Consider the following 144,179-nt stretch of genomic DNA (forward strand, 5'->3'; position numbering starts at 1 on the left):
GGCAGTGTGAGAGGGACCTGTGGGGACATGGAGGCAGTGTGAGAGGGACTTGTGGGGACATGGAGGCAGTGTGAGAGGGACCTGTGGGGACATGGAGGCAGTGTGAGAGGGACCTGTGGGGACATGGAGGCAGTGTGAGAGGGACCTGTGGGGACATGGAGGCAGTGTGAGAGGGACTTGTGGGGACATGGAGGCAGTGTGAGAGGGACTTGTGGGGACATGGAGGCAGTGTGAGAGGGACTTGTGGGGACATGGAGGCAGTGTGAGAGGGACCTGTGGGGACATGGAGGCAGTGTGAGAGGGACCTGTGGGGACATGGAGGCAGTGTGAGAGGGACCTGTGGGGACATGGAGGCAGTGTGAGAGGGACCTGTGGGGACATGGAGGCAGTGTGAGAGGGACCTGTGGGGACATGGAGGCAGTGTGAGAGGGACCTGTGGGGACATGGAGGCAGTGTAAGAGGGACCTGTGGGGACATGGAGGCAGTGTGAGAGGGACATGGAGGCAGTGTGAGAGGGACCTGTGGGGACATGGAGGCAGTGTGAGAGGGACCTGTGGGGACATGGAGGCAGTGTGAGAGGAACGTGTGGGGACATGGAGGCGGTGTGAGAGGGACTTGTGGGGACATGGAGGCGGTGTGAGAGGGACCTGTGGGGACATGGAGGCGGTGTGAGAGGGACGTGTGGGGACATGGAGGCGGTGTGAGAGGGACGTGTGGGGACATGGAGGCGGTGTGAGAGGGACCTGTGGGGACATGGAGGCGGTGTGAGAGGGACCTGTGGGGACATGGAGGCGGTGTGAGAGGGACCTGTGGGGACATGGAGGCGGTGTGAGAGGGACCTGTGGGGACATGGAGGCGGTGTGAGAGGGACCTGTGGGGACATGGAGGCGGTGTGAGAGGGACCTGTGGGGACATGGAGGCGGTGTGAGAGGGACCTGTGGGGACATGGAGGCGGTGTGAGAGGGACCTGTGGGGACATGGAGGCGGTGTGAGAGGGACCTGTGGGGACATGGAGGCGGTGTGAGAGGGACCTGTGGGGACATGGAGGCGGTGTGAGAGGGACCTGTGGGGACATGGAGGCGGTGTGAGAGGGACCTGTGGGGACATGGAGGCGGTGTGAGAGGGACCTGTGGGGACATGGAGGCGGTGTGAGAGGGACCTGTGGGGACATGGAGGCGGTGTGAGAGGGACCTGTGGGGACATGGAGGCGGTGTGAGAGGGACCTGTGGGGACATGGAGGCGGTGTGAGAGGGACCTGTGGGGACATGGAGGCGGTGTGAGAGGGACCTGTGGGGACATGGAGGCGGTGTGAGAGGGACCTGTGGGGACATGGAGGCGGTGTGAGAGGGACCTGTGGGGACATGGAGGCGGTGTGAGAGGGACCTGTGGGGACATGGAGGCGGTGTGAGAGGGACCTGTGGGGACATGGAGGCGGTGTGAGAGGGACCTGTGGGGAAAGTGTGAGGGCAACACACACACCTAACCCTTCACTTGATGGTAAAACATGATTCATCAAACTAGACTTCCTTCTTGTACTGTTAAATGTGTCCTGACACCTTTCTATCATAACCAGCAATGGCCTCTTTGACTACATCATCCATATAAAGTGAGCTGCCATGTCCAGTGACACCTTTCTATCATAACCATCGGGTCAGCATGCGTACTCTGACCGCTCTGTGACTACATCATCCATACACAGCCAGCTGCCATGTAGTGTGTCCTGGGCGCTTTGACCACTCTGTGACTACATCCCATACATGGCAATCTGTCATGTCCCAAGACCTTTCTATCATAACCAACAGAGACCAACCATACACAAATGAGCTGTTGTGTCCTAACACCTTTCTATCATAGTTGGGGGTCAGCATTAGCACTCCTGTGAGTCAAGACACAGCACCAGCAATTATGGTGTCAGTATTTTGTGGATTCCCACATATGAATTGGACGCTGTAGTCCTTCCTTGGGACACATAACTCTGCATCATGCCCTTTTGGAGATGCATCAAAAAAACTTGTTTCTTAATTTAGTCCTGTGTGTAGGCTAAAGTTTAGGTTTTTGTTTCAGTTTTTCAAAACTATTCCTGATAAGGATTAAGAGGAGAAAATCTAAACTTGGAATCTTCTCACTTCCACAAACAAATTATTATCACTTTATGTAAGATAATGGATTTACAGTCTCAACAGCAATCAGTATTTTTTACACCTACTGGATCTAAAAGTCACATCCATATGCCCTTATTCCTGGCCTAGGCCAAGGAAGGTGAAAAGGATGTGGGATGATTTGTGGAATCAGTCCAATACACAGTGAACTAATTGTAAAGGGGACATATCCACTTTTACAGCAGCGTCTAAAAGGCTAAACGGCCAAGATAATTGTTAATGCTGACTCTGGCCCTTTACAGCAGAAGCCCAGCTTTCTGTCAGTGCTGGCATGTACAGTGATCAGGATGGCATCACAGTATATACTAGATAAGAGCTCACCATTATGAGACCATCACAGTATATAATAGATATAAGCTCACATGGTCCTTATAAATCGGGCCCCCCCCCCTGCCAAATGAATTACTAAAGGTGGGGGGGGGGGGGTTACCTAATTAATTACTAATAATCCCTGCCTAATGGATTATTGAGATAAGGGACCCTGCCTAATGGATTAGGGGTACACATTGTGGTGTAAGGGGTATATATAATTTATGTGGAGGATACAATGTGCTTAGTTGTGGTGTGAGGGGTATATATGCTATCTGTGAGGGACACTGTGATCGGTTGTGCAGTGAGGATAATATATTATATACGTGTGGGGTATAAATGGTATATTTGCGGGCACAGTGTGGTCATTTGTGTGAGGGTTTATGTGGGGGCACATTGTGGTCAGTTGTGGAGTGAGGGGTATATACAGTATATGTGGGAGCAAAGTGGTCAGTTGTGGTGTGAAGGGTATATATGATATGTGTGTGGGCACAGTGTGGTCAGATTTCGTGTGAAGGGTATATGTGATATATGTGTGGGCACTGTGTGTACAGTTGTGGAGTGAGGGGTATATACAGTATATGTGGGAGCACAGTGTGGTCAGTTGTGGTGTGAAGGGTATATATGATATGTGTGTGGGCACAGTGTGGTCAGATTTCGTGTGAAGGGTATATGTGATATATGTGTGGGCACAGTGTGTCAGTTGTGGTGTGAGGGGTATATATGATTTATAGGGGGTACAGTGCTCAGTTGTGTGAGGTGTATACATGGTATATGTGGGGGCAGAGCCACTACTGGGGGACACTGTGACGTCCAGAGGGCAGTGTGTCTACTAGGATCTCTGTGGGTACCGGGGGCTGGTGACTACTACTGACTACTGGTGGTAGCGTGAGTACTGAGGGACAACATGGCAACTGGGGGCTCTGGGACTGCTTTGGGGGTAGTGTGGCTACTGGGAGCAATATGACTGCTGGGGACACTGTGGCTGCTGGAAGGGTTCAGCTTTGTGGTTGCCCTCAAATGGCTGATTGTAATTCTGTAAAAATGTAACTACTAAACAACTCAAGTCGATATATTTTTATATTTTTACAGTAAAAAAATGGCAGTTGCCCCCCCCCCCCCGAGAAAATGAGTTTGGTCTAAATAGTGGAAGATGTAGAAGAATAAGAGTTTTAAACAATCCGGATATTGAAGTCTTTGTTCAAATGTCTTCCATATGTCTTCTGTCCAGTGATGGATCTGGGTGGTAGATGCACTGGTGTAGTTAAAGGCTTATAGGCCCTGGTGAAAGCTTGCCCCTTTACCCCATCCCTGAAAGAATACACTTCCACCAGTAGGTTTTATGAAAGTGGTTGAATGAGGGATTTGAATGGAGCTTAGTATTTCCTAAATTAGCACTGCATGGACACCGAACATTTATTGGGGGTAACATAGGTAAGCACCACCCAGTGATCAGTTTATCATTAAAGGGGTTGTCCACTGAATGAAAATTTATACAAAAAAAAAAAAAACTTATACTCTCCTTCTCCATTGCTCCCAATGGTTTTCAGAGGCAGGTACTGCCGTCCGACTACTTCCGCTCTCCTGTTACAGTATTGAATCTAATACTGTCTCAGGTGAATAATATAGGACAGATGGGAGCACCTTCATCTGTAAACAAATAACAGCATAGAAGGGTCGCGATGCGGGGCATCTCGAGTGATCCGGTAGAAAGGTAAGCATAAGGGTTGTTTTTTTTTTAGTTGGACATCTGACACATATTGATATAGATGAATAGATGTTTTGGTGTGTGTAGAGAGTACATTAGGAGAAATACTGCACATTCCTAATTGTATAGGCTTTTGTGACCTGAGGGCATATCACTTATTACAAAGAATCAGACATGCATCTGCTTGCAGACCTGTTCAGAACATGTCCAAGTATGTCTTACTTTCCACTTATCCTAATCTCCACTGTAGTTGTCTCTGTGGCCAGTGGAGTTCTATTTGCAATCTGTTTGATATAATTAATTATAACCCTGTTCCCCCGAAAATAAGACAGTGTCTTATATAGGTTTTTGCCCCTAAAGATATGCTAGTTATTATTTTCAGGGGATGTCTTAACAAACATTTACTTTTAATCTTAAAAACTTTTATTAATATACTGTAGTCATGTCACCACAGAAATCAACATAACAAGCCAAACTCAGAATTCCATCAATTTTTTGTGACTCTATTTCCATGTACAACAGTCTATGGTACATTTGCCAATCCTGGTATTTTAAAGAGGACCAGTCACCAGATTTTGACTACCCTCACTAACAATGCCTGCTGATAAAGGGTTACAAGTCCTCCCCATATCACCTAAAATTAACTTCCAGTTAGGCACTGTACCTTAATTGCAAACAATTTTTCTGATATGCAAATTAGCTTTTGTGACTCATGTCTGGTGTCTGTGACTCTTCTCTCTCTCTCTCAGGCTGGCAGTGAACCACAACCCATTATTCTGACTGATAGTTCTGTGTCTCTTCAAATCCCTGCTCTGCCTCCTTGTATTTATAAACCATCTTCTAATATTCAACTACAGACATATAAATCTCTATGTTCAGATGGGAAATATTGTGTCAGTTTTTTTACACAGTGTCTTGTGTTATATTCATGACATGTGACCAGAGTGACATCATTGCAGGTCTTTTAGCCTTCCAATAATAGTAAACTGTACACTATGGGGTTTATTTACTAAAGGTCGCGGATCACACTTTCATCGGACTGTTTGCCTTTTTCATCAGGTATTTAACAGGGGTTTGCGCTTGGGATAGTGTTGCACGTGATCAGATTGTGGCGCAGCTGCGCTGGCTTTCAAGCAATAGAAATCGGGGGTGGGGGGGCGTGTTGTCAGACGATCCGAATGATCCGGATTTAACTTTCAAATTGTGTCACAAGACAATGCACTTACATGCACCAGGAAGAAGAAGGTGAACTCAGGCTGACCTGAATGGGGAAGTGACACATGCAGGATATCGGGCGCACGATACGTCCCCCATAGACGACAATGGGCGCACGGCGCTGTACAAGAACGGTACGGTGCAGAACACGTGCAGGACCGTACCATCCCGTACCCAGGAGAAAGATAAGACATGTCCTATCTTTTCCCCAAATACGGCGCTGTGTGCCATATATCGCTATAGAGAGATGCTCACCCCCTCCTCCTCTCCCCAGCACCGACATGTGCCCACCGTTCTACGGTATGACGGGCACACGTGTGTGAATTTAGCCTTAGTGAATCGCGGCATAGTGCATTATCGTCAGACAATGCACTTTCAGTAAACTCTGCGGACCAGGTAAGTAAATGTGCCTCTATGTATGTGATTAATTGAAATCACAGCAACCTCCATGGAGGATGGAGAGGAGTTGAAGTCCTTGGAGGCAGCTGTGACTTGATGTTGTCAGATACATGCATGGGGTACAGTTTGCTATTGTTAAGAGGCTAAAGGACCTGAGATGATGTCACTGGTCACATGGCATGAACTGTGACCAGTAATGAGGCATGAGGAGGATTAGATGGGAGGGGCCGGATGAGCAGGACACGCCTCCTCTGATGCCAGGGAATATAAGATAAAAGGTGATTTATGTGGATGTAAGCAAAACAATTTTTAGCTAAAAGAATGTCAGTCAGTTATTAGAGCGCTATAGGAAACTCTCACTGGCTGTATATGTGCAAATGTGGTGACAGGTTTCCTTAAAGTCATATAATCATCTTCTGGAACCGCATCATAACTCTCCAAACTCTGAATTTCATGCTGAATTTTTGTGACTCCATTTCTATTGGAATCATTGGCCCCAATTTCTCAGGTTTAGCACTTTAAATAAATAATCCCTTCTTGTCCAGGTAGCTGCACACATTAGCACCGCAACAGTCATTGATTTTATCTTATGAATTCATCACAAATGTTACAGCCTCTTGCAGTATGTAAATGTTCTACTAATACCAATTTTTGTCGTTGGGGAGCTATAGAAATGATGGCTGATAGGTCTTATTTTCAGGGGAGGCCTTATATTTCTAAGCTTTTAAAAAAATAGTGCTAGGTCTTATTTTGAGGGGATGTCTTTTCAGGGAAACAGCAGAACAATAAGATAATATAAAACCAGGTTCACTTGGTGGGAAAGCTTTTCCTGCACAAGAACGTACTGAGGTGAATAGAGATTGTAAACATAAATTTTAATTTTTGTTTTTTTATTTTTCACTCCCCACAATCAAAACTATAACCTTTTTTTTTTACACATAAAGAGCTGTGTGATGGCTTGTTTTTTGCGTCACAAATTGCACTTCATAGTGATTGTATTGAATATTCCATGCTGTGTACTGGGAAGCAGGAAAAAAAAGGGCCCTTGAGCCCTCTCCATGCCCCTGCAGCCGATCCATGACGTGCTATTACGTCACGGGTCGTGAAAGGCTTAAATAGTATACAACTGCGATAACAACAATATCCATAAGATATGTGCCTTAAGGTGATTGCTGGGTAAAGCAATTGGGTGAAGCAAAAGTCACTTGAAGGTCATTGTAACGGGTCAATGGAACTAAAAGTCTCTATGGGAAGAGTCCAGAGGGAGGAGTCTGTGGACCCTCTGGACCAGCGCGGGAGATGGTAGGCTGGATCTTCAGCATTCTAATGGAACTTCCAAGGTTTCCACACCTCGCTTCCCACAGCGGTTCCTGTTGAAGTGATTGCCCATCAGCGTTTCCAGACGCCTCAGTGTTCCTCCAGCGTTTCCAGACGCCTGCGTGTCTCCTGTCTCCAGCGTTCACATACGCTCCTGGTGTTCCTGTCTTCAGTCCAGCGGTGTCTCCAGTCCGTGCCAGTGTCACCAGTGTTCCTCTATGTTGCTGCTGTCATCCCAGGCTTGGACTGTTTCCTGCATATCCCTGTACCTTGGCTGCCACCGCGGACCGCATACCTATTTTTTTGCGGTCACGGCTCCGAAGCCGGGGCTGCACAGGCGCGGGCCTGCTGTTCTGCGCATGCGCAGACTGCAGGATCGTCGGACGAGGGCGCCGAAGATGGTGAGTAGGAGGAGAAAAGAGGCTACCGGGGCGTGGAGTAGCCACGCCATGTAACCTCAGATTCGGCTACTCCACGCCACAGTAGCCGCATAATAAAATTTGCATAAAAGTCTGATAAAATTTACTAAAAAGTGCAGGGACGTGAGGATTAGCCCATAAAGGTAGATTTGTGGTGGTAGGTTCCCTTTAAGGTAGCACTGAAGGTCCCTTTCCCACCCTGGAAAACTTATTTGAAAATACCTTATGATGCTTTCTACAAGAACAGCAGTGTCAGAAGGATTAAGTAGTATTGCAACTCTACTCAATTCACTTAAAGAAAATATACCACTTCTATAAAGCCTCTACCTCTCTACATAGCACCACCAGGGTCACAACTTGATTTTGAACAAGCTGTCAGACAACAGGGGGGATGTGAGCACTAGGGCCTTACTTCCAACAAATAAACCACCCAGATAAAGGTAAACCCTAAGTGAATCTGCAAGGGAAAAATGAGTACTTGCTTTTAACAATGCTGAGCAACTTTCAGATATTACAACAAATTTATTTTGCCTTTTTCTCTGCCCCTTCTCCAGCCCACACAGTATAATTTCCCCCTTAGTGTCCTTCATCTCCTTCTCTTATTTTGTGCCCCCAGCCCCCCTCATATTAAAGCTCGTATTGTGCCCCACAGCAGCCTATCCTTTTCTTTCAGCCCCTAACAGCTCACCCTCTTATTTTGCATCCCCCAACACCTCCCCCTCTGACTGTGTCCCCAACAGCTCGCCCTCTTATTGTGTTAGCCCAATAGCTCCTCCTCTTGTTGTTTCCCCAACAACAACCTCCCTTCTTAACATCATAGAAGAAACAGGAAAGCGGCACTCACCGGATTCGTGCAGGAAGGTTTATTTGGACACACAGAGTATAGACGTGGACATAAATGCAGACCGCGGCAAGCGACGGGCCGTTTCGCGCCTGTGTGGCGCTTTCTCAAGCGGTAGGCTTGAGAAAGCGCCACACAGGCGCGAAACGGCCCGTCGCTTGCCGCGGTCTGCATTTATGTCCACGTCTATACTCTGTGTGTCCAAATAAACCTTCCTGCACGAATCCGGTGAGTGCCGCTTTCCTGTTTCTTCTATGATGTTATTTTGCTCTCTCAGCTTTTAGTTAGCTGAGCACCGCCGCAGTGCAGCCTTGATCCCTATTGGAGCCAGGCGAAAAGGGATGAGTGTTCTCAAGGGGTAGTGCAGGGTATCTATCTTATCGTAACAACCTCCCTTCTTAGTTTGCACCCCCAACAGCTTCCCCTCTTATTTGGCATCCTGTAACAGTTCCTCCATTTTTTGAACTCCCCAACAGCTCCCCCTCTTATTGTTTATTACAGTAAAATAATAAAAAGATACTCACCTTTCCCCTGCAGCAGGGAAGCCGGCAGGCAGGGTTGTCATCACCTCCTGACTCTAGTACACACAGCAGAAGCAGTGATAGTGCAGGCAGATGCCCCCTCTCTGCACTGTCACTGTAATTAACTCTTCCAGCATCCAGAGGATATCGTCATAGTTGATATCCTGGCACAGACCTCCCGTCGGGTGGGATAGCAGGATAGAGCCTGAAAATTGGAATTGCCTTGCTCGATCCTGGATGTTAGGAGGTTCAATTTAACTGGTTTCCTGCTATAACATGGAGCTAGAGATAACAGTGTAAAGATACAATGGGAAGGTTTATCAGAAGTGTCTGAGAGTAAAACTCTTTTAGTTGCTTATGGCAACCAATCGGAGAGCTGATTGGTTGGCATATGCAACTAGAAGAGTTTTGCTCTCAGACACTTCTGATAAATCTCCCCAAAGAGTCAGTTAAAGTTACAAGCAGGGCAAGGACAAGGGGTAGGCAGAGGCAGGCGATCACCTAGGACACCACCTGCTCTGGCCTGGCCTATATAATACACAAATCTACAGACAGCATGAAAAACAAATGACAACAGACATTAAGTATTAAAAAACATGTAAAAACATGCAGTCATGTACCTTATTGAACAGACTTGTGGCAGATCTCACAACAGCAATGTACCCTTCAGACTTTCATGTTACCATGATACATCTTAGTTTGCGACTTTAATCTAAAAATGTATCATGTGTTTGAAATGTAACATCTCTGTTCTGTTTTGTGAAATTCTAACTAGTAAAGTTGATGCTCTGCTGAGAATTTAAATCTATGCAATTGTGCACTTCTTAGATGTGCAACATCCCCCACCGGGGCCTAGCCCTTGAGGTGAGGCCTGGAGTCAGCCGGGGCCCGCTGTACCGGAGTGGCTGGCGGTTGCGGCCTAAGCACGCTATTGTCACGGTGCTTGGTACGGGGGAACCGGAGGGCTGTCCTACAGCCTGGCAGGTCTCCAGCAGGGTGGTGTTGGCAAGAAATGATGAAGGAGCGGCTGCTATAGCGGATCTCCCTGGGGCAACCCCTTAATGTCCCGAGTGTGAGTCTCTGGGTGATGGACAGGGTGCCGGTGATGAAGGCAGCCGTATTAGCAGGGACCAGACGGAGACAGAAGTTGAAGAAAACAACTTACAGTTCTTTATTTGAACCGCAGGAACCGCAGCAAACGTGCCTTTAACAAGATGGTGGAGTACTGGAGAGGTATTTGGAGGGAGCCACAGGATGTGGATCACCAGCCTGGATGTAGAGGGCAGGCTGGGAGGCAGCTGTGTCCTTAGAGGATGCTTCAGCTCGGTCCTGGATCTCTTCAGGTATCACCCTTGAAGGTAGGATGATACCCCTTTCCTCACTAAACTAACTCTAGTCTTATTCTCCTCTTCAGGCAGGGGCTAGGCTCTTCCTGCACTGCTCCGGTGTGCTAGAGACTCTGAGCTGCTGCTCAGCTAACTACTCTCTGCATGCGTCCTGCAGACCCAGAGGGCCTGACTAGGACCGGTCTCTTCTCCCTTCTGGGAGAGACTGCGCTCCTCTCTCTCCTGAGAGAGACTTCTCTAGAACATTCCTGGCCAGGGGGTTTTATTACCTCCCTTTGGTCAGGTGGTGGCTGCTCCTCCAATTACCTCTCAGTTCACAAAGACAGGATGTAACACAGATCATTGGATACTGGACTTTTACATCATATACAGATTTAACTTCTGCCTTGCCAGGCAGGATTAACCACTGCAATGTCCCCTGTGTGATGTGGTGACATGTTATGGGGCTTATTCGCAAACCCTACCTCGCCATTGCATCGGCGAGGGTGTTGCATACCCCGGGGGCAATTGAAAGAGCCGCCCTCGGCTCGACTACAGATGGTTTTGGGGCACAGAGGGGGCTAAAGGCACTTCTAGGAAGTGCAGGCTATGTGAGGTGTAGGGACAAACCGCCCATGGTCCTGGAGACAGGCACCTGGGTTGGTGTCGGACTAAGACAAAAATATGTAGCTGTATGACAGTTGGTCGCTGACGCCATTAAACCGAACTGTACAGTAGGAAAGGTGTGGTGTCATGTCCTGTAATCCACTCCTTGCACCAAGGCCTGTATATTTGTTTTATCAACGCTTCTTCCCTGGCGGCAATTATATAAGGTGTCTATCTGCATTGCGTTAGCATATGCGACACAAGTACCTCCTGACTGGCATCCTTACCCATGTATGGGTGGCATCCAGGTGCTAACTTTGTAACACCCCCGGTCCCCTTAAGACCCGCAGTTTACGGACTACCCCCATGTGCAAACCTCAGTTTGAGGGATCAGGTAGCGGTCAGTGTTTTACATAAAAGACGGTCCGACACAGCCACACTACAACCTGAAAAGCCTATGAAAGGGTTAATACAGACTACTGGCAGATATGACAGTGTGCAAACATTTGGCAAAATCACATTGGCTTAGCAGCCCAATGGGTACACATCTTATAACATTGCAACCGTTACAGAGGTGGATAGGCTACTCAGGGTAGCACGATAGTAAATGTCTCTTTCCTGCAAAGAAAAGGCATAAAAAGTGCAAACAGAATGTCCATACCTAAAAAGGAAGGCATTAAGTGCAAAATAATAAGTCAATAGACATAGCAACTTTTCCCTGGTAGTATCTGGCAAAAGTCTCTCAGAAGGTCTCTACTGACAAAGTCCATCTTCTGGGTACAGCCCTTGATGTGGGGGAAAAGTGCAATGAAGAAGCAAAGGGTCTCCTCTTTTTGGAGAGGGACAGGGTCCTTTGAAGAAATCTCTGCTGTGGCAGAGGAAGGGGTGCTATCATAGCACATGACAGTGTATAATCTCTTGACTGAGATAAATAAGGGTAAGAGTCTCAGGAAAGTCTCTGGCTCTTTGGGGAAAATGGAGATAAATATACACAATATGTACATAGTGCAGTACCTGAAGTGGGCTACAGCCCTTCAGGGGTTAGTCAGATGCACCTTCGCTGGGTTCAGCAGGGACAGGATCCAAAGTCCGCAGGGAATCCTGTGCATCCTCAGCGGGAGTAGGTGCCGGCTGGGGACACCCGGTGGCAGTAGTGGGTACTGCAGGTGCAGCAACATCCTCCGGACCTTCAGGGGGAGGAGCGCTGTCGCCCGGGGTGTCGGCTGTTCCAGCCGGGGGCTCAACTGAGCCAGGGACCACGGAGGGGTCCAGGAAGAAATAAACAGGGCCCGGCGGCCGCGCCGCAGCTCCTTCCAACTCCGGTTCTTCCGGGGCCGGGTCATCACCCCATCGGTAACCGGCAAGGGGAGATGTGGGCCTAGATGGAACCTCCGGACAAGGTTCGCTAGCCGGGATGTCTTCTCCCACAGAAGAGCCGCGGGACCTGGCAATGCTCCCGGCAGGGGAGACGGTGGGGGTGGCGCCCTGGATCATGCCCGGCCCATGGATGGCAATGGGACCCGTACTCACGATTACCGTGGATGGGGCATTCACGTGGGTCACCGCCCGGGGACTCGCAGCCGAGGAAGAAGAGGTGTTCGGAGATTCCGGCCACTCGTCGTCCTCATACCAGTCGTCGTGCGGGAAGTAGCGGTCCTCATCGGAGTCGGGGATCCGGATCACACCAGCCGCCCAAGGTCCTCGGGGCCCCTCTTGCAGGGAGAATTCAATGCACTCGCCTGGCTTCAGGTTGTGCTGGCTCTCCGGCAGATCAGGCCTCTTGACTGACCGGCGGGGTATAAATACTTCCCGTCCGGTGTAGTCTTGGGTGGCGAAGCCATAGCCACGCTGCTTGTCGAAGAACCGGACCATGCCGGTGGTGCGGTTCTTCTCCACCCAGGCTCCAGCTGTAGAACGGCCGGCCATGTATCGTTGGGCCTCCTTCTCGCGGCGTCGCTGCTCCGAGACAGCGTCCCGGAGTCGCTGGCGGGCGGCCTCACCTCGGCCTCGAGGCTGCGGAGGTGCCGGTGCTGGGGCTCGTGGCTCCGGTGCAGGCTCGGATCTCCGTGATGGTCGGGCAGGTGCCGGAACAGGAGCAGGAGCAGCCGGAGGATCAGGAACCGTCACAGCAGGGCTAGCAGGCCGAACAGCAGGAATGGTAGGCCTCGGAGCAGGTGGCACAGCCGCAGTAGGCCCAGGCGTTGGCTCGACAGGAGTCGGGGCTTCCCCACGTGGCGCCTCCACGTGGGCCTGCGGTACCGGGATGGTAACCGGGATAGGTATGAGGAACCGCCCGGGTGGGACTTGGTACTGCGTCACCGTTTGAAAACACGTCCTGGTGACAAAGGCCCGAGTCAATCCTCGGTGCAGCCGATGTCCAGCAGGGGGTCTCCGGACCGGCTGCGCAGAGACCACCACCATAGTCTCTAGTACCTCATAGAATTCAGGACGCTCCACAGGAGGGAAGGGCGGAGGACCCCACATGGTCTTGTCCTCACTGTCCAAAATCCACTCAAGTTCTGGCGCTTCTCTGAGGCGGGGCAGGAAGTCCGCCTCGAGCCAGTGGGAGGAGTCCAAGTCCTTCCCGCCAAGAGCTGTGGCGGGCTCTAATTTTTCCTGCGCCACAGGAGGCGGGGTTCGCGCCATTCGCGCGTGGGTGGAGCTTGATGCGTCATCTGGGTTTCCCGCCAGTGAAGGTTTTGGCGGGCTTGAATTATTTGCTGCGCCACAGTTTCTGAGGTAAAAATCTTCAGGCGCGGCAGCGCCGGATGTAGCAGAGCTGGTACAGTTCTTGCCAGGATTAACCTCTGGAGTGCTGGAGCGGCGCTCGACAGCACGTGGCAGCAGTATAACACAGTTCATTCCAGAAACACACAAGCACTTGGGCCTAAACCCGGATGGCAGCAGGGTTAGGCAGCACAGTCTTTTTCTTAATAAAGTACAGTCTTTAGTGCCAGGATAAGGCACAGAAGTATATATCCTGTTCGTGACGCCACTTGCAACATCCCCCACCGGGGCCTAGCCCTTGAGGTGAGGCCTGGAGACAGCCGGGGCCCGCGGTACCGGAGTGGCTGGCGGTTGCGGCCTAAGCACGCTATTGTCACGGTGCTTGGTACGGGGGAACCGGAGGGCTGTCCTACAGCCTGGCAGGTCTCCAGCAGGGTGGTGTTGGCAAGAAATGATGAAGGAGCGGCTGCTATAGCGGATCTCCCTGGGGCAACCCCTTAATGTCCCGAGTGTGAGTCTCTGGGTGATGGACAGGGTGCCGGTGATGAAGGCAGCCGTATTAGCAGGGACCAGACGGAGACAGAAGTTGAAGAAAACAACTTACAGTTCTTTATTTGAACTGCAGGAACCACAGCAAACGTGCCTTTAACAAGATGGTGGAGTACTGGAGAGGTATTTGGAGGGAGCCACAGGATGTGGGTCACCAGCCTGGATGTAGAGGGCAGGCTGGGAGGCAGCTGTGTCCTTAGAGGATGCTTCAGCTCGGTCCTGGATCTCTTCAGGTATCACCCTTGAAGGTAGGATGATACCCCTTTCCTCACTAAACTAACTCTAGTCTTATTCTCCTCTTCAGGCAGGGGCCTGGCTCTTCCTGCACTGCTCCGGTGTGCTAGAGACTCGGAGCTGCTGCTCAGCTAACTACTTTCTGCATGCGTCCTGCAGACCCAGAGGGCCTGACTAGGACCGGTCTCTTCTCCCTTCTGGGAGAGACTGCGCTCCTCTCTCTCCTGAGAGAGACTTCTCTAGAACATTCCTGGCCAGGGGGTTTTATTACCTCCCTTTGGTCAGGTGGTGGCTGCCCCTCCAATTACCTCTCAGTTCACAAAGACAGGATGTAACACAGATCATTGGATACTGGACTTTTACATCATATACAGATTTAACTTCTGCCTTGCCAGGCAGGATTAACCACTGCAATGTCCCCTGTGTGATGTGGTGACATGTTATGGGGCTTATTCGCAAACCCTACCTCGCCATTGCATCGGCGAGGGTGTTGCAGATGTATGATATAATAGATTCCAATGGTGACTAGTTATTGATTAGTTCATGAATTCTCCTGATTAAGTACCGAGTTGAGCATTCTGAGCTTCCACAAGGAGAGAGGATATTCAGTAATATATGACCATGATTAATGGGAACAATATCAATTGCAAAAGTAATGCCTGGGTCATGGGAAAACTCTGTATGATGTACAACATTCCATACTCCAAATCTCTTATTATCACTTAATTGCAGAATATGTATTTGATCGTGTAATCGTGTGACTGATGAAACCCCCCAGTGATCAGTAGGACTGGGAGATAAATCCACTCAAGTCATAACTTTTTATTATTGCTTTATCATCTTTTTTAAATTGTAACTTAGGGGCAAGGCCAATGCTGACCTTTTTGTATCCACATCTGCAAAATAAAAAAAAAAATTATAGTTTTCTATTGTGTTTTCTGCAACCGCTGGCTGGTTACCTATCAACATTTGAGAAGAACAGATTGTACACGGATGTCATCCGTGTGATGCTTTTTTATTGAGAATCCATTGACTTCTATGGAGATCTGCAGTATGCATGTGATACATCCATGAAAAAAAAACATATGTGTGAGCAGACCCATTGGAATCAATTGGTCAATATGCCATCCGCAAAAAAAGGATAGCGCACTGACCTCAAAAACACCCTTCTTACCTAGATTTTATTTTTATAGGTAAATGGGTGAGAGTTCACCCAAAGAGGGAATTTTAGGTGATAGGTTCCCTTTAAGATGCAAGCCACCAGAATCAAATTCTATTGCTTGCATGTGCCATAAAAAGCACAATCTGCTATACACAGCCAGCAAGCACAACACTTCATCATCTGGCAGTCATATATATTCTGCTGCATAATTTTTTTGTGGGTAATCCAATTATAGGGAAGGAGAAAGAAACAGTGAGTGAAAACCACAGAACATTGTAAAGACTCTGTTATCTTGGTAAAAGACTCTAGTGTTCTTTGTAAATAAGATTTGATCAGCTGGCTGTAAACCAGCACTTTGCTGAAGTATGGAAAAGATTAGTATGATCTGGCTGGTGCCACATTATTGGCTTCATGAAGTATTAATGACTCTGCATCACATACAACTCTAATTACATACATGGTGACAGTTTTTCCCTACTATTTAACAACTTTCCATCAGCCCATAGCAAAAGTCTTGTTTGGGCACCCACCAACCCACCCAATTTATATACAATTAGAGAACAATATATGATCACTTGATTTATTTCAGGAATAATGTAATTTCCATTGATCAACATTTGAAGGATTTTTGGTAAGGGTTATACTATGCCACAAGAACATTGTTTTACAGAGATAACCAAAGTATGTCAATATAAAACCTTTATTTTGCAAAAAAAAGGGATGATCATAATTAGATAACAGCAGGATTATAACTAAAATTGCTGAAGGTAACAACAGTCACCAACCAGTAGGCAGTGTACAGGACTTTGCTTTGAAGATTTGCAGCTACAGGACATAACTGTTTTTTCATAATGCTCTGCCGTTCTGGTCTAGTCGTCTTCCAGTCTCTTCCACAGTTCTGTGTTGTGGGTTTTTTGGCTATAGCTTTGTCACCAAGAATTCTTTGGAAGTTTTCTATTGAGTTTAGATCAGGACTGTGAATGGCCATTTCATTATTTCAATGTTTTCTGTTTCAAGGAACGACTTTTGCTGTGTCATATGAAAATTGCTCGCTGTTTGATTTATAAACGCAAGGACGGAACCATGTGTTGAAGTTAATTCTGATACAATTGTGGTTCAACTCTTGCTCCGGAAAACATTCCCCAAGCCATGCCGCTTGCTCCAGCATTTTTCATTGACTTCTTTACACACTTTGGATTCAGTATTTCCCCAGTTTGTCAACAAACATGTTTCCCATCAGATGCAAATAGATTAAACTTGCTTTCATCAACAAAATGCGGACCACTTCTCAGGGCCGGCTCCAGGTTTCAGTGGGCCCCTGGGCGATAGAGCCTCAGTGGGCCCCTTAACAGTGAACTTATGTAGCGACATTAAAAAACAAAAACTTAAAATACCAAAACACATGCGCACAGATAGACAGAATATATACACACACACATCCAGTATATACAGCATACACACAGATATACAGCATATATACACACACATCCAGTATATACAGCATACACACAGATATACGGCATATATACACACACATCCAGTATATACAATACATACGCACAGATATACAGCATATATACACACATCCAGTATATACAGCATACACACAGATATACAGCATATATACACACACATCCAGTATATACAACACATACACACAGATATACAGCATATATACACACACATCCAGTATATACAGCATACACACAGATATACGGCATATATACACACACATCCAGTATATACAATACATACGCACAGATATGCAGCATATATACACACATCCAGTATATACAACATACACACAGATATACAACATTTATACACATAAACACATATACATGCATTTACATATGTAGCAATTATACTTACCCCAGCTGGATGTCATTCGGTCAGGATGTGGAAGGGCACCACGTAGAAGAGGGCGGACAGGCAGTGGCGTAACTAGTAGAGGCAAAAGTGCAAAAGTTCGTCATGGGGCCCCCCTTCCCCTTAGGGCGCATTCAGACGAACGTGTGCCCACCGTACTGTAGCACGGCGGGCACGCGGCGGCGCACGGGACATACAGTATATACAACATGAACACACACAGCACATACACAGCTCATGCACTCACACAGCACATACACTCACACAGCACATACACAGCTCATGCACTCACACAGCACATACACTCACACAGCACATACACAGCTCATGCACTCACACAGCACATACACAGCTCATGCACTCACACAGCACATACACTCACACAGCACATACACAGCTCATGCACTCACACAGCACATACACTCACACAGCACATACACTCACACAGCACATACACAGCTCATGCACTCACACAGCACATACACTCACACAGCACATACACTCACACAGCACATACACTCACACAGCACATACACTCACACAGCACATACACAGCTCATGCACTCACACAGCACATACACAGCTCATGCACTCACACAGCACATACACAGCTCATGCACTCACACAGCACATACACAGCTCATGCACTCACACAGCACATACATAGAGGGACTTACATCGGAGGATCGGAAGACCGAAGGAGCAGAGAGGACCCGAGGAGCAGAGAGGACCGGAGGAGCGGGGAGAACCCGAGGAGCGAAGAGAACCGGAGGAGCGAAGAGAACCGGAGGAGCGAAGAGAACCCGAAAAGCGGAGAGGACCAGAGGAGCGGAGGAGTGGAGAGGACCGGAGGAGCGGGGAGGACCGGAGGACCGCGGAGGAGCGGAGAGGATCAGAGGGGCGGGCTGGCGGGGGCTCCGGAGTCTGTGCTCCGGCGGACGGGGCATCCAGGAGGCCGTCGGCGCTGGCGAGGCACGCGGGGAAGGCAGGCGGGGTGCGCGGGGAAGGCAGGCAGGGCAGGGCGGAGCTGCCACATGTAAGGTGGATAGGGCAGGGCAGGACTGCCAAGGTCCTTCTCCGCCCACCTCCTATGCGGCCTGCAATCAGCGGGGGCTGCCTTTTAAATTGGCAAACCCGAACATGGTCGTGGTGGGCCCCTTGGAAGCTCTGGGGCCCCGGCACTTGCCCGGGTCAGCCGGGTGCTGACGCCGGCCCTGCCACTTCTCCACCTTCCACGCAACCTCCTTTAGAGATGATCTGCAAAGAGGAGTGGACCAAAATTCCTCCTAACGTGCGCAAACCACATCAGCAACTACAAAAACGTTTGACTGCTGTGCTGCCAACAAGGGTTTTGCCAACAATTATGTTTGCCAGAGGGATCCAATACTTATTTCTCTCAGCGAAATGCAAATAAATTTCTATAATATATATAATGGGGCACTTTTACTAAGAAGTCTGCGCCAGAATTCTGCCATAGACTGCACATAAATACAAATGCAAACTGGTTGCACGTGCATTTATGAAGTTTTTGCGCTAGTATTTTGTCGCGGCTGCACTTTGCTACGTGATAGGCTGCCCCTCGTATAAATAAGCATGGCTTTTAACATTTGGCACTCCCCCAGAAGAAGCCGAGTTGGCGAAACACGTGTCGGGGTCTCTGCTCCTACCTATTGTATACTCAGGCCCTATATATTATTACTGATTTTTATTGGGACTTACTGGTATTGGTTGTACCTTTGCATGTATATTGGGATTATAGTAGCATCCTTGATTAAGGCAGTGAGCTTCGTTTTTTGTCTGTTCGTTGTTTTAGAATTGTCTACCATATGTTCCTATTCTTGATTATAGGGGACATAATTTTTACAAGATGATTGCAGTATACTCAGTATTCATTGTATTTATTCATTTTTTTGGTGTATGCTTTTTGCATGTGGGGGTGAAGTGGCTGTGCCCGGTTTCTATTCACCCCTCTACTGTCTTTTAGTGTAATATCACCATACTATGTTAAAAGTTATATGAGAAAAAGGATGGAAGTGGGCAGCAAGCGAGTCAACAGATATGTCACAATTGCATACAGCCGTGTGGCAACACAAAGCACAGAAAAGTACATGAGAAATATACAAAACACCCAACGTCTACACGAGAGAAGATACAATAAAACTTTGATCTCACGAACGAAGGATTTCTTAAAACATAAATCCAGGTCACAGTTACTTTATACCGATCGCTCTACAAATATGAGAACATACAGTAAAGCTAAAAACACCGATCAGGTCACCTTCTCCACTGATTATACTTGTCAATACAATCAAGTCATACACTTAAAGGATGAAATAAATTGAAGTTTTAAACTTATGTTTTGAAATTTTTTTCTGCCTGGTTGCTGGATTCACCTGCTCTTCCTCTGAACCTGTACTGAATCGGCTCAGTTTGTCCGAGCACTGGCTTCTCACACGTGGCTACAAGGAATGGGTGAGCTGAAAAAAACTTTTTTCCTTTTCTCTAAATACTAAAAGTACTACAAAACAGCTTTTGCAGCATATATACCATATATACTCGAGTATAAGCCTAGTTTTTCAGCACAAAATTGGTGCTCAAAAACCCTAACTCGGCTTATACTCGAGTCAACTAAAAAAATAAAGTCAAAACTCACCTTTCTTACGTTACCCATAAGTCCTCTTCTGTCCGAGTCAGTCTGAGACAGAAGAGGACCTATGGGGGACGTTGGAAAGGTGAGTACAGTGGGGTTTTTTTTCCTACTACAGGGGCTGGGCAGACTGTATGCTACAGGGGCTGGGCAGGATATATGCTACAGGGTCTGGCAGACTATATACTGGAAGGCTGTGACCTATGCATTTCCCACCCTCGGCTTATACCCGAGTCGACAGGTTTTCCCAGTTTTTTGTGTTGAAATTAGGGGTCTTGGCTTATACTCGAGTATATACGGGTAAATAAGGGTTTGAAATTTAAATCTTTTTTTTTTTTTTTAGCACATATACCAGTCAGATAATGTATTACTAAATAATTCTATTAATGAGACGTACTGTTGTACTAAGTGAATCAACTACAATAATTTTGTATTAAAAAATCTGATTTAGCATTGCTTGAAATGGCTAGGTAAAAAGCACATTACCCTCCCTCTTTCCGAGATGCCAGTTGACAAGCAGCATGTTTTTATTAATCTTTCTGATAGATACAACCTACTGCTGAGAGCTTGTTCAGGATAAAAGAGGCCAAGGGGTACAAGCAGGATGTGACCAAGAACATCTAGCCTGAATAATGCAATGTAAACACTGAAGCATCACCGAACCATTGTATTATGCATAATGCACATATAATAGGAGAACGTTTTCACAATGAATTCAATTTCATTTCAAAGGGATGAATCATGGCTTGGTAAATGTCACTAAAAATATAGGATATCTCATTTATGGCACGCACTGCATGCAATTATTAACAATAATCTTTTTATAATTCCCTCCTCTTTATGTTTTCTACGAAGAAAATGCACACATTGAGGCAGATTACACTATGCAAAAAAATTAAAATAAAGAACTCCATCTACCCCCTACCCACACAGACACACATACACATACACCTTTCTTAGCAGGAAATCTTCAGTTTTTAAGAAAAATGGATTTTAAAGGGAATTTGTCATCAGGTTTTCCCCATTACAACTACAGAGGTTCCCACAGATTTAGTGTTACAGCATAGCATATAGTGCAATAATGTTAGGAATGTAATAAGAATTGCCCCTGGTTTCCAGGACTTTCTGCTGGTGGTTGGGATTAGGGATGTAAGTGTCAGTAACAACATTACGAATAAGAAAATACTGACAACATTTATACTAACTGATGACAATTACCCCACAGCCGCACCCTGGTGTTTTCATACCACATACAGAAGGCAGATTTGTCTAATTGGCACTTTGAATATAACTCACTCACTTCTGTGTGTAAACCCTCTGTAAATCTTTGTTTACATGTTTGTGCACTGATGAATAGGAGGGGCTGAAGCAGGAGAGTTATGACTCTCTCCCCTCTCCTTGTGTCTGTCAGTGAGAGAAAGAGGCACGGCTGGTGACATCATTAGGACAGACTGAAGGAGTGAGGAATAGGAAGCTATATTCAAAGGGAAGTATGGTATGAACAGGGAAAGGCTGAAACTGTCCACAGCCCCTTTAAAGACACAGATAGTATAGATTGTTACAGCCACAGTGGTAGTACTCGAGCAGCCACTTCTAGCTATATCATGTATTATTATAATCACTGGCAGGGGGCTCTGCCAAAGCGCTCCTCCTGCCAAAGTGCTGTGGATCCATAGAGCCTGGAATAGTTATTTAAAGATTGAAAGATTTAAAGATACTTGGGAGTTATACAGCAATGATCTAATAGATTTAGGAATAGGGGTCTGGTTTTTAACGTAGTGCTGTAGGATGATTTGTGTATTAATGATCTAACAGACAAGGGTCTAATTCATGCCATGCCTCCATGCCTATGAAATTTCCAAACTTGTTTACATGCAAAACACATGATGCTTGTTCCTGATCTCGGGATTTCATTGCAAATGCATCTTCACTTGCGTTTTTAAAGTCATTTTCTTTATCAAAATATGCTCTGACACAAGTATTTACAAACCCTAAAAACCTTCAAGTAGCTACACTATATATTAACAACCAATTGAACGTTTACTAAGAAGTTGCAGGGAAAAACTTAAGATGTGCCACGTATTGAAAACTCATATTTTTGGCTTATTAGACCTAAGCATGTGATGATTACTTTGTAGATTTTGGCACAAATCTTCCCCTAAAGAATGTGAGGTTTCCACTCTCATAGCTTGTTATGGGACTAGTGAAGGACTCAAGCTGTTTTAGTACTATTCAGCCTTTGACATATTTAACTGCATTTGGGATTTAATCTCCTTTGAAAATGCTGAAACCCAGTCATTAGTGAAACACAGAAGAATTCAAAAATAAAATAAAATGAATGAATAATATATGTTGGATATAAATATATAGTTCAAGGGACGATAGTGACATGATGGTCTTGAATGCTACAATGTGAGGTGGTTGTCTGTCTGACTTATTTATTTATAACTTTAAGACTTCATATAGAAAAAAAATTAAACACAGAAGATAAAAAAATAACAACAATTCACTTTTATAATATTAGCACTCATTCAAAGGGGTGTTTTTGACATTAGTATTCTATGCTATGTATCAACTGAACAGGGCAGAAAATAGATAAGAAACCCACTTGTTGGTTTTTTATTTTTTTGCAGGCGAGAAAAAAAAACGGATGACGGAGGAATGTAAAAAAATAACTGCAGATACATTTAGGTTTGTTTTTTTGGTGTAAAATATGCTCTTTGTGTAAATAATAATGTGTTTAACAGTAAATAAAAATCATCAGGGCAACAAAGACATTTTCCAAGAATGTTTGGTAATAAGCCACATGCAACAATTGATTGAAATATCCTGAATATGTGTTTGAATTCAATTAACTTATTATCAGATCTCAAATAATTACATATTCTTAAATCATAAAGTGTCATAATCAAATTGTACTGGAATTGTCAGGCTTGCGGGTTGTGGATCCACTGGACCACTGCAGACGATGACACAAGCCACTACCTGGGACCGGAGTCTAAGTGGAACCCGGTTTTTACCAGAGCCCGCCACAAAGCGGGTTAGACAAGCTGTGGCGTGGTACCACCAGGTCGTTCCTCAGGCGTGACTTGTCTGCAGTGGCGGCCAAGGTTGAGGTACAAGAACGGCAATCAATCTCGTGGTCAAGGTCCACGCACAGGGTCAGGGCAGGCTGCAGAGATGAAACGTCAGAGTTCAATCCGGGGTCAGCAACAGGAGGTCCAAGCAGAGGGGTACGGGAACACAGCACACAGGACAGCAGCACGGAGGAACACTGGTACACGGGAACACGGAGGAGCTCAGGGAACACGGAGGGACACAGGAACGCAGCAGACACAGGAACGCAGGCTAATCGCAGTAAAGCTTTCTCTCAGGCTGTGAGGCACAAAGATCCGGCAAGAGATACAGGAAGAGGCAGACTTAAGTTGTTTTAGTGAAAATGGCCAGCGCCAATTAGTGGTGCGCTGGCCCTTTAAATTTGCCGAAGGTGGCGCGCGCGCGCCCTAGTAGGCGGGGACGCGCGCGCCGTGCTGCCGGAGGCGGCGAGGGAACGGGGTAAGTAAGAAGCCGGGGGACCTGCGACCCGGGAGGGAGGTCACAGAGACACCCGTGATAGGAATAAGTTGGACCAAATGGATTTAGGAGTAGAGATTTGTGTTCGGGGTTCAACCACACAACCTGGACATTTGACAGGTTAGACTGCCAAACTGCAAAAATCAGCAAATTAATTTCCCCTAGCTACTAGCCATGGTTATGATTGGCCAAGTGGATACCTTGGCCCACCAGGCTACAATAAAATACCCTTTTATCTATGACATTATCTTTGTAATGGTGGTACCATAATGGTGGTACTATATCTGAACATCACCTTCGGCTCTGTTATATATTATATATATATATATATATCTCAACTTAAATCATTAGAAGTTCATACCCATGCAAACTTCAATCCTCTTGCTTCTTTGCCCTAATAAACAACCTCCCCCAAAGACATATTCAAATCAGCTGAACTGTACTACAGAACCAAAAATATGAACATTTTGAGTAATGCTCCTCTTCCAGCATCCAAAAGAGACTCTTTTGATGAGATTTAACATAAAAGAGGGAAGGCTAGAAGGGATTATTTATACCCATATAAGGTGTGACTAAGTAATGTAAAAGCTGATGAAACTGACCTTCATTGGAGAGCAGATAAAAAATATAATCTCCATTATTTCTACTCAACTACAGGCGGTCCCCTACTTAAGGACACCCGACTTACAGACAACCCATAGTTACAGACAGACCCCTCTGACCTCTGGTGAAGCTTTCTGAATGCTGTACTATAGTCCTGGGCTGCAATAATCAGCTGTAAAGTGTCTGTAGTGAAGCTTTATGGATAATCCTTGGTCCCATTACAGCAAAAAACGTTTAAACTTGAATTGTCACTGGGGCCAAATTTTTTTTTTGTCTGGATCTGCAATTATAAAATATACAGTTTCGACTTACATACAAATTCAACTTAAAGGCAAACCTCCGGACCCTATCTTGTACGTAACCCGGGGACTGCCTGTATATACTTCTTGGCAAACAGATGATTTCTTGATGTTATGTTTCTGTCTTTACATCCATTTCCATGGGTTACTCATGTATTTTCTGTTGATTTGCAGCTTGCCAAAAAATGTGAGAGCTATTTACTTAAAAGATGATGTCTTATGAGGCTGTTTAGTGTTACTTGTTTCTGCAGTGAGTTCATATATGTCCTGTCATTGCCATATACAACAGAAATATTTTTTTCCTTTTGTTATTTTTTTTTTTAAATGCTGTGATTAGATCTTTGCAGAAAAGCAAAAGGGGAAACAAAATGTTTGTTTTTTTTACAAAACTGACAGCCACAGTCGCTTCATTGTGTCACTAGGATCTATTTGTATTGCATACTGTATCTATGGAAAACTGTTCTGCATATATGAAGCAGTGTTGAAGAAAAAAGTCAAATGATAAAAAAATAAATGAATGTATTGTAAGTAAATGTAAATGAATCACAAGCCTAAGGAGTCACTTTAGAACTGCATAACATTTTCAAAATTTTTTATTCAATGGGGGTGAAATGCTTTCTTGCCACATGTACCTTAAAAACATTTGTAGAATCCAACCATTTCCACCTATGGAAACCTCTAAAACCCTAATTGTCGCTCTGATTCACTCTTGTCTAGACTACTGTAGCTCCCTACTAATCGGCCTCCCACTATCCAAATTCTCTCCTCTCCAATCTATTCTTAACACAGCAGCCAGGCTTGTTTTTCAGTCCAAACACTACATGATGCCTCCAGTGTATGTCAGTGTCTGCACTGGTTGCCCGTCTCTTTCTGAATACAAGTTTAAATTAACACCTTCCCGAGATTGATGTTATAGTACAGCATTGCGGGAGGTGCATTCCTGCATTTTGCAGTACTATTACGTCAAGCTTCTGGCACCGGTTTCAAGCCAACCTGTAAAAAAAATTTTAAAAAGTTTAAAACGCTTAATAAAGTTTTTCCAATAAAAAGAACTTATTAAATAAAGTTTAATTGGTATCGCTGCGTCCTTAACAACCTGTACATTAACTTGAAAACATTATTGGACCCCCTCAGTGAACGCCATAAAAACAAAACCCGAAAAACTCGCCAAAAATGTAAATTTTTCATTAAACCCCATCACAAAAATGCTCCAAAACGTGATCAAAAAAAGTTATGTGCGCCAAAATGGTACCGCTGAAAAGGACAACTCAACACATAAAAAATAAGACCTAAACCAGCTCTGTCAACCAAAAAATAAAGTCTCCCAAAAGATGGCGATACAAAAACAAATGAGATTTTCTTTATATTATTATTAAAATTGTAAATATATATAAAAAAAACTATATAAATGAGGTATTACCGTAATCGTAATGATCTATAGAATAAAGATTATATAGTATCATTATATACCGTATATAGCGGCGTATAAGACGACTTTTTAGCCCCTTAAAATAAGGGCTACAGTGGGGGGTCGTCTTATACGCCGGATACGTCTTATACGCCGCACTGTGTTAGGTAGCGCTGCTTCCTCGGACCGCCGCGCATGCGCGGCAGTCCGCCTCGCACTGTCACTATAAGACGGGGCGGCGCGCTGTATGCTAATGCAGCCGCCCCGTCACAGCGGTCACAGAGCTGGGGGTCATCTTCATTAATATCACAGCATGGATGCGAGGGGAAAGCTGGCGGTGCAGTAACGCCAGATTCCCCTCGCATCCATGCAGGGACATTAATGAAGAGCTTACATGCACAACACAATAAGTGCCGACCCCGCCCCCTTCTCCCGGTCAGAAAAAAAAAATATGTAAAGAATATAAAAAAATCACTATACTAAGCTATATGGAGGGTTAACAACAGACTACTATCGTTTAGTAAGCTGTTTTTACCCCTCCATATAGCAATTTGGCCATGTCAGTATCCCTTTAAGTAATTACAGTTTAAGAAAGTTGGGCAAGCAGGGAGAGCTGACCAACCCAAGCAGGATTTATACAACAAGCAGCCAATCACTGGTATAGCACTGTACATACCATAGCTTGCAGCGATTGGCTGGTTGTTGTATAAATCCTGCTTGGGTTGGTCAGCTCTCCCTGCTTGCCCAGCCATCTTTCTTAAACTGTAATTACTGTAATAACACTGGGTACCACATACAGTAATATTACAGTGGCAGTATTATCTGTACCTGTTTACACAGTAGCAACAGTACGGTACACACAGTACAGTATAAAAATGTCCAACAGTCAAAACCCCATCATGGCTCCAGCAAGAAGAAAGAAATATGAAGCCAGTTTCAAACTTAAAGTTATAAATTTTGCCAGGGAGCATAATAACTGTGCTGCTGCAAGACAGTATGGAGTTACAGAAAAGATGGTTCGGGACTGGAAAGCAAATGAAAAAGCTTTAAAGAGTATGCCAAGAGGTAAGTGTGCATTAAGAAGAGGCACCGCACACTGGCCAGAACTTGAAAAAATTGTAGCCGATATGGTGGATAAGCATCGCCAAAGCGGTTATGTAGTGACACGCAATCAAATACGCCTGTTTGCACTTCAGTGGGCCAAATCTAACCCAGATCACAGCAACAGATTTAAGGCCACTGCATCCTGGTGTACTAGATTCATGGCAAGACATAATATGGTACTGAGGCAAAAGACAAAAATTGCCCAAAAGTTGCCTGCTGATCTTGATGCCAAAGTGAATAGTTTTCATCGCTACATAATAAAACAGCGCACTAAACACGGCTATCCGTTAAGTAGCATTGGAAACATGGATGAAACTCCAATGAATTTTGACATGGTTGGAAATAAAACCGTTAATCAGAAAGGTGAAAAAACTGTTTTAATTAAAACAACAGGGCATGAGAAGTCCAGTTTCACACTCGTATTAGCATGCACAGCTGATGGCGCCAAACTGAGACCAATGATCATTTTCAAAAGAAAAACAATGCCAATGCTCAAGTTCCCTCCTGGTTGTTTTGTGCATGTGAATGAAAAAGGCTGGATGGATGAAGAAGGGGTAAGGCTATGGCTTATGAATGTGTGGAGCAGGCGACCAGGTGGACATCTTAAAAAATCTAGTCTACTGGTGTGGGATATGTTCAGGGCTCATTTAACTCCAAGCACCAAGCAGAGGCTTGCAAGATTAAACACCCATGCCGCAGTTATTCCTGGAGGATTAACATCGCTGGTACAGCCGCTGGATGTGTGCCTAAACAAGCCATTTAAAGATCGCATTCGAGAACAATGGAATGAGTGGATGGTTAGCGGCGAAAAGTCATTCACAAAAGGAGGAAACATGCGTGCTCCACAGCTGGATGTTTTGTGCCAGTTTGTCATAAAAGCCTGGAATGATATTGATGAAGAAACCGTCATCAAGTCTTTCAAGAAGTGTGGCATATCAAATTCATTAGATGGCATGGAGGACGACTACTTGTGGCAAGATGAAGAGGAAGTAGAAGAAGCCGGAGCTGAGAGCGTACCATCTGATACGGAATTTGATCCATATGATGATTGCCTTACAAATGTATCACAAGATGTCATTGATGTACTTATGATATCAGATGACGAACAGGAGGATTTTGAAGGCTTTTAAAGGGAAACTGTCATGCCAGCAAGACCTGTTACAATATCGCAGCTTACAGTTATGATCACCAGGCACTTGCTCTCTTGTTTGTTTTGCAAAGTTTTAGCCTTACCGTGCATGTTTGAAACAACCTTATGTTTATAAGTGTTTATAGTGCTGCTATATACAGTAACTGCATGTCATATGCATTTGAATTAAAATTAACATGTTGAAATCAAAGCAGACTTTTTTTCATTTGGGAGAGGGGTAGTCTTATACGGTGAGTATATACCAAATTCTATATTTTTAGGGCAGAAGTTGGGGGTCGTCTTATACGCCCAGTCGTCTTATACGCCGGCATATACGGTAGCTACATTCCCACTAAAATGAAGTATTTGTAAAGTGCATCCAATCTTGCAGGAAATAAGCCCTTATTTGTCCAAATTGCCAAAAAATAAATATTGTATTGCTAATAAAAAGAGACATTGCATAATCTGTTCTGAATGGCGCAGCTTCCCTTCGATGCCCTGGCGTGTGCCCATACAGCAGGTTACCACCACATATGGGGGATTGTTGTACTCAGTAGAGATTGGGTATCAAACTTTGTGGAGCATTTTTATATTTTTCCACTATCAATTTGTACATTTTATGATATACACATTAATTTAGCCAAAAATAATTTCATTTCAAATGCCTCTCAAAGGTACTTGAAACCTGAGCAGGTCCCTCAAAAGCGTGATTTTGCGTTTTTTTATGAAAATATGAAAAATCGCACCTAAGTTCAAAGTCCTATAACCTCCTCCAAAAATGAGAGGATGCATTCTAAAACCATATCCACATAAAGTAGACATTCGGTGAATGTTAGTTATTATGTTTTTTTGCTGTTATGACTATATCTGGAAAAAGTAGAACATTTTGAATTTCGAAAATTGAGAATTTTTCCAAGTTTTCACAAAATTTTTCAACTAACATGAAGTACAAAGTTTCACGAGAAAACAATTTCAAAATCACTTTGATATGTTAAAGCGTTCCAAAGTTATAACCACTTATAGTGCCACACGCAGATTTGAAAAAAAGGGCCGTGTCAGGAAAGTGAAAAGTAGCTTTGGCGTTAAGGTGTGAATCACCCACATCCACAAAGCTCTGCATAATGTTGCATCTCCCTACCTCTCCTCTCTCATCTCAGTCTATCGCCCAAACCGTGCTCTTCGACACAGTGATCTTAGATTATTCTCTTATTCAAACCTCTTACTCCCATCTCCAAGACTTCTCCCGATCTGCAACAATTCTCTGGAATCAGACGAATACCCAACCTCCAAAGCTTTAAACATGCTCTTAAAATCCATCTCTTTAGGCAGGCCTATCACATTCCCTAACTGCATGTACCTTCGACTCCCTTTTTACTAACACATCCTGTGTCCTCCTCCCGTCTGTTATCCGGCAAACACCAGATACCAATCTACATGCTTTTCAGCAGTTCCATTAACCTTGGACTGCTGATGACTGTTTCAAGCAGAATCTTTTTTTTATTTATTAAATTATTATTATATATTTTTTTTTACATTCCTTCATAAAGAATGGCTGGGCCATTATACAATCTATTACACCTCTTGTGTCACCACTTCATCCTCATAGATTATAAGCGCTTGCAAGCAGGGCGCTCATTCCTATTGTTTTATATGACAATGTAACTACTCTGTAGTGTCTTTTTTATTTGTATCGCTGCAGAATTTAATGCCGGTATATAAATAAGGAAGCCGATTAAGCTGTGATACGTACAATGTGTAATGCTGCCCTCATAATTTTTTAATATGTAAAATAAATTAATAGTATGGATATTTTTGGAAGTGGGGATATCTAATGTCCTTTATTTTTATTTTAATTACACTGTTAATTGTGTTTTCAATAAAAGGCTTTAGAAGGATTTGGGCGGCTGCGAGACAGGAACGGTTCAGCCAATCTCCACACAGGTAGCAAAAGGGAAAGGTCTTCAGATGTGGTGATCTAACAACATAATCTCATCAGAAGGCTTAATGATCCATGATTGGAGTGGAATCTGAGACCATAGCCCTAGGCCTTTACTGCAGAGCTCCTGAAAACACCCAATCTCTAAGCGGGTCTGTGGACCTCATAATGTTTCTAATGACTTAACTTTTACAGCCAGTCCAGAGAAAGTCTAAACTTAGCAGAATCACCAAGGGAAATATTCTCTAGGTATGTAAAGAATTAGTATTTAGCCTCCTTTCGTTATCGCAGTGCTAGTATGGGAAATCAGGTATACTTACTACAGGAGAAAGAAGAGTAGAAATATGGCACATAGAAGTATTTTACTTGATGACATATATTAGAAAGTTTACTTTTATTAACTGCTCTATTTATTCCTGCAATAAAAAATATAGATTTCACTTTAGTTATGCTTAAAGCGTAACCTGCATTTGAGATTTGTTATATTGTGTGTGTGGGGAAAGTGGGAAATATATTTCATTAACAAATTCTGCATTGTTTGTAATAAAATGAAGCTACTCCCTCCCATAGAGATGCGTATTCCAGCCTGTACAGTGTGTGACTATGGAGGCTGCAAGAGCTCATATCTAATCTCCCTGTGTTTTGGTTATACAACTCTGAGAATGGAGGATTAATCCCTTCACTTTTAGCTTGATCTTTGAACTGGGCCTGGCCACTAGATGGGTAAGAACTAATGATTACCCAATAAAAGCTGACCCGAGTATAAGCCGAGACCCCTAATTTTACCACCAAAAACTGGGAAAACCTATTGACTCGAGTATAAGCCGAGGGTGGGAAATGCATTGGTCACAGCCTCCAATATATAGCATGCCAGCCCCTGTAGTCACAGACTTGAGAATGCGCATTACACGCGAAACAGCCTGTTATTTGTGGCGTTCCCAGCACCTCTCAATGTAACCCCGCCGGCTTGAATAAAGACTGCACATTTTTGGTGAGTGACCCGTCTTTCTTTTCTTCCAACTTTAGATGATATTATGTCTTTGGATTTTTAAGCGGAGCGCACCACCTAGCAAGGTACGCGTCAGTGTCTGAAAAAGTTCTGCATACCCGGTCAGTGCAAGAGTTGTGCAGCAGACGCAGTTGCCCGCTTCTACTTTTCCTTTTCTCTTGGATGAATTACATCTCCCTTTATGGTTGTAAATGACAGGGGAGCTAGCTCTTTGGCAAACAAATCCTTAATTCCTGCAATTATTATGTGGTCATACTTATTCCCTATATAGTTGGGATCCTGGGAAAAAGGAATTAAATAATAAATAATGAGTACATATGGGCCACTTTTGGCAGTAACATTAAGCCCAAATCCCATCGCATCACTGAAACCTATAGAGCGAGCAGCTGTCACTGAGAGCAAACATCTGGGTACAGGCTGTAGTTTATTTAGTCATGAAAAATTCACTAATAATAATGTTCTTATGTTGAAGCTCGACTACATTCCAAATGTCTGGCTGCAGACAGACATTACTATATGTAATAGCGGGAGGCGGTACAAGGACATGCAAATGCTATCAATCTTGCTAAAATCTCACTGTAAAGAAATAACAATGGAACTGACCCAAAGGCACTTCTGAAGGCACTTACTCTGTATCCTCTTACAAGAGGGATCCCTGCTTGTGAATAGGAGGAACGACATGTCCACCAGGTTTCCTCAGCTGTGATGATTTTTATTGGTCTGGAATGTATATAAGTAATGAAAATCGTGCGAGGAAAAAGCCATAGAGTAAATAAGGTAACAGCTACTTTTTTTTTTTTTAATGAACCGGTCCCTTGAACGAATTCCCCTTATACAAAAACAGAAGTTCTGCTAAGGCTGTTACAGATCCAGGGACTGAGCCCCATAGCACATGTACCAAATTTTCTGTAGCGGTCATCCACCTACACATAAAAACCTCTCCAACATGAGCTTGTGCCAAAAACAATACTAATGATATGCATCTACAGAAAAACAGAAGATATGCATACGTATAACATACAATGACTGCAGGTGAGGGGTCTTTGGTTTGTAGGTGTTCTTGTTTTTTAGCGCTACCATTCCCATGTCTCTTCTTCCAACCACACGCAACACAAACATTTTAGGTTAACGTTTCCATTATTGCCAAATACTGTTATGCTGACTATCCAGAAAGCTAGTTGTAACACACAAATAGTGTGTCCTACCGACACATAATGTAAAATACCCCTCATTCTGGCATTGACACTTTAAAACGCACTTATTGTGATCCCTGCATACACTTTATAATGGACCCCACATTGTTGCCCTACACTTAATAATGCTCCATCTTGTTGCATTATTAAAGGGTAACCATTGTTCAGAGCAAAACCAGAAGCCATAATTCTGCTCTAGGTTTCCCTGGGAATCATTCCGTGAAAGTGCTTTGCCTCTCAGTCCCCATTTAGTAGCTTTTTGGCCCCTAGAAAGCGTATTTTTCAGCTGTAGAGTATCTATCTATTTAGTTTATCTATCTCTCTCTCTGTCTGGAGCACAGCACATGGCAGATTGCAGAGATAAGAGTGTAGGTGTTTTGTTAATACATTAGGTAAAGCTCCTGGTAGCACATGACTGAGTGGAATCAGCTGAGCAGTGCAGAGGAGAGGGGATGGGGCTAACATGTCAATTCTCATTCCTTGTACAGCACAGTGAATACAAAGAGGGTATAGCAACAGCCACATGGGGGGGGGGATCACAGACAGAGGCTGATAACAGCGGGAAGTCTTCTGTATAGGGCACGAAAATTGCCTGCCCTAAAACAAATATTTTTTTTTTTTAAATGACGGCTGCTCTTTCATTATTTTTCCTCCAGGCCTGGCAACTTACTGCTCTTAGGCTTCACTAGCTTGATGCAAGAACTGACGAGGTCATTGAGCCTCCAGCAGCATTATGAGCCACTCAAATTAGTGGGAGAGGTGGAGCAGGAAGCTCAGTTGAATTTGGCCTCGTCATTGAGACAAATCGCCCACTAACTTTGGGATATCTGGGCCAAAAGATTAGAAGCACAAAAACTTTTGACCTGGCAACCACCCTGTTATGTAGTCATGTAAAGGCACAATGGGGGGCATTTTGGTCCTGTGAGTGCAAAATGTAAAAAGACTATGTATAAGCCTTATTACTAAAACTGTATTTATTTTGAACAGAAACTGATAAAGCAAATAATTAAAAAACAAATAGAATGCAATAATATTATGCCCATCATCAATATGAAACAATATTTAAATTTTTAGCTGAATTTAATTCACAGATGACACTGGAAACACAAAGTGAATTTGTAACAAGTTTTAAATAAATCATAAATCTTATTCCTGTGGAACATCATCCTCTTCCATTTCAGTTTGCTCTTGTGCCTCAGCTTCTGGGTCCCCAGGAAGAATACTGGCAATTGTGTGGATAAGCTGCTCAATCTGGTCCTCTGTCAGCCTTTCTTCACTTTCCTCTACCATCTATTTAGAAGAAAAAAATAGGCTTTGAAAGCCGTTTATGTATCTTCCACAAACTATATGATTGGTTCCTTTGTCAGCATTCTGAATCATTCCAGTACTCTATAATCGTTTGTTTCACATTACTTGGCTACCTGCCAGCAGTGTGTGGTGAATCTGAGGGAGGCAGCTGCAGCCTGTGTCAGTCTCCTCTCCTCCACACTCATACAACTCCCTCATCCTTCCTCACTTCCTGTTATGTGCAATGAGCAGGCAAGGGGGGGGGGGGGGGGGATGGTGTGGTGGAGAGGAAGAATGCATGAGGAGACACAGGCTGCAGCTGCCCCCCTGGGACTCACCTCACACTGGTGGCAGGGAGCCAGGCAATGTGAATCAAACTATTGTAAAGTACTGTCCAATAGTATAGGCTATTAAAACCGGTCACCAGATAAAAATTACATTCCTGGCGACAGGTTCACCAAGAGATGCAATTAAGCAAAATAATATGTCACACAGTAATGTCTTATAACTGCCTAGTCTCAGCTGGACAATGGGTAAATATGCACAAATGTGCTGGTCACACTAAATATACATAATAATCAAGTACATAATATAAAGAGACATCCCAAAGAAAGTTTCCCACTACAAACATATCACCAAGCTACAATCAACACAGGCAAATAATACAACCCACAGAGTAAAACCTAAGCAGATAGAGCCTAAAGAAATCAATTAAGGGATGTACAAACCAGACTGTTGCTGTTTGGAGTGCTGTGGTGGTGGGCATTGTCCTTGTTCAGATGCAACAGTCTGATTTCTACATACCTTTATTGTTTTCTTTATGCTTTACCTACTAAGGTTTACTGTATTGATTGTATCTTGGTGGCTTATTTGTACTGTGGAAACTTTCTTTGGGATGTCTTTTTATATTATGTGCACTTAAGTTAATTATCATGTATAATTAGTGTAACCAACACATGTGCTTTTTAATGGTTTTTAAGCTTGATGACTTTGGTTTATAAGATAAAGTAATCATTTATTAGTCCAGCGGTGGACAAAATTCACAGCGTTAGAGCAACAGAGAGAGTACAGTACAAACAATGACAAAAAATATCTGTGGATGGGACTGCCTTGTTTGTTGAACAGCCTTATCGCAGCAGGAAGGAATGATGACACTCCCTTTCACACTTGAGGTGAAGTATCACAGTCTCATGCATGGGATGGGAGCTATTCTTCAGAAATTTCAACACACTATCCTCCTCTCAGCCATCACCTGCACTCTTTTAAGAGTTGTCTTTCCAGTTTGTCCAGTCTGCTCCTCTCCCTAACGGAGATGCTGCTTCCCCAACAGACTACACCAATGAATATGGCTTATGCCACTGCAGAGTTGATGATGATCCCCTGTACTGCAAATACCCCAGGCTCCACTGCTCTGCCCTTGTTGTGAAGTACATTTATGTTCTCTGCCCAATCTAATCTATTGTTAAGGAGGACACCCAAGTACGTATCTATTTAATACTAATAAAGAAGCTTTGTAATTTTGACCCATGTACTTCAGTGTCAATGCACTTTAATAATTTGAATGGATTTTTAACTCTGTGCTACTTATAGGTACTTATAATTCATGTGTAGTATAGAATCAGGACCATGTATTGGGCTTGTTCTTTGTAGGTAAACAAAGTCAGGGTATACTAGATCTGCACATACCAGTTGGATTTCTACTGCAGTCATAGGTCGGTGGTTAAGTAGCTGCAGTTTCTCTGCTCTGTGGAAAAGCAAAAACATGTATTTTTTTTACAAAGAATTCATTAATATGTATTATTATTTTATGAAGACCAAACAAATACTGCGTAAACTTCATTTTACAAACAGTATACAAATACATCAAAACCCTCCATCCACCATTTCCCTAAGGGTGCAGATTAAAACCACATCAAAAACCACACTACATGTCTCAAAACTCGCGCATGAGAAAAGACCAGAAGCATGATGTAATAATACTGCATAATGCAGGAAAGCACCTCCCGCCATGCAGTACTATTATGTCAAATGTCGGGAAAGGGTTAAGGATTTCAAGAGAAATATTACCAGGCAACAAAAATGATATACACAATCCCTATGATCCACACCAAATAAATAACATGCTTCGAAATATATATATATATATATATATATATATATATATATATAAAACATTTTGTCTCCGGGATGCAGGCTACTGTATGTACAGGCACTTAGGGCATGATAGATTGAGCAACTTTAGTGGCACATTATACTGTGTGGGGACACAAAGCTGGCATATCACTATTTGGGTGGACTAAACAGGCATTAAACCATGTGGGGCATAGGTGTTATACAGTGTGGTGGGATACATTTTATACAGTGTGGTGGGGAGGGATTGTAATATACAGAGTGGGGGGGTGGGGCTTTAATGCCAGTGGTAATGTTCACTTACAGAATAATAGGCAATACAGGCAGTCCCCGGGTTAGGTACAAGATTGTGTAGGTTTGGTCTCAAGTTGAATTTGTATGCAAGTCGGAACTGTATATTTTATAATTTGAACCACAGCCAAAATTTTATTTGGCCTCTCTGACAATTGGATATTTAAAATGTTGGATTGTCTTAAGAACCAGGATTAACAATAAAGCTAAAGATGAAGACATCTTTGATAACTGTTATAGCTGTTTTTTGTAGCCTTATGCTAAAGTACAGTAAATTACCAACATCCAGAGGTCCATTTATAATAATATGGAGTTTATTTTTTTCTGTGCTCCCGCATAATGCAATTCTGTTCGGTACTTGTACAGCACCAAGTTTGACACATATCACTCAATGCTGCATCCACCATGAGGTGAGCTGAGCTTTCAAACTCAGGGCAGCAGAGTGCAATAAATCAGAGGTGGCAGCATGAGCCAATGTCTTCCCCACATTTTAGATGTCTAAATGTCTTGTCTCCTTAGAAAGTAGCATTTCTTTTTTGTCCTCAATTTCTAACAATGTTATACAAGTCTGAACTAAAACATACAGCCCTCCTAGAGTTCCTGGAGGAAGCCTAAAAGTGAGTGGATCTCATGCGGACACAAACATATGAGAAGTAAGGAATTAACATGTAGGGCAACATTAAACCTCCTGTTTACCACTCATCACTTACTTGGTTAGCTTATGCACTTTTAGGGCACTTAGGAACTCTTTCACAATTTCAGGACTTTGCCGTTGACCGGGGCTGTTAGACAAGTATTTTAATGTCTAGGAAAAGATAAAAGATTTACATAAAACATGATATATATGATAAAAGAGAGTTTGGTCACAAATTGAGGTTTTTATGTGAAGATCTAAGATTATACCTAAAAGCAGTGCAATCATCTGGACTGTCCTGAGGCAGTGGAACTGCTTTTAATTAAACTTTGGAAGTCTGTATAAGGTCAGAAGTTTGTTTGAATGGTACATGTCCCTACTAATGTATGAGTATTGCTATGTTTTTTCTAAATTAATAAAATGAATCCTTTTTCTCTCTGCATGTCATTGTATTCCGGTAATGTTTCCAATGGGTCGGTACATGATGAAATAATATTCTGCATTAATGGAAAGGCTGGAGGTGGGGGGAAGGCTGCTGGATTGGAGGACCTAGAGGGGGAACCACTGCTGTGACTACCATTAAAGATAACATGTAAACAAACTTGCACATATCATTAGTACAAATGATAAAAGTCACCTTTGTAATATACTTTATTAAAGAAATATATTCCTGTGTCCTTCTTTTACACCTCCTTTTCTTTCTTATTTATGCAGTTTATGTAAATCTGTTTTTTCCCCATACACCATAAACAGTTGATAATGTTTCTCATGACTGAACTCCTTACAGTCCCTCAAAATAGTCTAATCTTAGAACTAAATCATCAAGGGAAATATTCTCTAGTTATGGAAAGTGTTAATATTTAGCCTCCTTTCCATATCTCTCTGCTGTTTGCGGGACTTTAGATACCCTGTTCCCTACAGGAGAAAGAAGAAAAAAAGGCATATCCGTTATGTTTTTAAACAGTTTTAAAGTGTTTTAACAGTTTATTAATGTTTATATCCTTACTGGCTTTCCCGCACCGGGGTCCGCGCTCGGCGCACCATGCGCGCGACCGTGCGTGCATCTGAATAGGAAGTGGCAGCGCGCATGGTGCGCTGAGCGCGGACCCTGGTGCGGGAAAGCCAGTAAGGATATAAACATTAATAAACTGTTAAAACACTTTAAAACTGTTTAAAAACATAACGGAGATTAGCGCCGGCACTAGCTCACCCTGAGCTGGTGCACGGCATGTCCAGCTTATAAGCCCTATCCCAAGTGGTAGGTTTCCTTTAAGGTAGATCCGGGGGCAGGTTCCTCTAATGTATAGTAGTATAGCCCTTTTAGGGCTAATTCTTTAGTGGCACAAATCTTTTTATGCCCATAATAAGTAAATTTACTAAAGAGGCTACTAGGACGTGGAGTAACCGCATCGTGTAGCCTCAGCTCCAGCTACTCTTCATCCCAGTAGCCTCTTTAGTAAATTTGCATATCCGGGGCATTAAAATGTATAAAAGATTTGGGCCACTTAAGAATTAGCCATAAAAAGGGCTATACTACTATATATTAGAGGAACCTGTCACTGGATCTACCTTAGGTAGATCCGTGGTGGTAGGTTTCCTTTAAGGGGAGATCTAGAAGTGTAGAAATCCTCTGCAAGATCAGCCACATGCAAATATTACTTTAAATGGGCCATTCACAACATTACTATTGATGATCTATTGTTAGGATCGGTTAGCAATATTGGTTTGCCAGCGATAAGAATCCTAGCAACTCCTCCAAACAGCTGTTTGCCAGAACTGCAGTGTACTGGAACTAGGAAGCTTTATAAACAATGTAGCAGCCAAAGCAATGTAACTGAGCTTGCAGGACCTTTGTCTCACAGTGTACAAAGCTGTATAGTTAAACTACAATACAGCCCAAAGAAGCTGGGTGTCGTAGACACGTAGAATACTGATTACCAAGCAAGAACATACGCCATCAATAGTAAAGTTGTTTAAGCCCTTCAACATTTTCACATTTACCAGCCATGAGGTTTTGTGGCTGGCTCCAAACATTTGTCTAAGCTATTGGTTACTTTTACAGGGCTAAACTAACAGTGGTCACCACTACCATTTATATTGTATCAGAAATATACTCTAAATCTATTCACTATTATTGAAGGGAATAATGGATGTCATGTAACTAGTTCATTTTTCCTGCCCCTTTCAACAGTCATAATTGTTAAAATATATGTAACAAGGAAGACCTTCATGCAATTATAACCTTACATCATGTGACAGTAATGCACATCTGCCTACTATCACTCTGTAAAGATAGAATTTATCTCCATGTGGAAATTATTAACATAATTCATGTTTTCCTTAATTATGCAAGAACCAGCAATTGAAAAAATGGATTACTAAGATGTGTTCATTTAATGTTTATGGATAAAACTAAAAATGTAGAATTATCCACCTTGATGGGTTTAACTAATACTAGAATTAATTGGCTATATATATTTGGTGTACAAAAACAGAGCTGTGATACATCCTCAATCCTCACAGTCTATTATAAAAACAGGATAACAGTCAGAGGGCGCCCTCTACTGAAAGATCTGGAGTGTAACCATAAAACTAAACAACAGACTAAAGAAATTTTATATGTTCTCTTCAATATTTCTGAGCAAAATTGGATTACAGTAATTTTTTTCTCCCTTCTGAAATAGTAGGTCACTTACAAGAGGTTATGCTCTGCAGCTTCTTTCCAAAATACTGTCTCACCTCATACATGATAGTATTAAGATTCTGCTGTCCGACACTGTTCTTGTTTTTTCTTCCATCTCTTTGCTGTGCTTTTAAGTCAGTAAGTAACTGAAATACCTTAAAAAAGAGAAAATAGTGTAATACAGAGTCTATAAAACAAATATTATTTACCTACAAGAAGGCTATGTTCACACCTGTGTTTAGCAGGTTCCCTCACACATTGCATTCTGAATAGAAGAAAAATATAACACAGCAGCCTGCTTTTTAATAGTTTGGGATCCCCTGTTCTAAGCAGACACTTCATGATTCCTCTGATGCTGTGAGCTGAAAATGTTGTTAGATTATCAGGGTCCAGGTTTTTCTACACTGTTATTTAGTTCTGAACATTCTACTAGCATCTGACACATAGAAAAAGAGCAATGAGACAGATTAGAGGTGAGAGGGGATGAGATGGACATAAAACTCAACGACAGTCATCTCTGCTCCCTCACCTTATCAATAAAATACAGAGAATTTCGGAGGGAGGGGAATGAGTGAGTTGAGAGAGAGGTTGCTAAAGAGAAAACAAGTCCCTCATTCCCCCTCCATGAGGAATGCTCTTCAGCGAGGCACACAGCTAGTGTCAATCAGAGCTGGAACAACAGGACTATGCCTAGATGGTGAGCCAACTTAACAAAGTGAACTTTACAATCGTTGGGAGGAAAAACACAAGGATATTTGTAACGCAGGGTACCAACAGGTTCCCTTTAGATAGCAAGCGCAATGTAAAGCTCAGAGGGAGGTGTGCAATAGTGCGGATCTGAAAGATTACATTTTTCTCTCTTACCAATAGGGGAATAACATATGGCAGCCTTGATCCCCTGTGCATTTGGGTGTCTGACAAAATTTACAAAATTTGGAGACATAACCTATGTTAAGGTAGAATCTAAATATTCACTAACTGCATGAAATGTGAACTCTCTCTTTACTTATCCATCCTATGTCCTCTTATCCGGCAAACACCAGATATATATACAAAGCTCCAAGATTCTCCACAGTCACTTTCACTGTGTATGGAAGATGGCGACTGATGGCCAGTTCAAGCAGCAGAATTTTTATTAAATTATTTTATATCGTTCCCTTATAAAGAATGGCTGTTTTATATATAAACTTGGCCACTTTCCCCTAACGTTATATGGAAAATTAGATGAGAAGTCACATACTGCCCAAGATAAGTCACTTTTAGAGGCTAATGGGGCAGGTCAGATGTTTTGAGCTCTGTAGTTCCTAGAACAATGCTGGTGTCATATTAAAAACAAGAATCTCATCTTTTAAAACCCTATACGATGAAGGAGTAAAATCTCCAGTAAATCTCCATGGCATTTCTTTTTTTCAAACTTGATCCACATGTTCTGTATTGTAAGAATATGAACAACAAATCTTTCACTTTTTTATTGTTTAAAAACTGAACAAGGAGAGGATCATACAAGAGCAGAACAGCAACAGTCAGTAAAGAAATATCCAGCAACAGAGAAAATGTTTTAACAAAAAATTAAGATTCATTAAAAAAGCAAATATGCAAATATACTTCACTTACCTCAAAATTACTCAGCAGAGCTGCATTCGCATCCTTACTACAAGAGAAACAAATTATCGTATTTATAGATTTATAGCATGTAAAACATTGTATAAATGATGACAAAGATGAGGTATAAGATTTCCAACAAACAGGTAAAGATCCGGTAGCCATTAGACCCGAGTACAATGCTGGGCATCAGGTCCCACTGATCCAATATTCATGAGGTTTCCTACAGCTGTTTGGCATTACTCCACCTCATGTATTTAGCGCTGGGGCCACACACATGCAATATTGCCGTCCCATCACCAAGATCCGCCATAAAAAGGGGTGGAGTGATTCCTGCCATTGTCATCTCTGCTCTACAGTATACGGAGCTATTTCTTCTGTCCCAATACTGGCCGTTCAGTGGATGTTCACAATGCAGTCTAAGCACAGCAGAATTTTAATCAGACAATTTGTGTCTGTATTTTTTTTACGGCTTTGTTTTTTGCTTTGTAAAGCCTTTGGGAAGCATTTATCAGGACTTGTACACCAATTTTTTTGTAGGTGAAGGGGACTGAAGAAAAAAATACCAATTAGATTTTTAATATTGAACTTTACAGCAAATATCATACAGCAAAAGTTATTATTATTCTGCAAGTCAGTAAGATAGTGGGGATATTTAAGTGTAATTTATTCTTTCATCAAAGGGATTAAGCTAGTCGATTTGTTGTGTGACAAGACATGTTTTTATTGGTACTATTCAAGGGTACAAATTACTTTTTAATTTCTTAAATATTTTTGGAGCCAATTAAGATTAACAAAATAATTAGAGAATTTTTCAGGCATTTTTATTATTTTCTGCAAAGTCCAAACCCTAACATAAATTTCATTAGTATTTGGTACCATTTCCCTAAAAGTGTATGACTTCAGCAAAATATTTTGGATATCCTTCCACAAGCTTTTCTTAATAATATTTATGAATGTGGGCCAATCCCTCCTGAACTGGTGTAACTGAGCATGTTTGGAGGCGCCTTACTTGCACTTTCCTTTTCAGCTTTGCCCACAAAGTTTCATTACGATTGAAATCAGGGCTTTGTGATGGCCACACAAAAATGTTGTCCCAGATATAGAAAAACTGGTGCAATGTGCCTAGCTTTAGTTTGCACTTTGCAAGTTTCACCCAAGCATTAACTTCCTGATGTCTTGAGGTGTTGCTTCAGTATTGCCACATAATGTTCTTTCCTTATGATGTCATCTATTTTGTGAAGTGCACCGATTCCTCCTGCAGCAAAGCAGCCCCACAACATGATGATGCCAGCCCTGTGTTTCACAGTTTGGATAATATTCTTATATAAATATTCAGGCTTGAAAGCTTCTTCCTTTTTCCTCCAAATGTAATGGTGGTTATTATAGCCAAACCGTTTTGGTTTCATCAGACCACAGGATATATCTCCAAAAATAAAGGTCTTTATTCCTGTGTTCATTTCCAAACATTTTAGTGTTTCTTTTTTAGTAATGGTTTCTTCCTGGCACAGTGGCTTTTCAGTCAATACAGTACTCATTTCACTATGGATAATGAAATGTTCTTACCAGCTTCAGCCAGCATCTATGTGGTCTTTTGCCATTGTTTTTTGGGTTGATAGGACAAAGGCAAGTTTATTTCTGGGACACAGAACCCTTCTCATTCCTCAGCAGTATAACGGTGCATCAGAAAAAGATTTATCGCAGCCCAGGCCTGGCACTAGCACTCGGGATTGGAAAAACTCAGATCCCGGGTGTTTAACCCCTGGATTGGACCACCCCGGTGAGCTTACCGGGTAGTCTCATCAATCCTGCGGCAGCCCCAGGGTCTGGCATGTGCCCTGAGACTGCCGAGTCCTCTGCTCTGCCTCCTGGTAGGATCTGGCTATAACTAACTGAGCATGCAACTATATAAACACAGTATCACTGTAATAGTAGTGAACCAGAGAACATAGATAAAACATTTTTTTTTTACGTCAAAGTGAGCGGGCAAAAAAGTGCTAAAAATCCTAAATAAAAATTGATGATTTTGTTTGTGTCCCGCTTGAAGTAGTTGATAAAATCTCATGAATAAGTTATAGACCTCCAAAAACAATTAACTATACAGTGTATTTCATCTCGCAAATAATAAGCCCTCATATGTTTGCATTACCAAAAAAATAAACATTTTTTTTAGCTTCTACAATGTGACAAGGCAAATCTGCTGTGGATGGTGCTGCTTCCATTCCATGCCTGGCCATGCGCCCATACAGCAGTTTACCACCACATGTAGGGTATGCGTATACTTGGGAGAAATTGGGCAGCAAACTTTACAGAGCATTTCATCATTTAATTCATTGTGAAAGTTTAATTTTTGGCCTAAATGAATGTATTTTACAAAGAGAACTTCTAAAGTTTCTAAATCGCCCTTCCATTTTGTCATTAACCAGAATCTCTGATTATTATGACATTTGGTAAATATAAATTATTTTGATAATCCTTATATAGCTAAAACAAGAAAGGTTTATCCAGATTTCATAAAAAACATGCATGTGTGTCTTTTTATATACTGTATGCAAACTAATATGGTTTCAGCTGTATGTGTTTCTTTGCTTTTACTTACTGTTGTTCCAAACTTTTCTTTGATAAAATCTGTAAACAGTCTAGATATGACTGCTGCCTGGTTCCTCTGCAGTTTGAGGCTTATTTTGCTACTTTAGTTAGGAGGCCCAAATCAGCTCTAGACCTTGATGAAGCTATCCAGCGAAATAAGGAATGCGGCAGTATATCCACTGCTGAATGCCGTTACCTAATTTTTGGTTTACATTCTCCCCATTGCAACAGATTGTAAATTACAGAGCTCACTTCTAGGACCTGAAAAGGTTGAAGTTCCACTGAATTGCAATGATGCACGGACTCTAGGTTATGTTATCTTGCTCTCAGAAAGGTTCATTACAGCATGAGACTGAGGGGATCCAATTTCTTAAAGGGGATGACCACCGTGTAGCAGATCTTAGGACTTCCTGTGAAGTCCTATGTCCTCCTGCCTTCCTGTGGATGGAGGGAGCTGTATAGACTTTTCAGTCCTCCCAACTGTGATTTGGGGAGTGAGGTGAATGGCAAAATTTATCAGGTTGCGTATAATATTGGTGACACTATTAGGGTTTTATACTTTTCCTGTTAAAGTTTGGTGTAATTGGCCAACCCGTCCCCTGCAGCTGCCAACGTGCATTAAAAGATATAGCAGTTCAGAACACTGTGTAGTGACTTGGGGACCTGATCTCTTCAGTACATTCACTAGAATCTAGCTCAGCTCCTTTGCCCACACCCCTGAGACTCTCATGTGATAGCAGTATACATTACTGTGTCTGTGGGAGACTGTCTTCTGCAAAAAAAAAAAAGACCATCTGGTGGCAGGTTCCCTTCAACAGCGAATACACTACAGCATTTCTATTTTTGGGGATTACCCCATTGAAACTCATGCAGCAAATGTAGACATTTATCAAGCTAAACCATTATAATAAATCTGATTTACCAAATACATTAAAAAAGCTCAAAACACCAATAAATGAAGGTACTATCTCATGATATGCCCTTTTAAAGGGATTTTTTTCCATTTTTAGCAGTGAGCTGCTTATTTTCTATTTTGGGCACAAACGCAATATTACTTCAACATGTGATCAAGGCTGAAGCCTTTTGAATCCACCAAAAAACGCGATGCAACGCATTGTGTGTACGCGTCCTAAAGGAAATCTACCACTAGGAATGTATGCAAATGAGCCTTAGGGGCTCCTGGCGCCATAAACACCTGGAGTCTGTCAGGGCTAATTTGCATACAGTCCTTCATGATGGTGGTAGATGTCCTCTCAGAGGACAAACCAATCATAGACGCGTTTTAGGGCACCACGTACTTTGCATACAAATTTAGCAAAACGTGGTCCACATTCCCAATTCGTGGGTTTCAGTGTAAATGCAACTGCAACTGAGGCAAGCTCTTACCCGCCGCGTTGCAAAATGCATTCTAAACGCATCGAGTGAATATGTTCTTTGTATCCTTCCTTTTTTTGCCGCCGTTGCCCCCACTAGCTTTTCCAGAATTCCTGGAAAAACACCAAGTAATAAAAAATCCCCAGAGGTATGCAGCGTTTCACCCCGTCCATGTCTGAAGCAACGTATGGATGAACCCGGATTCTAATAAACAGCCTGCAATGGCTTTCCCCCAGCACGGTCAGGGCCACGGCGGGACTGACAATCATTCACTAGCGCTACATGTGCCAGTACAGTCCTGCATGTGACTACACCCGAGCATATTACAAAACAACACAGCTTACACCTCCATGCTGACCGGGTCCTCGCGGTGCTACATCGCATCCCTTCCCCCCGGAAACCAGACACTGACACAACGTTCCGTGTAAAGCTGCAGCATAAATGTATTCAAATGTGTAGTGTACATGTCAGCATCACCGTGTATAGTACAGGGATCATAGAGAATATGTGAACTGCACAGCCGATACTCGATGTCAGGAAGTCATGACGTCACGCATCCAGTACATCTGTCACAGCCTGGATCCTCACCCTGAGGGACATGAGGAAACATTGGAAACCTCCCCACCTGTGATTGGGTGTAAGACAGGAGGAGGCAGGACATGTGTGACGTCACGGCACAGAGGCGTCTACACTGAGTGGTCAGGTTAGCTGATCAGTTGTTGGAAGACATCACACTGACAGGTGAGTGCCCTGATGTGCTGCCCACATACCTCAGGCTCCTAGTCTTGTCTTTTATTGGCTTATGGTGACACTTATCTACAGGTTAAATTATGTTACGGCAGGTGTAGTCTGTACATCACATTTTATTACACAGCTTGGTGAATGTGTGTTACTTTTACATGTCAGAATACTTCTTTTATGTTGTGTGTCTTACGCCACTAGTAGATGTGCACCTACGTTATTTACTTGTGGCGAAGGTGGACGGTTGTAAAAGTCTGTATTTACATTAAAGGAAAACCGCTGAGGTAAAAAAAATGGAGAAGGTCGATGCCCTGGAAAAAATAATATGTTTCTGCACAAGTGCACTCTTGCATCAAATATATGTCCAAAACTAACAAAAGCTTAAAGGTGTGGTAAAAACAGAATAGATACTAACCCCACTCCAGCTCTTGGTGCATATCACTATGATACTTCTTGTTTTCAGGCCTGTGTCCGTCCGTCCGTCCGTAAGTCCTGGGGCTCTCTTCATCCAATGAGTGGCCCGCTCAGAATAATAATCTTTATTTATACAGAGCCATCTAATTCTGTAGCACATAGGGAGTGAAGTCCCCTGGAAAACCAAAGTGACGTCTCCTAGTCCAAGGTTTTTCACTTATTGGATGAAGCTGCTCCTGTGACTCTCTGTAACTTCTGGATGGGTGCAGGACTGAAAACCCGAGTATTGGAGCGAAGTAGGAACCACTTCATTCAGTGAGTGGCCCCCTCGGCACTTCTGTTTTCCAGGGAAGGCTGAGTGGTGTCAGTATATGTTCTGTTTTTTTCTCCCGCACTTTACCATGTTCCTGGAAGACCTCTTTAATGATACTCTTTATTTTACCATTTGTTTTTTTTTTAAGTCACCATCAGTGATTTTGTGATACATTACTTATGATGTACTACAACTTGCTATACTATATGTTAGAATAAAAGTCTTTACAGCGGACAATAAATTGACGCAGTATTTAATATCTGTCTTCTGTCACATCACTTTGCTACTTCCAGTGAAGGATTAAAAAAAAAAAAAAAACAATCTCACTGTCTCATACAATAAAGTTGGTACCATTAAAGGAAATCTACCACCAAAATCAAGTATGATAAACCAGGTTGACTTAGGCCCCTTTCACACTGCAATTGTGGGAATGTATATCTGGCCAGTATATGTTCCCATAGACAGCTATGGTGCCAGGTCATGTTACAGTGCACACACACATGTGCCACTGTACCATGCACAGGAAAAAGATAGAGCAGTGATGGCTAACCTATGGCACTGGTGCCAGAGGTGGCACTCAGAGCCCTTTCTGTGGGCACTCAGGCCATCACCAGAGATGACTCCAGGTATCTTCCTGCAGTCCCAGACAGCCCAGGACTTGCTGTGCACAGATCTGTATTAAAGTGACAGCTCTACCTGGGACTATTTCCTGCTTTATTGGTGTCCTCAGGTGCTGGTATCAATGAAAACTGTGACAGAGAAGGGAGTATAAATCACAAATTAAATTTCTGTGTTGGCACTTTGGGATAAATAAGCGGGTCTTTGTTGTAGTTTGGGCACTCGGTCTCTAAAAGGTTTGCCATCACTGAGATAGAGCATGCTCTATCTTTTACTGTGTTTATGGCCGGGCGCCATACCTGGTGCTGCTCACCCATCCTCCTCTCCAGAACACCGCTGTGTGCTTGCCTGTGCTACAGCTGGGCAAGCACACCTCTGTCTGAAAGCAGCCTTAGGCTGCACTAACACGAATGTTTGCCCTCCTAGGCGAATATGTCCGGCGGGCCGGAGAGGAGGAGGGGTGACTCCTTCCCTCTTTATAGAGATGCATCTGTGGTCTTTCTAAAATCCACTTTTCAAATTATGATAATGAGCCTGAGGGGCTACCCTAGAACCTTTATGATCTGGCTTTACAGACTTTTACACTGTCTCCTCCCGAAGAAAGTCCTCACTGCCCAAGTGGTGAGGAAGCAGGGGGGGAGGAAGTTGATTTTAGAAGGAAGGAGGCCATGAATAACAAATATAAGATAACCACAGTCTGTATCTATGAGTAAGTGTCCCTGATTTATCATGCTTGATTTGGATGGCAGATTACCAGATATTTTACTCTATTCATCCTGTGGAAAGAAATTGGGAATTTGTTCTAAATTTGTACAGTCATGTAGATAGTCGCTTGAGATTACCGATTTACCCTCCATTCAGCATATTGGCACAGGATTTGTGTAAGGTCCATTCAGCTTGGCAGATATGTCTGGTTCTTACAAAATATTTGCCCACCTTTGTACTTAGATGACAGGAGTATGGGTCCTGGCAGCCTCCACCACGTGGCATAGACTGAGCAAATATTCCTCATATTACAACAGATGATGACAGCTAATATATATGTTGCTATATTATGAAAATTAATTTATCTTTTTTCATTTCAGGCTTATAAATCTTAGAAGATCCTAAACTTATCAAAATGGCCGCTGAGGTATGAAGTTGTGCTCCGCCTTTTGCACACATAGTAGTTTTGTATTAAGTGTTATATGTCTGATGTCTAACATGGTAAAATGCTTGTCATATATAGCATAGTATATTTTTGCAACCTCTTTGTTATTAGCTAGGGCAAGCTGATGCTTGTTGTGCTATATATCACCATTTACTTACTAAGCAATTTCTCAGTAAATGGTGTCTATATTATGCAGAGTTTGCATACAATCATAAGAAACTTTGCAGCCCAAAGGTTTAAAGTGGTAGGAGATCTGCTGTAATTCTGGCAGGTAAAGCCCAGTTCACATGTGCATCAGGCTTTCTGTTTTAGGAGACTTCTGCTGACCTTCTATTCCCCATAGACTTCAGTGTACAGTAGGTTAGTTTCTAATATTAATGGCAGAAAAAAATATCTGCTATTTAATAACATCGCATGCAGGTGTGAAGTCTGAAAAAATATGCTGCTAAATTGCAAGACAACTTCCTGAAATTCAGTTGTGAGAGACCATTCTTATAGGGCTTTTCCTCTATGCCTCCAGACATATTGGGTTCAAGGAAAAGATGTAAATGGTACTGTCCTACCTCTGGCTCCCAGTTCTCAGTGTGACCATCCAATCTGTTGTTGACACCCTTGTGTGGGACAGTAGTGTTGGTTTCTTAATTAGAAGCAAAATCATTTTTACCAACCCTTTTACCAACACCAACTTCCACATTGGTTGGTGATCAGGAACCTGACCAGTAATACTATTGGTCAAAGGTGTCCATAAGGATCCCCAAAAAGAGGTGTCAATAAGCAACAGAATGACCATATCACAGGAACGAGTACTAGGAACTGTGTAAGCACTTTGTTTATTTCCTGGCATTTTTTAGTCTCGCTGGAAATAGTCCTAAATAGACTAAATATCATAAACTACATATGTCAGCTTTATTCATGGCACAATAAGAGAGACTTCCATTAACATTTTGCATAAATAAGACCAGCATTCTGAAAACTGGTTATGGCAGACTGCTCCATTAGAGACTCTGATGAAACCATTAATACTGCACCCAAGTGTTGCTAAGGCTGTATTCATATATACACGTTTACTAATGGTCGCACGGTGCACTTTTGTTGGACTGTGCATGTTCTTCATGGCTAAAATGGCTTTCACAGGTATTTTAAGAAGTGTCTCCATCTGCGCTGGCTTCCATGCGACACAAAATAGGGGGCGCGCCATCGGGCGGTCCAACTGCTTCCGAGTGCCTTATTTAACTTTGAAATTGTGTCGCACGCCCTATATTGTAGACGGACAATGCACTTTTAGTGAACTTGAGCGATCGGGTAAGTCAATGTGCTCCATTGCATCTGAGCATTTGAAAGCTTGTTAAAACTTTTCCTTCTGGCCACATTCACACATTTTATTAATATTGAGTTTACACAACCTTATCTCATCCCCGACTGTTAACTGACTTTAAATCTCAGTTGGTGTGTATTCCAAGACTGCAGCGACATCTTTTGGCCTGTTTATTTCCAATTGTGCCTTATCATTTCCTCACTACATGGCAGTGAAGTATAAAACGTCTCCAGGGCCGTTTTATGTCCTCATGGGGGACATTTAAAGTATAAAACACACACTGAAACTCCAATCATGCATTTTTTTTTTTGTTACTATTTTATTGGGAAATTTTATTTGTTATTGGGAAAATATGAATATTTAGTTCTTTATATGTATTTCGTTAAGTTTGTACTTGTATTGTTCATGTTGTACATTATGCCCCTTAAGCCACTATGCCTGAGAGTCTTTTTTTTTTTTTTTTTTTTTTTTTTTTTTTTTTAAATGCTCGGCCATTAAAGCCCGGTCATTAAGTGGTTAAAGCCACATACACAATTGCAAGAGTGTAAGGGGCCTTAGATTGCATTTACATCACATTTACATTGCATTAACACATTGTAAATGCAATGTAAGTGCAACATGTGAACACGGCCTCAGGTCTATTTATTTTGTGTTGCACCATTGTAGGGATGAGGGTATTTTTGAGAGATGTATTTACAAGCTTACATTTACTTATTGATACTATCACGAATTGACCATAAATGAATGATAGTGAGTAAATATCACCATAAATGAGTGATAGTATAAATGAGTGATAGTATCAATCCCTTATATACATGTAATTCGTTCTAGTCTAGGACATTAGATTTTGATGACACTATATGGTGCGCAGTTCACCCTGTGACTGGTCAGTCACCTGATCTGTCATGGCCGATCTTGTCCTAAAAATCCATTTTAGGAGGGGTGTTTTTTAGTGACATGAAAAAGAGAGATGTCACAATTTTGCAATAGCACATGATGTGCTGGCTGTGTATAAGGTTATACAAACACCAACATAGAATTCAGTATTGCAAAAGCATAAAAGAACTAAGTGTAGTATATTGAGCCACATAAAAAGGAAAAAAACTATCAATAGTCTATCAAACATTATGCCTTAATAGACCAAAGATTTATTCAGATTTGATCCAATACTATTTAACTTTACATTTAAAATTTATGTAATAAAATTTCAATAAATTAAAAATTTAGGTGAGCTGTAATCACCATGGAAGTTTGTCTCACCGTTACACTGTTTTATCTTCTATACTATTAGACCAAGTGCAGGACTAATGCTAATTTGGGAAAATGGGTCAGCAATAGTGGGGTTTTTTTTGTTTGTTTTTGTACTTTGCTTAGTACCACATAGACCAGTTTCACACAGTCCATATTTGATCAGTATTTGCAAGGCAAAATGATGAGTGAAATACAGTATAATGGAAGAATACTGTATAAACAGCTGAAGTTACAGAATCTATACCTTCTTCTGAGCAGAGCTGACTAGAGCCAAGGGGTCACTGCACTTGGTACCTCTCTGGTAATGATCATTGCGTTTCTAGTGACCTGGACTCTCCTCAAATTACTATATATCACTATAAGATGTCAGAGGTTTTTCCTAAAAATACAGTTAAAGTTTTCATTTTATTGAATTTATTATATTTATATTGTACTTTTTGTAGTATGTAATGTTATAATGAATGTCCAGATAAAAAAAAATCACTTTTAGGGGTGAAATTTTTTGTAAGGGGTTCACCGTGCCACTAGAACAGTGTTTTAGAATTACATTACCAAAGTATATCCACATAAAACCTTTATTTTACAAAAGAATGTGATGAATAGAATTAGAGAACATCAATGACCGTAGCACTGAGAACGATTATAATTACATTTTATGAAGGTTACAACAGTCACCAATCATCAAGAAATGTACAGGCCTTTGCTTTGAACGACTTCAGTACATCTGCGGCCACAGGACATCACAAGTCTCTCACTCAAGGAGGCATTGTTTTCCATTAAACAACTTGGAAAACGGATTTGCATTCTTCCCATACTTCTCTGGTGGGATTTTGGTCCACTATTTCTTCCACAGTTCTTTGCCTGTTGTGGTTTTCTTGGCCATAACTTTGTCACCAAGGATTATCCGAGATTTTCAGTTGGTTTTAGATTATGACTCTGGGCTGGCCATTTTATTGTTTCAATGTTTTATGTTTCAAAGAACTGAATAACCCATGTTGCTGTGTGATAGGGTGCATTGTCCTGCATGAAAATTGCTGGATAATTTAGTGAAGAATGCAAAGAAGTGCACATATGCATTCATACTGCCATGTAGATGTGAGAGGCCCAACTCCTGCTGCAGAAAACATTCCCTAAACCATGACACTTCCTCTACCACCTTTCACTGACTTCTTTACACACTTTGGGTTCAGTCCCAGTTTGTTGACAAACATAACAGGGCACATTTACTTACCCGTCCCATTGACGCCACCGATCCTGAATGTCCATTGAGGATCCGGAGCTGCTACGATTCCCTAAGATTGTGCGTCCAATTTCCTGCATGTGTTCCCGATTTGTCTCGCATGAATGCTGGTGCGCCACAATCCGATCACAAGCGCCAAAAAAACCCAGGGCAGTTCAGCGCAACATGGATAAATTCGGGAAACTCGACGTAAATTCGTCTGACGGACCCTTAGTAAATGTGCTCCAATGTTTCCCATAAGATCCAAATAAATGAAACTTGCTCTCATCGCTAAGCTGAACTGTGGACCACCTCCCCTCTGTCCACACAACATTCTCCTCAGCAAAGGTGAGTCTAGCCATTTGATTCTTCCAGCTAATGAGAAGTTTTCTCACTGCACATTGGGCATTCAGTCCCAATGCTCTTAACCCCTTATTTAAGCACCTATTTTCCATGTTAATGTCCTGGCCATTCTTCTTTTTTTTTCTTCATCAATTCTTTCTATGACTTTTATATTTTTTGGTCACTATAGCTGTATGGGTTCTTTTTTTAGGGGTGAAATGTAGTTCTGTATTTAAAAAATAATGCAAAACGTTGTTTTTATCTAATAAACATTTTCTGCTTATATCATGATAACCTTTTTCTGTGGGCAATACGCATAACAATACCTAATTTACAGGGTTTTGTAATGTTTTTTTAACCCCTTAACAACCTCTCACGAAAATATATACGTCTAGTTCGGCGTCCAGTTTGTGCACCTAGACATATATTTTCATCTGGTACTGCTGTCACCGTGACAACTGTCACTTGCTAAAAAGTATGTTTTATAGAATGAAAAATACAGTATATACAATTTGTGAAATACGGTAAGCTTAAAATACTGCAATTTTACAGATATTAGCATATTTTATTTACATAGGACTACACAGTGACCTTGACATTTAGGAAATTATGTGTTGTTCTCTAATTTTGATCTATCCTCTCTTAATTGTCCCATCTTGTATCCCCTCTTAGTGTATACCCCCCTCTAAGTTTTCCTTTTTATTATGTTGTTTGCCTCATTGTATTTAATAAAAAGTGTGAAGCAAAATGGGGGTACAAACTATCTATTGTTACATCTATAATGTTCCATGAAATGTTTCTGGTAAATGCCACTTTTGTGCTTTTGCCATCATAATATATAAATAGGCTACAGAGAAGCGTTGAATATTATATAAGGGGAAGCAATTGTCATACTCAATGATGCACTTTCCAAATTATCCATAGCTTTTTTCAATGTTACATTTTTTTCAGGGAGACAAGCTGTGGGGCGGAAGATTTGTTGGCAGTATAGACCCCATTATGGAAATGTTTAATTCTTCAGTGTCATATGACCAGAGGATGTGGTCAGCTGACATCAGAGGAAGCCAAGCATATGTAAAGGCACTGGAAAAAGCTGGACTAGTAAGCAAATCTGAAATGGATCAGATTGTTACTGGCCTGGACCAGGTAGTATATTAGTTTTAATAGTTTTAATTGCTGACATATAAGATATGATAAACATCAACAATATCCAAATAATTTTAAATTAGGTTGTGATCTTAACAAACCCCATTCAGCTGTATGTCAAATAATTGCAAGCAGCAAACCTCATTGTAGAGTAAATTTAGTTTTTACTTTTACACAAATAAACTCTCTGTTACACCAGGGATATGACAGTAATTGCTTGAGAATATTTAATGTTTTTTGTTTTTTTTTTTCAATTTATCATTGTGTAAGACCATGTGATGGGTAATGCCAGTGTTACCCATCATATGATCTTATACGATGATAACTGGTGTAGAAAGAAGAAAACGGGTGCACTGGTGGGTACAACCCCCCAAACCAATTTTTTTTTTTACTAAGGGGACTGAACGCTGGGAAACAGGAAAGACATGTATGGAATACCTCATAGTGCAGTAGTGCATTACACAATGCTAGTTTACTCGTGGGTTTTTCTAGGAGATGATGTTACTTGTGTAGATTTTGCCGGATGAAAAAGAACTCTAATCCTGACAACAGGTTACAGGGCTTAATAGTCCTGTTTATCATCACAGTTTTTTAGCACCGTCTGCTACTCAAACTTAAGGTTCCATGCACATTACGCAAATGGTCGGCCGTGAGCACGCTGCAAAAGTGGGAGCAAGCTTATGGCCGCAATAGAGCTGCAATGTGCATGTCTGAGCCGAGCGGCTGCACCACGAAAGATAGGGCACATCCTATTCCTGTCTGCCTTTGCACCACAACTGCTCATCTCAATATATAGAGAGGGGGAGAGCTGAGCCATCCCCCTCTTTCTCCACACGATTTGAAGCTCACGACCCACATGGACGTGTGCATGGACCTTAAACAAGTAGATATCTTTTTGCTGTAGAAGATAATGAATTATATTATAAATTAGCACCTTTCCCATCATCATAAAAGTAATTGTTTGTTTCCAAGATCCATGAAGAATGGTCTCAAGGCACTTTCATCCTAACAAAAGCAGATGAAGATATACATACGGCTAATGAGCGACGGCTCAAGGTAAAAGAAAATTTAGCACACGCATTAAAGCTAGGCTACTTATGTCGGTCAAATATAATTTTCAAACACAATGGAGCAAAATAGTGTTTAAAAGTAAGATGGCTTTAAACTACATTAGATTCACCAAATTTCTCATCACTTCTTTGTTCCCTTGCTTTAGACCACTTTTTTGCACAAACCTAAGGTGTTCATCTAAGAGCTCATCTTAAAACACAGACTTTCTGAGTTCTTTAATTTCATATCCACATACTTTTGGCCATGTGATAGTATAGCTTTAACTAAAAACCAAAAATATTTACACTGCACATTCCTTCCACGCCTTCCATACAAAAGCAAACCAAATTTCCCATATTGCACTTATGAATGCATTCTCCTGTGATCCCTTATTTTTTTTATTGTCTGTCAAGGAACTCATAGGAGAGCCTGCAGGAAAGCTCCATACCGGACGAAGCAGGAATGACCAGGTATTAATCTTTTATTTGTAGCCACTTGTGTAATGGAGTACCATTTAGCATAAGTTTCCTCCAAGTGTTTTTGTGAGCTATATGTCGACCAGGTATTCTCTGAAAGAACACAAATGATACATATTTATTTTGGCCAATATATATATATATATATATATATATATATATATATATATATATATATAACATCACAAGACTAGAAGTACAAAAGTCAAAATATATATCAACCAAAGTTTCATATAGTTTAATAAGTGATTATCTAAGAGGTAAGAAATGAAGACACCTCCTTCTTGCGCTTATGCTTGGGAAGCAGGAACAGCTTTGCGCATGTACCCTCTCATGTTTACTAGTATGTCACATCACTCTGTACATTTCTGCATAGCTCTTTAAAGTGGGCGCTGAATGCAGCAGGAGTGGCTGGTCACGGTTGTTGAAGAGGGAGTTACTGAGCCAAACATGTGGGTTAGTGTGATAGAAGACTCTACACTACTCTGCTCAGTACAGGTGAGAGAGGTGATGAGGCAACTTTCTGTTCTCCTACATCCCCTTATACTGTCCACATCACTGTGTACATTACTTTACAGAGATTGAGTATTTGATTTGGCTATGAAGGTTGCCCTGGTGGGTTGATAGTGGGGCAGTGTTCTCCCTCATATCACTCTGGTGCGTGCGGGCCACAGTGTCTACTACAGTATAAACAATAAATGGTCAAGTTTCCCATTTTGTAAATTTACCACCAGTCACACTTACATGCTGGTGTGCAACATTCCGCCACCCCCCCCCCCCCCCCCCCTGATAGGATCCGCTCTTCTTTTAGCTTCTTTTGCCCTTATTTTTATTTAAAAAAAGGCTTTTATTTTAATGCAAATGAGGCTCTCAGGCTCATGTGCATAATTCTTAAAGCCTTTTGTTTTATTTTTTGTAAAAACCAGGGCATAAGAAGCTAAAGGAAGAGCGGATCCTGCCAGAGTGGGCACACACTAGCATGTAAGTGTGCTTGGATTTCCTTTAAGTGTGTAACAATGTCATCCAACCACATGGTGGCAGTACAAACCAGTACAGGACATAAAATATATATATATACTGTATATAACATCATGCTGTATATTAAATCTTAATCATTATTTCCCTGTTGTTTGTAATATCATAAGCAATGTTAGAATCTGACATACATTGAACCTACCTAGTGGACTTTATCAATTCTGATTGTTTTCATTTTAGGTGGTGACTGATATGAGGTTATGGTTGCGGGAATCCTGTTCTGTTCTGTACATGCATTTGACTCGTCTCATCCGCACTATGGTTGACAGAGCAGCCATGTAAGTGAAGTTGGAGGGGTTTTTGATGTCATTTCATTTTGTAGGTGTCAAAGCAGCACATACACAACAGTTGTCTTAAGCTCAGCAATTTTATATGTAGAGACCACAAACCCTGCTGAATGTTAAACCACAGAACAGAAAGCGGCAAGCGGAATATTTTCATACACTCCTCTGATATGGCACATAAACAATTTTACCAGTGAAATCAGGGCTAAACAGTAAGCAGTAAATAGGTGAAGGAATATACAAAGGGTGTTACCATAGAGCCCATCAATGCAGTTTCACGAGCTGTTATGCACAAAAAAACCCGGCAATCTTTTTACAGAACTTGTTACAAAAAAACTGTAAACGGTACAGAGCAGATAGAGGACAACAGGGTCCCAACAGTAGAAATAAACACTACAAAACTTTAAAACTTTAAGAAAGATTCACCTTATAATTCAGTTCTGTAAGTCAATCAAGTAAATGTTTGTAAATAGTTAAAACTTTAACAGATTCTCCTAATTTATCTCCTGCCAGTACAGAAGGGAAGGCTAATTTATACATCTAGAGAAGTGGAAAGAAATAATGGAAAAAACTAAGTTTGCTGTTATAATTTGCACTATTGACCAATAGTATACTGGGTGCAGCAAGAAGTCTTCTTAAAATCACAAATCTAGAAATAAAAGTACTATTGCTCTCACCCACTGTTCATATTAGAGTGATAAAGTCTAACTTTTTTCAATAATAGAATTTGAAACCGAAGCTGGAAACTCAACTGTTACACACAGTATTTACACATATAGTATGTATCGACTGAATTGTACTCAATTGTTACGTTTATTATTTCTGATTTAGTAATGGCATAAGTCTATGGTTTGCGTTCTAATTACAATTCCTGATTTCATATTCATATTCTGATAGCAAGAGCACATTTTTGTATATACAATCCTGTGGCCTGTATCTGGGTCAAGAGTAGTGTAGAGGTTGCAGCATCTGGACCTTGGTGTGTTAGGGAAGCTAACATCAGGTGGTTTATCGGGCAAGGTGATATTCTTTACTCAGCATAATACCTGCCATCACATGGTTTGCTTGTGAAATGAGGGACTACGATCTGTAATCATGGGGTTAGTGACCAAGTTCTTGCAACATAATCCATGAAACATTGATTCCTATTTCTGAAGAGAAAATAATTTGACCTTGTACTTTGCAACGCAAATTTTCCATTCTTGTCACATGTGTAACTGAGAAACCCAATTTTTATCATTATAATATTGCCATCAATAGATATCACGACGTGTCTGATTTAAAACGGGTTTTCTTACTTTAATTATTTTATAGTACAGTAGTTGAAAAAGTCCTTCACTAAAAATCTATGTAAATTAAGATCACATAAATTGCTCATATGACTTTTATTCTCCTTATTTTAGTATTTTATACTGTTCGTTTGTTTTTGTCTATTTGGAATGTCTCAGCTCAAATATTATGATTTTTTTTTTTTTAATAGAGAAGTTGATATATTATTTCCAGGCTATACCCACATGCAAAGAGCGCAGCCTATTCGATGGAGTCACTGGATACTAAGGTAACTGTTTGCTGTGGAAATAATCCAGCTAATAGTGTTTTTATAACTTGTAATGTACCATCCACTTTAACCTCCCAAATACTTATCATATCAATATATTTTACCTTGAACTAATAAAATGTGTTTTTATTCTTAATCTGGTTCATGTGACACAACGTCTTATGAATAAAGTGTGAAATGGAAGTTAGATTACGCTCATCCGGCCGGGTTCGTCCTGGGGAGACTTCCAGCAAGGCAGCTCGGATCCCACGTGACCAGCATGTGGAACAGCAAACAATACAAAGAAATGATCAGCGCGTAAATTAGGAAGAAATACTCCGGACTTTTTATTTGGCTTCCATAAAAAATATTGACATCACATAAACCCTAGCACTGCGTCCATATAATGGACTACAATATCCAGCCTACGCGCTTCTAGCACATACACACGCTCTTTGTCAAGGCTCGACAAGAGGCTGGATATTGTAGTCCATTACATGGACGCAGTGCTAGGGTTTATGTGATGTCAATATTTTTTATGGAAGCCAAATAAAAAGTCTGGAGTATTTCTTCCTATTTTACGCGCTGGATCATTTCTTTGGATTGTTTCATGTAACACAACCCATGCACTGAGACTGAATGTATTTTTGTAATATATTTATAACAGTGACCATAATAAATATTTGCAAACAATTTTTCTTTCTTTCAACTTCTAAGCCATGCAGTGGCATTATGTAGGGATGCTGATAGACTCGGAGAGATCAAGCAGAGGATCAATGTTTTACCGCTAGGAAGGTAAGGAATGTATAATTTTCAAAATAATGACAACCATGTCCCTGATGACCACCGGTGGGTATACCACCAAGAAAATTATACTGGATTCTTGGATATTCCACTTACAGCATGACGATGTTACATAGGATGCACACTCCAAATCGAGCCACTGTAGCTGGATCCCAAAGATTAATTCATGTGTCTGACGTTCCTTCTTGACGCTCCTACGTGATACATCATCAACTTGTGGTATCATATTTACACCCTCTTTTACATTCTCCTCACTTATTGTTCGGAATAGCACATTTTTCTGCTTTTATCCACTTCCTTCAGAGCTGTACATCCTCTCTCCTACTCAGTTTACCACCACCTCTTGGTCCCATAGTAGGTCTCCTTTCCTGGTCGCTCTATGGTGCAATCTAATGACACGCCATTACACAATAAGCTAGTTTTACAGTTCGTCGGCCAGCCACAACCTGCAATGACCGCCCAATATTGGACTATTGCACCCTTAGGAAGGACAAAATTAATCATGCAGGATCAGGCTGTACATAGTAGGCTTTTTTAATATTATTTTTTTCAAACGTATACATTCGTTTAATTTTAGGAAATTATTATTAAATATGAGTTGGTTACTTTGGATGGAAAGTTACAAATTTATGTTTCCTTTTTTTTATATACAGTGGAGCAATAGCTGGGAATCCATTAGGTATAGACAGAGAACTTCTACGTAAAGGTACTGTGTTATGGTTTGTAATGTATATCTGCTTTTGACGCTAAAACAAGGATATGCATCTAGAAAGGACAGATAGTACTTCATATTCTCATCTGAGTTGTGCACTGAAATGCAAATTATAGTCAATGGGGCAGATTTCTTACAGCTCAGCTTTCGTTTTACCAGTGCTCATGAATATTTTAAAGGGGAGCTGTGATTGGTTGCCTTGGGCAACTAGAAATATTCTGACTTTCAGACAGCTTGATAAATCTTCCCCAATGGGTACATAAAAAGAACGGACAGCACTTGATGCCATCCCAGAGTGGTCTGTTCTTCATGCGCCTGTTTCAAGTCATATTCTCAAAACTCTGATGACACTAGGACTACAAAAACAGATAATTGGATAGCACTAGGGCTAAATCGGATCAAAATTGTTTGATTTTCACTGAACAAAATCTTCATGGGCAATTGGCTTTGATCCTGCGCATACATTTCTGCTTCTGCATAGAACAAGATGATTGTGTATAGATGAAACTCGAATATGCTTTTGTATACAGTTAAAAAAATCTACCATCAAAATCAAGCATGATAAACCAGGGGAACTTACTCATAGATCCAGGCACAGTGACTGTGGTAACCTTCTTATTTGGTATTTATGACTTACTGTTAAAATTATGCTAATGAGCCCCTCTGTGCTAAAAACTCACTTGCAGTTACAATGAGCAGAGCTTTAAAAGGAAAGAGGCCATGGATAACAAATATCAGAAGATTACCACAAGTCACTGTGCCTGGATCTATGATTAAGTGTCCCTGATTTATCATGATGGATTTTGATGGTAAATTTCCTAATACTGAAGCCTAATAATTTTGTTCTAGCACATAAAATTATTGTAATATATAATTTATGTTATAAATTTTGTAGGTTTTATAAAAGTCCTAAATATATAACCTGACAAATATTCTCTTCCAGGTGTAAATAACTTTATCTTTGCAGTTTATAATCTTCTTTTAAAAAGTAATAAAATATTTTCTTTTTAAGAGGCGACTACAAAATTTGATTTGTTCACCAGTAACACCAAAGTGTTTTCATGGAACTACATTTTAACGTAAAACTCCTTTACATTTATTTTACAGAACTTAACTTTAACTCTGTGAGTCTGAACAGCATGGATGCTACCAGTGAGCGGGACTTTATAGGTAAAATGAGCTTTGTTTCTCTTCTGTATAACCTTAATCTACCATATATACTCAAGTCTAAGCCGACCCTAGTATAAGCCGAGGTGCCTAATTTTAACACAAACTGGGAAAACCTATTGACTTGAGTATAAGCCTAAGGTGGGAAATGCATTAGTCACAGCCTACACCCAGCTGACCAGCCAACCCATTCCCCCCAGTATATAGCTGACCAGCCAACCCATTCCCCCCAGTATATAGCTGACCAGCCAACCCATTCCCCCCAGTATATAGCTGACCAGCCAGCCCATGCCCCACAGTATATAGCTGACCAGCCAGCCCATGCCCCACAGTATATAGCTGACCAGCCAGCCCATGCCCCACAGTATATAGCTGACCAGCCAGCCCATGCCCCACAGTATATAGCTGACCAGCCAGCCCATGCCCCACAGTATATAGCTGACCAGCCAGCCCATGCCCCACAGTATATAGCTGACCAGCCAGCCCATGCCCCACAGTATATAGCTGACCAGCCAGCCCATGCCCCACAGTATATAGCTGACCAGCCAGCCCATGCCCCACAGTATATAGCTGACCAGCCAGCCCATGCCCCACAGTATATAGCTGACCAGCCAGCCCATGCCCCACAGTATATAGCTGACCAGCCAACCCATTCCCCCCAGTATATAGCTGACCAGCCAGCCCATGCCCCCCAGTATATAGCTGACCAGCCAGCCCATGCCCCACAGTTTTTGTGCTGAAAAACTCTGCTTATATTCAAATACTAATGCGCCTTATATTCCGGTGCGCCTAATGGCCCGGAAAATACGGTAAATATATTCTATACCTATATTAATCCATGCACCAAACACATAGATGCCAATGACTATGCAGCACAAATAAATATTAAAAATATTACATTTATACCAGCATTAATGTAGTTTACACTTACTGCTCAAATTGGGTTGTAGCTGTTAACTTCTATGCCTGCGTCGGCCTGGTCCATCCTGGTCCAGTCTTTTTCCTGTAATCTCCTCATAGTAGACAATCCTTCTGCATCAGGTATAGAACGTCATGGCAACTTCTCCTGGGCCACGACTTACCAGAATTTGCTACCCTGGTGACTTTGGCCTCAAGAGAACATCTCAACACTCCATCCATAAAAAACTCAGTCAAGATAACAGCTATGTCCACCCTGCATGTACAGATAATACACTGTGACCCCTCAATATATTATATAAACTACCATATAGTTTCTCCCTCATTAATTCATATTTAACACCAGCATTTCATTAATTTAGATCGGACAGTACTCTCCATATATAGGTAGCCCAGCATGTGCCCCCAGTATATAGGTAGCCCATACCAGCACATGACTCCACTATTAAGGAAGCCCAGGCTAGCACTTTCTCCCAGTGTGTGTGTGTATATATATATATATATATATATATATATATATATATATATATATATATGGGTAGCTGATACTAGCACATTCTGTTAGTGTATTGGTTGCCCAGCACTTGCCCCAGTATATAGGTATCCCATACCAGCACATGACTCCCTGTATATAAGTATCCCAGTACATGGCATGCTTTTAAAATACATTAATGTATTTTCTTTACTTTCTCTGTTTGTTAATAGTAGTAGTAACACTGTAGTAACCCCTGTGTAAAAAAATCTACCATCAAAATCAAGCCGGATAAATCAGTGACGCTTACTCATAGATCCAATCACTGCAAATGTGATAATCTTCTTATATTTGTTATCAATAACCTCCTTCCTTCTAAAAGCAATTTATTATTACAGTATGCTAATGAGTCTGAGGGGCTCTGGGTGGTGTTACCAGAGCTCCTCTGTGCTTTCACAGGCTATTGCACTTCCCCATACCTCTGCCTGCTGTGATCTCACTGCAGCAGTGGCAGTGTTTAACAAACTCTTAGGCTGCATTCACACACATGTATGGGGGACGTATATACAGCCGATATACGTCCCCCATACACTTCTATGGGCTCACGGCGCCCTACGAGAGCGGTGCGGCACCGTACCGCTCCGTAGCCCGGGAAAAGATAGGACATGTCGGCAGCGCTCACCTCCTCCCCCTTCTGCTACCCGCGCTGCCGTGTGCCCGCCGTGCTACTGTGTGGCGGGCACACGGCAGTGTGCATGTAGCCTTAATCTGCAACAAGAAGGGGCTCTGGCATCGCCTCCAGAGCTCCTTAGCACAGTGTTAAAAGTTGCTTTTACAAGGAAGGAAGCCATAGGTAAGAGGATTACCACAGGTACAGTGCCTGGGTCTATGAGTCCTGGTTTATCATTATGGATTTTGATGCTAGATTTCCTTGAATGGTACACCAGCAGACAGAATGGGGTTCTCATCATATATATTACACAAGATGTTGGGCCTTTTATAATAATGCTAGAAAATGTGAAGAAAAGTTATTTATTGTATTCTTTTTATGTTTTGTGTTCTGGTTACTTTACCATTCATGTAATTACATCTCATTTCATTTCAGCGGAATTTCTTTTCTGGGCGTCTCTGTGCATGACTCACCTTAGCAAGATGTCAGAAGATCTTATTATTTACAGCACTAAGGAGTTCAGCTTTGTTACCCTCTCGGACTCTTACAGGTTTGTGTTTTCTAGATAACATACTACTTGGTAATATTAATACTCAAGAAATACAAATACTGATTAACTATTATTATCATCCTTAAGGAAATCCTAAAAGTCTGATAATATGAATACTCATTGTCATTTAAACATTATATTCGTAGGACTGTAAGGAGAAGACCGAGCAAATGTTCAATAAGGAATATCCTCAGAATAAAGCACAATGTAATACATGAGAAAAAGGGCTATATGGGCATAATATAGGGTGATCACTTAAGACCCCCTTATATTGTGCAAAGAACAGCTTACTACTGTACTCTACTGTAGTAGACTAATATAATCATTGTTTAAACTGACAATAAATACTATATAGACCTCTCTATGAGGCCTTGAAGGCATAGAAATGTGTTGCGCCAGGTCCTTCAATTCCTACCACTGATTCACAAAGATTGGTGGAAGAATAAAAAATGGCAAGGTATATAAACTCTGCATTGGGATAATCCTTTGGTTCCAAACCTGGTTTAGCTTTGCGGCTCCACAGCTGTAAACTGAAATGAACATAGTGATGCATATTGTATCAGACTGCAATGTAAAAACTTTCAACAAATTCTTCTGGAATATGATCTACTTACTGCTGACTGTTCTAAGTACCCTCAGATTCAGCAATTCCCAGACTGTTTCATTAGTGTTGTTTATGGGGAAAGCCCTCTAAATAACTATTCATAAAATGGTGCAAAAGGCATACAATATAAAATAAAAAATCAAATCTTTGTTTCATTTTTCCTCAGTACTGGGAGTAGTTTAATGCCTCAGAAGAAGAACCCGGACAGTTTGGAACTGATCCGTAGCAAAGCCGGACGTGTTTTTGGTCGGGTATGGGAAGCCTCTCCCAATATTTCTTTCTAAAGCTTTTAGTGTTGGCACTGTAGACAAAAAATAAATGTTTTCTGAGAAAATAAACTGAATAGAGATAATTCCAATCTAAATATAATAGGTACACATATACATCTACTAACAAAATAAACACTTAAGTCTTCTAATTCTTGTGGTGTAAGGTGAGCTTTAATTCCTTTATTCACACAGGACGCAGCGTGGTAACTTCAATAATGTGTATTTAAAGGGAACCAGTCACCAGATTAACTAATAAGCCTAAAAACAATTTCCCATAGCACTATACAAACGTGTGCTCACACTGTTTTTAGTTCCTATCCCCAAAAAATGAAGTTTGTAAGCCTACCTGCACCCTGCCTGAAGGTGCGGAGTGTCCCAAAAGTGTGTGCTATTCATGCAATGTAGTGTGTATCTCACCTCATGTCTGCTGGCAAGTCCCTCCTCCCTCTCCCTAGGAATGATGATGCATCCTCTGCACTGCAGGAGGGGAAGAGCAGACATAAGGTGAGAGACACACCACCTTGCATGATAGCACAAGCCTTCAGGCAGGGTGCCAATTAGGCTTATAAACTTAATTTTTTTTTTTTTTTAGCAAAAATCAGTGTGGATACAAGTTAGTATAGTGCCATGGGAACTTGTTATTAGTGGAAATCTGGTGAAAGGTTCCCTTTAAAGCAGTGGTCCCCAACCTTTTTGTATTCGGCGACTGGCTGCATCCAAAAATATTTTCCTGGGACCAGAACCATGGTCCCTGTAAAAAAAAAAATTAAAAAAAAATTGTGTGCCCAGCAAATACCCCATATCTAACCCCAACACATATAAAGTGTAATTTCTTGCAGCCCCTGATCTGTAGCCCCACTTTATAGTGCTTTCTTTTATGTAACCCCCTCCCGTTGCTACTCATTAACAAAATGTCCACAGCAGAGCCTAGCAGAGGCACTTCTATGTGCACTAAGGTACAGTTCCCCACTGGCAGCTAATTTTAAGTGATATGGGGAGGACTTGTAACCCTTTATCAACAGGCACTGTTAGTCAGGATGGGCAAAATCTGGTGACAGGTCCTTTTTAACATGGGGCCTGCAACACATTTCTGTTGGACTTTACATGTTAAATCTGATGCACAGTCTGACGGAGCAATGGAATGCCCCCTTCAGTGCAGAATTTTGTGTTGTATGGTGCCTAGTACAGGTTGTGTAGCGCAGCCACTTCTAAAATACCTGTGCAAGCAGTTTTTTTTTAAAAGTATTTATTTTTGCAGTTTTTTGAATTTTTATACAAACATAATAAACAAAACCAGAAAACAAGATTGTCTGTCACATATTTCCTTCCCCCCAATACAGGATTATTATACAACAGCCATGGTAACAGTCAGGTTCTTACTGCGTTTCAAAACTACCTGAGGGATATTACATAGTAGATAACAGCAGGATACTGCAGCCAGACATCTTGATACAACACAAATAACTATTGACACAGGGACAATCAGTCACACACACACACACATACAAGCACGCTCAGTCTCCTTCATCATGGAGAGGAGTATATATCACACGTGATTATAAGGCTGTATGGGGAGTCGCGCACCATCTGGACCAGATGCGATCAAACTTCTGGGGACACTTCCTGTTGGTATACAGAGACCGGTAGTGGGGAATGACACTATTAATGAGTAGTATCCATCTTTTTAATGGAGGGGGCTCCTGGTCCTTCCAGGTCATCACCACCACTTTTCGGGCGTAATATAAGACAAACCTAAAGAAAATTTTGTCATAGTGGCCATTGACAACTTCGTTTATGATGCCGAGGAGACACACAGAGGGAGACAGTAAGCGTGGGAAATCAAAGTGTAGATTAAGGAACTCCAGCACTTCGGACCAGAAGGCATGAACCCTAGGGCAGGACCAGACACAGTGCAGGAAGGATCCGACTTCAGCCTGACAGCGAAAGCAAAGGTCGTTGGGCATTGCTCCCATACGGAATAGTCTAGCAGGGGTGAAATATACTCGATGGAGGAGTTTAGATTGGATCAGGAAGTCCCTCGCACTCACTACAGATGTGAAGTAGGACAGTTCGACCTCCCTCCAGTCATCATCTGACAGGTCAGGGATATCCTGTCTCCAGCGTTCACAGGCTCTATCAAACGGTCTGGACTTTTGCTCTTGTAGGAGAGCATAGCACTGAGTGAGTGGCTTAGGGAGGTCCGGGGTACTCATCAGAGTCTCTAGTTTGGAGAATTTCACTGTCAGGCTGAAGGAGCCGAATTGGGCTTTGAATGCGTGTCGCAGTTGCGTGTAATGGAAGCTAGCCGTATTGGGTACCGTATGTCTCTCCCTTATCTCGTTAAAGCTGAGTAATTCTGCTTCCGGGGATAAGAGCTGACCTACAAATTTCACCCCCGCCGCCCCCCACATTGTCCAGCCTGGGAGGGAGAGGAAGTGAGAGAGCCACGGATTGAGCCACAATGGAGTCCTAGGCAAGAGAGGGGGAGAGCAGCTCGGTTCTACCAGGGATTGTGCCCTACGCCAGCACACCGCTACCGTACGTAGGGGAAGTGGGGTATCAGATGGGGCCTGTGCAAGCAGTTTGACAGAAAACTGGCGCATGTCCCTTAATAAATATGTCCAAATGTGTTTATGCTTGATAGGCAAGGTGACTGTGTGACAGAAACTTGTATCTCTTTGACAACTTTCTTTCAGGCATACGTAGACACTGCAGCCACATGACAATAATATGGCACCTGTATTCTAATTCCCACAATGGACCAAATTAATTATCCTACTCTGACCACCATTTTATGCTGTGTAATTTTAAAATTGTTTTATCAAAATATTCACACGTATTTCCTTTTTAAGTGCTCTGGGTTTCTGATGACACTGAAAGGCCTTCCAAGCACATACAATAAGGACCTACAGGTGAGAATAAGGAGGTACCTATTCTGTTTACTCATTAAAGGGTTATTCCCACGAAGACAAGTTTTTTAAAGGACATCTACCACCAGGATGAAGAATGGTAAACCAAGTAAACGCATGCTGGCGTGTGCCCCCTCTGGCAGGATCCGCTCTTCTTTTGGCTTCCAATGGCCTTTTTTTATGAACAAAAGGCTTTAAACCCTGAGGGGCTCTTACACTGAGCAGCCTAGATAGTGAAAGGAGCTAAAACCGTAATAGTAAAATTGTAAAGTAAGGGGTTAAAAAAAATTTATTTTGTAAAGCTCACTAGGGGATTGAAATTTTAGAATTTTTCTTTCATGGGTGTGATGAACAAGGGAGATTCACATGCCAGTTATTATCCTGTTTATCAAGCCATCTGTGAATCCCCCATCAAGATCCGTACTTCCCCCTAACCTTATCTTGTAGAATTAATGAGTTCTTGGAAACTTTCTACTACAAATGCTGCAGAGGAACTCTGGCTGTGGGGGGTAGCTATTAACACCTTTTGCAGCCACAGCGACTCTGAAAGCTTGAGCAGATTTTCCCCCACTTTTAAACAATAAGTCATAAAAAATATCAGACCAATAAGTTTGTTGGGGACAGTTATCAAGTGATGGTCCATCTCAGCCCAGGGCAAGTATCATCAGGGGATCATAGTGCCCCAATTCCCTAGGTCAGTGATGGCCAACCTTTTGGAGATAGAGTGCCCAAAGTACAAACAAAAACCCACTTATGTTGCAAAGTGCCAACATGACAATTTAAGCAGCAACTTATTGATCCCTGCTGTATCACAGGTTTCAATCGTATTGGCATCATGAGTTCACCAATACAATAGAAAGATGGAGAAATGTGGATTGTAGCTTCCCTCTAGGGTCCCCTGAAGAGGAAGAAACAGGGATCCCAGAACAGGAACTCTATGTTGGGTAATGGCCTGGGTGCCACAGAAAGGGCTCTGAGTGCCACCTCCGGCACCCATGCCATAGGTTCGCCACAACTGCCCTAGGTTCTAGCATGCTTGGACACCAATATATAAATATCTGGGATGGGACCACAGCAAATGGGTCAGGTTTGTTATCAATGCAATTAAGGTTCTGAACTTAATACCAGGTAGGAGAGTCCTATGAGCTCTCCTGGGGGTGTTTCCATTAGGCCCACACACAACGTAACTAACATACGAATTACTGATACTTGTAGTCCTACAGTTTTATTTTGTACTCTGTTTAACTGTATATGAATGTATATAATATATATTTATATATATATATATATATATATATATATATATATATATATATATATATAATCTTTTTTTTTTTAATTATTATTATTTTATTTATTTATTGCGTGTAGTGTATTGTCGAGTGTGCCCTTAAGGCAATTAAATATAAAATTTAACCTGTGTTGCTCTTTTATCTTGATCCACGAATCCTCACATTCGTGTCTCGGTTACATGCTACTGGGTTGGTTCCTCACCCTATATAATCCCATTACAGGCCTGGCTTATATTAAAGGAACTGATGGCAGCTTATTGGTTTGATTATAAGGGTTGTGATTTATTGTTGTGCCATATCTGGAGGTTGTGTGGACAAATCTAAATCACTTCCTGGCCTCTCAGAACCCGTGCATTCTGGGAGTGTCTATAAAAGGATAACTAAGTGACCTTAAGTACTTCTCGGGGGTCCGAAACGTCACAGTTTCCTTCACAATGGACAAACCCCTTTAAGTTTCTTATTCCAGCATAAACATTTGGGCATTTTTAGTTGTGGGATTTAATTGCAGTGTATTGGATGTTTGTGTACCTAGCAATAGGAACTGTGGTATTGCCTTCCCTGTACAGTTTTCATCTAGATTATAAAGTAAGTGCTGAGCCTTCATTAGAGGAAAGCTGTTTGCTTCATATTATTATCTTCCCTCCTGTACTTCTTCACTTCCTTCCTTTTGTTTCTATTCTTTATCACCTTCATTGCCTCCTCCATGCTAGCTGCATTATTGTAGTCTTGCTCATCTGCTACTATCTTTTCACTTCTGATCATTGTATTCATTTGCATTTTACATACATAAAGTACATTAGGTGGTCTTTCAGTGGGCGGGTGGCCTTTGTTTCTGATGGAATTACAAAAAATGTACACATTAGCTCATATTATTATTGGTCATAATGACCATCCACTGCGCTTGTGTGAATCATTATTTAGTCAATTTCTATGGTAATACTGTATAGATAATCTGTACCTCTGCAGTATGCCCTGTACCCTCCTACACTCCCCTGCTCTATCCTGACAAAAGTGATAAGGTATCTGATAGGACTGCCTGTATCACATAGAAACACCAGTACCTGTGCCTATTATTATATAAATTGAAAATATTAAAAAACATTGTAATCTGTATGTTTGTATGTAGGAAGACAAGGAGGCCATGTTTGACGTTTATGACACAGTTTGTGCTGTGCTTCAGGTGGCATCGGGAGTCATTTCTACGTTGCAGGTATTTCTGCCTCTTCTCTATTCTTATTTTTTGGCTATAAACAAGAATGACAACATGCACATAACTTAAAAAAGCAGATGAAATGAAATCCTAAACTGCCTCTTATAGAAATTATTACCGTATATACCCGAGTATAAGCCGAGACCCCTAATTTTACCACCAAAAACTGGGAAAAACTACTGACTCGAGTATAAGCCGAGGGTGGGAAATGCATTGGTCAAACCCCCCCAGTAGTAAACAGCCTGCCAGCCCCCAGTAGTAAACAGCCTGCCAGCCCCCAGTAGTAAACAGCCTGCCAGCCCCCAGTAGTAAACAGCCTGCCAGCCCCCAGTAGTAAACAGCCTGCCAGCCCCCAGTAGTAAACAGCCTGCCAGCCCCCAGTAGTAAACAGCCTGCCAGCCCCCAGTAGTAAACAGCCTGCCAGCCCCCAGTAGTAAACAGCCTGCCAGCCCCCAGTAGTAAACAGCCTGCCAGCCCCCAGTAGTAAACAGCCTGCCAGCCCCCAGTAGTAAACAGCCTGCCAGCCCCCAGTAGTAAACAGCCTGCCAGCCCCCAGTAGTAAACAGCCTGCCAGCCCCCAGTAGTAAACAGCCTGCCAGCCCCCAGTAGTATACAGCCTAGCAGCCCCCATGTAGTATACAGCAGCCTCCATGTAGTATACAGCCAGCCCCTAGTAGTATACAGCCAGCCCCGAGTAGTATACATCCAGCCTGCCCCCACGGCCCTTAAAAAAAAAAAAAAAAATTAAATACTCACCCTCCGATGTCAGCGCGGCTCCCCGATGTCCACGATGTCAGTGCTTCCCGTCTTCTTTCTTCTCCGCGGCTCTTCTTCTTTCTTCCGGCATGGACGCGGCCATGTTTTCTACTGGCATGCGCATACTATGACGCGGCCGCTGCTGACATCATAGCATGCGCGGCCACGAAGAAAACATGGCCGCGTCCATGCCGGAAGAAAGAAGAGGAGCCGCGGAGAATCGGGGTTGTACAACGGTGAATGGAGGCCTACAAATATAAGATATTGTCCATCAGGCTTTAACATGATGGAAACAACTCTCTGTGGAACCCTGGTTGAAGATTTCCGTAAAGAAAGAAAACAACATTGGGGGCACTCTAGATTGTATGCAACAACATTTCCTTCTGATATTTGCTTATTTTTATCTGTTAGTTGGACTTACTCCAATATTTGCTATTAACAACAGCAAATTAGAATTTTCAGCGCATTGCAGAACTGACTTTTCCTGACAAATCTTTACATTATTTCTATACACAATGCTTGTACGACATAACTAGTGTGGTTTGACATTTTGTTATCCTAGATAAACAAAGAGGCTATGGAGAAAGCCCTGAGTCCAGATATGCTGGCCACGGACATTGCTTATTATTTGGTCAGAAAAGGGGTAAGTGGTACCAAATCTACTTTGGAATTAAACCACCCACACAGGAAAAATGTGAAGGGTACTCTGTATAACACGTTTGCAAAAAAAAAAAAAAAAAAAAAAAAAAAAAAAAAAAATTGTATATACTTGGACTGGACTATGAGCTAATGCATTTTACTTTCTTGGATACATTGCACACAATTAAGAGAGGGATAGGATTTGTACTGAAGCATTCAGCTCACAGGAAGTTGTTTGGGTTGTCTACAAATTTTAACCTCTCAGCTGTATTAGACATGTTGCTTTTAGCCTTTGGATGTAGGCAAAATCATCATGTGAATATAGAAGTGTTATTGTTGTGATAATAAGCTAAAAATGAGGGGTGACTTACTGTGGGTCAAATCATTATTTGGTACCGCTTGATAGTGATGGTTCCATTTCTCTGGATTTTCATTGATTACAGATGCCCTTTAGACAAGCTCATGGAGTCTCTGGAAAAGTTGTACATCTAGCAGAAACCAAGGGCATCACTCTCAACAAACTCTCACTGGAGGACTTGAAGAGCATCAGGTATGTGCCTGGCAACAGAATTGGTTTATTTTGACAGCCAGGCCTTTGACTGACCTTTGAAAAGGCACATTAGCCATATATATTTGCCAATTATTGCTTTTAGTGTGATTACTCTGTGTGGGAGCTTAGTTATGTAGTTGCGCATGCGTGGTGCAACTGTGAGAAGCCAGCTAGGGAGTTGGAAGGCTGGTGCCAAACTGATATGTGCACTACATATGCACAGAAAATGTGTAGAGGATTCTGTGACGTTAAGCTTAGCTGAGGAGTGGCCTGATCACACTAGAAGTAATGGGACACATACAGTCATCCATAAGGTACTACACTGCTCTAAAAAAAATAAAGGGAACACTTAAGCAACACAATATAACTCCAAGTAAATCAAACTTCTATCAAATCAAACTGTCCACTTAGAAACACTGACAATCAATTTCACAGGAAATTTTCAAGACAATAAAGGATTAGTTCTATAGGTGGGGACCACAGACCACTTCTCAGTACCAATGCTTTCTAGATGATGTTTGGTCAATTTTGAACCTTGGCGGTGCTTCACACTCGTGGTAGACAGACTCTACAATCCACACAAGTGGCTCAGGTAAGTGAAGCTCATCTAGGATGGCACATCAATGCAAGTTGTGGCCAGAAGGCTGGAGGCAGTAACAGGAGACAGGCCAGTACACCAGGAGATGTGGCTACCTCCACCTTTGTGCAAGGAGGAACAGGAGGAGCACTGCCAGAGCCCTTCAAAAGGCAGTGAAGCTATGGACTGGCCACTCTCCAGACCTGAATCCGATTGAGCATATCTGGGACATCATGTCTCGCTCCATCCACCAACATCAAATTGCATCACAGACCGTCCAGGAGTTGGCGGATGCTTCAGTCCAGGTCGGGGAGGAGATCCCACAGAAGCGCATCTGCAACCTCATCAGGAGTATGCCGAAGCATTGTAGAGGGATCGTCCAGGAACATGGAGGCCCCACACAATAATGGATCAACCTGTTGTGTGTTTTTCCACTTTAATTTTGTGGGTGACTCCACATCCAGGCCTCCATTGGTTAATTAATTTGAATTCTATTGATGATTTTTTGGTGATTTTGTTGTCATCACATTCAACTTTGTACAGAACAAAGTATTCAATGAGAATATTTCATTCATTCAGATCAAGGATGTGTTATTTGAGTGTTCCCTTTATTTTAGTGCAGTGTGTATATATGGCTTATGTGTGTTTTCAGGAGTTAAAAAAATTGTAATTGTATGGCAAGTTTAAGTAATTTTTAAGGCTATTTAGGGAAATCCTATCCAGGAGAAAATCCTTTTCAGGAGAATTTATTAACTATTTTGTTAAAATGTCCCGGGTATGGGATTTTTGGTGGGGACACATCTGTTTGGATTGAATAAGCAATTATTGTAAATACAGAAATTCTGTATATGGCTTTATGTAGTATTGTTATGTTTTATCTTTATTTTTCACAGTCCGCTCTTTGCCAGTGATGTGTCTAAATTGTGGAACTATACCAACAGTGTGGAACAGTACACAGCAGCGGGAGGGACAGCAAAGAACTGTGTGGTTGCACAGGTTCAGCAACTGAGAGACTGGATGAAAAATCACAAGGAGCATTAAAAACAATAGTTGATTATAATTCAATTAATTGTATAAATATTCTATAATTTTATAACATAACATATACAATATAATGTCACAAATGCGGTGTATAGTACTAAGACCATCATTGGTGATGATACTGATGACTGTGCCAAGGATCTCTAAACAATATAAAATAATGAATCATTTCCTTTGCCTCCTCTTTTCTCTAAATATTGATAAAAACAATTAAATTACTAGGATTCAGGAATGCAAATTAGGGAAATAAGGTGGTTATTACACCGGTTATTCTTTTAACATGGCAGATACCTGCATGAATCTACAATATGAGTTGGTATCTTTTATAAAACATTTGCTTATTTGGGTCAGTGCAAATATAATAATAAAATTTATATTTTATTCACTCCACACCATGTGGCGTTTGTTTCATCTACTTCTTCTAGAGAACATAGATATCTGTGGTGAACAGTAATTTGCCGCAGATCTTTAGAAGTCTTTGAGTGATTGTGACTTTAGGAAGTTTCTTGTCACTTGTACTATTCATTTATGCAAAGTTTGTAAGTAAGTAAGTAACCAGAAATGACAGTTGTAAATGATAGGAATCTGTTTGGATATATTTTTGAATATCGTTTAATAAAAATTGAATTTATGAAACATCACAAGACCTAGCCTAAAACCAATTAAAGACAGGATACGTGGCAGCCTTTCTAGCAGGAAACTGCAATGACCTGTTTGCAGGAAACAAGGAATCGTAAAAAGTCAGCAATTTTAGATGAGAATCTGTCCTCACACTACAGGAAAACTCAGATGAAAACTACCAGGGATGATATTAGCTAAGAGACGTGAGCCCACTAACAGCCCACTTTACATGCCTAAATATTTAAACATAATTGAGCAAATGTAATATCCCTGAGTCATGTGTAAACACATCCCTTAATCTGATACAATAATAACAGAAACTAGAAAGATACGCAAATGAAACCATAAAATTCTATACCATGGAATTTTATACCATACTGTCCAGTGTTATTTGGCCAATGGTGGCATGTGTTGTGAGGGGTTAACAGTGGATGGGCAATATGTTTTCCCTGGGTTTTCTTATTATTATGCAAGGCCTTAATGCGGATGATGTGTTTGCCAAGCTGTAAATACTGTAAATATGCGGAACTATGACTCGATCAAGCTATTTGTTGGATCAGTTGTTTAAAACTCTCCTGGGCTGGCTTTATATGGAATGGATTTGCAGGCTGGTAGTGGGGCGGTCCATTCCACCTCCCAGTTAGGCTAAGACCAGGTTTTGGGTCACCCAGCACAGGTGGTAGCATCCTAATGTGAACCGAAAGGAATCTGACAGGGTGTGCTATAGCCGACTTCCACACCAGGAAAGGTGATAACCCTGCAAGATGACTACATGTCTAAGTGGTGAGTTAGGGGAACCTTTTGTTTAGCTAGCACCCAGACGGGAAGGACTTTTGTTTATGTTTTATGCCTTAGGGTGAAGGCTGTTATTTTGTTCCTGCTGTCTGAAGAAATGTAGACAAGACCTGTTTTGGACTGAACTCTGCTGTCCCTGTCTTGAACTGTATCACAAATCTTCGTTACATCAGTCTCTACTGGTCCAATTCCCTACATACTGTACAAAAGACTCATCAATTTCACTATTTATCTTTCAAAGAGTAAGTTATGATGAAAGACCAAAGCATAAATTGAGCTGTTTTCACTTGAAACCACTTGCACATGTCAGTTTCCTTTTTGGGCAGTGTGTGAAAGGGATTTATATACATTTTATACACTTTGCTGTTTACCACAGCAGATCAGCTACTGATATGTTCATGGGGACTAATCTGTAAGTACATCACAGGAGAGAAAAGCCTCATGTTTGAATAACGTGTAATTTTTTTCAACCAAATACAGGCGGTCCCCTACTTAAGAACACCTGACTTACATACGACTCCTAGTTACAAACGGACCTCTGGATGTTGGTAATTTATTGTACTTTTGTCTAAGGCTACAATGATCAGCTGTAACAGTTATGAAAGGTGTCTGTAACGAAGATTTATTGTTACTCCTGGTTCTTATGACAATCCAACATTTTTAAAATCCAACTGTCACAGAGACCAAAACAATTTTGACTGGGGTTACAATAATAAAGTATACGGTTCCGACTTACATACAAATTCAACTTAAGAACAAACTTACAGACCCTATCTTGTATGTAACCCGGGGACTGCCTGTACAGGAATGTATGCAAAAGAAAGAGCTCTCAGTTTTCTGCAGTCATAAATTCCCTGGCAGATCCCTACATTTTGACCATGTTTAGGAGTGAATTAGAAGCAATTAGGAAAAATAAAAATAACTGTAAACCTCCAATAAGTGACCACATTTTGGAAACTACACAATATTCAACCTCCACACTTATAGTAAGGGGTATAGTGAGCATTTTGGCCCCAATGATTTAGCTGCAGCTTCACAGGCTGTTACAGTGTACAAGGTGTAACTAACCCCTCCCATTGTGTGCTGAGGCTGCATGCCCACAAGCAAGTGCACCGGATCCTTAGCCGTAAGCCCCATATGTCCTACTGTATAGAAACTTCCTAATGGGATAATTACTGTTGTGCAGCATGGAGCCGAAAGCTCTCTGCTCCACTACAGAGACCATATAGCTGTGTACTATGTGGCCGTGATCTGTGCAGTAGGCGATGAAATCCCAATATTGTGTCTCCTGCTTAATGCATCCTGGAGCAGGAGGAAGAATGTTGTGATGTCACCGTGCATCATCCTGTAGATAAGAAAGAGGAAGAGAATAAGGAGTGAAGAGAGATAAGTATTTTTTTTTTAAATGTTTTTAATTACCATATATACTCAAGTATAAGCCGAGTTTTTCAGCACAAACATTGTGCTCAAAAAGCATAACTCGGCTTATACTCTACTCACGGGCAAATGGGCGCCAGGAACTGGCAGGCTATATAATGGGGGGGGGGGGGGATGGGTTGGCTATATACTGCAGGGGCTGGCAGGCTATATACTGCAGGGGCTGGCAGGCTATATACTGGGTGGGGGGGGGTAGGGGCTGGCAGGCTATATACTGGGGGGAATGGGCTGGCTATATACTGCAAGGGCTGGCAAGCTATATACTGGGTGGGGGGGCAGGGGCTGGCAGGCTATATACTGGGTGGAAGCTGTGACCAATGTATTTCCACCCTAGGCTTATACTCGAGTCAATAGGTTTTCCTTGATTTTTGTGTTAAAATTTAGGTACCTCTGCTTATACTTGGGTTGGCTTATACTTGAGTATATATGGTATATAGTGTGTATGGGGTTCTATGAACATTCCTAAGATATTTAATGAGGGTTCCCCCTCCCCCGCTCACAATCACAAAGTGTGTGTGAGGAACTACCACTAAGTGTGGGTGAGGGGGCTATTGCTAAGTGAGGGGGGAGGGAAAAGTGTGGGGTTATAACTAGAGATTATGAAGTTTCTGTAATTAACACTGTGCTGCTTTGGTGAACTTTAGCCTATTTATCTTTAAAAAAAAATCTCCTTCAAAGTCATATTAACCCCTAGGCACACCTGGACGTTATATTACGTCCCTGCGGCTTGATACTTAGCGCACCAGGATTTAGTACAACGTCCTGCTACTGGCACCGGCTCACGAACCAGAAGCAGCGGTTGTCAGCTGTCTATCACAGCTCATATTGCACGCTAACCACACGTTAACGCCTTACATGCTTGATTGCGGCGTGTAAGGGTGTTCCTGCTATGGATCGGATCCCCGTGCCACTTACCAGGGGATCCGATCCGCTTCTGGGCAGCCCCGAAGTCTGCCAAGTGCTCCAGGGCTGCCCGTTCTCCTTGGCAGTCAGACCCCTTCCGGGCCTGACTGTGAACTGTCTGCACCTGGGCATCGCTGGTTCAAGTATGTATAAGTAAAAAAAAAAAGTTAAAAACACTAAAGTTAACACATTAGAATAAATAAAAAATAAATACATAAAAATATCAGCCCCTAAAATGTCACTTTCCCTTAAAAACACTTAATAAAGTATAAAAAAAAAAAAAAACAAATGCACAAAAAAGCCTCTTATTTGGTATTGGCGCGTCCGTAACAATCTGTATAATAAAACAATCGTTACTGGACCTGCACGGTAAAAAAAATGCAAAACGCTCCGAAAAGAGTTCATTTTTAATTAATACCTTTAAAAAATGCTCTAAAAAGTGATTAAAAAAATGTTACGCACTAAACCACTAAAAAAAAACAACTCTTCTCGCAAAAAATAAGCCCCTAACCAGATTTGTCAGCGGAAAAATAAAAAAGTTATGCATATGAAAAGATGGTGATGCTAAAATTAACAAAATTCTCTCCAAATTTGTTTTTATTCAGTAAAATTGAATAAAATACACAAAACCCCCACATATTTGTTATCGCTACGTCCATAACAATCTGCATAATAAAACAGAATTGTTATTGGATCCGCAAAGTGAACCCCTTAAAACACAAACTCAAAAAACTTTCTGAAAAAAAGATGATTTTTAATTAATTTAATTAAAAAATGCTCTAAAAAGTGATTTTAAAAAGTTACGCACTTTAAAATGAGACCACTTAAAAACAATCCTTCTTGCAAAAAAATAAGCCCTTAACCAGATATGTAAGCCGAAAAATAAAAAAGTTATGCATATGAAAGTCGGTGATGCCAAAATTAACATTTTCGCCAAATTACTTTTTACTCAGTTAAAAATGGGAAAAAGAAAAAACTTTATAAATGAGGTCTTTCCGTAATCGTGGAGACCCATAGAATAAAAATAATATACTATTTTTACGGTATGGTAAACGGCCAAAAAAAAAAAAACTAAAAAAGTTCATAAAAATTTATGATTTTTATTTCCGCTCTGGAAAGAGATCTGCTCTGGATGGCGCCTCCTTCCTTCAATGCCCGGCTGTGCGCCCATACAGCAGTCACCACAACATATAGGGTATCGGTGTACTTGGGAGAAATTGGGTATCACACTTTTGTGGAGCATTTTTTCATTTAATCCATTACAAATGTTTAATCTTCCACCCAAAATGAGTGTATTGTCAAAAAATATTACAATTTGTAGACCACACCTCCATTTTGTTTAAACCCCTATAAAACACCTAAAGGGTTAACAAACTTATTAAAAGTGGTTTTTCATACGTTGAGGGGTGTAGTTTCCCTATTGGGGTAATTTACGAGTCTCGCTATAATTTAAGCCTCTCACAGTCAATTAAAAGATGAGCAGGTCCATCTAAATACAGGTTTTGGTGATTTTCCCAAAAATGTGAAAAATGGCACCCAAATTCTGAGTCTCATAACATTCTAGTAAAATATGTGGAATCTTAAAATCCCATGGCAACATAAAGCAGATATTTGGGAAATGTAAGTTATGAATTTATTTGGGAGCTTCGACTATCTGCATCAAAAGTAGAGAATTTAGAACTTTGAAAATAAAGAATTTTTCAAAATTTTTGCCAAATTTAGGTTTTTTTCATAACTAAACACAAAAGATTTCATCCAAATTTTTAAACTAATTTGAAGTACAATGTGTCACGAGAAAACAATCTCAAAATCCCCTGGATATCTCATAGCGTTCCCACGCTATAACCACTTATAGTGACACAGGGCAGATTTGAAAAATGGGACCGCGTCCTAAAAGCCAAAAGAGGCAGAGTCCCGTAGGGGTTAAAATGAACAGAGTAGCCATATTTTGCCAGAGCTGAGTGGGTCATAACAGGAGGGGGGGGTCATAGTACATGACTTCTTTGGTTCTATAAAACCTAGAAACTTGCTTTATATGTTATATAAACCCCATCCCACTGAGGCCCTTTTTCGGTTTTGCGTTTCATTTTTCACTCCCCACATTCAAACATCTGTAACTTTTATTTTTCCATGTAAAGAGCTGCATGTTTTCTGCGTAACAAATTGCACTTACAGTTCCAGTATTTAATATTTCATGATGTGTACTGGGACACAAGAAAAAAAAATTCATATGCAGAGGGAAAAAACGTGTACGGGGCATTTTTGTGGGCTTAGTTTTTATGGCTTTCACTGTGCGCCCAGATAACGTGCCTCCTTTATTCTTTGGGTACGATAACAGGTATACTAAATTTGTATAATGTGTTTTAATACATTTAAAAAAATGAAACCTTCTGTAATAAAATCTTAAATTTGTCATCTTCTGGCGCTAATAACTTTTGCATACTTCGGTGTACGGAACTGTGTGATACGTCATTTTTTGTGAGATGAGATGATGTTTTCATTGCTACCATTTTGAGGACTGTATAGCTTTTTGATCTCTTTTTTATTAAACTTTTTATATGTTTCAAAATGGCAAAAAAGTGGCGTGTGCAGAGAATAGAAACTACTGATGAGAAGAGTCCGACCATAAGATTAGAAGATTTAGTGGGATCCAGGGGCAACCAAATTGTAAACAGCATGACTAACAGAGACAGAAATTATATCTGGGAAATGCTGTATTTTTGTTAATAAAAGTGAATTTGAGAATGTGTTATTTTGTTATCCTAGTCCCCAAACTACAGCCCGCGCACCGTTTCTATCCGGCCCCTGTCGCTTGAAGCGCCAGGCCCCGCGGCCTTCAGCTGTCGGCAGGAAGCTCCTGCCCGTCACTGTATAGTGCTCGGTGCGGCCGGAAGACAACCTCAACTCTTTGAACCTGTATGCGTGTCCGCGCGATGACGTCATCAAGTGGCAGTGCACCCCTTCCTGTCCGGCAGCAGCAAGAAGAAAAAAGGCGCTGGAGCCACTGCCGCAGGTGAGTACAGGATTTTTTTTAAAAAAATTAATGGTTGGGGGGTTGCATAGGAAATAATTAATTATGAGGGGCAACACCAGGTCTCCCCTCTAGAGTTCTACAATCTCCCTCTATCCTCTTGGGATAATTATCTCGCTAATATAAAATACGACTGGAGAGTCCAGCAATGTTCCTGAGTGTGAATGCTGTATGTCTGTGGGGAGAATAGAGACCAGAAAGGGATATCATGTCATAATGCTATACAGATCCGACTCCTAGAAAGGACTTGACGATTCATTGACATGTTGTGATGCAGACTCCTGTATTGTTGTACCGGGGAATAGGATGGAGGGTGGGATATGGGAATGTGCTGTTAAGTGTTGTTTCCATTGTTGTAAATGGAAAATGTGTTGGCGTTATTAATAAAAACGATCTGATTTAAAAAAAAAAGTTATGAGGGGCAGCACAGGAAATAATTAATGGTGGGGGCAGGGTAGGAAATAATTAAGGGTGGGGGGCAGCATAGGAAATAATTAATGGTGGAGAGGTAGCATAGGAAATAATTAATGGTGGGGGGGCAGCATAGGAAATAATTAATGGTGGAGAGGAAGCATAGGAAATAATTAATGGTGGAGGGGCAGCATAGGAAATAATTAATGCTGGGGGGCATATGAAATAATGGTGGAGGGGCAGTCAAGTAATTAATGGGGGGAGGGAGGGCAGCATATTTAATAATTAATTGACCCAATTCATTAATTGGGCCAATATATAAAATAGATCACTAGGAGGTGCAGTATATTAAATAATAAATTCAGGGGGGGGGGGGGCCAGTGTATTACGGATGCGGTCACATGTACCGTTATTTATTTTTAAACTTTAGTCCAGCCCTCCAAGGGTCTGAGAGGGACAGTGAACGGCCCCCTATGTAAAAAGTTTGGGGACCCCTGGCTTAGAGAGTTCCTCTGCCCACACCCTGAGATTTTGCACAGAGCAGCATAGAGAGTGATAGGAGCTAAAACAGTAATACAACTGGATAAAATTGTAAAAGTAAGGGGGTTAAAGCTAGGGGATTGAAATGTGAGAATTTTCTTTTGTGGGAAAACCCCTTTAACCTTTAAAGGGAACCTGTCAGTTAAATATATCTTCAAAAATTGCTATTATACAGCAGTACAACAATCTCTATATTCTTTCTCCTCTTGCCTGTAAAGTTCCAAAGTCTGTTTGTAAATTTGCCCCTTACATTCTTTAAGTATTGACTTTGTGGGAATACTCGTTTTAAAGGGGCTCTTCTGTGGACATTACATTAAAGGGGGTTCGCTGTTGTGGACATTATAGAAAAAGGGGTATTATTGTGTGCCCTTTTCTACAGCCTGCTTCTTGAGAAGACAGACAACAGAAAAAGGAGCACTATCAGGAGGAGGCCACAAAAAAAGTTGCAGCTGCAGGAAGGGGGGCAATTTAGACCACAAGGGCTGCTGAAAATAGCAATATGCAGCAAACGCCCACCTTGTATGGAGAGGGCTCATAGTAAGAGGTTAAAGGACATCTACCATCAATATCAAGCATGATGAACCAAGCTCTCTGATGGAGGTAATCTTCTTATATTTGTTATCCATTGCCTCCTTTCTTCTAAAATCAACTTTTTAAATTATGCTAATGAGCCTGAGTGGCTATCCTGTTATCTGGTTTTACAGAATTTTACATCGTCTTATAACCCGCTTCCTCAGTACTGAAAATACAGCATGAAATACTTATTGCACATGTTCTGAGCAGGGGCGCACCTGCCATGAGGCGAGTTGAGAATCAGGCGCACCTCCAACTAGGCGATGGGTCGGCATTGTGCTCCTGCCAGACGACACATCCCTCTACCCGCCGGCACATCCGCCCGCTCCCTGGCTGTCCAGCACATCCCCCTGACCGCCCCATGTTACTCTGCCTACATTTTATACTACATGGCTGTATGCTAGATGTATAACATACCACATGGCGATATGCTGTATCTATTTTGCATTGCTTTATTTTCAGTCATTGCTAACCGTCTGTAAAGCCAGAACACAGATGAGCTAGGGTAGCCCCTCAGGCTCAATTTTAAAAGGTTATTTTAGAAGAAACGAGGCCATGGATAACAAACTGTGCAGATTCCTCCACCTGAACTCTAACCATCATGGTGATTACAGCAGGAACTCCTTGTATCATCTTTCCCTGGTGGTTGGTGTCTCCTTTCCAGCACTGTGATAAATCTGTGAAACCAGCCAGTGCATAGTCTGTGATGTACTTCTAGCCTTAGGGTGAAGACACACATGGCGTTTTTGGGCCGTTTTTGGGCCGTTTTTACTAAGTGCGTTTTCAGATCGTTAAAAACGCATGCGTTAAAAAACGCATCCGTTTTTTAAAAACGCATCCGTTTTTGAAAACGCATGCGTTTTTGTCAGTTTTTCCGAAATTGCGCAATGAAAAACGGACAAAAACGCATGCGTTTTCAAAAAACGCATGCGTTTTTAAAAAACGGATGCGTTTTTTAACGCATGCGTTTTTAACTATCTGAAAACGCACTTAGTAAAAACGGCCCAAAAGCGGCCCAAAAACGCCATGTGTGTCTTCACCCTTAGGGTGAAGACACGTGGCGTTTTTAGGCCGTTTTTAGTTAGTGCGTTTTCAGATCGTTAAAAACGCATGCGTTTTTGACCAGTTTGAATTAAGATAATTGGTCAAACCTGTCAAAAACACATGCGTTTTTTAACGATTTGAAACCGCACTAACTAAAAACGGCGTAAAAATGCCACATGTGTCTTCACCCTCAGGCTGCATCTACACGATGCGTTGCATTTTTTTACACATTCCAAAGGCTTCAAACGTGATCACATGCTGAGGTTACGTTGCGCTTTAATTGCATTTGCTAAAACGCAATGTAACCTTAGCATGTGGTCATGGTTATAGCCTTTGGAATGCATCAAAAACACACAAAACAACGTGTGAACGTGGACTTAGGGTGCCTAGAAGCTGTGTCTCATCCCATCTTAGAACAGTATGTTGCTCATTAACTCCTCCTGGACAGCCTGCTGACTTTAGACATCAACGGGTGCAGGTCCGGAGTCTGCAACAATTTCTGGTTGTCAGAGACAGCCGAAGACCAAAAATAAAACTAAAAATTAAAAAAAGAAGTTATAGCCACGTACAAAAATGCCCTGGTCATTAAAGCTTTTTCAGCCTTGGCTATCATTGGGTGTCTCAGTGATGGGACCTACAGATCACAAAAACGGGAGGTCTGTCTGCTCCATTCATCTCCGGGAGCAAGGGGTCTGACAGAGGGGCCGTCCAGTTCTTGTGATCTGTGGGGGTCTCATCACTGTGACCCAAGACCCCCACTGATCAGCAGTTTGGGCTCTATCCTGTGGATAGGTTTTAACTTGTTTGGAGGAGGCAGTCTGCCATTAATAGGAAGCAAGAGACATGTGTGTTCCAGGAGGAGAGATAATCTGCATCCTTTTTCTTCATGGAGCACGGTCCTATGCCCGTCTCTGCAAGGAGCAGCAAGTACTCTACTATTTAGCATTGGAAAGAAAGAAGCCCCTTTACAGCTTCCCATAGCTCTGTGATTTGAGTCGTGGTAGGTTGCTTCTCTAATGCAGTAGAATGAAACTTCCTGCAGAACAGGTCTAGTGCCGCAAGACCAGAAGAGCGTCCATCACCGCGCGCCGCCTCATTCCCCCGTCACGTGACGGAGCGGGTCATGTGACTTGCCCCAGTTGTTGCAGGATTCGTACCAGCAGCAGCAGCAGAGAAAACTGCGGAAACCGCAGCAATGCGCGGACAATGGACGTACTGGACGTTACTGCTCCTGGGCACGGGCCTCACTAATGCACTAAGCGGGGGTATGTTATATCCTAAAGAGACCCCCACCCGGGAGCTGAAGGAGCTGAATGGTATCTGGAGTTTCCGGGCTGATAAATCCCCTCAAAGGGATGAGGGCTTCCAGCAGCAGTGGTACAAGCGGCCGCTCCGGGAGGTAGGTGCCCAGCCATGTCAGCACTCTCCACCTAACATCTTTTGACTGAGCCCCCGACATTACTAAAGTGATGATTCCCACTTGTATATGTCTATCTCCATAGAGCGGCCCTGTGTTGGATATGCCAGTACCTGCCAGCTACAATGATATAACACAGGACATTGGATTGAGAGAATTCATTGGCTGGGTTTGGTATGAGAAAGAGGTCTGGTTGCCCAGTCGCTGGGTGGAAGACTTTGCCACTAAAAGAGTTGTCTTGCGGGTTGGCAGTGCCCATTATTTCTCCGTAGTGGTGAGTACAACATACAGAATATTTAATTACAGTCTATGTTCATGAATGACTAAAGTATAATCAGCAAGTAATAAAAAATAGTTTGCTATTAGCAAATAAAAGTATGAAATCGCTGATGTGTATGGTATTCTTGGGAACTATCCAATACGTTGCATCATTGCGGACGGTTTAAGGTCCAAAGTTTTTTACTGAATTTGTTAACTTTTGGGCTTCCTGTCTTCTGACTGATATATTATAAAATAGGAAGCTCCTATGCTCCCTCCAGTGGTGGCTTTAGGTAGTAAGATTGATATGTTTTAACCCCTTAGCTTAATCTGTCATATATTTCCTTCAGACATTCTCATGGACCATGTGTAACGGACCCTCTGCAGCAATGGTTGGGGTGGAGAGAAACTTTGATAGTTGACATTTTATACATTTTAATATCAACTGTGGAATAAGGTGGTCATTTTGAAAGAGGGGCTTCATCATTCTCAGTTACAACCCCAAGTGGTAAGATAACAAAGTGTCAGTAGCCCAAGCAGTAGACATAAGGGTCTTTATAAAAGTTTATGATAGCTAGCATTTGAGCATCATAGTGATCCAAGGAGTCCCTTCTTTCCCTTTCACTGTGATCATATTGTCATGATGTTCCACCCTGAAGCAGGGACTCATGTTATCATATATGAGTCCAGTCCTCCTATCTAATAGATATTTTTTCCCTTATGTTATTAAAAGGAAAATAAATACCATCTCTCATGGAACTGCTATTTTTTTCCATTCCACCTCAACCAACATTTTTTATTAGATTAGTAGACCAAAATAGATATTATTTATCAAATGGTGCCATTATAATTAAAATTTTTACCACAAAAATGTAACCCTCATGAGATGCTACAAGTCCTATGCCTTCTTTGCAGTGGGTGAATGGTGTACAGGTGACACAGCATGAAGGAGGACATCTGCCATTTGAAGTCAACATATCCAGTGTTCTAAAAGGAAGTATGGGCGCTCCCTGTCGCATCACCATTGCTGTGAATAACACGCTCACTGTTAACACTTTACCACCAGGAACCATCCAATTCATGACTGACCCCACACGGTAAGTATGTTGGACTATGCAACAACCAGTTTACTAGTTTGGACTTATTTTCCAGCTTCTTAGTAGCCGGGATGGAATGTGAAATGCCGTCAATAAGAAGTACAATTTGTTACACAGAAAACAAGCCCTGACACTGCTCCGTAAATGGAAAAATAAAAAAGTTATGGATTTTTAAAGACTGCAGTGAAAAATGGAAATGCAACAAATGAAAATGGCTTGGTCCTTAAGGGGTTAATGTTGCCCATAATCTGTACAATGCCATTGAAGAACTTTGGGGGAGAGTTATCAATCTAGCACCAGAATGTTGGCATCATTTGTACTCAAAAACGTCTTTTCTGACTAGTATGACAAAGGAGATGTGGCTTGTGCACCAAAATTTTATGCAGTAAACTAGTTAATAGATAATGCAAAGTAGGACTTAAGCTCTGCCAGATTAATCATCCAGCCTCACACATAGTTAATAAAAAGATTGCCTAGTTGGACTCTGCACTTGCTATTTTTAAAGCAAACCTACCACGTTAAAATAGTAGGTGTAAGCTGCAAATACGGTGCACCAGCTCAGGGTGAGCTGGTGCCAGAGCATTATTTCGTTTGGCGCTTGGTGCGCCTAAGCTGCTGCAGATATAAAGATTCAAAATTGTTTAAACCGCGATAGAGCGGTTTATGACAATAACGGACGTATGCACCAGCTCACCCTGAGCTGGTACTCGGTATTTGCAGCTTACACCTACTATTTTACGTGGTAGGTTTCCTTTAAAGCTCCCATAGATGTGAATATAGAGTAGCTGTGCTTGCATGCACAGCTCTCAATTGGGCATTACTGCCACCAATCTTCTTTGTTTCTCATCTTTTATAAAATATGCTATTACAGATCAGTAGTTCTATTATATATTTCATTTTCATGGCAGGTATGTATTTTGTAAGGTGTAAAATAAATAACACATACTGGTGTATTTGTTTCCAAAACAGATATCCCAAAGGATACTTTGTTCAAGATATACAGTTTGATTTCTTTAATTATGCCGGTATACATCGACCTGTGCTACTTTATACAACGCCCTCAGTGTACATTGATGACATCACCATTATTACAGATATAAGTGAAAACACAGGTAAGTTCAAAGCGTAAAAAGCTCTTGGCGGTGAGCTGGGAATGCTTGTTTCTAACTGAAAATGCAATAAAATGTCAAGTGTTAATGTTTATTTTATACCAGGGTACTTAACTATAAGAATCTTGAAATATTTCTGTATTAATTCCAGGCGGGACATCTACCACCAGGATGAAGGATTTTAAACCAAGCACATTAAATACTGGTGTGTGCCCCCTCTGGCAGGATCCAATCTTCTTTTAAGCTTCTTATGCCCTTGTTTTTGGGGAAAAAAAACTTTACAAATTATGCAAATGGTCCTGAGGGGCTCCAGGCTCAATAATAATTTTTTTTTGTAAAAACAAAGGCATAAGAAGCTAAAATTTGAGGAGATCTTGCTAGAGGGGGCACACACCAGTATGTCAGTGTGCTTGCTTTACAATCCTTGTTTGTGGTCGATGTCCTTCAAATCAATTCCCGGAAATATCGCATTAAATTTGAAAGGAGTATTCAGATTCTGAAAATCACCTATGCATAGGATAGATGATTGATATCAGATCAGTAGGGGCTTTCCCGCTAATCAACTAATGGAAATGGTTGCTGAACTTTTATAAACGTCTTTCCGTTTCACAGACTCTTGATATCACAATTTTGTTTACATGGCTGGAATGCAGCGGAGGCTACTTGCAGATGTGTGCCATGAGCTGCAAGCCAGGTGTGATGAGGGGAGAGGTGAGCACTCCTCACCCCTTCCCTTTCTTTAGGGAGCCATATAGCAACTTTGCTAAGCTAGTCATGAATAGGACCAGCTATATCTTTTGTGGTGCAGCCACACAGCTCAGACACAATGGGGCTCATTTAACAGGGGTCGCAGTGCGCACTTTAGTCAGACTGTGCACCTTTTTCAGGGCTAAAATGGCTTGCACAGGTATTTAATGATAACTGATCCGGACTGAGCGCTGTATTTAACTTTTTAAATTGTGTCATAAGCCCTATGTTTAAAATGCACCACAAAAGATGATGAACTCTGTCGGACCTGAGCAGGGAAGCAACACATGCATGATTTCAGACGCGCAATCTTAGTGAATAGTTGCACGTTGCATTATAGATGGACAATGCACTTTCAGTGAACTCTAGTGACCCTGTGTAAATGTGCCCCAATATGTTTACCGCATATGTCCATACACAATGCACGTCTATGGTGGCCGATAGCTAGCTGTCGCTGAGAGTATAATAGGAGCCTGGAAATTGTATTTTTTCTGCTCTGGGGGTCTCCAGTATTATTATTGTGTACTCTGTAGGTCTCTCCATTAATATCATTGTCTGCTCTTGGTTCTTGAGTACTATTGGCTGCTCTTGGGTCTCCAATGTCATTGTCTGCACTGAATGCAGGATCTGATTTCTAGGTGGTATATATTGCTGTAATGTGGTATTTATAAATTCTGGGGTGGCGTTTTGTGCTGTACTGTGGTTGGTGGTTCTGGTTACTGATGCTCGGAAATAGAAAAGACATTATAAGAAATTTTCACAATTTTTATAATATTATAATGTTTGTGGAGTCAGTTTATTTTATCACGACTCTGTCCTCACAGCCCTGCTATTTGTGGCAAGATCTAGTATCTAACCAGACCACCACTGTAATAATTTATATGAAACTGAGAATTAACTGCATTAACTAGCTCTGTTCGCTTACAAAAAGGTGTCTGGTCATAAGTTTTCTTTATGCAACATGATTAAAGGGGTTGTCCCACGAGCTTGCTGATTGGTGGGGGTCTCAGAGATGAAAACCCCACAGATCACGAGAACAAAGGGTCCGAAGGACCCCTCTTCGCTCGCGGAGATTCATTTAGCAGACAGACGCACATAACCGTTCTGCTCCATTCATCTTTATGGAGCTGACAGAGATTGCCGAGCGCTGAGGTACCTGGGACCCCTCGTTCTTGTGATCTGTGGGGGTCTCTAACTTGGTTTGTGGCACAACCCCTTAGGCAGAGAAGAGCTGAGGGCTTTTGCACTCTGAATGGCGATACACAGAATCCCAATGGTTTTGTGCACGAAATGTAGAGGTTTATTTTATTTATTTCCTCTGTTTTAGGGTTGGTAAACTATGAAGTATCTGTGGTTGGCTCAGAATACTATTCTGTAACTGTTACCTTGCATTCCCAAGATGGCCAAGAGATAGCAACATCTCTGGGGGCTGTGGGACAGCTAAAAGTGGCAAATCCCAGTCTTTGGTGGCCATATTTAATGAATGAAAATCCTGGATATCTCTATTCCTTTGAGGTAAGGTAGTTTACGGCTCCATATTTAATGTAAATTATTGTTGTTTGTTATAAAATGGAAAATTGACAAAAAACAAACTTCAACTGCATAGAAAGTTTGCCATTTGTCAAATAAACCACTAGAGGTTATATCGATAGAGCAGAATAAAAACATGGGCTTATTAAAATGAGAGAGTTGCAAGCATCAGTGATGGATGAGGTGCAAGAGAAGGCCTGCAGCATGCATTCTTTCCAAGTTTGTCCTGTGCACCATAATTAATTGGGAATAAATGAGAATTGCCCACCCGGTAAACCAGTTCCGTAAACCATAACTAAACCTCAGACAACATTTTTATAATTGAATAGTACAGATGGTAATAGTAAATGATGTATACTTCATTAAAAAAATTTGTTCGTGTTCTTTTTTCTTTTTCTTTTCTTCTTTATGTAAGCAGTTTGTGTAAATTAGCTTCCTGTCTCTGTTCCCCCATGACAGCTCAGAGACAACATGACAATGGGGGGTATTTATCAGGGACCAGGAAAAAGTCAATAAAGTAAAAAAATGTATGACTCCGCAGTCTTTTACTAGGCAATAATTTTTTTTTTTTCCAGCAGCAGACATTGTGATAAATCTGGTGCAGCACAAGACTGTTTCACTTTGCATCACTTTTTTAAAAAAAATCTCCTCAATATCAAAATAATATTAAATCTTCATATTGTGCTATCATATTCCGCAGCCCTTTACAGCTCATAGGGGACATATACAAATAAAAAACATTACAAAGCAATAAAATTGTCAGATGATAAACTAGGAATGAGGCCCTTAAACTCTTAGCAGCTTTAAATTTTTCAACATAATGTGGCAGATTTACTTACCCGGTCCTGCCGCGATCCAGCGGCGCGTTCTCAGTGGAGGATTCGGGTCTTCAGGCGATTTACTAAGGTAGTGCGTCCGATGTCCACTAGGTGTCGCTGCTGCGCTGAATTCTGAATTCCGTCTGAGTTTACTGAAGTTCACCGTCCTACCCTGGGTGCATGTAAGTGCGTGTCAAGCGACACAGTTTTTTTTTTTTTTTTTAAATGTGGGGGTTTTTCCAAATCCGTCGGGGCATCTTACGGCCACACCCTCCCACCCCCCGTTTTCCGTCGCGTGCATGCCGGCGGCGATGCGCCACAATCCGATCGCGTGCGCCAAAATCCCGGGGCAATTCAGAGAAAATCGCCACAAATGAGAAATATTCAGGTAAATGACCCCCAATGTGTACAAAAACAGTAAATTAAAGGTTGGTACCCTTAAATACAGTTTAAAAGATAACTATTTGTTGAGAAATAGTTGAGAAAATTTGACCACTAGAAACATAGGGTCCCTATCTTACGCATTCAAAAGCACATCTCTTCACGATTCAATTCTTTGAGCCTGGTAAAACACTTGGCTTTGAATTACTGTATTTGGCATTGGAGTAATTGAGCAGTAGAAAGTGGGCTCAACCAGCCGCGCTATACTTACTGGACTTCTGTTCTTGTGATCAGTGAACATCCTAATGGTCTGACCTGCCACCTAGCAGGTAGCCTTTGTCCTGTGGATAAAGGGTAACTTATTCGTCCTGCTTTAACACATATGGCTACAAAGAAGTTACATTCAAATTGTCTTATAAACAACTTTGTGTAAAACAAAATCTGAGATTATAAAATATATATTTGGGGATATTTATTCTTTCCATATAATTTTTTTTATTTAAAAAAATGTAGCTTTTATTGTTTTTACAAAATTTAAACAAACACTGAAACACGCATATATTGCAGGGAAATAATTTACATCTCATACATGTCCGTAATCCCAGAGTAACAAATAATTTACTCATATTTGTCTAGATACAAATATACACACTATATAACCGCACATATTTAAAGTTGATAGCTGAGCAATAGCCAAAAAGAAAGAGCTAAGCTTTATTCTTACTCCTTTTCTGCCCCATATGAGTTCATTAAACAAAGATTCCAAAGCTTTAAAGAAAGAATCATCCATCCAAATGGGACAGGCTGCCAAAACAAAAAAATTTCGGGTAGAAAATCCATTTTTATCAGGGCAACTCTGTCTGCAAATGATAGGGGCAGTTTATCCCACACATGTATCATACTTCTTGTTGTTCTGATTAAAGGTTTTAATTAAAAGGGCAAACGGTTCAATAAAAAGGGCAAAGAGAAGAGGGGAGAGCGGACAGCCCTGTCTGGTACCTCTATTTAGATGAAAGGGCTCTGACTCTATCCCATTTATAAAGACTCTTACTTTTGGTGAGTCATAATCCATCACATAAAACTAGGCCCTAAACCAAATCTATACATAGCCTCCCACAGGAACCTCCATGCAATCCTGTCAAATTCCTTAAACGCATCTAATGACAGGATCGAGCAGAGGTCCCCCTCACCTTCCTTCAGAGATGCAAATAACCTATTCAGACAATCACTGCCATTTTTTTTCTGGGATGAATCCCCTTTGATCTTCATGTACATTACTAGTAATTACCTTCTGGAGCCTTTGGGCGTGTAGTTTCGCCAAGATTTTAGCATCGGTATTAATCAGGGAAATGGGTCTATACGACCCCATATCAAGCGGGTCCTTCTCGTTTTTAGGGATTAATAATATACTTGCCTCGATCATTTTCTCGAATACCCTCCCCTTCTCATAAGATTCTTCCAGCATATTAAACATCTTGGGCAACAACACTTCTTTATACCTCCTATAGCATCCAAATGGAAACTCATCTGGTCCTGGCGCTGAGTTTTTACTGTAGGCAGCAATAGTTTCCCCCAGTTCAATAAGGGTAATTGGTGTTTCCAGCATCTCTAACTGCTCAGCTGAAAGACATGGAAATTCAATATCCTTCAAATACTCTCTGATTGCAGCACAGCTCTTGTCACTAGAGGACTTATAAAGTGTCTTACAATTGCCCATTATGTCCTCTAATAGCTGTAACAGCTTTGATACCACCCCGTGTATTTTGAATAATTTTAGCCAATAGTTTCCATGGCTTCCCTTTTTCTGTAAAATTGTAACAAAAATTGTGATAATCCAATAATAGAAGACACAGTTCACATTTACTCCACCACTATGCCAGACTGTGATTATACTCCTGGAAGCAGCGTTTTGTTAATATAGCAAAGAGTGTCCCCTCAGAAAAGCTGTAATGATCTGGAAACAAGTCACATTTCACATATACACCTCCACAATGCCACACCAAGATTAAAGGGAACCTGTCACCAGGGACCTCATTTTCACTAAAGACAGATTGTAAAAGCCCATGACATCTGCAATGTAAAAATGCCTCTCTGCCTTTTCTAAGCATTTGCATTACTGTATAATTGTGTGTTATAACTTGCCTTGCAGCCTGACAAAATCCTGCGGTAGTCACAGGGGCTGGACTTTGGTTTGGATGCATTTCAAAAAAACAACAACATGTGACTTGTCTGTGCTGGCTGTCTCCATGTTTGTGCTCCTGTACAGCATGATCCTCCCCCACTGATGTCATCTCACCAGGCTGTGACCTCTGAGAAGGAGCAGGAGGTGGAGCTGTACAGGAGCACAAAGGCGGGGGCCAAGCTCTGAGGAGTGAGTAACATGTTGTTTTTTTAAATGCATCCAAGTCCAGCCTCTGTGACTACCCCAGGTTTTTTTCATGGTGCAAGAGTAAGTTATAACACACAATTATATTGTAATGCAAATGCTTAGAAAATGCAGAAAGGCAGATATGCACTGCAGGTGTGATGAGCTTTTACAATCTGTCTTTAGTGAAAATGAGGTCCCTGGTGACAGGTTCCCTTTTATCTCCTGAAGACAGCATTTTATTACGGTAGTATAGAAAAGATTATCCCCTCAGAAAGGTTATAGTAATATGATAATACAAGTCACAGTTCACATTTACTCCTCCACTATACCAAGCTGTGATTTGTCTCCTGAATTCAGTGTTTTGTTAGTATAGTGAAGATTGTCCTCCACAATACCAGACTGTGATATACTCTGATTACACCGGGGAGCATCTGCCTGGACTACCGCCTCAGCAGGGGACATCACTGTCTTAAAAGAAAGTCCAAAACGCAACTTTTTAAATTCATAGAAGCAGGATTTTGTTGTTAGTATAGCAAAAGGTTTTCTGCTCCCGCCAACTATAGTAATCTAGTAGAACAGTCACAGTTCACGTTAACTCCTCCACTGTGATTAGTCTCCGGCTACACAGGACCTCTTTGCCAGCGGAAGGATATAAGCAGTGCAAGAAAGGAGAGTTTTGTTAATGTAGCAAAAACCCTCCAGCAGTCTATGAATGGCACCATTCACATTTATTCTCACACTGTGTTTACACTCCAGCTACACAGGGACATCTCACGGCTGCCACCTTGTTAGAGGAAAGTATTAGCTGAGAGGACCAAACACCCCTGGCTGTTCCTGACACCTCCAAACAAATAAGAACTTCTTCATAACCAGCTATTGAAGAGAAGTGGAGGTCAGCAGGCTCGTAGAAGGTAGACCACCCGGGTACACCTGGCCTTGCCCCGCCCCAATGGCTCGTTCTCCTGCAATGAACACCCCGCTGACGCTGAGCGGTAATGCCGGGAAAGAGACCAGGAGGCCGCAGGCCTCCTACCGCACAGTGTCTGTGATCCCTCTCCTCTGTGCAGATGGTGGCCGGTCAGGTAATCCACCTCACCAAGCCGGAGGGTCCGTGCAGCATAGGCATCCGAGCCAGGGCTTCAGCGTCTGGCAGTAAGACGGCGGGAGGCGGAGCAATGTAGCTCCTACGTCATTCCGTCATGTGACCCAACGTTCATATTTGGGGATATTTAATAGTGTTCTGGAGTGTTCTGCTCGAGATAACAGTAGTTTAAATATGTGGAGGTGTACTTTGTACCAGCTGGTCTAGTTTACTTCAGAATTTTCTGGTGCACAGAATGATTTTCTAGCACCCGGGTTAGGCCATGCACCCTTTTCCTGAGGTAGCAGCCCGGGAAACTAAGGACAACTCTGGAAAACAGCTTGGTTCTTAATAAATGTGGCGAACGGCAATTGACGTGAAAATTACACCAGAATGCTGATGTAGACAGAATTATAAATCTCCCCCATTGTGTGTTTCAGGTAAAAATTAAAGCCAACACAGATGGTGATATACTTGAGGATTTGTACTTTCTACCTGTTGGAATAAGAAAAGTTCATGTATCAAAGCAGCAGTTCCTAATTAATGGGAAACCATTCTACTTCCATGGAGTCAACAAACATGAAGACTATGATGTAAGTGGCACCAGGTTTTTAATTCCATACAAGTACCCTCAGATGACAGACTATTTAGATATCATCATCCAAATTGCTATTTACTGCAAGACATTAGTATTGCAGTATATAGTATGAGCAATCAGACCCCTTAGGGATGAGGTACCCTAGAGGGGCTGAAATAATAGTAAAACAAATATTGAAAAAAATTTAAAAGTTTAAAACGCCCCCTTTCCCTATAACACATATAAAAATAAATAAACCGTAACTCCCAAAATGCTTGTTCTATCAAAAAAGAACATCCATTTTTACATCCATGACTATTTGAATAAAAGATTATCAAACAGTCCTATAGGTCGCAAATTGATAAAAACTAAAATGCCAGCACGTACCGCAAAAACACCTTACATACAACAAAGTATGTGAAAGTTATTTGCCTCAGAATTTCAGAAATGGCAAATATTTTTTTTGTACAAAATATTTTTAATTTTTTAAAATCTATTAAAACCTATAAAAGTTTGGTATCCCTATCATCGTATCTACCCAAAGAAAAAAAGGAAACATGTCATTTGGAGTGCCGAATAAAAGCCGTAAAAACAGAGCCCACAAGAATACACTGCAAATGTGTTTGCTTTTTTTTTCTGGTATATTAAATGGTGCCACTAAATAGTACAATTTGTCCCGATGATGACAAGCCCTCACACATCTCTGTAAAGGTAAAAATAAAAATTTTATCACTTCTGGAATTAAGGAAGTAAAAAACAAATGCAAAAAAAGAAAAAGGGCTGAGTTCTGTAAGGCTTATTTGAAACAATATTGCAACATGGATTTCATATTTGCTAATGTTATGTTGGTTGGAGCAGCAAATTCATTATACCTGAAATCCTGAGGTCCAAATTGCTTACTTATGCCTTGTAATATTTGCCTTGTCATTCAACAGATAAGAGGAAAAGGGCTGGACTGGTCCATGATTGTGAAGGATTTTAACCTGTTAAAGTGGCTGGGTGCAAACTCATTTCGCACTAGCCATTATCCTTATGCTGAAGAGATCATGGACCTGTGTGATAAATATGGTATTGTGGTCATCGATGAATGCCCGGGAGTAGGAATAAAAGACCCGTAAGAAAACAATTTTTGTATTTATTTATCTACTGTTTTTCTGCAGGACGGTCTATAGACTTCTTCCACTTTGTACCTGTAGCAAAGATCTTTTCAGTAGCCGTATGCAGCATTATGTAATTTTGGACTATCGGACGTATTATAATAATAATAATATAATCTTTATATAGTGGCATCATATTCTGTAGCACTTTACAAATCATAGGGGACATATACATGTAAAACACTACATTACAGAGTACAAACAGTCATATGGACCAATAGGAGTGAGGGCCCTGCTCACAAAAGCTTACAGTCTATGAATATGAAAGGGTCATACAAGAGGTATTAGAGCTTTTATAATTCTCCAGCCATTATTTATAAGGGAACAGAATAAAATAATTTAATAAATAAAAATTATGCTCGAATCAGCTATTAGCCACCATCTTATATACAAAGGTAAATGTGATTGCAGAGAATCCTGGAGCTTGGTATCTATCTGGTGTTTGCCAGATAACAGACAGGAAGAGGGCACAGGATGGGTTAGTAAAGAGAGCTGACCTTTTCATGTGGTTAGCGAGTGTGATAGGCCTGCCTAAAGAGGTTTTAAGAGCATGTTTGAAACTTTGGAGGTTCGGTATTAGTCAGATAGTCTGAGGAAGCTCATTCCAGAGAATTGGTGCAGCTCCGGAGAAGTTGTGGAGAAGTGCATGAGAGGTGGAGATTAATCTAACATTACTGGAAGATCGAAGAGCACGGATTGGGCAATAGACTGAAATGAGTTAGGGAGGTGCATTAGAGCTTTGGGGATGAGGGTTGAGACGGGCAGCCAGTGCAGTGATTGGCACAGACTGGAGGCTTCCGTGTAGTGTTTGGTCTAAAAGACCAAAATTATAGAGGTTTCAATTGTGAGAAATTGGCAGATTCTGGAGATGTTTCTGAGATGCATGCAGCAAGACCTAGCAAGAGATTGAATCCGCAGTGCAAAGGAGAGGTCAGAGTCCTGCACAACCCAAGACAGAGGGCCTGCTGCCTCGGTGCTTTAGTGATCCCACTGACCGTCATGGTTGGGTCGGTTAGTAGACGGTGGAAAAACAAGAAGTTCAGTCTTAGGATTTCATTTCAAGAAAAGAGAGGACATGATGTTAGAGACAGCAGAAAGACATTCACTAGTGTTCTGGAGTAAGGCAGGGGTGATGTTACGTGCAGAAGTATATAGCTGGGTATCATTAGCATAAAGATGATACTGGGAAACAATCTGCTCATGGTTTGTCCAATGGGGACAGTGTAGAGGGAGAAGAGAAGGGGACAGCGAGTGGAAGTTAAGAAGAGAATGATCCAGAAAAGGAGAAACTGAAAGTGCGGAAAGAGAGAGAGGGAGAAAATCAAGAGAGTACAGTGTTCTTCAGGCAAATAGAGCAAAGCATCATGAGGAGAAGTTGGTGGTCCCAGTATAAAATGCTGGCGAGAGATCCAGAAGAATGTGGAGAAAATAGTCACCTTTGTATTTAGCTGTGAAGAGATCATTGGAGATTTTAGAGCAGTTTCAGTGGAGTGCATAGTACAAAAACCAGATTGTAGGTCATGGAGGATGTTAGCTGAGAGAACAGGTTGGTGGAGAATAGACCAGTTGTTCCAGGAGTGGTATTGGAATTTGCCAACAAGTGGGTGGAAGCGTAGAATAAATATTCTATAAACTATTATAGGATTAGTGATCCTTTTTTGGTCACCGACTTTTGTATCTGTGATCTACAGAACCAGTACAGTTAAATAAATAGACAAGAACTGGATCTTTATAAGGGCTCATTCACACTGCCGTCTGCGGGGCCATACATGCGGCCGCAAATTTGCAGCCGTCTGTACGTCCCCATAGACGGCAATAGCGGCACGGCGGGATCCGGTGCTACACATGTGCGGCACCGATCAGGGCCGCACACCGCAAAAAGATAGAACAAGCTCTATCTTTCGGCGGATGTGTGGCCGTGCGCCGCTATTTCCTATGGAGGGAGGAGGGGTCACCTCCTCCTCACCTCCAGCATACCGGGCATACCGCGTGTGAATGTACCCTAAGGCTGTAAATAAAAAACATTAAATCATTAAACAGCAAACCCTGAATCACTAAGTGATGCTGGTTTATCTACTACAATTGACTATAAGTGAGTGACGCTGTTTTATCTATTTTGAAGCTAGATTTCCTTGAAGGGTTAAAGTAAAAGCGTTTAATGTGAAAAATGACAACAGATTGTTTTTTTTTTTAGTTACTTTTTAAATTATACTTTTTAAAATAAGAACCCTTCACATAACAGTGGCTACCTTATGGTTGAATACAATGAAATTGTGTACAAGTGGTCCCCTACTTAAGAGGATCCGACTTACAGACGACCCCTAGTTACAAACGGACCTCTGATAATTGGTAATTTACTGTACTTTAGTCCAAGGCTATAATAAACAGCTCTAACAGTGATCAAAGGTGTCTGCAATAAAGATTTATTGTTAATCCTGGTGCTTATGACAGTCCAACGTTTTTTGAAATCCAATTGTCACAGAGACCAAAAAAATTTTGACTGGGGTTACAGTTACGAAGTATACAGTTCCGACTTACATACAAATTCAACTTAAGAACAAACCTACAGAACCTATTCTGTACGTGCTATAGGTACTTTGTGTACTATCTATTCTACGATGCATGTAAAAGCATACAGGTGAAACAGAACTGTGAGAACATTCAATTGTAAGATTTAATTTAATGTCTTTACTGTCAGTTTTAAAAATGATCTTTGCCTCATTTATCTTTTGTGTGTGTTCTCTGTTAGAAGGAATTTTGGAAACAAGTCTCTGCAACACCATTTAGTTGTCATGGAAGAATTGGTGCGAAGAGATAAAAACCGGCCTTCAGTGGTGATGTGGTCAGTTGCCAATGAACCAGCCTCAGAGCTTCCTGAGGCAGGATATTATTTTAAGTAAGTGGATAACCTCTTACTGCCACAGGGTTAAATAAAACCTTTTAGTACGTATACAGTTAGAGATGAAGCTAACATTCTACAGAGTGGCAGTCCTGTGTCTGCAAAACAAATTCAGCAATAATCTACTATGAAAAAGTATGTAACAAAACCTTTAATACCAAATACATAAATATAAGTATTTTTTCGGTAATTTTTTTTTAAGAAAAAGTCAATTTTGTCCAACAATCCAAAAATAAAAAGAAAGATCTTATAGCAAGTGATTTTATGTTGTGTAGGCTACATTCAGATGGCGTTTTAACCCTCAGTTGTAAGGATATGTATCCCACTGTATGAAGTCCTGAAAGCAGGAGAAGGATTCTCAGGATCACTTGGGAAACACCCACAGCACATACTTAGTGGAGACCGGTTCTAGTCGTATCTATCTATCATTGCCTTTGCTGAGCACCTACTGCCTTTTCCAGCAGGAAGAAAAAGAGCAGTCTGCTACACTATTTAATCCTGTGTTTACTGCCATATGTAACAAATACTGACCAGATGGAGTCAAAAAAGATGGCCCTGTCTGCCAGTATAAGTCTAGGGACACACTCAGTGTATACACAGAAAGCTTTCCTAGCATTCAGGCTAAACATGTCCAAAAACGCAATGTGAACGTAGCTTTATTCTGCAAATACTACATCCCTTTATACTTACCATTTAGTTTTTAGTTAGAGCCATGTAAGTAAAAATCTATCACTACAGGCGGTCCCCTACGGGCGACACCCGACTCACAGACAACCCATAGTTGCAGACAGACCCCTCTGACCTCTGGTGAAGCTTTCTGGATGCTTTACTTTAGTCCCAGACTGCAATGATCAGCTGTAAGGTGTCTGTAATGAAGCTTTATTGATAATCCTTGGTCCCATTACAGCAAAAAATGTTTAAACTCCAATTGTCACTGGGGCAAAAAATTTTTTTGTCTGCAACTACCATTATAAAATATATAGTTTCGACTTGCATACAAATTCAACTTAAAAACAAACCTCGGGCCCTATCTTGTAAGTAACCCGGGGACTGCCTGTATATTATAAAATGCATTATTAATCTACTCGTGAGCTTAAAGGGATCTACTAGGAGCAATCGCTTCATTTTTCTGAATACGTCTAATTTTTTGATTATTTTTTTTTTTTATCCACTTTCACAGGACTGTCATTGCTCATACTAGACAACTTGACAGCACTAGACCAGTTACTTATGCTAGCAGTGCAAATTTTGAAAGAGACCAAGGTGTAAGTTGGATTTTTAATTTTTATTTTTACTACATGACTCTGTATATACGTACTGCAAGAATGATTCTGTTTATATTCTTTATCTTTAAAATTCCTAATCTTAGTAATCTAAAAGTTCTTGCATCTTTTCAGTGACCTTTTACCATGGCATTTATATCCTACAGGGGAAATGACTGCACACTCCCAGATTTTATGCAAAGTATATTTACATTATGTGGCATCATGTCCCATATTATCAAAGATAATATATTTTTGATATTGATATCCACGTCATGCCCAGCCTTTTCTAGACCTTAAAGACAACCTGTCACCACATTTTTCACAATGCAGCTAGTGAAAGAACCCTTTTAACTTTAAGCTAAAAATTAGGTTATATTTTTGTTTATACCACCATTGGCTACTTGAGGGAGTATTGGCAACTACATTCTCTATGTACTTTATAAATTCAAGACTTAACCCCCTTCCCAACACGCGCTGAGCCCTCTTCATCGGTGAAAATGTATCAATGCATAAAAGGCACTGTTGTATATGTCCCGCAAAAAACAAGCTCTAAACCAGCTCTATAGACCAAAAATTATTTTATGTTTATGCCATAAATGGCAATGCAAAAATTTTAGATGTTTTCCCCACAGTAGGTTTTATTCTAAAAAAAATGTAAAACATAAGCAAAAATATTGAATTTTGATTTTGTTGTAATCATACTGACTCCCAACAAAATAAGGGTAAATTTTCAGCAATAGGGCAAAATGATATCCACCAAAAATACATATCACCCCCCCAAAAAAGCACTCACATGGCAACTATAATGGAAGAACAAATATTTTATAGCTCACAAAAGTGCATCATGAACCAACTAAAAACCACAAAATTCTATAGTGCAAAAATGGCATCTGCGTCTTGCTGTGAACCCATACAACAAGCAATGTCCACATGTGGGGTCCATACTTGGGAGAAATTGCAGAACAAATTTAAGATGGGTTTTCTCTTATGTTTTATAAACTTGTACATTTTAGGGCTGAATGAATGTATTACCAACAAAATCAGACCATTCTTAATTTTAACTCCATTTTGTTTTAATCACTATTGTGATGATATTAGTACTCTACAGTTTGTTTGTTTGTTTTTTATTTTTCTTTTGTGTTGTTTCATTCTGTCCTGAGTCATTAGGCTCCATTTGTTTTACAATCTGCCAGGAAGAGGAGCCTGGCAGTTTGTCTCTAACACCCCAAGGAGTCTCTGTTTGATCAGAGGAGCATGGTCTTCCTGAGTGGTAGAATTGTCACCTTAGGCCAGAGTGGTTCAGGAATGGGGGGGAAGGTGAAAGAACCAGCAGACTTTGGTTTTCCCTCCAAAACTTAGACAATGGGAATATCATAGCTGTCCATAACTGGTGCATAATTCATAATTATGGGTCCCCAGTTACACAGGACAGTTATGGGGTCTAGACACACGCTTGTACCGAGTTTCAAAGGTCAAGGTCATCACACTAGAAGACTGGATGGATGTCTATGCCCTGTCCTCGGGCCAAAGAATTTCTTCCTATTTCACTAGCAAGAGTTTTTTGTTTGTAAGTATCGTATGTGTATTGTTTTTAATCTTTTTCATTTTATCTGACAATTTTATTCTTCGAGTGTACTGCATTTTTTATTTAAATTAAAGTGTTCCTTTAATAAGTCTCTGCTTGTAGCCTTAAAGAATCTGAGTTTCTGAAGTCAATTACATTACCAGAGGTCATTGTTCACATAGTCTGTGTAGTAAGCGATTGCATGTTCTGTGTGAATTTATCATTGTAAAATTGTATAAGTAGTGAGTGCATGTGCTGAGTTATCATCAGGGTACATTGTCTGTGCGGTTGAGGTGCCTACGGCCTTTGCATAAGTAACTCGTGGACTGGGTGCCGAGATTGCGTGGAGTAAATTTAGTGCCAGGAAGCCATTTTGTGGAAGTGGGCGGAGCTTAAGGGCTAAATTCTGGTACTCCATAGAGTAGGTATCCCCTTGTGTGAACTTCGGTGAGTCGGGTTCGTGACAACTCAAAGGGTTAACAATCTTCATAGCTGTTTCCGATAGTTTGATGGGGTTAAGATTAGAAAATTGGTGATATATAGGGGCGTTGTAATATATATTTCATATATAATGATTCTCCAAAAAAGTAACTTCTGAAATCTCCTTGAAAATATAGAAACCCAATGTTCAGCCCGTTTATTTAAATCTGACCAGTGTCTCTTCTTGTCGTAATAACTTTTTAACAATTTAACTTGTCGAACTGATTTTGAGATTGTTTTCTCGTGACACATTGTAGTTTATACTAGTAGTATAATTTTGCTGATGTTTTATTCTTGATAAAAAGTCATACTTTTGCCATTTCCATAATTTTTTTTAACGTTTGCTTATTTTTACGAATTTTAGAAGGTATATAGTTTTAGTAGCAAGTTCTCAAATTTCGTGCACTGCTACATCCTCCACACACGGCGTGCACTAATACCACCTCCACACACAGCATGCACCATTACACTTCAACTATCACAATGCACTTTTAGGTGCAGTTGGGGGGAAGGGAAAACGGACAAAGTGGGGCATAGCGCTAGGAAAAATGGGTGGTGCTGGGAATAACGCAAGAAAAACTGACGATGGGGGGGGGGCTGTGTAATAGTGATTGTGCAACAGAATGGTGGCATTCAAGAGTGGGGGGATCTGTCCTGACTTGCATATGTCATGACACGGTGATTATGGCGCTAAGTCACTCCGCTCAGCATCTGATATATCGGACGCATAGCGCAAATGGGTTAAAACTATCCATTGGAAAACAAGATAATTTCGAATTTTGAAAATGGCGAATGTGAAGTACAACATGTGATGATAACAGTCTCAAAATTACTTTAAAAAGTTATAAGTTATAACCATATAAGACAACACATGTGAGATTACAAAAACTGGGGCAGATAAGGGCCTAATTTGCTGATCAGTGGGGGTCTCTGTGCTGAAACCCACACAGATCACAAAAACGTTCGGGTGAGATGGGGTCCCATATGCCTCCGTCAGAACCTTGTCGCTCCATCAGATTAATGGCCGTTCTGCTCCATTATTCTCTATGGAGTTGACGGAATTGCCGAGCTGAAGTCTGCTCCCTCGTTTTCGTGATCTCAGCACTGAGACCCCCACTGATCAGCATGTTAGGGCCTACCCTGTGGAGGAGGTGAGTACAACATAGCTCCAGAATTGCCAATTGGACTATCCCTATAAAGCTTCTGCACACACCCAGCAATTAAGTTCTTTGTATTCATCTTCTGTAAGACAACTTTACTACAAGTTTCTACAGCTGCTACAGTCCCCAGAGAGCATACCAGATTCAAGGGAAAATAAAATATAAGCTCTGATTGGTTGCCATGAGCATATAGAACAGGTTTGCTCTCATATACATAAGATTTATCAAAAATGTCTGTCAGGCTCACTATTAATTACAGTGCAGTAGATGTAGCCAACTAATGTAATGAGCAAGAGACGATATTGGGGATAAATAAAATTTTATTGTAACGACAGCGGTAGCAGCCATAAGCAGCTGCTATGGCTCCTGCAGTGTCAGGGGGCCTCATCATCTGACCAGACAAACTAAAGAATGGAGGATGTGCACCATTATATACATATTATGCTGCACATTGTACAATTTATATATAACATATAGGTGATGTGTATATGCTCTATATGGTGTTTTATATATGTGATGTGTATATACCTCCAGTGCTGAGGAGCAAAAGGGCAGTACAATAAGACTGATAGAAACAGCAGCCACTAGTGGTCAATAATAGAAGTACACCAGGATTCTGACACTGTGTATGTATGTATATAATGTATATACATAGAGATATATAGATATATATATATATGTGCTGTACGTCTGTATATGGCACTGCATGTATGTGATTGAAGCTGCATGTGTGAGTTAAAAAATATACATATTTGTAAAGTGGGAAGGGGGGCCCCCATTCAGAAGCCTGCTATGGTACCCTGCCTCTCCTAGTTACACCTCTGTTAACCAGAATCTTAGATGACCGAGTAATGACGCAAAATATCAAATATTATGTTTGCTGTATAAACCTGCTGTTCATAGGCCAAAATTATGATCCTGTTCTTTACTTCTATATGTCTAGGCCCCATACGTAGATGTGATCTGTGTCAATAGCTACTTCTCCTGGTATCATGATGCCGGTCATCTGGAAGTTATTCAGCTCCAGTTATATAACCAGTTTGACAACTGGTACAACAAATACGAGAAACCTATCATACAGAGTGAATATGGAGCAGATACTATACCAGGTTTCCATAATGTAAGTAGTTTTGTGATTTCTTATGGTAGATGTGGCAGATCCCCAGAATATGTGGGTGCATCCGCCCTTAAAGGGTAACCGTCATTCTGAGCACAAAAAACATAGTTCTGCTCCAGGTGACACTGGGAATCATTCCTCAAAGTATTTTGCCATTTTGGTCCTCATTTAGTACCTCTTTCGGCCCCTCAGCAACCATTGTTTCCAGATCTGAATAAAATCTACAATCGGCAAAATGAAGGGGTTGTACCTGCCACCTGTGACATCATTACAAGCACGTGCTGCTGACTAATAAGACCATAGCATGTGCATCTTGGACACACCCACACACACACACACACAAGTGTGGAGCTTGTAGCTAAGAGGCTGAATAATATACATAAGTAAAAAAAAGTGAAGGTTTATTCCATGACAAGAAAAGTTTAAGTATTATAACTTTTGCAACTAAAGAAGTGTGAACACTGATACAAATATCCCACAAAGGGGGTAAGGACACAATGTACTTCCACTAGATTGAATGAAATACCACAAAAAAAGGGAAAAACCTAAAATATAGAAAGCATAAAATAACACTTCACTCAATTAAAACAAATCCATTATAAAGACAAGATACACAGAAAAGGTCCACTAGTGGTCAAATAACTAAATATACAGTATAAATAGAACACAGTAGGTCTGTATAGAAAATGTAGTCCTCAAAACAAGTCAAAGTATTAGCTTACAAACAAGTATTGTACATTACCCAGAGGAATAACAAAGGACACACACAAGTATATACAAACCAAGGTATGTTTAGTCTTTTTTTAAAATAAAAAATAAATTCCATACTGTGAATGACAATTCAGTATAAAACATAAGAATCACAGATTGCTATCCATAAAAATTTTGAACATTTTATACAGTTTCTAAAATGGTATTAATGGAAACATTACCTTCCTGCAAAGACATTGTGGGCTTTAGTGGGGGTGGGGTCTCCTACAGTGATGGGAAACCTACAGAAAACAAACAGGGTTTTTTGGACCCCTGCCGCTCCGCATCTCCGTCAGCATCATAGATGAACGGTGCAGTCTGATCATGCTCGACCGGCTGCTCTGGTCATCTTGGGGAGCAACGAGTGGCTCTAACTGGGGTACATTGGACCCATGTTCTCATGATCTGTGGGGTCGCTTCACTGAGACCTAACTTGTTTTGTTGGAAAACCCCTTTAACGCTATCTGAAGCTTTGTATGGTCAAAACTGCTGACAGATTCCCTTCAAAGGGTCAATATGAAAAGTTGTAATATGAATGGATTCCGTCCTTTCCAGAGTATAATACATGACCTAAATGACCTTTGGATTTCAGGACCCCCCATTAATGTTCACAGAGGAATATCAAGCAATGGTATTAAAACACTACCACTCTGTATTGGATGAAAAGCGAAAGAAATGTGTTATTGGGGAACTCATTTGGAACTTTGCGGACTTCATGACAACACAAAGTAGGTCTATCCGTCTTTACCTCCTATGGATTGAATTGCAAACCATTGCCCCAGTAATGGAGCATCATGGATAAAGATGTTAAATTATTTTAACATATTACATTGTAACATTTAAAATATTACAAAAAGTTGGTTTACTTTGCACAAGTATTTAAAAAATTTACATATGGTATTGCTGCAGTTGAAACAACTTGTATTATATAATTAACCCATTATTAATTACCGTATAAACTGAGCTTTTCTGCACAAAAAATGTGCTGAAAAACCCTAACTCGGATTATACTCAAGAAAAAAAAAAGTGTACTCCCCTTCCAACGTCCCCCCGGCAGGTCCTCTTCCATACATCGCGGCCCCGGCATCGGCTCTGTGTCCCGGTCCGTCTAAGGCATTGTGATGATGCCTGCGATGTATGGCATGGGACACGGAACTGATGCCGGAGTCGTGATGGATAGAAGAGCACCTGCTGGGGGGACGTCGTCACTAATTTTTTTTTTCCCCTTACAGGCATTATATTGGGTGCAGGGGCTGGCGGGCTATATATGTTATCTATGACCAGAAGCCAAAGAACTCTATGGAGGCTGCGATATGACTGCAAATCACCAGCCCCCATACACTCCTATCCTTGGGTTGTAAAATCTGTCCTACTGTAAAAAAGTTCACATAAAAAGTTATGGCTATTGGATGGCTGAGAGTGAAAAAGAAAAAATCAAAAGCTAAAAATGCCAGTGTTCTCTGGTGAGGGGATTATTGTTTTACACTGACAAACTATTAATGAGCTGCAAATTTTGTAAATATTCATATTCTTTTCCCAATGCAGCCGTTACTCGCGTTGTGGGAAACAAGAAAGGAATCTTCACCCGCCAGAGACAACCCAAATCATCGGCTTTTATCCTGAGAGACAGATACTGGAAGCTGGCCAATAGCACAGGGTATTTGCTTCATCCTACTGTATAAGCTTTATTTTATACTTGCACAGACACTGCTGTGTCACAACACCATTCAAATGCTCCAACAAGGACAGAAACGCCTTGAAATACCTCAACGCTCTGACCTAAATGTTGTTACAAGTGCCTTGAATGTACATGATGCCATATTGTTGCCATATTGCAGAGCTAAGGGAATAGTAACCATGTGATATACCAGGGTCAACATTCCCCACTTTCTTACCTCTCTTTATAGGTTAGGGAAGTATTTCGATGCAAATTGTTCTTTGCAAGTCAAACTTTCTTTGAATTTGTAGAATTTGAATGTTTTTGATTATGTAGAAATGGGAACCTAATCATTGATGTAATTAAAAAACAAATGTTAAAATGTATTCTTGCGTGATTCATAAACTTATCTCAATCTTGCATCTATTAATCTAACACTGAAAAGATAATTCCTACATTTTAGCTGTGTTGTGTATGGGATTTATCAAAATACATATGGCCTTATGATCTGCGACAAGTCAAATCCCATACACAATCAGCGGTAAAAATAGTCCTTACATAATTTGGAGAAAATTGGACGGCTGCAGCACTAACAGAATAGATGCTAACAAAAGCCATTGAAATTAATGAACATTTTAACAGCTCCTTTAGGCTTCCATTATTTTCATTTCCATAAAGTGGTTTTTCCAGTTAGGCCTTTTCTGCAGGATAGGGCCTAACTTGCTTTTTGGTGGGGGTATCAGTGATGAGGTCAAGGTACCTCAGTCAGACCCCTCGTCGTTCCCGGAGATGAATGAAGCAGATGGCCACCCATGTCCTTTCTGCTCCATTCATCTCTATGGAGCTGACAGAGATTGCTGAGCACTCTGGATAGGGCCCAACTTGATTGTTGGAAAAACCCCTTTAGGGAAGATAATGATGAAGTTCCCAACCCAGGGAACTGATACTTAAACTTGGAAAATGTTTCCTTTAATTATTATCTCTTTCAGTTTTGTTGTCTTGTATCTGGTGTTTTCTTTTTCTTGCTTCTAAAATTCTTTTTCAATTTTTTTTTTTGCCTATGATTATGGGACTGCCATCTTGCATTCATCATATATGTTCGTTCATGGAAGCAATAGTCTTGAGCCGACTCATTGATGATTGTAGTAGAATTTTCTAGGTGTCAGCAGTGAAGGCAGCGCTTTCTCTGTTTTCTACAGAAGTGTTCTCTAAAGGAGTGACTGCTGCATATAAACCCTACTTAATAAACAGGAGCCAGACTAGTATTAAGCCTAGTGGCCAGATTAAAAGTTGCAGCATATAGTAGATTTTTTGTTTACTAATTATTCTTTAAGAAAAAAAAAGTTTAATACAAAAACTTCTTTCAAAACAAGTGTTTTTCTGGTGAAACCTTCCCTTCCCCCATGACAATGCTTGGTCAAAGTTTCCACTTGTGACTTTTTGTTCTCGTGGTTTCAACCTACTGGCAATTTCCCCAAGTCCACATACTTTCCAAATAGCTGATAAGCTACGAAAGACTGATCTGTCTAAATCTGTCTTTTGCAGAAACACAGCTAGGGTTGTTTAAATAGATTTAGCTTTATTTGGCAGGACAGTATACGCCACACCCTGTTCAGACCATTTGAAGGAATGCATGTTTGTAGACTTACATGGATACTATACTATACTATATCCTTTGTCAATCAGTTCACATCTTACATTTTAATTTTTTACAAAGATCAGTTGTGGAGAGTGCATAGGGATGAGGTGTAATGGAAGGAGTTGGGCCTATTCTCTGTGTTCTACCATTTTTTATTTTTGCCCACAATAACTGATGACATCACTTGATGGGAACTGACGGTAATAGCAATAAATCTGTTGCCCACAATCTAATCTGGGCTGACAAACTTGCTCCATACACTTGAAGGATTTACTAGAGCAAATCTAGATTTACAGAACTGAAGAGTTGTGCGCAATAGGCTTTATCCTGCAATGCCAACTGTTTGCATATTAAAGCTTTTCCTCAGGCTACTGCTGTCTTTTTTTTTTTTTTTTGGGTGTGGGGCACATTACCCTTTCTCAGCTTTTTAGGATCATGGTCCTAGCTCCTATAAACTGGACATGACACCCACTTTGAAATAAACTGGGGGAGCATATTACAGTTCCGGCTGTTATATAGCTCAAGATAGTGAGGCTAATACAGAGGCCTTCTATGGCTATAGCTTGTAAAATGCCCCCCTAGCAGGATGTATGAGCTGCATCAATGGAAGGGAAATGGTTAGTGTCACTTCTTAGATAAAAAGTTGTGTTCTCACAAGCAAGTAATAACAGGCAATTTATGTACTTTAAATCTTTTGTATTTTACCCTCTACAGCCTTGTCTCAGGGAAGTGGGCAGACACTTGCATTTTCTAAGCTAATCTGAGTACACCCTGTGAGAACCCATCCTGAATTGGATGTTTTGTGGAAATGTTTTACCATCCCTCGCCTTACACGTGGTTTGACTGCATTTTTCTTTCTCAATTATAACAGCTCATCGGATTCTATGTGGTGGAATTATGCTTCTCAGGATCTGTACTGTAGCAAGAGAGACCAATGCATTGTATGACCTAGACCTTGGCAATTGCTAAGAATTTGGTGGATTGAAGGAAAAAACTAAAATAAAGGTTACAGTGTAGAGTCCAAATGGCTTGATCTGCAATTTTCTTGGAATTCACTCAGACCTGTAGTAGTCACTTGATCTTTGAACTTGCAGTGCATTCTAGACAGCTAAGCTATCATATGGCCAACAGCTATCTTTACTGATTTCTGCTTGGGGGGGGGGGAGCATCTGCCAAATTCATATCTGCTGGCATTCCATTCCAATTTTGACTCTTATCAGACTCTGGCACTTTTGGCCTTCAGAACACAGCCGCTGTCAAATTGTTATAGCTGCAAGTCGTTCATTTTTCCTTGTATGTAGCTGGGTGAGAGCCTGTTTTTTTTTGGGGGGGGGCGGGGGGGGAACCATGTACTTTGTTTGAATATTACCTGTTTGAGTTATTTTGTGATTTAACATATGACATAAATCAGTGATTTTCAACCTGTGTGCCGCGACACATGGTCGGGTGTGCTGCGGGGAAAGTTCCCCAAACTATGGTGCCCCCTGTGTTTTGTTTCCCAGAGAAATGTAACATGAGAAATACTATAGTCATGAGGCTGTAGTACTACAAGTACCAGCTTATATGCTGAGTATATGAGCTGGCACTTGTACTCTGGCCTCATGGCCATAGTACTTCTCATTGTACCCCTTTATTTTGCAGTATATGAGCCACAAAATAATCAGCACCATATACTAAAAACAGGGAGAAACTGAGAACTGTTGAGGAAGAGCTTTGTGTGTCTTTCCACCATTCCTGCCAGGATATCCCTTTTGTGTTTATCGAAACAGGCCCAGGTTTCACACTGAGTGAGTAAAATAAATTTAGAATCTATATTATTAACTATATGTATAATATGACTGTTTAGTGTCATTTTGCGCTATTTTGGTTGGTGGTGTGCCCCAGGATTTTCTAAGTATAAAAAGTGTGCCGCGGCTCAAAAAAGGTTGAAAATCACTGACATAAATAACATTTAGGCAGCCCAAACTGCTTGGGTAGTTTGCCTGTGTATAGTGCAGAGTGTGCCAGATTCAGGATTTCTGGCACATGTTCTTCCTGAATCCGGTGCTCCCTGCACTGCCCCAACAACTTTTTTTGGTGCACCTTTAACATGGGGCATGCAACACACTTTTGTCAAACTTTGCATGATAAATGTGGTGCACGTCCGACTAATCATCAGAATGCCCATTTCAGTGACGAAATGTGTCGCATGCAGCTGCGACACAAAAGGGTGGCGTGGACACTTCTTAAATACATGTGCAAGGTCCTTAGTAAAGGACTGTGCAGATCAGTATAATTTCTACACCTAAGGCTACATTAACACGACGATATGCCTGCGGTACTGTAGTGCTGTTCACCCCGCCCCTCTATGTCCTATCTTTTCCCTGGCTACGAACGATGCTGCACGCCCATTGCCATCTATGGGGGACTTATATACCGTGTATATATGTCGGCCGTATATACATCCCCCATACGGCAGTGTGAATGTAGCCTAATTAAAATATTTTGTTTTGCTGGTATTATTTTTGTGTGCCGTTAATTTCATTAGTGACATTTGGGGGGGGGGGGGGGGCATGTACGATCTTTCTAATCACTTACTGTAACATTCATTTGGGAAATGAATTGACATAGTTTCTGGGCTATATGGTTTACAGAGCGGGTTTTAGGAAAGTGCCCCCGGCAACACATACTACTTACAATATTAAGCTTTGTCTGTGAGGTAGCTGCAAACAACATCTAACTCATAGCCCCCATTGACTTCTATTGGACACATTCGTGATGCAGTGCATGCACCATGAGGAACCGTGAATCACTGCAATGGGAACATGCCAGCCACGGCACCACAGAATATAGGCTGAGTCCGCCACCAGCAACTCTCCTGCAGCGCATGTGCAACACAGCAGTACCCTGCTTCTAATAAACCTACTTAAGGAAAAAAGACAAAAAAAACACATTAGGCAGTTGTGTTTCTACATTTATTTTATACCAAAAATTATATGCAACAAGAAAAAAAAAAAATCTTACATATTTACATGACGCTCTTTACACAAACATTGAAACAAAGCCCTGAACTCGACTGACATAGGGCCGGTAGTAGAACTGTAGAAGACCATCTCAATTTAGTTGTTTACTCTGGAGTTAAATACAGTAGTTTGTACATTCTGAAAATACATTTCCGTATACAGACATATAATATTTGTCCATGCTCTGAATAGTTTTAGATTTAGCTACATTGCCCTGGTCCCTTTTTTCAGGAAGAAAGTTTTTCTGTAGAGATACCTGCAATAGTTTAGCACCAGCAGGGACATGCAGCCAGATTCACCTGTGTATGATTGAGATGGGAAATAAAATTATATTCTGCTGGGTAGTATGGTAAAAATAGAAGTAACACAATTGTTGGATATTTATCACCAAGTTGTTTGATGAGAATGGAATCTTGAACATGTTTTGTAGAAAAATATAACATACTGCAGATGTACAATTTGTATTTTCTAAAAGATCCAGAAAATAGTCTGCTTAGGGCCTGGCTATTACTGTATCACAGGACAGCAATGCCCGATCACTCACAATAGACATCATCGATTGTAATGGCAATGGTCAGGATACTGTCAATTTATCTGACAAAATAGCACAGCCTGCTGCATTATTTTGTCTTTTTTTTTCTGGAATCTGGAAAGACCGAGGCACTTTATGGAGCCTCAAACACTGGTTTGAACACGCTTTAGGCCAGTTTCCGCTTCCCCTCTGTAAAATATTTGTTGACCATATTTAAAAAACTGAGCACTGTGCAGGGATCCGGTTGTACAGCATCACTGTGGGACTTTGGTCCTATACTGTAAGCATGTTCTCAGAACAAGATATAACAGTATATACTTTACTGACCAAACATGGCCATGTAAAGCCGGCCGCCTGGTATGATTTAAGGTGGCCATTGCTTTATAAAGTGGTCTTGCTGGATCTCTTGGTCCATGGCTCCCCCTTTCCAAAGATATGTCATACAATGTTATATTAACAAGGGTACAAGAATATGCTTCCAAGAATTCTATCACCTATAGTACAGCACAACAATCCCAATGGTGACAGCACACAGATGCAAAGGTAAGTGGTAACTGAGGTTGTTGGAGTCAGTGTCTAAATGTGGTCACCATTTGTTTGTCGTCATCTGGGCTCTACAAAGCATGCAGTTTGTGCGGTAGATTCCAAATGACTGTCTTTACACAGTCATTTCTAACCAGATTATTATTTTTGGATGAGCATTTTGATAAAATAGCAGACTATATATTTTAAGTCTGACTTACTATGCTGTAGTCTGGTTCACGTGCTGACTTTTATTTGTTTACAGCAGCACCTGTGTTAATAGCACAGCAGCCAGTATGTAATATTGCTAAACTCTTGTACATGAAAGTCTATAGGGGATCAGAAGTGTAAAAGAAACCCCTTGATGCAGGCGTGAACTGGGCCTTGAACACAGCATTGCTGAGGTGTATAAATGGACACATTGCAATGGGGGAAGAGTAGAGCATACCACTTGATGAGGCAGTGGGTCCGACAACCTTTTTTTTTTTTTCCTTGTATTAACTATTTCCCCACATTGAGCTCTTTGGTAAATTACTGTATAGTCTGTCGGGGTTATCTTTATGGTACAAAAAGATCAAATATAATAAAGGGAATTCTAACATAGCATACAAGCTGAAGGATACAATATTTTCTTGTGGGTATTCAGTTTTTAACATCTTGGTTTTATTTGCTGTAGAAAACAAGCCTCAAAACATTTTTCAGCAGCAATTCCCATAAAATATATACAGGCAGTCCCCAGGTTTCATAAAAGTTCTGTAGGTTTGTTCTTAAGTTGAGTCTGTATGTAAGTCAGAACTGTATACTTTATTATTGTAACCCCAGTTTGTAACCATTTTTTGGTCTCTGTGACAATTGTATTTTAAAAATGTTGGGTTGTCATAAGAACCGGGATAAACAAATCTTAATTACAGGCACCATTGATAACTGTTAAAGCTGTTTATTGTAGCCTAGGACTAAAGTACAGTAAATTACCAAAATCCAGAGGTCTGTTTGTAACTAAGGGTCGTATGTAAGTGAGGTGTTCTTAGGTAGGGGACCGCCTGTATTACACATTAGTACAGTAAGCATTCTATAGGATTGGATTCTTCCCTACCAGATGAATTGGGTATGAGAGGAAGACACAGACTGCAATCACACATTCCATTAACTCAAACGCATCAGAGTGGCTGAGAAGAAGAGCTTTGCCCAATTACATTGCGGTCAACATTGCGTTTACCAAACACACGCGACTGTAGATCTAGAGTCTGGTGCTTCCCTAACAATTTCTATATGTTTGTACGTGCGGATGCCAACAATTGGATACCAAAAAAATTAAACTAGCAATAATAAAAAAAACCCCAGCATCCACTTCTATACTGCTATCTGCCATTGTCTGAGAATACAGAGATATGTATATGTATTATATACATAAATATACACACTATTCAGGCTATTGCTGAGGCAGGGATTCTAGTAACAGAGGGAATTTGATTCCATAGTGTTTTCATATATCCTGGTAACTTCCAAGCCTTCCGTCTCTATAGACATGGTGCCTTAATACAATTAGATAAAAACTAATTGTTGTAGGAAATACTGAGCAGATCAGTTGTAAGTCTCTGGCAGCATCATTTTAGCATCATGTAGAAAGTGATAGGACATGGCAGGTATGTTGTAGTTGTATAAGCAAAGCTCAGAATCCTGCTGTTCACTGAAGATGGAGTATTTCTCAATTTTCCCCAAATAAAGACCCATAATAATAGGCCTTTTACAAATATCCTACCAGTTAGCACCACTTGACATTTTCTGTCCTCATATAGCGCTCATCAGCCCCAGAATTGGAGGGCAAAAACCCTCAGGACCTTTTCTGATGGTTAAGTGAGATATTTTCAAAGGTTTGGCTTTAGATGCATTTCTGAAGAGAACTGGTCACTGAATACAGTACAAAATGGCCCTCTATGCACCTCTGTTCAACAAGCCAGGAGGTAGTCACATGTATGTCTTCACAAGAGGAGATTATGTGCAAAGAATATGTTCCAAGACAAACATTTCAGTAAAAATCACTTGATGCTCCAGAGCAAAGGAAAAAGAACAAAATGCACCCACCCAGTATTAATGATGGTGGTGGTGGGTCACGCAAATACCCTGTTAGCTGTATGTCACATAAGAATTCTTTGTCTGGTAGATTACAAATACTGAAGCAATGTGGCCCCCAAATAGAATATTTCTTCATACATTCACACAAACATATTTAATTCACCACACAGGGCAGCAATCAGTTGGCCATTAGGCTGCAGTAGTTCTGGGGAAAGATATCTCAAACAAACCTGAAAGTGAATACTCACCTTGTCTTACAACCATTCTCAATTTGAGAACCAATATTTTGTGATTATTTTTAATAAAATATTTATCTGGTTTGTCTGGATACAGAGTGCAAAATAGTTTGTATAAACAGATTTAGCACAAACCATTAAGAGCCTGGAAATTACAGTCAGTCACCAGGTTCCAATATAACTACCACCAACATGTATGTTTTAGCAAATGCTTATAGCAAGTTGTAGATAAAGCTAGACATTACTATGCCCAAGCCGTCTTTACAGGGCCTCATCGGGCAGGCCCTGCAATGCTAACACCAAGGAATAACAGAAACAAAAGCACAGAGAACAGATTCTCCAAGCATTTGTCAGGAGTGGCGAATCCACATCTATAAAGAGTTGGAGCTCTAACTATATTATCCAGCACACAATAGACAGTCACTTTAAGGTAGATGTACTGGTTACAAAACTGTCTAAAGGTCTGTTAGATAAGGCCAGACTGGAACAGTAAGGGCCGCTGCACACAGCCAAAAATTTCTTCAAAATTTACTAACCCAAAACTGGGCTGAACAGACCTGCCAGGTTTAGTCCTGTACATAGCTTTAGCATTGAACGTGTGCAATGGTCCTCATCACACTCTATGGCAGTGGTGGCGAACCTATGGCACTGGTGCCAGAGGCGGCACTCCGGGCTCTTTTTGTGGTCACCCGGGCCATCGCCCTAGTGCACTAGACAGGACTCAAAGAATCTCCCTGCAGTTCCAATCAACTAAAAAGATGTTGCTTTCAGTCAGATATTAAAGTGATACTTCGCTACTTGGGAATGTAGGGAGAGGGAGAAGGAGTAGGCCGGGCCGAATTCTGTTTGGAGGATCTTCTGCTGGCCCCACAATTCTCTGAGTACAGAGGGACACTGGAAAGGAGATAAAATGATGAAAATTTTCCATCTTGTCCTGAGGAGGCCAATATGATTGAATGTTATTGAACAGGGAGCAATAAGTTACTGCTTTAATTTTTGGTTGGCACCTCGCAATAAATAAGGTGGGTTTTGGGTTGCAGTTTGGGCACTCAGCCACTAAAAGGTTCACCATCACTGCTCTATGGCATATGTCACTGTGGATTTACTCAACACTTATGATATTTGTTAAACAAGAAGGTGCCCACTGTTCTGCTGGCTTCTCTTTCACTTGCTATCTAGACCCCCAAAAAATTAAAATATTAGTGCAAGAGACCATGCAGTGCAAGCGGATCCAAGCACACTTACACGTCCTGGTAACAAACAAGCTTTAACTGTACTTTTATACAACACTGCTGCCCATGAAAAGGTGTGGCAGAATTCACCCCCTGGAACCACATGATGACCATAGAGAAATACATGCATCTTAAAATTGTAAAATAATGCTTTATGGTAGTCATTTTATTCATTTTCAACATACACCACAAGAATCGTTCAGTTTCCAACATTTTGTAGTGTTTAAATAAGCTAGGTTACAGTACATAAGAACAGACAGGTACCCAGCACATGGAGAGGACATTTTTGTACCAACTTTTTGCATGATAAAAAAAAAAAAAAAAAAAAAAAAAAAGACCAAATTGTAATGTTCTGCAGGAAAACAAAACACCTGAACAATTAAATACTGTTTAAGGGCCAAACATAACACAATGGAATGTTTTATAGCTCCAGCTGTACAATATCAAGACAGTAGCTTGCCCATGTAAACAACCTCAGAATAGTAAGCCTTAATGGTCTATGATCAAGAACTTACTAGATTGGTACCTCGTGTATTGAAATCACAGGTTTGCTGCAGTCCTATGGGACGCACTGCACTTGTTCTTCACTTAGTAGTGGAGAGAGGCCGCCTAACTACTGCTCCCATGATGCTCAGTCACTCTGGCCCATCTCTGCTGCAGGTCTGGGAATCAAAAGAAAGGCTAAAGTGCCACTAACTTACTGTAAAACTTGGTCATATGTATTAAAAGGTGCTATTAAGCATAGTCTAGAATCCTTGTATGACACAAATGCATACTTCAGTGCAATAATTGTGGAAATTAAAAGAATAGGTTAAAAAGCATTTTAAAAAATCATAAAACGGGATAACAGAACACAGAAAAAAAAAAAAAAAATATATATAGTGGTGACAACAATGTTCTGAAAAGTCAACAATTTGTGCCATATAAAATACCTTGTTTGCCCTCAGAGGAAATGATATACTGGGAATAACAGCAGCTATACAGACATTTAGAAAGAAAACAGTGCATTGGGCTGATGGGTAGATATCACTACTCTAGGCATCTTGGAATGGAATACAAGCAGAGATGGAGCAACAAGTTCATGGTAATTTACTGCTTCATCAATGAAATTTAAATGGGTCATGTAAAAGGCAAAAAGCAGAAGGCACTTAAACCTATGCTCTAACATCTTGTGTCTTGCAAAGTTTAAACCTAACGAACAACTGACAGTCAAAAAGACAAGTCCATAGTAGAAATGCTGAAGGGATGCATAAAAGGGGTGTATCTTTCAAGCTGACACGATAAAGAATATGTTGGAATTAATAATGTGTGAAGCATTGTTTTTAACAAGTCTGGTGAAGTTTTTGTCCTGTCTCTGGATCAAGAAACAGAAAGTGCTGCAGTTTTCCAGGACTATACATTCTATATATGGCTAGGGGGTGTTAGCTTTACATAACCCCCCCCCCCTACCCCACCATTACAAATTATACACCTGGACAGCCCCTTCAAAGTGTGTACAAACTATGTGCATCCTAGCAGAAAGGTCCATTCACAGTTTTTTGGAGGAAGAAATGGTAGAAGCTAAGTGATGCCTATTCAGTGCTCCACTATTCCGGTCCGCACAAGCAGACAGGATGACAGCACTGAAACTGTGTAATATACAGGGAGGACTGGAACAATGGGCAACTCAAAAGCAAGGCAAGCTTTTACACAAGCTCATTAGCATCTTAGTCACCTAGGAAGTGAGGCTTGATTCTAGCATATTGTTCAAATGCAAAAGATACGGGTGTAACCATAGGTCTGCTGTGCCCCATTAGCTGAAAAATGAAAAATCAGGATGTACAATTCCAGGAAATAAATTCCCATCAGTAGAAAAGACTTAGAAATAAGCTAGAACCTGGACCCTGAAGGACATTGAATCCCATAACAGACACTCACAGGAGGGTTAACCATTTCATGAGAATTGGGAGCCTCAAGACATCAGAGCACCAAGCTATTCATGTTCAAGAGAACAACAACTTGCATGTTCCACATCAAACTTTTATTTACACAGGTGCAAAGCACTAACAGGGCTCCATCTATCAGAAGCACCTTACGGCTTATCCTTCCTTCTCAGCTTATTTAGGACACACAAGTGAAAGCTCCCATAAAGGCAACAGGTGCAGAAATCACCAATACTTAGCATTTCCCATACAAAATCACCATTATTGGGGCAATAAAAATACAGCACAAAGGAAAGGTGTCCAGCTTCTTCCACAAGGAACATCTTTTTTTAGAGAGCACGTATCCTACCTACACCTGAGGTTGACCAAGGGTAATTGGTACAAATCCACAGGGGCATTGTGTTTATTAAAAATATTCCTTTATTGTCAGTATCTTAAAACATGGACATGAACATTGAAATTATCCACCGCGTTTTTGGACACTCCATGCGTCCTTAGTCATGGATGAAATTGTCCAATATAACATGCAATTTAAATCTATATGCAAAGGACACGCGAGTACACTACGTCACATCCAAAAGGAGGTATGAACTCTAGCCAAACACCAGTTTACAATGTCGCCATAGTAATAAAATTATGTGATCAGCAACGCAGAAATGTATAGAGATATGTGATGCTTGCTGCAAGGCAAGTTAACTTATTGCCCCTGTAATGGTTAACTTACCTTGCAGCAAGCATCGCGCATCTCTCTATTCAAGTGACATTAAATTATTTTCCCATTTCCGTGCTGGTGATCACATGGTCGTATTATAATTGAGACGCTGTGTACACGTGTTTGAGTAGGGTCACACCTCCTTTTGGATGTGACGTAGTCATCACGTGTCCTTTGCATTTAGATTTAAATTGCATGTTTTATTGTATAATGTCATCCATGACTAAGGACGCATGCAGAGTCCGAAACACGTTGGATAATTTCGATGTTCATGTCCATGTTTTAAGATGCTGACAAAGGAGGAATTTTAATAAACACAATGCCTTGGTGGATTTGAGCTGGAATTTGCACCAATTATGCAAAAAACATACAGCAGAGTCCCAGTGGAATGCTAAAGAGCAGTGGTGATAAGTATGAGTTTTACTGTATAGCTTCAGACACATTTAAAATGACCCTTAAAGGAAACCTACCACTTGAAGTGGCAGGTTTCTGATGGAAATACCCTGAGCTGGTGCCGGAGCTTATTTTTGCTAGCGTTTTAAACCGCGGTATCGCGGTTTAAAACACTTTTTAAACTTTATAGCCGGTGCAGGCAGGTACGCGCTCAGCGCTTATCGTGCACGCGGCTCTCCTTCACTTCATATGTAGTCGCGCGCATGGTAAGCGCCGAGCGCGTACCTCCCTGCGCCGGCTATAAAGTTTAAAAGCTGTTTTAAACCGCGATACCGCGGTTTAAAACACTAACAAAAATAAGCTCCGGCACCAGCTCACCCTGAGCTGGTGCCCGGTATTTCCATCAGAAACCTGCCACTACAAGTGGTAGGTTTCCTTTAAATCAGATGTTCAGCAATCCTGCCACCATATCTTCCATATACATTATAAACACTGGGTGTAACAAAGGTTGGAGTGGTGGAATATCTTGCGAAATACACATTGGATCAAAAACAAAAAAATATACATGTCAAATATATTTTTCAAACATCTATCCAATAATACCCAACTTGGCCCCCTACCTCCTGAGAATGGGGAAACGTAAAAATCTTGGTGCTGTTATCAGCAAAATACATTTACTGTAGCGCATTCAATATATGAAAACTGTGTAGGCTACAAGAAAAATTACCATCTTCAGGGGAGGAGACTTTGATGAATCAACTCTGATGTGCAAGAGGTCTCACATTAAACTAGCCCCCCCACGAAGAGAACAGAGAACTACTAGTCCACGTCATTGTTCCTGGATTAAGTTGAATGTAGTTTCTATATAGATTATTATATTATTATACTTCAGGGTCATCTTTAGTATCAATGCATAGATTTTTAAGAAATGTCACTTTTTTTGTTTTTCAATCCAATGTGTGTTTTTTAAGATATCTCCATTTTTTACCAATTTTTTACCCATTACAGCACCATCTGTTCAAAGAAAATTACTTGAATTGTAGATTATTGAATCAACATAATTTCTTTAATCAATCATTAGAGTTTCAATCCGCTAGCCAGTGCCGATTATATAGTCCTCTAAACATGGTGTATAGTGGGAAAACACAGTAGCAAGTTCTCTTTAAAGGAAATCAACTTTTAGAAATGAAGTAATTTACAATTAACATACTTACCTGTTGGCATCTTCTCGTCGATTTTGGCATGTCAGGTGTATGTATATGTATATCTAATATGCTAATTAGCCAGGGCATCACATAGGCGCTCTCAGCTCATAATTATGCACGCTTCTTGCATGACGTCAAACTCCAGCAGGGAAGAGGAGGAGAGTATTTCTCCAGAGGCGTGCACAATTATTAGCCTGGGGCAACCCTGGTTAATTAGCATACACAAGTTTGTATATATGTGTATATTATATATATATATATATATATATATATATATATATATATATATATATATACACACCCAGCGTGTCAAGCTATATGAAGATATGTACCAGGATCCGAAAATGCCGACAGGCAAGCATGTGTAGTGTAAAGTACTACATTTCTAATGGCATCCTTCTACAGATACTAACCGTAAAGGAGAAACAGTAGAAGGAACACATTATATAATTCTGAATCTAGTGGATGCAGAACATGAAGTGTATTGTTACAAAGCCAAGGCGATGCCACAATTTTTTGTAGCAAAACATATTCAGTTCAACTATTGTTTTGTAGCCAGGGTAAACAGTTGTAGACTGTTGTAGACCACAGCTATCATTAAATAGTTAATCAATGAAGGTCACCACAAAACATCTTAGGCCAGTTTCGGACGAGCGCAATACAGGGACTTCTGTGCCTCTATTCTTTCTTTTAAATTGGCCTTTGTGAAGCCCTAGCCCTTATCTAAAGTCATGCCTAATACAAAACATCATGTATGGCCATCAAAATCTACAGCGCTCCAGAGGAAGGAATGCACAAGATAATCCTACAATTTGAAAAGAACACACTACAGACCTGCCTAATATCCAATCTGAAGCTCTGCAGTAGTTACAGAACTACAACGCTCTACCGATTCTCAGCAATACAACTGCTGCCGATTTCCCATACCATTTCCCCTGTACTATACAAGGTGCTCCGGTGATGGATCCCCTTCATATAATATATTCAAAAGCACTTCTATATTGGTCATCAAATTCCAAGACTAATGACAGTACTAATAACAGCCCCATACAAAGCCAATGATAAAATGACATCCCTCACAATTGAATAAATGTTAAGTAACGAAAACGTGAGATCCATTCCTGCAACACAAATGGTCTCATCAGGCACAAAAACAAGTTTTCATACTTCTTTTGGTATTTGACACATGGCACTTCGGACAGGTAACAGAAACACCTCTTCTATCCCTAGTTTAGACGTTACTACAGTATTCAGCGGGAAGCAGATGTGTGATGGGTGAAAATGGGTCTTGTACAAAAGTTTCCCATGTGTCTTGGTGCTGTATAACACCAACAACTTGTTCATGAGCTGCATAGTAAACATATTGAGGGCAGGCAGTCCATATTCCTTCACAGGGGAGCAAGGCAGTCATTCCCAGGAAATACTTGTATTGATATCATCACTGCCTAATTGTGAAGGATGATACTGGTGGCTCAAAGAGAAGCCTGACATGAGTGGTCTGCCGGGATGTGTGAAGTATAAGTAATCTCTTGGTCCTGTTTTTTTTTTTTTTTTTATTTGGGAAGGGGGAGGGGTGGAGAGATTCATTACTACTCATCACCACATACTGAAAATAATATATCCCTCCCAACTATGAAGGCCAGCCTTTCACACGTTACCAATCCACATGAGACCTAGCATAGTGGTCCATAGACCTCAATCTGAAGCTAGTGCAATATGCTGCTTTCATCGTACCCCTTGGATTTCTCGCAGAACATAAAATCCTTCAAGGTGCTGTTGGACATAACAAGCAGGGTGGGGATTTAATTCTACTCAATGTGCATAGGAATAAATGGACATTGTACTTGGCTGCTGATTTTGTTCTGTGGAAAAAAAAAAGAAAAAAGTTGTTGCCACAAAATACATGGCAACATAATATACTCATGGTAGCAACAAAATGCACATCTTACCCAATCAGCCATAATTAAGGAAAATAAAATACCCGCATTGAAGGATTGACAAACATACATATACAAAGAGGGAGGCACAAGAAGGAAAGATGTTGCCAAGAATTGAGTATATGCCATTCAACCAAACACCTTGGTTAGTACAGTTAAAGCTTGCCACTTTTTTCTGGCTTATGATCGCTCCTTCATCCAACCATTTCAAATGGGAGGCGCCATTGTATTCATACACACATCCAGGGCCCTTTCAAAAATTAAAAAAAAAACAAAAATGGTTTAAGATTGTTCTTTGAAAACGGTCTGTTTCGCAACCAATAGAAGTATACTGCAAAATAAACTTTAAGGAAGCAGAGTCCTTCAGACATGTGTCAGAGTTCGAGAGGCCTCTTATTCTTGTTTATCCTGCAGTTGCTGTTTCCAGGCCTCATTCAAATAAACTAGTCGTTTGTAGTTGATGATTAGGAGAATGAAGTTCAGCAAATAGGTGGTGACGCAGATAACACAGAAGTCCTTCAAGACAAAGTACAGGATGTACGCTAGGTAGAGGGAGCCTACTACCGACACTATAGAGGAGCTCATTAACACTAGCGCTGCTACCGCGCTTACAGTCATACCTGGAAAAGACAAGAGACAAGGCAATGAGGCATGGAAAGTACTCAATATTTCATCTACACAGCTCATCTACAGTGCATGGTCCTCAAAAGAAGGGGCCCGACTACATGACCAAGCAGAAGGAAAATAAAGGGCATAGCTTCTAATAGCTTTACAGATAGTGTTACACTTGCATGATGCCCTACTTGTAGCATCAGAATTACCACCATGTAACAAATTGTTTAGGCTGTAACATCTGCCTCTTACAAACACTGACATTAAACATTAGTACAATGTCTTCCTTCTTTGGAAGCATTACAAGTAGATTTCTATTTACATTCCCCATCTTACATGTACCCCAATTTAACCAAACACACTTTGGTCTCATGTGACAGTTTACGGCCCATAGGACATCTTTGCTCATCCTGTCGTTGTCCATTAAAAATGGTGAATGCGCTGCATAGCTGGGCAGGAGTAGAATTTGCAATTTGAGAATGGATTTATTTTCTTCTTACCGGTTCTACTGCTTGTCACTTTTATAAATACCTCATTTTTACATGTCTAGTTATACTAAGCATTAATTCCCAAGGATAGCAATACTGCTAAAGAAGAGGTTATATTATTCTGAAATGTTGCTGTATTTCAGATAATATATAAAACAGTTTTAGAACAGCACGTGGAGAGTCAAGGCTGGTGGGCTTCTTCCATCCAGCTTCTTCCTTTCCTGCCCCGCAAGATCTTTAGTCTCTTTATACACAAACAGGAAGGGTATCATTTGCTATGCACAAATCAGGAAGAAGATGCTGAAAGATTCATGTGATCATCATCAGAAGTCTTTGGAAATAATGCCAATCCGCAGTTTCAAAATCTCAGATGGTTGGAGCAGATAAGGGGAAGCCTCCGCATGGATGCAGAAGTAGCAGGACGGCAGAAATCCTCTTCATTTTAGAGATCGGATAGAGGACTGATACTTTCTTCCACTTCTCCTTCACGTAGTTCATGTGTTGAGTCCATTTCATGAACTTGGTAAATTATCATCATTATTATCCCATCTATCCACCAATAATTAAGTCAAGGTTACATCAATGTACTCACCGAGCAGTATCTGTAGTAAATAAAATATAAGTCCAAAGACACTGTTTGGTTGATTCATTACACTATCCTTTCCAAATATGGACCCAAAAAGGCCAAAACCTCGACCCCATCTGCAGGACAGAAAACAAAGAAGAAATATTTCATACCTAGTCACAAAGTTTATAGATCGGCAGCATGTCCCTACCACAAATCAATAAAAAGTATATTGACTTTTACCCCTGAAACCAGTGTCCACCAATCATCTCTGGAAAAGTAGACAAAAATTCTTTAGCAATTTCCACAAAATTAAATTTAGTATTGTGGAAAGTGCTAGTATTAAAAATAAATACTAACAAAATTCATCCTGTACTTCACTGGCTTACATATATTCTATAGGTCATGAATATTCAGTAGGTGGAAGTCTCACAACTGGGATTCTCACCAATCAGCTGATTCCAGCACCAGCTCTGTTATGTTATAGATGTCTACAGGACACTAGTCAGCAGGTGGCAATTCTTATTTAGAAAGACGTGACTTGTGTTTGGCTGCACATGAGATACATAGCTCCAGGAGAAACCAGGGACTTAAAAACCAGTTGGTTTACTATGCAACAGAATGTGCATCCCCTCTGCAGTCGTGTCCGTGGCTAGGGCTATACACACAAACACAATGTATTCCCTTCACATACATTTATGCCAACCTATAGATCAATGTTTGATCTGTGGGGGGATACAGATTCTGGGACCCCTTAATGGGAATAAGCTGTTATTGTCCTCACCTTATGCCCCTCTGGGGTTGTTGCACATCATAAAAACGAAAAAGTTTGTTACCCCTGACCCGCACCCCAATGAGTAAGATAATTTATTAAAAATCAATAAAATAAAAAACGTAAAGCATGGCAGTAACAGATTCCTAGCCAAAAAAAAAACCTTTCATCTGATTAAGCAGGAATATCATGCTCTTGGAAGTACTCACTGTAACAGCCTGCTAAACTGATCAGAGGGGCTAGGGTAGCGCCTCAGGCTAATTAGCATCATTTTAAAAGTTGTTATCCATGGCCTGCTCCCTTCTAAAATAAATTATAAGAAGATCACAGTCACAGTGCCTGGATCTATGAGCAAGTGCCCCCAATTTATCAATGCCGATTTGTATGCCTGAAAACCCCTTTCCACAGCTGCATACATGGAAAATAGAAGAAATTACAAGAAGAGAATGAAGTTTAAAGAGAACCTACCACCACGATTCTACCTATAAAGGGCTATCTTCACGTCCCATTCATCCACCTACCACCCGATCTACCTTTATAGGTAGAATCCTAGAAATTGGAGGGATGAAGCTGCACTGTGAATACGGATTCTATCCGAGGGTAGGGTGCAGGCTTGTAAAGGTCCGACTCAAGGATCCCAAACATCCAGTAAGCAAAGAATAGAAAAGCAGCACTCCGTGACAATTAGGTGTTTATTTCACCAGTGGAGATTACACACTGGTGAAATAAACACATAATTGTCACGGAGTGCTGCTTTTCTATTCTTTGCTTATAGGTAGAATCCTGGTAGTAGGTTCCCTTTAATGTAGACAAGCAAAAAAAATGTAGCTCTGTTACAGTACAGACCCATATAATAAATAATTATTAGCACAAAAGCATAATTCATAAGGAAATGGCACAACAACAACAACCAGTATCAGTCTCAATTATTGCTTCACACCATACTAAATTGTGACATTAAGAAGTACAAGTAGTTCTCATAATGGAATTATAAAAACATTGTGAATTATGGAAGATGGAAAGTATTAAAAATAATATAAACAGGCTGTGGTGGCACAGGTTATACCAAAGTAAAGAACATGTGCTGATAACTGGCAGAATGATACTCGTTTCCAGAACCCATTCAACCAGATGACTAACCATTGTCACTGCTTGTTATATGCCAACAGTAACAGCATGTCTAAGGACATAACCATTGGCAATCATCATGATAAAATAAATGATCCCCCAGTTATGTTTGAGATTGCGAATTTCTCTTCTCCGAATCATGCAACAGCTGCCCATCGTCACAACTACCCCCAATAAGTGCAGGAAAAGTAAGGGGCCAACCTGTGTCACATGTTCTGAATACAAGGACTCATACAGACCAGCGTTTAAGCCTGTGGTACTAGAGGTGGGGGAAATGGAAGTTTATTGCACGCCAGTGATGTGTCGTTCCCACCAGCCCTTCTGCCTGGCGTAAAATTGTACCCATATGAAAAAATGCATGCAAATACAATGTATCCCCTTTATTGCAGAACAGACACGCCTGTCTGAATAGGTCAATGTTATTTGAGGGCACATGCTTTGTCACTTCCACATATGACACGGCCTGTGTATTACTAGGAGTTATTTCTACTTTTTCTATTTTGTGACCTTTCTTTCTAGGCTGGGGGTAACCGTGCAGTAGGACAGGTAGAGATGGCCAATATGCGAGTGGTTAGGTGACTACATGGTCAGGGGGTATCACATCTGATATGATGAAGTCTGTGCTGTGCTGTACTGTGTATGCCTATGACAATAGCAAGGCAGAGGGCAACAAAAAGGAGCAAAACAAGGCAGGGAGCAGCTGAAAATCCTTGGACACAGCCATAGACAAAGGAGAACAGTCCCCTGATCCTGATAACAGCGATTGTAAAGGAGGAATGGCTGGAGTATATACCTCTTATTGTTATGGCAGATTTACTAAGCACTGATTTAATAGCTAGTGCACATCCACTTGTATTTCTATGATTTCATACACACAGCAGTGGTTTCCTCAGACCTATGTGTGAGCTGACAGCCCGAGATTCAAATTGGGCAAGTCCTATGTCAGCTCATGTTTGCAGCTCTGTCTACTATTGGCGCAGGAGCGGACCATACACACTGATGACACAGGCCGCAAACAATGGATCCGCGGTCCTGTAAATGCACAGGTAGCATTAAAAACCTTTTTGTGGAGGAGGCCATTTTCTATAATGTTACAAGTATCTAATATGTTTTCAGCTTAGGATATTATCCTTGTACACAAGTCAAGTAAAGCCACAGCAAAAATGGTAAACCCCTGCATGGTCCGATATCATCTTATATTGGACCAACCATAGAACTTTACTGCTTGTCATTAATTGCTACAATCTATGGGATATTATTGATCATGTTAAAGGGGTTGTACCAACGTCTATCCACAACATAGGACACAGAATCCGATTTGTTGTGGTCTGACTGCTGGGACACTTTCTCACCAATTGATGAAGCAGCAGGTTGTGCATGCGTTTCAATGGTAACACATATGTAAATTAATTAACTTGCTGTATCTCACCATGTATCTTGTACCCATGTGCACTGTAAATATATATAACCTTTGTTTAGAGCAAGTGTCTAGTGTGGCCACAAATCCCCAATCCAATCCAACAAATATACGCTGTCTGGGCTGCCTTCTGCCCCAAAATAATCCTGTTACGGACCAGGTTTATATCCAACAATAAGCTGTTGGCAGTTTACAGGATGTCCAAGTTCAGAGTCACTTAGCCAAGTAAAGATGGTCTCCTACAGCAGTGATGGCTAACCTATGGCACTGGTGCCAGAGGTGGCACTCAGAGCCCTTTCTGTGGGCACTCAGGCCATCACCAGAGATGACTCCAGGTATATACCTGCAGTCCCAGACAGCCCAGGACTTGCTGTGCACAGAGTTATTTTAAAGTGACAGCTCTACCTGGGAATATTTTCTGCTATATTGGTGTCCTCAGGTGCTGGTATCAACGAAAACTGAGACAGAGAAGGGAGTATAAAACACAAATTAAATTTCTATGTTGGCACTTTGCGATAAATAAGTGGGTCTTTGTTGTAGTTTGGGCACTCGGTCTCTAAAAGGTTTGCCATCACTGTCCTACAGGGTTGTGGCGAGTGTGGTACCGGAAGTCGTCTTGGCCACTCAATCACCTCCTGTGGCTCCATGAAACTGTGTCCAGGGGGTGTCTGTGAAAAATCGCCAACGGACCTTGCATACACCAAAAGAGTGTGCAACATTGTATAGGTTATAGAAGGTTATAAATTGGACTTGATGAAGCTTGTGTCTTTACTAAACCAACTCCAACTGTGTGAAGATATTCCAAGTGATTTCTAAAACTGTAAATACATCCACTCTTTCGCATACTTCAATGCACTTGGATCTCACAAGGACCTTACAGTTTGTACTTCTTTGAACAACACCCACAAAATATATGTACTATGAACCCAATTAAAGTAGGCCACACATACTAAAAAAAAAAGCTAAACAATTTGAGGTGTATCCACCCCCTTCCAACAGCAGACATGGGGGTGGCAAAGAGGTTAGGCATCTGACAGCTCTCATGTATGGCAGGATGACCCAGATCACTTCTGTGAAAACCTGGAGCCTAAACGGGTATCCCTTTTCCAACTTGGCTAAGAAACATTGAGATAAAAGCTGTGCCTACAGTTACTATACAGACCTCTGTTTCCATGGTAACAGTCAACAGACTTCTAAACTACTAACACAGCCAAACAAACTTACTGTAACAGATCTTGCAGCAACGTACCGCTTCATACATGGGGAAAAGATAGGACATGTCCTATCCTTTCCCATGTTATGGAGCTCCATGCATCACAATGGAGACGGGAGGGGTCACCTCTCCATTACGGCAAACGTATGACCACCATGCATATGTTTGTGTGAATGTAGCCCGAGTCTGGCACATGTGAATATGCCGCTAGTCATTTACTGGTCCCATCCGCAGCACTGTGTTTAGTCCATGTGGTGCGGGTTACAGGAGAAGACTTCACAGTCCTAATACTTCTGGGTATTACCAGTACATAACAGATCTAGTTTTCCAGCTATTATGCATGATCTTTCTGCTCAGGCTACTGACCTGCTCAGACAATTTGCCACAACAACTATTTCCGATACCGGTTGGATATTTGTTTTTCCATAACTCATGTTCCTAATAGTCATTTAATAGGTTCATTTATTTATTGGAATCATCTAAGTTAATCTCAGCTGCCATAAGCACAGTGCCAGTATCCAGCTCATATGCCCTTAGTATCCCCATATTCCTAGCACCAGTCCTACTTAGTCGGACCGACAATGCAGTGCACCAGCCCCTGCACCATCACAGAGGTATAGTATACGTGACTGATTAATGAAGTGGAGAGTGACAAGACCTGGTGTAGCTTAGGTTAGATGATCATTATACAGAAGGGTCTGCACCTTCACCTAGAAATCATAAGATAGCACCCACCCACTGCATTTACTACACAATTACAGTGCCAGCCTGTGCCCTCCTACCTATTGGCAGTTACTTCTCTCTGACATTCCTAACAAACCTGTGTAATGGCCGGGGGTGTGGCACAGGGTGGCATGATGCCAAGTCATGACTTTGCCGTGTTTCCCACACATCTGTGTGATGTCACTGAGTGACCTGAGCCCTGGCATCCTGGGTGGATCCGCTGGCAGCACATTCCATTGCCACATGTTCCAGGTGCAGAGGTCACACACAGCGGCTGCTGCTTCTCACACCACGTACTGCGCTGACACATAGTGACGACGTGGCCCTGTGTGCAGTCACAGCAGTGCCGGCCAGCAACTTCACACAATGGGCATAAGCTGAGGGTGCCCGCCCTCAAATGTCTAATACCCTGGCACACACACAACGAACAGCAGCCTCCCCCAAGGTGCTATACATGTGCCCCATCCCTGAGCAGTGTGCCCGGTACCTGGAAGAGAGGACGGTGGAGCAGCGCACCCACTCGTTCAGGTCGCACAGGGCCTTGTAGCCGGGGTCCCGCTCCTTTTCTCTCTCCACGTGGAAAGCATAAAGGGATATAACGATACCGAGAGCGCACACAGCATACCGGGCCCCGCTCTCCCACCGCGGCACAGACACTCTCAGCACGGGCGCCGCCATCTTAACCCCGGCCTGCTCTAATCTCTCGCGGGAGCGAGACACACGCAAAGCGCGCTCCGGCTGCAGCAGTGACGTAGACACCGGTTAGTGGCCGGAGAGGCGTGACCACGTCCCGGGGCTGAGGCGTGGCCTCCATACTGAGGCCATCCAATGAACAGTGGAAAGATTGGTGACGTCATCCAGAGAGTGAAAATGAGATCAGTTCCCACAAATCTCTGCTCCTTAAGGCAGGTGACACACCTGGCGGTTTTCTCATTGCGTTGGATACTTGCAAAACGCATGATATTTGCATATTGGCTTTTTCAATGGGTTTTAGGTTAGAGTGTCTTGACTTAGCGTATTCTCCCCTGCATTTTTTTGTCTGCATTTTTTGAGGTGTGTTTTCATTGTGTTTTTCAAAGCGGTTGCATTTTTCGAAAACACCTGTTTGTGGTCTGCATTTTGAAACATTTTAAAAACAGCAGGGAGAAGATCACTACGTTTTTACAAATTCCAAGAGTCACAGCTGCCTGCAATTAATGCACATCAAGCAATTCGTTTTTAAAAACACAAACGCAAGCAAACACTTGAAAAACGCAATAAACAATGTATGGGGCTCCTAATGTGCAGCATGGAAGTGCAGCAAGTCTGCCACTTTATGTATCTGGAAGGGCAGGACTTTCATCGTACACGAGCACACAAAGTTGATGGTATAACTAATGGCTCATAAAGGCCCGTCTATTACTCACTTACCCATTCCCTTGCATGTAAGAATGTTTTACTCCCATAGTAATACTGGCTGCAGCGAGCATAATTTTTTGCTGTTAAAAATTTAGAAATTTAGTGATGTTAGTGGTGCCCGGGGCTAGATTATTAGGGAGGGGGGTGCCCGGGGCGTGCGCCCCGGCGCCCCCACCACTTTGCCCTTAAAGGGGCCCCCACCAAATATGGGCGATTCGAGCGGTCACATGACAGCGTGTTTTTGGGTCCAGGCTGAACGGGCTGTAATTCATGGACATGGGGCATGCCCCGACTTAAAGGGGTATTCTCGTCTGGGCATTCACATTCAGTTTCACTAATCTTCCATTTATAAACATTTCTTCAATTAGATGTTATTAAAAAATATGTTCCTGTGTGAAGATAATTTCTCATAAATGTAGTCATGTTGTCCCTTAGAAACGAGATAGCTTCCTCGGATACGGCCACGTCTGCTGGAGGGATTGCACAAAGAAACAAATTGTTTTTGTATATGAAATGTCCGGGATTTACTACATGACCCACTGCCGTCCTGTGGTAATTATCGCTGAATCCAGGAGGTCAGACAGGACTCAATAGCTCATGTCTGGCCACCGCTGCCAGAGTGTGACGTGGTTCTAACCGAGGAAGCCATCTCTTTTCTAAGGGACAACATGGCTACATTTATGAGAAATTATCTTCACACAGGAACATTTTTTTTAATAACATCCAATTGAAGAAATGTTTATAAATGGAAGATTAGTGAAACTGAATGTGAATGCCCAGGCGAGAATACCTCTTTAAGCCATTTGATGGTGGTTAACTAAGATATATAGTTATAATAGCGGGACTGTATATAGTTAGATAAAGGAGGGTGAGTATAGTTATTATGGGGCGTGTTTATGGTATTATGGGTGTCTGTATATAGTTGTCATAGGGGGCTCTATACAGTGAATACTGGGGGGCTGTATATAGTGATTACTGAGGGAGCTGTACATAGTGATTACTGGGGTAGCTGTATATACTGGTTGCTGGGGGCTATATACAGTGAACACTGGGGGCTGTATATAGTTATTGTTAGGGGGCTGTATACAGTAGTTACTGGGGGCTATATATATTTTTTGCTGGGGGAGCCTTATATAGTGATTGCTGGGGGGCTGTCCATAGGGATTACTGGGGGCCTTATATACTGATTGCTGGGGAGCTGTATACAGTGATTACTGGGGGCTGTATATATATTTATTGCTGGGGCTGTGTATATAGATTACTTGGAGCTGTATATAGTGATTACTGGGGGGCTGCATAGAGGGTCGTATATAGTGATTGCTGGGGTGTATATAGTTATTACTGGGGGATTATATAGTGATTGCTGGGGTGTATATAGTCATTGCTAGGGGAGCTGTACACAGTGATAACTGGGGGCTGTATGTAGTGATTTCTGGGGGCTCTATGTATGTATAGTGATTGCTGGGGGCTGTATATAGTAATTTCTGGGAGCTGTTTATAGTGATAGCTGGGGGGCTGTATATAGTGAATACTGGGATCTGTATATAGTTATTGTATACAGTTTATCGTTTAACACATACTGGTAGTTATAATTTTAATTTCCTCTACCCAAGTGCAAACCTGCATTTTGAAACGCAGTACAACAGCCGAGAAGAGATTTGCCTAACATTACGTTAACATTTATTGACAAAACAGAAACATTAATGCCGTTGCATTAATACAGTTGCTAGGGGCCTAGCCTTTTCTTGGGGCCTGGAGGCCCAGAATACCGGAGTGGTTGGCGGTTGCAGCCTAGGCACGCTGATGTCACGGTGCTTGGTTTGGGGACCAGAGGGCCCATATTTCTTGCACTCACCACCCGCCTGAGACCTGCCAGGCTGCAGGTCTCCAGCGGGTGGTGAGTGCAAGAAATATGAAGGGAGAGACTGAGGTACTGGTTCTCCCTGGGGCAACCCTTTAGTAATATATGTCCCTGGGTAACGGATGTGGCGCCCTCGGTGGTACAGCCGTATCCAGGGAACAGACAGAGGCAACGTTGTGCAAAATATCTCGTGGTTCTTTATTGGAAAAATTGGAGGCAACGGCCTAAACAATCTTGTAAAATATTCCGGATTACTGGAGTGGTCTTGGAGAATGATCCTCAGGAGTACGGTAGATGCAGGCTGGGAGGTAGCTGTGTCCAATTGTGGAAGCTGCAGCTTGTGTCCTGGGTTTAGCTGAGTGTCAGCCCTTATGGTGGACCGACACTGTCTCCCTTCACTCAGTGTGTTCTGGAAAGTGTGCTCTGCAAGAGAGCTTGTGTTCTAAGAGGTTTCTGGAAACCCTGGTCAAGTGGCAGCTCACTCTCCAATCACACTCCAGTGTACATAAAGGAATACAATTGGTTGTCAATTCACATAACTTAACCCTTGCCTGGACAGGCAGTATCTACAGCTGCTGCTGATTAATAATGACTACATGATCCTTAAGGTGAGTTGCGCAGGGTCACCTGCTGGGGAGCTACAGATAAAGGGCCTCGTTCACAAACACTCCTCTGCCCATGCATTGGCAGGGATGTTGCACAGTGTTAACAAATATATTAACACACGTTTGGTAAATGCAAATGTTGACAGACGTTGTTTTGTGTTTAAAAATACAATATAAACGCCACATGTGAACTCCACCTTAACATTGCATTAAAGAACATCTACCACCAGGTTGAAGCACTGTAAACCAAGCACACTGACATGCTGGTGTGTGCCTCCTCTGGCAGGATATGCTCTTCTTTAAGCTTCCTATGGCCTAAGAAAAAAAAGGCTTTAAAAATTATGCAAATGAGCCTGAGAGTCTCCAAGCTCCATTAACACCTATGAAGCCCAGAGCTACTCATGCTCATTTGCATAATTGTCAAAGCTTAAAGACAATTAAAGAAGAGCTGCCACATGTTAACAGCAGTGTTATTAGACAAATCTCCTATCCTGATATGGGCATCCCATATAAGGACTTATCTGTGTTTTGTGGATGATGTCTTTATAATATGGGATGGTCACTTACATGAATGCTTCAAATGATTTAAGTATGAGTATATTGATCACAACAGGCTTTTGAAAGCAGACTTCCACAAATGTGTTGTTCCATTTTGGGAGTTATCCACCCCCCATGTTAAAAATAGCTGTCCTGTATGGATAATTTGTCCATCTTCAGAGAATCAACAATACTAGTGAAGGTTTTGAAACCCAAGTGAGGGAGATTATTTATTTTTTATGTTTATTTATTATTTATTGTTTATTTTAGGGTGAAGTCACATCTGGCGCTAAGGCAAACGCAAATGCTGACGGACCACTGTCCAATCACGATCGGGCCATGACCTGCCTCCGAGCACTAGCGTTGCATTTGTAAATGCAACACTAGCGCACCACTTGTGATCGTATCCTCATTGGGGATGTAACGTGATCTTAATAACCGGGTTTCATTCATGCACAATATGCAATACTGTAAAAAATTTTTGCTGCATGTTTTTCGTGACACACAGAGATAGATAAAACTACAAAATGAAGGGACTTTTTAATCAATTAATTGTTAAATTTATAAAAACTAGAGAAAAATCTATATATATTCTTTTGTAATTTATAGTGTAGCTTTTTTTTCAGTTTTCAAATTGACTCAAAACGACCATCATAAATTAAATTGCTGCAGACTCAAAACCCGCTGGAGTCTTTTGTTAGTTGGCAGCCTGGGAGGAGTTAATTTGCCTCAAAAGAGGAAACTAAAATGAGCTAAAGCTACCTGCTACTGTTTCTATTCCCAACAGACACTGCTTGTGCAACACCCCTGCCAATGCATAGGCAAGGTGGTTGTTGCGAATAGCACCCTCTCCATGTTAGGAGCGGTTAGGGAGACTGATCCACATTTCTTGCACACACCACCTGCTGGAGACCTGCCAGGCTGTAGGTCAGCCCTCCAGTCCTCATACCAAGCATTACCAGGCCACCAAGAAAAGGCTAGGCCCTAGTGGGAGTTAACTTTTGCCCCCCCCCCCACAAGGTAGTTGGAACCCCGGGGAAGAGAGAGTGACTTTTGGTGAACAAGGTAATGTTAGAAACAGTTTTTTTTTGTTTAATACCCACAGGGGGCACAATAGGAGGCGGCTGGGGGACTGGAGGAGGCTGTAGGACAGGAGGCTACAAGAGGAGGAGGCTGGAGGACAGGAGGCTACAGGAGGAGGATGCTGGAGGACAGGAAGCTACAGGAGGAGGAGGCTAGAGGACAAGAGGTTACAGGCGAAAGAGGCTGGAGGACAGGAGTCCACTGGTGGAGGCTGGAGGACAGGAGGCTGCAGGAGGAGGAGGCGGGATGACAGGAGGCTGCAGGAGGAGGAGGCCGGAGGACAGGAGGCTGCAGGAGGAGGAGGCCGGAGGACAGGAGGCTGCAGGAGGAGGCTGGAAGACAGGAAGTTACAGAAGGAGGAGGCTGAAGGCTACAGGAGGAGGAAGCTGGAGTACAAGAGGTTACAGGAGGAAGAGGCTGGAGGACAGGAGGAGAATAGAAGACAGGAGGCCACAGGTAGAGGAGGATAGAGAACACTGGCTACACCATGTGCGGATGGGAGGGGGTAGGAGTTCAGATAATTTATGTATAAGTTTGAGTAGATAAATAAAAGTGGGAAACCAAACATAAAGGGAGGATAAAATTCCCCCCCCCCCCAAAAAAAAAAGTTGAGAGGTATGCAATTAAACTGTATACTAAGTTCTTAGGTAGTTACAATTTATTGTTGTTCCCACAAAATGAAACTAGGTGGCGCCCTTGTCTAGTTCACACTGTCAGGGGACTATTGCCAGAATAACCCAGCAGTGCATTCATTCACTCGTACTTATAACAAAGTAATTTCTCTAATAATAATAATGATAATAATCCAATACTGGGGGTTTCTCTTTATAATCCTGCCGAAAGACAGCAAACATACCTGTATCCAGGTTAAGTGGCTCCACTTCCATTTGGACCCCTGCTAAAAGGCGGAAATCCACCTCCATCACCGCTGCTGAGCGGCTAGAACCCTTGTATGCTCCGGCTCATCTCTTGCTTTTTTCTTGGGCGTAGACCATGAGCCCACACTAATAGAGGTCTCCCACCAGCTGCTTGCAGCTATACAGGAATCCACAACCTTGTTGACCACGAGAATAGAGGAGGTAAAGGTGGATGTGGAGGTTATTGAGGCACAACATGCAAAAGCTCAGGGACCATGTGAGGGAAACAGAGACCCGCATTTTCCAGCTTGAGGACTTTTCCGCCCTGGTCCCTGGACAACTGCAGGCTCTGTAGTGCGTGGATCATATTGAGAATCAGCTATGCAAGAACAAGTTACGTCCTGGGACTGAGAGGGCTAAGGGTCGAGACCCGGTTGAATTCATGGAAACCTGGTTGAGAAACATGTTGCCGGACGCTAACCTATCTGCCTCCTTTGCCATCCACCTATACCAAGGGCACCGTCTTGGCCTATGTTTGCAAGGCTACTTAGCAGCAAAGATTGAGAGCAACTACTACTTCTCGGCCGTGTTGAAGAAAAACCAGGGCTTCCTTCGTGGGAGCGAAAAAACGTCTCAGAGATGCAGATCCAGTACAGTGTGTCTTTCCCAGCACTTCTCAGGATCATCTACGAGGAACGATCCTACATCTTTACCTCGCCTAATGAGGCCGACTTCTGGATTAGCTCCCTGCGGAGTTCGCCCCGACGCTGACAGCTCAACCTTACCCTTGTCCTGGTGACAGAGAAAGTGTCCATTAAGCTGCAAGCTACAGTGAGGATTATTGCCTCGAACTGCAGCATATCGCCACCTCCTTCCTTAGGGACTGTTTTTGGTTTTATGGCCTATTCTGTTTCAATACATTCCTGTATGCCTGCAAATAATGCGATGCCATACATGTTAGGTTATTTGTATGTTTGCTGACCCACCATATGTAAGCTATAAGAGGGCTGCAGCTCTTGGGGCAATAGTCTGCTATTCCCCACCGAGCACAGACTACCCCCCTTACTACATCCATGTGTTGAATTTTGAGGAAAGGGAATCCTACCTAAGTACCAAAGCTTGTCATTTGCTGGCTTATAACGCTAGCACATAGTTGTTTTATTTTTTTTTTATTTCGTTCCTTTGCTGCTGCTTGTATATAACCTAAAATGTCGTTAAAACTACTGTTGTGGTATGTGAGGGGATTGGGTGAGACTAGGAAACACCACATGATATATGCCTTTATGAGACATCACTCTCCCCATTTATTGTGCTTCCAAGAGACACACCTTACCACCCACACTACTTCAGTACTATATAAGCCCTGCATACAGTAGGCATGTCATTCAACCCACACGTCCTACTCTAGAGAAGTGTCTGTCCTGATTCATGACTTGGTTCGCTGGGAAGAACCCAGAGGGCCAATACATATTCATCCGTGCATGGATTAATTGTAAACATTTTGCCATCTTTGGCGTTAAGTTCTCTCTGGCCTCCTCACTGGGCATCTTATTTGAGGCTGCAGCTTTTGCTATCACATACCCGCAGGCCACAGTTCTCTGCATGGGGGACTTTAAACACCCTGCTTGAACGCTCCATTGATAAATTTTGGGTGCCGTGGTGCCCACTCTATAAAGTACGAATGAAACGCTCACCACGCTGTTATTTGCTGTTTGGCAATTTTTCTTTATCAAAAATATATCAATTGTTACAAGCATTTTAAGCAAAACATAATCAACCAAGTGTGAAAGTCCATATTATCCAGTGTGAACTTCAGGGAGACGGGCTGAGCACACCATGTAGTTACTCCATTAAGGAGGACGGCATCCAGCACATCATGTGATGTTTCAGGGCGTGGCCTCTTCTTCTGTCTGAAGAAGCCGAAATGTCACATCATGTGCTGTGTAAGAAGGGGCCACGCCCCGAAACCTCACCTGATGTGCTGGATGCCATCCTCCTTAATGGAGTAACTACATGGTGTGCTTAGCCAGTCTCCCTGAAGTTCACGCTGGATTATATGGACTTTTACACTTGGGTGATTATGTTTTGCCTAAAATGCTTGTAACAATTGATATATTTTTGATCAAGAAAATTTGCTAAACAGCAAATAACAGCGTGGTGAGCGTTTCATTCGTACTTTAAGGAGTACTCAGGGTGTGGAGACCCAAAGAAACGCTCAGGGACTATTCCGATAAGATATTTTTTTTTATGCGACTAGTGGTGCCCACTCTATGCACTACCAAACTGCAGATGTCCCTTACAGAGATGGGCTGGTGCGATTTGTGGCGGAGTCACCATCCATACCTCAGAGAATACTCTTGTTACACCCCGAGGAGGAACATGCTCTCTCGCATTGACTATATCTGTGGGAACCCCTTGGCCCATACCTGGTTAACTAGCATTAGTTTCCTCCCTTGTGGTATATCAGACCACTCTCCACTGCTACCTGAATTACTGTGTACCCCCCCCCCCCCTAGTTTGACACTGGGATTTAGAAAGGTGCACCCATTTTGGCTAACCCTAGTTGCTGATGGAGATCAGACTCCTTCACATTTACAAACCTTTTTAAACAACTTGGCTGAGCATAATCCCTCCTTCTTCTGGGAGTCCCTTAAGGCCTTCCTTAGTTCATACCTGCAGACGGCCATTAGACATATCAAAAAGACCTGTGAGACACTGGGGGGGGTTAACTGTGGATGGGAGATATGTTTCCCCTGGGTTTTCCTACTATGCAAGGCCTTAATGGGGAGGTTGTATTGTCCAGAACCTATGACACAGGTGGTGGGAGAAGCCTAATCAGGCTGCATAAAGCTGCTGAGCAGAGCTGAGAGCATTGGCTCTGAATGGAGGCTGGAGAGCACACTACAGCCCTGACTTCCGTGCCTGGAGCAGCCACATAATTTATATTTTAGTGGTGAGTTAGGGGAACCCAGATGGGTTGGTTTTTGTTTATGTTCTGATGCCTGTATTTGAAGGCTGTTTTATTTTGTACCTGCTCCTGGAATAAATGCAGGAGAGAACTGTTTGAACTGAACTTTGGTGTCACTATCTTGAACTGCATCACAAATCTCCGCTGCCTCAGTCTCTACTGGGCCAAATCTCCCACAGACCACAGCCGTACAGGAAGAGGAACTGGCCACCCAATGTGTGTCACTGGAGGCCACATTCATTGCAGATCCCTCCAATATCAATAGAAATGCTTGGGTACTAGTTGGAAGACGGTACATACACCTGCTTTATGGAAAACAGAAACACCGAACATTTTTTACACAACAGAAATATGTTGAGTAGGGCAATCACTCTAGTGCCCTTATAGCACACCTTATACACCAAAATAACTCCAGCAATACTGAAAGAGGTACAGATGGTATGGTCCAAACAGACAGCGCAGATATACTTTCTACATTTACCTCCTTCTACCAGGAGCTATACAGCTCGAGATGCACTAAAACCTCCCTAGAACTTGCCCACTATTTAGGAGACATATCCTTCCCAAATCTCACTCCTGAAACAAAACCATTAGCCTGAAAGATATGAAAGAGGAACTAGCAGAGATGGCCAAGGGGAAGGCTGCAGGCTTAGACGGCTTCCTGATTGAGGTCTGCCTGCAACATGAGTACCTAATCTTCCCATCACTTCTAAAAGTTTTCCAACTAGCTTTTGATAGGGGCACACTCCTCCTTCTATGATACTACGATAGTACTGATTTTAAAGCCCAGTAAGGTCTTATCTTAAGTGCAGCTAGATCAGGCGGGCCTTATGTTAAGCCGTAGCACCTCTGATAATCTACGCCGTGCACAGATTTTGTTGCAGATCGGGCAGTCTAGGCAGAAGGAATGGACATCAGTTGCCCTGAATGGTCAACAATCAGAGAGCTTTGAGTTGGGCAGGGGCACCCGTCAAGGGTGTCCTCTGTCCCCCCCCCTGCTCTTCGACTTGGCCGTCGTGCCCTCAGCCATGAAGATCCGCACTGATCCACTATATACCGGGGTTGTTAATGTACAAAGAGAGGAAAGTCTAGCTATGTACTATGACGACCTCCTGCTGTTTATGGCGGAGCCGGATACCACACGGCCTTGGCTATTGAAGTCATAGATGACTTTGGCCAATACTCAGGCCTGTCCATTAATTGGACTAAATCCTATTTGTTATACTAACCTTCACATAGGGTCGCTTCTCCCACACACATGTGTAACGTACAAGTAGCTGATAAGGTCCCTCCTCCTTGGGATTAATATACCTTGGGATTTACACAACCTGATATCAGGGACCTTCCCCTTTAAATGGGTTAATGAAGCAAGGGGTAAAAATCTGCTTCCCTTATCCAATCTTGCTAAACGAATCCTTGCTTCCCTTTAGGTGATATCCAGAATGAGCTCGACACATTAAGCAAAGCTGTGCCATTTTGGCTTGGGAGTGTGACCTTATATAAAATGTTAATCCTACCAAAAATCCTATATGTTTTGAGGATATTAATTATACCCATCCCTAAATACGAAAAACCCAGGTATATCAGCTAAGAGGACTAAATACTTATAAACAATTCTACATCCACTTTGGTTATTATCATACTTTGTATGAAATGGTAGCCCTCTTGTGAGAGGAGTGGGAATTGGAGATGACTATTGGCCCAACCTGTTTTATTAGGTTATTTTGTTTGATATGTTATATAACTACGGTATGAACTCTATATCTCATGCGTATTTCTGTGATAAGTTGTACCAATACATCCAGCTAAAGTTTTACTTTACTTTTACAGGCCCTTTAAGCCAACATGTTAAAGAAGACTATGAAAAGTTATGATATGCATGATTATTGTAATATGCCTGGCAACAGTGATACCATGTTGTAATGTTACGAAAACATTTAATAAAAAGTTAAAGGACACCTGTCATCAGGTCTGTGTCACTTGTCTTGTCACTACTACCTGTTGGAGCAGCTCACAAGGATCCCATCCCAGCCTTTATCTAGTTATTTCATACATTATTCATTGTAAAATCATCTATTTTTTATCATGTAAATGAGGCTGGTCACATGGTCAGAGGCAGTGATGTCACTCCTGTTACCCCTCCCCTCTCCTCCCCCTGCTCATGTCTGTGTGTAATGTATAGTAAAGCATTGCATCTGCTGACATGCTGCATCCTCCTAATATACAGGTGAGAGACACAGACATCAGCTACACATGAATCTGACATGTTCTGCTGTAACATGGCTGCCTGGAGCTGCTGTATCTCTCCTAAACATACACACATGCACACACAGGCTGCAGGGGCCACCAGCACCAGGAAGCACATCATTATACAGCCTCACATCATTATACAGGCTGTCAGTCAAGCACTGGGGGTGTGGCTGTGCCTCCCACTCATGAATAGAGTGGACAGCTTGAATATGCTAATGCTTCATTGGACATTTCACAGGTCATTTGCATACAGCTTTAGGACCTCATTGCTTAGGTTTACAGGCATGTAGAGGGACAATAAAGGGATAGAGGCAATGCTCTCTAATGGCAGTTTATGAAAATATATTTAGTTTAGGGGGGTTATTTTGCATGACGGGTTCTCTTTAATGAATAAAATAATTGTGGCTAAATAGAAATGCACACACATAATTATTCTGAATATTCACTGTACCTATATAAATTATATGCTAATGCAAATATAGCGAGGTCATGCGGGATGCTCAAGTATAGGCCACAGATGTTGCAGGTGACCCAAATATATCCCTCTTTCCAGACAAATTAATGTAAGACTTCCTGGTATTTATGTAAGTAGCTTGGTATTTGAGTTACTAAAGGCTGGAGAAGACTATTTCAGAGATGACAGGTCTAAGGGACTGGAGGAACAGAACCTTTATAAATTTTGGGTACACCATAGAAAATAGGAATGACAGGGTAAACTGGACATAATGAGGCACATTTACTTGCAGGGTCACCTGCTAGAATGCACAGTGCCACGATTCACGAAGATTGTGTGCCTGAAGTCATGAATGTGTCGCTTCCCCTCTCAGGTCCGACAGAGTTCACCATCTTTTTAGTGGTGCATCTAAGTGTTAGGGCTTGTGACACAAGTTTATAATTAAATCCTGCACTCAGTATGAATCAGTTGAACTGTCCGATGGCGCACCCCTTAATTTGTGTTGCATGGACGCCCGTGCAGCTGTGCCACAAAAAGGGTCATGTGCGCCACAATCCCAGCGCAAACACTTGTGCAAGCCGTTTTAGCCCCGAAAACGGTGCATAGCCCGACAAAAGTGCATGTGCAACCCTTAGAAAATGAGCCCCAATTAATCCATATGCCTTTCTTGTAATATACCAAGATTAATACCCTTCTGTAATTGTTCTCTGATCTTATTCCCAAATAACAAATTAAGATCATCTGATAAAATGAGATAAACATCTCTATCCTCCAATAAATCCAAAGCCAATGTTCTGTACATTATCCAAAATAACCACTTTCCTTCAGGCTCAGTACCATAATTTTAAAACTTACCACAGTCACAGTCCCTGGATCTAGGAGTACATGTCCCTGACTTATCATGATTGATTTTGATGGTCAATGCTTGGGAATGCAGAGTAATCCATATAATGAGATCAGGTGCTGAGATATTGCAGAAAGGGGAGGGGTTAGTTTTAAGAGTGTGAAACTTACATGAGGATATGGAATGTAATTGACCTGACTTAACAAAGGCTTTTAAAACATGTTGTAAATTTTTGAAGGCGAGTATTAGCAAGGCGGAAAAGCATTTTACAGAATTGGTGCAGCTTGGGAGATGTACAGGAGACATAAGCTGTGGTAGAATGGTAGACTGAAATGAAGGAGGAGGGGTTACTCTTTGGAGATATTGTGGTTTGGACTGGCCCACCAAAAGAAAGGGGAGGTTACGGGGCACAATAAGAAGGGTGAGATGAGAGGGAGCCACAATGAGTGGGGAAGTGGAGAGGAGCCACAATGTAAGAGGAGGAGCTGAGGAGCCACAATGTAAGGGGGAGATGAGAGGGGGTGCACAATATGTTACTATATTGTTACTGAGCATATTTCTGGTGCTGTATTTCTGGAAAGACTTTGGTACTATTGCTGTACACACAGATCTTAGTTCTGGTACTCTCTTCATTTTCTAAGCTTGGTTTAGTGTGATTTTATGTACAGAGCTTAGTTCTGGTGCTGTATGTATTCACTAAGATTTTTTATGATGCAGGATTTATTTTTAAATATTTGGATCTCTACAGTAAACACTGAACTTCACAAAGAGAGAAGAAGTGAGTAAACAGAGATGTGGATAGAGAGAAGAGGGAGGTTGTGATTTAATTCCTCACAGGTGGGTTGGGTGTAGTAACTGGACTAAGAGGGGAAGCAGAGTGGGTACACTGTGTGAAGAGGCATTTAAACAATTTTACTCAATTGGCAAAATCATAATTTGAAGTTCTAGGTAAAAACACTTCACAAATTTAGACAATATGACTATAAATTGCGGTTCTATACAAAAACATTTATATTTTATTCTATAAACTGCATTATAATTACTTTAATTGTTGGTATTGTTGCATTCAATAACATTTCTGTATTGCACAGTGCATTACGGTACAAAAAGCACACAAAAAAAGACCTTATTCTTCAAATAATCACATGCTAAGCATATGCACATGATCATTGATCCATAATATTTATAGACACACCAGATATGCCTAAATAACTTACAAGGGTTATTTTAAACTTGAGGTATTGTCAAAGTTTTATACGACACATTTATGATACAACACCCAGGTCTATAAGTAAAGCATATTTACATAAGAGTGGAACGTGTGTCTCTAGATATTATATCATAAATATATAAATGCCCAGCCGCTTTCTCTTGTAGAGGAAATACCAGTAATGAGCTCATATACAGATTCTCTCCTCAACCATGTAGATAGCTTATGGCTCTGTATCTGGTCTATTACATTCTTGACATGTTCCTGGCAAAAGTTAGAAATCAGAACCATGGAAAATTTCAAAGTTTTGATCATTGACATTACAACTGTAATAGGCCCATGGACTCTTTGTAAAGTTAAAAAGCTTTTACATAATGCTTTTAGGATAGGCTATATATATTGGGTATGATGGGGGTTTTAAAGTTTGTTAAATGTGGGGGTCTGAGTGCTGGATCATATTATCCACTCATACTGTGAATAAGAAGTAAGATGTCATTTAGGGGTTAAAACTTTTACTATAATTAAAAAAATTAAAATGAGAAAAGTCAATGGGGCAGATTTACTTACTTGGCCCATTTACGATCCAGCGGCGCGTTCTCTGCGCTGGATTCGGGTCTGGCCGGGATTCATTAAGGTAGTTCCTCCGCCATCCACCAGGTGGCGCTGCTGCGCTGAAAAGCATCGGAACGCACTGGAGTTCACCGAGCCGGGCTGAGTGAAGGTAAGTGCAAGCTCCGCGACAGATATATATTTTTAAATGCGGCAGATTTTCCGAATCCGTCGGGTTTTCGTTCGGCCACGCCCCCCGATTTCCGTCGCGTGCATGCCAACGCCGATGCGCCACAATCCGATCGCGTGCGTCACAATCTGATCGCGTGCGCCAAAATCCCTGGGCAATTCAGGGGAAATCGGCACAAATCGGAAATATTCGGGTAACAAGTCGGGAAAACGATATCGGGCCCTTAGTAAATGACCCCCAATAACTTCTACAAATGTGGCCCACATTTATTAAAGTGTTTCCACCAGTTTTCTGTCCAACTTTGCACTGAAAAGAGCATGCAAACAGCTTTTTGCACCAGTACTGCACTCTATTTGCCGAGACACAAAATTCTGCACCTAAAGGGGCATTCCAGTGCCAATTTGGACCATGCACCACATTTATAACTGCGACTTGCCCGAATTGTGTCACACGCTCTATGTTAAAGGTGCACCAAAAAAAGTTGTGCACACTTCCCGAGCAGTGCATTAGTGAGGCAAATTGCAGATAGTGCAGTTTGCATAACTTTTGATTATTGTGGACCTGTTTATTTTTTACATTTTATGTAAATAGATTACTGAATAGATTTCTTCCATGTCATTTTAGCCACAGGTCTAATTTACTGGGCCCCCGTTTAGGTATGGTGGGGGAATAAATGACAGACACTAATGGATAGATATAGGAATTTGTATATAGTTGCATGTAGCTGGCATAGGAGGCAAACCAGAGTCGCCTCATTAAATACAATCTGGATAATAAGACTCATATCTGTGCAACAGAGTATGTGAAGAATGTTGGAGAGGACTGTGAACCACGATAAGAAATAATCATGTGAGACACTGGGATTATAATTGGATCTCCTTCCCCAAATTAGTTATTCACCCCTTTCACATTGAAAAACAATAGCTAGAACAAAATGAAGATGCACCTTTCTGTGAATTAGCAAACTGCATACACGACAATACTGTAATATATTCTATATTTATAAGAGTGATCCAAAAAATAAATTTGTCTTATTCATGTCCTAACATGTGAATTCATGTTCTTTGCTGCAAAAACAACCTCATTCTAATGAAAGGAATAGGTTGGTTGTTGCAGAGATTCCTGCAACATGTGACTATACCCTACGCAGTGCAATAAATAAATGATTTTAAGAAAGAACAGATTTCTAAGGTAATGTTTGTTTGATGTAAGGAAGTAATAATGTTTGTTTTCCCAAATTTCATTTTGCATTTGTCCCTTTATGGCTTGGTGTCATTTTCAACCATTAGAGTTTTTATAATTAAAATGCCCCTTAACTGTGTTACCAGAAAATGACCTATTTTTGACCAAGTTTATACATAACCCCTTAGTGAATGTGCTA

At 41.5% G+C, this 144,179-nt stretch overlaps 4 protein-coding genes and 1 long non-coding RNA gene across 7 annotated transcripts; 2 read left to right on the top strand and 3 right to left on the bottom strand.

The window, feature by feature from the left end:
- Positions 1 to 33,217: 33,217 nt before the first annotated feature.
- CRCP (CGRP receptor component) lies at positions 33,218 to 45,432 on the bottom strand. Its single transcript, XM_072136243.1, has 6 exons — positions 45,196 to 45,432; positions 40,901 to 40,937; positions 39,343 to 39,441; positions 36,680 to 36,774; positions 35,235 to 35,292; positions 33,218 to 33,551 (listed from the first exon to the last, which is right to left on the bottom strand). The coding sequence occupies exons 1-6, from the start codon at positions 45,201 to 45,203 to the stop codon at positions 33,408 to 33,410; spliced, it is 441 nt and encodes a 146-aa protein (XP_071992344.1). The 5' UTR covers positions 45,204 to 45,432; the 3' UTR covers positions 33,218 to 33,407.
- A 5-nt stretch (positions 45,433 to 45,437) lies between these two features.
- On the top strand, positions 45,438 to 73,274 carry ASL (argininosuccinate lyase). The gene is made up of 17 exons (XM_072136240.1): positions 45,438 to 45,592; positions 48,023 to 48,069; positions 53,166 to 53,360; positions 54,333 to 54,416; positions 54,824 to 54,880; positions 56,102 to 56,199; positions 57,686 to 57,763; positions 58,460 to 58,537; positions 59,200 to 59,252; positions 60,366 to 60,428; positions 62,921 to 63,035; positions 63,806 to 63,890; positions 66,761 to 66,820; positions 69,236 to 69,319; positions 70,638 to 70,718; positions 71,158 to 71,264; positions 72,735 to 73,274. Exons 2-17 carry the CDS (start codon positions 48,058 to 48,060, stop codon positions 72,880 to 72,882), a joined length of 1,398 nt encoding a protein of 465 aa, XP_071992341.1. The 5' UTR covers positions 45,438 to 45,592; positions 48,023 to 48,057; the 3' UTR covers positions 72,883 to 73,274.
- On the bottom strand, positions 63,648 to 96,433 carry LOC140118388 (uncharacterized). 2 transcript variants are annotated; one of them, XR_011853187.1, is made up of 3 exons: positions 96,214 to 96,433; positions 89,866 to 89,935; positions 63,648 to 63,940 (listed from the first exon to the last, which is right to left on the bottom strand). It is a non-coding gene; the product is annotated as an uncharacterized lncRNA (long non-coding RNA). The 2 variants fall into 2 exon arrangements; XR_011853188.1 differs by lacking the exon at positions 63,648 to 63,940 and adding an exon at positions 75,612 to 75,643.
- GUSB (glucuronidase beta) lies at positions 83,227 to 108,338 on the top strand. Of its 2 annotated transcripts, XM_072136238.1 has the most exons (13): positions 83,227 to 83,636; positions 83,740 to 83,928; positions 84,828 to 85,009; positions 85,979 to 86,121; positions 88,193 to 88,380; positions 93,484 to 93,636; positions 94,556 to 94,734; positions 97,527 to 97,673; positions 98,857 to 98,941; positions 103,089 to 103,265; positions 104,605 to 104,740; positions 105,558 to 105,669; positions 108,180 to 108,338. In XM_072136238.1, the coding sequence occupies exons 1-13, from the start codon at positions 83,433 to 83,435 to the stop codon at positions 108,253 to 108,255; spliced, it is 1,971 nt and encodes a 656-aa protein (XP_071992339.1). In that variant the 5' UTR covers positions 83,227 to 83,432; the 3' UTR covers positions 108,256 to 108,338. The 2 variants fall into 2 exon arrangements, with proteins under 2 accessions (XP_071992339.1, XP_071992340.1); XM_072136239.1 differs by lacking the exon at positions 108,180 to 108,338 and having other exon boundaries at positions 83,230 to 83,636; positions 105,558 to 106,055.
- A 9,989-nt stretch (positions 108,339 to 118,327) lies between these two features.
- Positions 118,328 to 128,803, bottom strand: VKORC1L1 (vitamin K epoxide reductase complex subunit 1 like 1). The gene is made up of 3 exons (XM_072136242.1): positions 128,480 to 128,803; positions 122,767 to 122,876; positions 118,328 to 121,694 (listed from the first exon to the last, which is right to left on the bottom strand). The coding sequence occupies exons 1-3, from the start codon at positions 128,668 to 128,670 to the stop codon at positions 121,468 to 121,470; spliced, it is 528 nt and encodes a 175-aa protein (XP_071992343.1). The 5' UTR covers positions 128,671 to 128,803; the 3' UTR covers positions 118,328 to 121,467.
- Positions 128,804 to 144,179: the final 15,376 nt, after the last annotated feature.

The sequence above is a fragment of the Engystomops pustulosus genome, chromosome 2 (genome assembly GCF_040894005.1).
Source record: "Engystomops pustulosus chromosome 2, aEngPut4.maternal, whole genome shotgun sequence".
Lineage (NCBI taxonomy): Eukaryota > Metazoa > Chordata > Amphibia > Anura > Leptodactylidae > Engystomops > Engystomops pustulosus.

Coding starts and splice junctions, on each gene's coding strand:
- VKORC1L1 (XM_072136242.1), bottom strand. CDS start 128,670: ATGGCGGCGCCCGTGCTGAGAGTGTCTGTGCCGCGGTGGGAGAGCGGG. Junction 122,877..128,479: donor TCCACCGTCCTCTCTTCCAG/GTACCGGGCACA, acceptor TCTGTCCTGCAG/ATGGGGTCGAGGTTTTGGCC. Junction 121,695..122,766: donor TTTACTACAGATACTGCTCG/GTGAGTACATTG, acceptor TGTCTTTTCCAG/GTATGACTGTAAGCGCGGTA.
- CRCP (XM_072136243.1), bottom strand. Junction 39,442..40,900: donor CTCTGCTGAGTAATTTTGAG/GTAAGTGAAGTA, acceptor CTCTTTTTTAAG/GTATTTCAGTTACTTACTGA. Junction 33,552..35,234: donor CTGCAGTAGAAATCCAACTG/GTATGTGCAGAT, acceptor TCTTCTAAATAG/ATGGTAGAGGAAAGTGAAGA.
- ASL (XM_072136240.1), top strand. Junction 54,417..54,823: donor CTAATGAGCGACGGCTCAAG/GTAAAAGAAAAT, acceptor TTGTCTGTCAAG/GAACTCATAGGAGAGCCTGC. Junction 71,265..72,734: donor GAGGACTTGAAGAGCATCAG/GTATGTGCCTGG, acceptor TATTTTTCACAG/TCCGCTCTTTGCCAGTGATG.
- GUSB (XM_072136238.1), top strand. CDS start 83,433: ATGCGCGGACAATGGACGTACTGGACGTTACTGCTCCTGGGCACGGGC. Junction 93,637..94,555: donor ACAAACATGAAGACTATGAT/GTAAGTGGCACC, acceptor GTCATTCAACAG/ATAAGAGGAAAAGGGCTGGA. Junction 94,735..97,526: donor GGAGTAGGAATAAAAGACCC/GTAAGAAAACAA, acceptor GTTCTCTGTTAG/AAGGAATTTTGGAAACAAGT.